Source organism: Cupressus sempervirens, chromosome 9 (genome assembly GCF_028749045.1).
Source record: "Cupressus sempervirens isolate cs-2001-9-10 chromosome 9, ASM2874904v1, whole genome shotgun sequence".
Taxonomy (NCBI): domain Eukaryota; kingdom Viridiplantae; phylum Streptophyta; class Pinopsida; order Cupressales; family Cupressaceae; genus Cupressus; species Cupressus sempervirens.
The window spans coordinates 814,255,140-814,399,318 of record NC_143126.1 but is presented as its reverse complement, the minus strand read 5'-3'; positions in this window follow the sequence as shown (position 1 = coordinate 814,399,318).

The window sequence follows — 144,179 nt, the reverse complement described above, 5'->3', positions numbered from 1 at the left end:
TTGGTATCAGAGGAGATGGTCTCTAAGCTGAAGCTCAAGAGGGAGAAATATCCCCAGCCCTATTGGATTGCTTGGGTGAAAGATAATCATAAGGTCCTAGTAAGTGAACAATGTTTAGTGAAATTCAAGATTGGGAGTTACCATGATCAAGTTCTCTGTGATGTTATTTCAATGGATGTTTGCCATCTATTTTTGGAAAGACCATGGTAGTTTGATAGGCATGTAGTACATGATGGTCATGCAAACACATACTCTCTAACAAAAGATGGAGTTCACCAGAAAATTGAAGCCCATGAAAAAGGAAGGCGAAAAGGTATGTAGCAGTGCAAGGATTTTTCTTGTTGATGGAAGGAAGTTTTTAGGCAGCTTGAAACATCAACATATGTGCTATGCTTTGATTCCTAGGAAAGATAAAGAAGGTAGTAGTGAAATACCACTTGAAGTTTCAGATCTACTAGGTGAGTTCGGAGATATTATCTCTGATAATGTTCTAGAGGGATTTCCACATGTAAGGCAAATCAGTCATTAGATAGATCTAATCCCAGGAGCTAGTTTTCCTAACAAGGCTTCTCATAGGATGACTCCTACTAAAATTGAGGAGCTAAACAGATAGGTGTAACAACTATTGAGAAAGGGTTTGATTCAAGAGAGCCTAAGTCCATGTGTACTACCTATAGTACTAGCACCAAAGAAGGATGGAGAATGGAGAATGTGTATAGATTCTTGAGCTATTGAGCTATAAATAGGATAACCATCAAGTATCAATTTCCTTTGCCAAGAATGGATGATCTTATGGATTTTTTAAGTGGAGGTCAGTACTTCACAAAGATAGATCTCAAAAGTGGCTATCACCAGATACAAATTCAAGAAGGAGATGAGTGGAAAATAGCCTTTAAGATCAAGGAGGGTCTTTATGAGTGGTTAGTCATGCCCTTTGGATTGACGAACGCCCCAAGCACCTTCATGTGGCTTATGAATGAGGTACTTAAGAAGTTTTTGAGAAAATTTTTTATTGTCTATTTGGATGATATTTTAATTTTCAGCAAGACTTTGGAAGAACATATATTGCATATTCATAGTGTCCTTGAAAGGTTAAGGGAAGAGAAACTGTTAATTAATTTGAAAAAGTGTATCTTTTCAAAAAGGGAGTTAGTCTACTTGGGGTTTGTTATATCACTTGAAAGTCTCAAAATAGATCTAGACAAGGTAAAAGCCATCTTGGAATGGCCTACTCCAAGCTCTTCTACTGAGGTAAGATCATTCCATGGTCTGGTTAGTTTTTACAGGAAGTTTATTAAGAATTTCAGTGGCATGTGTGCACCCCTGACTGACACAATAAGAGGGGATAGAAAAGAGTTCAAATGGACTGCGGCAACTGCAAGAAGTTTTGAATTGCTGAAGAAGAAGGTGATAGAACAACCTATGTTGGCACTTCCAAAATTTGGAAAGATGTTCCAGGTGGATTGTGATGCTAGTTGCAGTGCTATTGGGGTTGTATTAAGGCAGGAAGGTAAGCCTATTGGATATTTTAATGAAAAATTGAATGATGCAAAAAAAAAAATTATGTTTATGATCAAGAGTTCTATGGAATAGTTCAGGCCTTAAAGAAATGGAGGCATTATTTATTTCCAAAGGAATTTGTTTTGTATACTGATCATCAGGCATTACAGTACCTAAATAGCCAAGGTAAATTGAATCAGAGGAATATAGAGTGGGTAGAGTTCTTGCAGAGCTATAAATTTGTGTTGAAGCATAGAAGTGGAAAATCTAATAGGGTTGTAGATGCATTAAGTAGGAGGGACTTTTTGCTTACAGTAATGAAGGTTGAAGTAGTTGGGTTTGATGAACTCAAGAATTTGTAGCTTGAGGATCCTAATTTTGCTAAAGCATAGAAAGTGAAATGTCCCTTTCATGATTCTGTATGATATTTCCAACCTCTAACCAGATTTTCAAGATCAAACAACTAATATCACAAAGATCCACCAAATTTCTCAAGAAACCCCAAATCGGGTATGCCAGAAATTGTGCCAAAAGCTTCACAGCTTCACCTATTATTAATAAATCTGAAAGTGGACATTTTTACAAAAATTTCAGCAGCATAACAGACTAAAAAATTGAATTTCTAGATCTATATAGCCTTTACACAAAATTTCTCAAATGTAGGACAAAAACTATGTTCATCGGGCTCCCGAAATTAACACAAAAATGCCCAGAAACACCACAAAAACACTAATAATCCATCTCAAAAGTTTAATCACATCCCAATAAATATATTAAGCTATATTTTAACACCTTAAAGTCTTAAATATAGTAGCAACCCAAACTGATATGAAATACTCAACTGAAAACACCAAACTCATACAAAAAACACACCCGAAAACCCACAAATTTGCACTATTCAGCACAAAGGCAAACTCTGTATGAGAATGCACATGGAATGGATTCAAACTCCCATCCTTAGCCTTCCTAGAAACCTGAAAAATCCTATTCTTGGGTCTCCCTAGAAACCTATAAACTCCCGTTCTTGGGTCTCCTTCTCCACAGGTTTGGCAGCCTCTGAAGAATAACAAAGAAATGAGCAAAATCAAGTTCTGGAATCCGCCCAAAATGCCTCCAAACCCCTTAAAAGAGGGCATAACCATAACTCACATCCAAGAGAGGTTAATGAAACATATTTTAATAATAATTTTCATTTATTAGTCCAACGGTTTCCAAAGATTAACCCCCTTTTTTCGAAACTTCACTTTCTTGGGCCTACTTGCCTTAGCAAAGATTATTATTTTTTAATTATTTGAAAAGGGGACATGACAAGTCCTCCCCTCCCAAAAATTTCTTGTCCTCAAGCAATGGCCGAATAATAAACCAATCAATCCACCTGGATCCCAAATGTAGTCATGAACTATACTACTACCAATTAACATAGGCTCTTGTAATATCCTCTGCAATATGACCAAGAGGAATCCATAATCAAACTAACAATTATAGCTCAACCAAACTCCAAAATCACCACTACCATAGTCAAAAAACCATGAGACACAAACTCTTAGAACATTAGAACCCAAGTAAAGTGGACAAATCAAACTACCAACATAGTAAATACCATCAACGCATCCCACTGGCCTATACAGAATGTACAATCCAACTCTGCAACAATGGTGAACGCTCTCGAATGAAACTATACCAAGTATGGAGAATCCACACACTGTACAACTCCTGCAGTCAACACAACTCTGCAAGTCACCAGCCACTATCTCATAACCATAACTCCCATGCACTGCTGATGGTGAAAAGACATTACAAGATAAAGAGTAAGAAATGTAATCCAAACCAAATTTGCCTGCCATCAACTCCTCAAAACAAGGATAAAATGCTAACTGATGTACATACCCTGCAATATAATGTTGATTAAAAAAACCAACCTCAGTCAATAGCTCACCATGAATAAGTGATACAACCCACTGTGACTGATCACTAGCTAAGTCAGGAGATGTCATAGCCAAAGGAGTAGAATCAATAAAAACACCCATTGAAGCATCACTCCCAAAATCCTTCTCTAAGTCACATATTATCAAGCTTTCAACTGCAGAACCTATCACCATGTCATGCCCATCACAACTCTCATCTTGAGGCATCAAACTGTCCCATAACTGATGATAAGCACTAGGAACCAAAGTACATCTCTGTATCATCATCTCATCAACATGGTCATCAAAGGTAAATTGATGAGCGTACCTCATAGTGTAATACTGATAGAATTTACCAATCTCAGTCAGTGGCTCAGACTGTAATCTAGATGAAACTAACTGCAATTGATCATTAACCATGTTGGAACTAACTACTACCTCCAAAGATATCACCAAGGGAGTAGTATTACTAGCTAGAACCATGCCAACTGCCGACTCACCAACATCACACATGATCTTTGATACATCTCTAGTCTCCGTGCCATCAGTACTAGAGGCCACCACCATGTCAGGCATATAATAATCTGCTACAACACCCAACCCAACTGAACCTGACTCTAGTGGGAATGAACCTGATATGCCAATGTTAGTATCAAGGATGGATGCATCCCTATCTCCATTGTCTCTGACAATCTCAGCCATGGACATCCTCGAATCACCAAACACCATAGCTTGTGACTTTATAGAATTAGGTAAAGACTGTAGTCGCTCTAACTCCATGGTCACCTTATCCAAATGAAACTGTGACTCCTTGAAAGCCAACTATGTACTCTCAAGAATCTCAGAAGTCACCTCAAACTGCTGAGTAAGCTCACTCACCTCATCTTCCTTGGCCAACAATGCATCATATGCTGTACTGCCCCACTCCATAAGATAATCTCTATCAGCTACTAACCACATATAATCCTGTCTCAAAATCTGGATAGCCTCCCATAAAGAGTGGAACTCTGTCAAAGAAAGATAATTGCCTCCCTGCTCATCACTAGTAAGAGAACCCCATCCATAAACTGATAACAACTGATGAGCATCATCGAAATGCTGGCAAGTGATAGCAATGTCTCGGTCACTAACTCTCAACTGATTAGACACATGATGGCACTAGCTTGACTATCTCCTACAAACCTCCTCTGATGCACTGTCTAAAGGAGTATCCTCAAAATTACTAGTCTCTAGAGTATTACCATCCATATCCTGTGAATCAACTCTAAAGCTCATATCAACATACGAAGTATCAAAAACTATAGCACTACTATCCAACTCCTCTATACCCAAGGAAACTAAGTCTTCAAAACTACCCACTGCATCCTCTTGGATGTCATCAATGCCAATATGATCCTAGGATTCATCTCTACACACTGCCAAATATGAAAGATCATCAACAAATTCCAGTAAGTATGGTCGATTGGATATATGAACAAAGACCAACACCAGTGTATAAAAACTAATACCAACATCTGATAAGCTCCTGGCACAAGAAAAGACAATAATGTGCAATCTACTAATCAAATCCATGATAGCACCCAAACAATCACTGCTACCAAAAAGTGTTAAAGATTTACAGTCAACTGAATCCCAAATGCCAATATAACAATCTCGAGTCCATATCTGTAAACTAGAATTAGTTGGTAACTCAAAAAAAATACTCCCTTGAGTAATATGACCAATACCAACTAACTCCACATACCTATCACGATGAGATAATGTAGTCACAATACTGTCTTCACTGACCTTTGGCTGGTGGGATAAATCATGTGGAGTACTACTAGCCTCAACCTCATGTGACGAAGCATCTAACTATGCCTGGTCCTCACTCTCAAAAAAGTCATGAATGCTCAATGTCTGCTCATCTCCACCAGGTATCTCACCATCATGCACAACAACATCCTCATAATCATCATCCTTGAGGTCAAATCTATCTATCACTCTTTGACTAATTTCATAAAATGTAGTTACCTGATCATGACCTTGAGTAGTCATTCCATGATACCACCAATCATAGGCTACATCTTCCAAGTGTAGAATTGAAATTTGAACAACATCACTCTCCTTCATGGGGTTAAGTGTGAAGAAGGTCTATAATTTTTGTAGCCATGCTCTAGCTGAAATTTTATTTGTTCCATCAAAAGTAGGTGCTATAAACTTGCTTATTTTATTTTTGAGCTCTCTTCCACTTATGTCATGCTCCCTTTTGTAATCTTTCTTGTGCATCAAAGTGTTCATCATATCCACATATTCTCTAAAAGGAACTGAACTACAAAAGTCATCATCTAAGCCATTGTAAGTAGCTCTTAATATAATCAAGTTACCTATAACCTCTTCTACAGGATTCATGGCTGGATTTGGTACTGGTGGCTCATCTGTAGGCAAGAAAATAGTTTTGGTTGATTTAGATGGTGTGGATTTCAGATTTATTGGCTTCTCTAAAGTGCTCCCTTTCTCATTAATAGATGCAACTCCTTGTAGTTTTTCTGTCAATATTCGCAAAGCCTCTCTAGTTTCTGCCAAACTATCCACTGTTTGCTTTTGAGTATTTTGGATGTCTTGGAAGAATTTCTTTGCCATCTCATCTGGATCAGCCATACTTTTCCTTTCCTTGGATTTTTTACTTTTACTTTCAACTAGAGGTTTGATCAAAATTTCTTTATTCTTTTCTCAATGCAAATATCTCTTTTCTCTTTCACTTAGTTGCATGCAACCATAAATTTTGACATGCAGCTGATTAGAAGCAACATGCAACCACCAAATTCACCAAGAACTAACATGCAAATGATTAGAAGTATAATGCAATCTTAAATTTTTACATGCAAGATTTGGGTAGTTATCAAAACTGACATGCAAGATTTGGGTAGTTGTCAAAACTGACATGCAAGATCTGGGTAGTTGTCAAAACTGACATAAAAACTTCTACAAACCCTCAGGCTAGCAAGATCATAGCTCTGATACCACTGAAATTTCCCTTTACTGATTTTGTATGATATTTCCAACCTCTAATCATATTTTCAAGATCAAACAACTAATATCACAAAGATCCACCAAATTTCTCAAGAAACCCCAAATCGGGTATGCCAGAAATTGTGCCAAAAGCTTCACAGCTTCACCTATTATTAATAAATCTGAAAGTGGAAATTTTTACAGAAATTTAAGCAACATAATAGCCTAAAAAATGAAATTTACAGATCTATATGGCCTTTACACAACAGTTCTCAAATGTAGGACAAAAACTATGCTCATCAGGCTCCCGAAATTAACACAAAAATGCCTAGAAACACCACAAAAACACTAATAATCCATCTCAAAAGTTTAATCACATCTCAATACATATATTCAGCTATATTTTAACACCTTAAAGTCCAAAATACAGCATCAACCCAAAATGATATGAAATTCTCAACTGAAAACACCAAACTCATACAAAACACACACCTGAAAACCCACAAATCTGCACTGTTCAGCACAAAGGCAAACTCTGTATGAGCATGCACATGGAATGGATTCAAAATCCCATCATTAGCCTTCCTAGAAACCTAAAAACTCCCATTCTTGGGTCTCCTTGGAAACCTATAAACTCTTGTTCTTGGGTCTCCTTCTCCACAGGTTTGGTAGCCTCTGAAGAATAACAAAGAAATGAGCAAAATCAAGTTCTGGAATCTGCCCAAAATGCCTCCAAACCCCTTAAAAGAGGGCATAACCATAACTCACATCCAAGAGAGGTTAATGAAACATATTTTAATAATAATTTTCATTTATTAGTCCAACAATTTCTAAAGATTAACCCCCTTTTTCCGAAACTTCACTTTCTTGGGCTTGCCTGCCTTAGCAAAGATTATTATTTTTAATTATTTAAAAAGGGGAAATGAACATTTGCACCTCTTTTAAGCACATGTTGTCTACAACATAGGAATATTCTACACACATATGATACTTTTTCATTCTTATCCATTCATCTAGAATGTTGGATAAAGTGCCAATTTCTTTAAGACCACTAACCTCTTCCAAAATATTCTAATCCTTCTTTAATTTTGATTAAAGGCTAATCCCATCATTTCCTACCCCTAATCCTAACTCAAAATATTTAATTAAGATTAAATATTAATCTTCATGTTTATTAATTTTTTTTTAATAAATATCTCCTCAATCCAAACCCTTGAAATAAATAAAACTTTATTTATTTCCTAAAAATCTAATTTATCCTCATCCTAAGAAGTTCTAGACTCTTCTAGAAAGTCTTCATCCTCATCTTAGGAAGTTCTAGACTATTCTAGAAAGTCTTTATCCTCATCCAAAGTCTAGACTCTTCTAGAAGATGTCTTTAAACCTAATCCTAATCCCCTCCTAACCTTGTCACATTCCCTAAACACTGGTTAAGACTTACTAACCCAAGCCAAAGTTAACAAATATCTCCTCCTTCACCCACCCTCATTAAATGCCATCCACTTGCCTATCCTTAAGCTAATCCTAAACCATCCTCTAATCATTTACACAATCCTAAGAAAGCTTAAAACCTTCCTAATCAAGCCCAAGTCAAAATTCCTCTCATCTCCCTCAAAATATCCCAACCATAAAATTTTATGAAGCCCACTAGGCCATAAATGACTCTTCCAAGCCCTTTCATTGCTCTTACAAGCCATTATGAGGGTCTTTATGAAGATTTTATCCCTTGAGCCTCCTTTTTTTGACTCATCCTTCCCCTTTCCTCCATCCTCTCATCCTACAACATGTGTCACTCCCTGATTGGCTGTAAGGAAGCACAATCCATGTGCTCTCCTCTCACGCAATCTGAGCCCTCCATGAGCTTTTCCCCATCCTTACATCTTAGCCCTCAATCCCTCAAGCCTCTTGCCTATAAATTGAATCCTCTCCCAATCCATTTTAACACAATCCATAAAGTAAAGTCATAATTCCATTTTAAGAAGCCATTTTACATCAAAACCATACACTCACACCCAAATTTCAACTCCATTTGAAGCCCTTTTTGAAGCATAAGCTTGAGCATACATCCTATCTATTTAGACAAAGCCACTCAACAAGAGAGCTTCTCATTGAGAGAGCCCATTAATGGCTCATATTTTCAATTGAGAGATCATCTTAATCTATCTTGAAGTTTATGAATTTTGTTTAGTTTGTAGAAGCTTTATTTAAATTTGGTTTCTATTAGCATACTAATATTGCTCATATACAGACATAAGTATGGATTTTTTTCTTAGATTTCTGAGGACACAAAGAGGTAATGACTTATTATTTGTGGTGGTTGATAGGTTCTCCAAAATGGCACATTTCATTCCATGCCACAAAACTCATGATGCTATCTGTATTGCAGACTTGTTTTTCAAAGAGGTGGTAAGACTACATGGTCTCCCAAGGAGTATAGACTCTAACAGAGACACTAAATTTGTGGGGTATTTTTGGAGAACATTGTGGAAAAAGTTGAGAACAGACTTGAAATTCAGTTCCACACATCACCTACAGACTGACGGCCAAACACAAGTGGTAAAAAGAAGTCTGGGCAATTTAAACTTACTTTAGCACAAAAAAAACTTAATAATGACATAATTTTTTTTGCACATCTAGTATAACAAAAAATTACTCTAATCCAAGTCACCTTTCCATGTTGTTTTGAGGTTCCACCACATGTTCATTTCTCTATGACTCACCATGTCGTAGATGGAAAGATACTAAAAATTTCTTATAGTGAGGTAGCGAGCTCCGGTGTCTTTAACAAAACTCATGGTTGGAAGAATAGAAACAAGCCACCATCACCCATATTAACTGCTTCTAACAATGATAGTTATTATCACCATGCCACTTGGACAAATTTATTGTCACCGAGAATTTTTGAAACCACTGCATTTTGTACTTATTGACTACTTGCTACTTTGCTAATAGTGAGATACTTAGTTTTTCTAATAGCAAGGTAGCGAGTCATCAAAAAAACCCTTATTTCGATGACATCTTCTAGCTACTTTTTACTAGATTACTTTTACTGCTCTAACAGTGCCAATAAAGTGCACATGACTAAAATTTTGGCTACAACCAAATCTTTGACCATCACACCTTCATTGTATGGTTCCATTTTGTAAATTTTTTGGTACTCACTACCTTGCTATACATATCCTCTGCACACCTTTCCATAGTGAGATAACAAGAACTGTAGATCTTTTCAAAATTGGATGGTGAGGAACATGGGAGGAAAGACTAATTGACAGCATGTAAAAATTAAATGAAAACAAAATATTCACCAAAGTTCTCTTAAAAAAAATAAAAAAATTTGCGCCTGCAAGTTTTCAAAGGAATGAGCCATAGGGGTTTTAACAAATTTTTTCAAAGGCTAACCAATGGATGATTGAACAAGAAACCCTATTTACCATTAATGGATCCAATCTAATTTTTTATACCTGTATAAAGGAAATTTTGTCATGCAAAAAATTAGACCAACAAACTATGTTGAAGTTGCAAAATGAGCAACTGTAGAATGACCTAAAAAGAGAGATGGAATTTGTTAAAAGCTTCAACAAGCCAAATGAAGCCATCAAGTACTTTGACAAACTACTAAAATCTCCTAGATCTAGTAAAGACACATCAGGCTTGGGCTATACAAGTACTAAGGAAGGGGAGTCATCCAAGACTTCTAAAAAAATAAATGACAAAGGTAAGAACACCAAATCTACTTGTCATCATTGTGCTAAGAAAGGACATACAACTAGTGTTTGTAGGAACAAGAATGCTAGTCAAAATGCTAAGCTAAAGAATATGACACATTGTTACAAGTGCAACAAACAAGAACATCAGCCACATGAATGCAGAATAAGGACCATGCATGCACCAAGATTTGAAGGATGTTGTTACAATTATCAGAAGTATGGACATAAAGCCTTTGAATGTAGATTGAAGCCCACATGGTCATCAAACAAGGATAGAAGCCATTAAAATTCTTATAATTGAGATTACAACACAAGACATAGCTATCACTACTATCAAGAGTATGGAAACATCCCTAAGAATTGCATAAGAACACATTTTAGTGGAAGCTACAATAGATGGTTGAGCCAAACTACATGCTTTATTTGTTTGAGGATTGGTCACATCAACAAGCATTACCCAACAAGGACAAAGGCACCTAACTCTAACTCAAACAAAAGAAAAGGAATGGTAGACATTGAGAATATTAGAGAAGAGATGAATAAGACATGGAAGTAGAAAGATGGAAGCAACACATCAAATGAATGGATCACTTTACCTAAAGGGCCAAGTGGTCATACATCATCAAACTAAGCAAGAAAGTATGTGGGACTGATACTTAAATTCTTTATCATACATTAGTTCCTAGAATGAGTTAGCACTGAGAAGGATAAATCAACATGGATAAATATGAAAGGTTAAATCTTCAAAGCTTTCATGCTGTTTTTGAGTAAGGAAAGTTGCCTTCAGATACCAAGTGAAATCCTAGTGTATACCGAGTTGTCAGCTAAAGTTAGTAGTGGTTGCCAAGTAAAAGGAAAAATTCTTATTGAAGCTAAGTAAGGGAAAGTCTAGTGGATGTTGAATGTTGAAAAATCAATGGAGGTTGAGTAAAGAAGAATTGTATAAGGAGTCAAGTAGATAGTTGGATATGTACTAAACATTAAATGCTATGTAATAAAAGGTATAAAGTCAAGTTTTTGATCATTCCTTGTCATTGCAAACATAGAGCAAGAGCAAGATGAGCATATAAATGATTTCCAAGTAGAGATTGATGCTTTTGTAAAGATTCCAGCAAAGATTCAACATTGTTTCATTGATCTAAGGTATTTACTCAAGTGCTGAGCTACACAGTTACAAAATTTCTATACTTTGAAACCCTAGTTTTTAGAAATGGCATCTAGCTCTAGGAATCTCAAGGACAAGGAACCTTTTGAGGTTCAATTGGTTAGAAATTAAGTCAAACAATTGGATTTCAAACCAATTCCTAAAGTCGCTTACAAAAATGACCCTGTTGGTGCTTTATCTATTATTACACCTAAGGTTGTTATGGTGCAAGATGTCAAAAAATGTTACAATTGTAAAGTTGGAGCAATAAGTGATATGGAGAATGGACAAGCCTATGAAATTTTTTATGAGAACAAGGTATTAAAGGAAAAATTCTAGATTGTTGAGAGAAAGGGCTTATTAACCCATGTCCAAATATATAGATTTCCCCATAGTTTTCAAAAATGAATGGATAATAATAAGGTTGAGAAAAATTCATGATGGATGCCTATGGTTGGAGGGTGGACCCATAAAGCTATCAAAGAGAATCATACATAGAGTAATAGGGTATCCAACCCTAGAATGACCAAAGACCCTGAGGAGTGATTCAAAAGAAGCCATTGAAAAGAATATTGGGGCAAAGTGGAATAGAAGGGGCATGACAATAGACACAATCAGAGATCCACTTGTAGAATTTTTTGTCAGGGCTATATCCCATAAATTCTACCAATCAAGCTGACTAAATAGTATACCATGCATTGCAGTTGATGTAGGATACAAACTTGTCAATAAAGATCATACATATGATCTAGCAGAACTACAACTGCAACAAATTATGGAGAATTTGGGAGCAATAAGGAGATCCAAGAGTGCTCAGTGTAAGTTTGGATCAATTTTGATATGGATATTTTCCTATGTTTAGAATGAATTCCCCTCTTTTGGTAAAATAAGTTGGAAAAAAAAAAGGTCTATAGCAGTACAAGTTAATGAGTATATAGAGCAGATGGGAGCCAATTTTGAAACCTTAATGACAAGCTATTTTGAGGACTTTAAGAAGTCTATGAAGCAAAGGCTCAGAGTACGAGTTCCTTTAGTGGATCAACATATCAATGACATTTGTTTCTTAGTTGACATTGATTATACATACATCCAAGTAGTAGTACCAAGGGTAAGATGGCTAAGGCCACTTGGATATGAAATTAACATTGATGAGACATCAACAACAATCACAACATTGCTTGCAAAAGACATTGATAAAAGTGCTGAAATCCAAGGTAGAGATGTAGTTGAAGACTACTTCAACCCTAAAGAAGAAGGATAAATTGGTCAAAAAGCTAAAGGCCAAATTTGATGAAGGGACATTAGAAGAAAAAGAAGAAGATGATAAAGAAGAAGAAGAAGAGTAGGGCTAAGGGCCACTTGCCTTAACACAAGGCATGGGTGAAGATGCTAAAGAGGAAGAAGGTGCTAAGGAGGGAGAACAAGCTGAGGAAGCACCTACCAAGCTAAAGCCAAAGAAAAGAAAAACTCAAAAATAGCCTGTAGCTTAGCCTAAAGGCAAAAAGATAGCAAAGCCAAGTCTAGCGAAGCCTACTACAAGGGCAAGTACAAGAGCTACAAAAAAGGAGGCTAAGGAGCAAGAGAAGAAGAAGGCTACTGAGAATGAAGGTCAAGCTAAGAAGAAGCTGAGAAGAAAGTATGTTGCACCTCTTGAATCAGATGAAGAAAGGACTAAGTCTGATGACAATAGCCAATTTAGAGTGGTAAGTCACACCACCAAGTCTGATTTAAAAAATATATGTGATAACATTATAGATAATGTAGACTTATCTGGCTTGAAAAGAATTGATTTTAATAAGTTGAGTAGAGAATAACAAGACATAGTTGAAGAATCAGCCTACACTATGATGACCAAGTTCAAGAACACTCCACTTGAACTTGACAATTCAATGCCCAAGGAGTTATATTCTATTGTAGAAAATAAATGACATTATTACCTTAATATGGAGAAAGAAATAAGAGAGTTAACATTGGCTTAAGTAATGTTTGAACTCATCAAAGGGAAAATAACCAAGGCAACTAAGAAACATGGGAGCAAATTTGCACCCAAATATAGAGCATTCAGTATTCTCCAAAATATGATGGAAGATGTTGTGAAAAAGTCCACTCAAATGTGGAAGTTAATTTATGGTCTCACAACTATAAAAGAAGGAGAAGATCCCTTTGAAGGGAGAAATAATAGAGAAGAGGATGAAAATGAAAAGGAAGGTGAAGGTGAAAAAGAGAAGGCAGATGATACAATGGAGTAGGAAATACAAAAGGATGATATGACAACTGCTGAAGAGCAGCAAATAGAACAAAGTGTGCAAGACACACAATTTCCACCTCCACGTCCTCCACATGACACTTCTACACCTCTAGAAACTATAAAAGTAAAGGATGTTCCTAAATTTTTTGGTTAGAGCATAAATCCATTGACTACAGAGGATCTCAATAAGATCCTTGACCAATTGACTCTACAAGCTCAATTATGTAGCAATTCAGTGTTGGTCAGTGTAGATGAGTTGCAAAAAGTAGTAGCTAATTTGACTAGGGATAATATGGAAACAAAAGAAACATCTTCAATCATCCCTATAGCTGCAAGTGGACAACCTAAAGAGCAAGCTACATAAGAAACATCAACTAGGATTGACTCCACAGTTAAAGTCACTACAACTACTGAGGAGCCAATAAAGGACCAAACAAGATAGACGTATACTTCTATTCCTATTTCACAAGTACAAGGTGCACCGCCTTAGATAATAGTCATTGATCAAGGAAGATCAAAGGAGGAGAAGGAGACCCTAAAGGAAAATTAGAAAGCAATAATTCAAACTTTGGTTAGTCTACCAACCTCTAAGAGTCCAACAAAAATGCCACAAAAGTCGAGCACTAAAGCAATACCACTTCAAATTTTAGCACCAGGCTCAAGATCTACAAGGGTTGCAAGGGTACTTTACTATGGAAACCCTACACTAGATGAAGAAATAGTCATTCCTAAGTATGACTATGAAACTATGAACATTGATCAAATCAATGAAGTGCAAGAGGCACTAGAGAGGTAGAAGAAGTAGGATATACTCAGGAATGAGTATAAATAGAGGCAAGAATTAATTGAAGTAAAGGAAATTTTTATAGATGTCTTGCAGACACTTGATGAAACAAAGCCCATTATGGAGCAACTTTCAAACATAGTGGACCAAGTGCAAAGTGAAGACCATGATACTAATGCAAAACTAATGGAATGGTTAGAAAGGAAGTTTCAAACAAAGGTGAATGAAAGAATATCTAGTGAAATAACACTATCACAAGTAGAACTAGCTAAGAAAATTGAAAAGGTGAAGATAGTACTTGAGAACATATTCTCATTGTACTCAAAATTGTGTGATCCTTCCATCTTTACAGATGAGGCTAGCTAGAGAATTGTGATCTTGGAGAGGAACTTGAAGATATCAAGTATGCAACTACCCAAAGATCTAGCTCAAAGTAAGAATCACTTTAACACAATGCTTCACACTAAAAAAGAACTAGTTGTATTGATAGCAAAAGAGGCTAACACAAGAGCCAAATTGGTGCAAATACAAGCCTCCCTAACCCTTCACATGGAAATTTTAAAAAAGGAACTAGCCTATGTAGAGAATGTGATAAAGAAATATCCCAATCTTTCTACATTAGATGGCTTAGTTCACCTTGTAGTAGAGACAACCATCTAAATTAAATCCCTAGAAGTTGCAATACAAAACTGGGATACTGCTCTAAGAATTGTAATGGAAGTGAACAAGAACTTCTTGGATAAGTATTTAGTCAGTGTCTGAGACCCTTTGACATAAGTGTCAAAAAGGGGAAGAAATTAAAGAAAAAGTGGAGAAATTAAAGGTACATTAGGAGAAATTAAAAAGCCAGAAGGACACTTAAACTGCATGGAAAACATGTAAAAGGGGGAGTAATAAAATAAATAGTGAAGAAGAAAAATATAGAAAAATAGAGCATAACAAGAACACATTAGATAAAGAGTATCAAAATTGAAGACAAGGAGTATCAGCTGAGGCACATAAATCTAATTAGAGATATTTTGGTTACAAAGATATGGTACATCAAATTAGGGGGAGATACAAAATTTTGAGGTATATAGTTCTTCACAAAATGTTGAACAATTTTGAAGTTTTGTATGTATGCCAAACATAATGTATATTATACTCAAGGAGATTAGTTTCATTATGTATAGTTAACTATTTTTGAAACTCATGTTAAAGGGTAGATTGTTGATCTTAGATTAGTTTTGACAATTGAGTGTCAACACACTTAAGAAATTTTCTAAGTTGATGCTGAGTATAATATAGATGCCTAGTTACAATATGAGCCAAGCTAGAAATTCAACAAGTGATAAGTCATTCAGATGCCAAGAAAATAGATAGTGTTGAGCATGTTTTAGATGTTGAGTGACTAATAGATGCTGAGAAAAGTTCAAGTGCTGAGCAAGACATAATTTAGTATGTGCTGAGCATTAGTAATCAATAAGTGATGAGTAACACATAATCAAAATATGAGTTTGTGCCTTCAAAAACTAAGATGTAAACCATTTTTGAGTTGACATATGGACAAATCTTGAATATTTAAAAGATAACAATGAATCTATTTGGATTCCCCATGCAATCAACATGCAACCAATCAGAAAAATGGAAAGATTTGAGTGGAAAAGATGGATGAATCTCACTCATAGATTCATACCTAACCCTAAGTCACAAAATCTTTTTAAGGAGGTCAAAGCCCCATAATTTAGTATGTATGAGAGAGTGTGCAAAAAGGAGAATGTATGCAAGGAGATAAAACTAGTGAAGTTTGAAGGAAGAGAAAGAGGTGAAATTACTTAGAAGAAGAACAACATTGCGCTACACAATATCAGTTAGTAGAATAGAGAATCACCTTCACAATAGTTTCACACCAGATCAGTGAGGATCAAATTGGATAGAACAAGGATTCAAAATTAGCAATAGCAGATTGCAAGTAATTAGATCAAACATTCTACTATACTTTCTAAGAATTGTATTAGCAGAATGAAATCCTATGGAGATAGGTTGGTTTAAAAGCCATTGTCTAAAGTCTTTAACAAGGTGACATTCAAAGTGAATTTTTATAAATCCTTTAGCCAGATACACTTTTGATAGAGTGTTAAAATCCTTTAACATGGTAGGATTTAACAATCCTTCTAAGCTTTTAATAGGGTAGGCCTTTTACAAGGCAGATCGTGAGAATGGTCAAAATATGTAACCTTAATAGGTGAACTTTATTGCTGTAGTAGTGAAGAGTTCTGTGTCTCATCCCCACCCCAGTTTTATCTTCTCATTGGAGGATTTCTAGGTAATCATATCTAGTCTCACGTATTTATGTGGATGCATTTACTTTACATGTTATTTTCATATGTTTATGCATGCAATGTTTTAAAGATAATAGTTTTATTGATTAAAGTTTACTACTTCTAATTCACCCCCCCACCCTTAGAAATATATTTCCCACTTGTTAATTCCCAACAGGGAGGGAAGAATGATCCTTAAGGGAGGCTTGGTTAAGATCCCTAAATTATACACATAAGTTGATTTCTCCACTACTCTTCCTAATAGGGACAAGGTTAGCTACCCATGATGAGTGTTTGATAGGAAAAATGATATTGGCCTCAATCAATTTGGATAACTATTTTCTCATTAATGGCTCAATCTTGGGATTCACTGATCTCTACTTTTGCCTAACTGGTTTGACATTATCAACTAAATCTATGGTTTGTTGAAATAAACTTGGGTCAAAACCATTTAAATCATCATATGTCCAAGAAAATAAATCATTAAATTCTTGACACAGATGAACAAAATTTTCTTGCTCAGTTTCAAAACATACCTTTCCCATATTTAGAGTCTTTCCACTAGCAACCATGATTGGTATGTGATCATCTTTTTTCCAAGCAAGGTTCATGCCTCTATCTATTGCTTGGTCACTAGGATTAAAGACACTCTCTAAGTTAATGAGACCCTTAGGAAACTTATTGGAATTGAGATTGATGATTTGATCCCCATACTGGTCATGCAACCTCAACTAATTTCTATCTAAGAAGTCTACCTTAGTCTGCAAGAAACTCACAATTTGTGTATCAGATTCAAACACTTGCCAATTAAAATTATTATTAGGGATACAAGGCCTAACCACCACTCTAATCTTCTATTTCTTTTCATCTCCAAGGCTCTTTGGTACATCATATGATGCACCAATTGGTGCAAGTCTATCAACACATCTATTTTCTTTCCTAGGGATGATTTGAATATTAAATGCATTGAAACCTTCAAGAAAATCCCATACTCTATGTTTATAAGACTTTATTTGACCATTTTTGGTGACATTTTGATTCCTCACTCAATGGACAACCAACTCACTATATCCATATACACTCAAGGTCTAAATTCCTCTTTTTTTGACAAGTAGGAGACCTTGAATCAAGGCCTCATACTCAGTCACATTATTAGTACAACTAAATTGAAGCCTAAAGGAGAAGTAGTACCTTTGTAGTGTAGGAGAAATCAACATCACACCAATGCTTGATCTATTTTTATTTCTTGACCCATCAAAATACATAGTCCAAATCCCACTTGTATCCTGCTTATTCTTCATAAGGTTAGGGAAAAGAGTATCCTTTTCTAATATACAATAATTACCAAGGCATGCCTACATGGTTTATGATATAGGATCAAACTAGTATGCATTAGCTCATTCGTCTAAGAAAAAATTGGGTATCTCTACTAGGGAAGTGGCATGCTCATTTACTATGTCATTTTCATCTATCCCTAGGATAGTATAATTCATATTTATGGGGTTAGGAGTGTAGGGCTCAATATGATTAAGGGCTAAGGTATCTACTCTAATTGAAGCTTTGGTTCCATATCTTGTTCTTAAAAAGATGTAAGACCAATTAGAAGATATGTAACCACCTATTTGGCTAGTGAAATCTCTTGAGAAAAAAATGGAAAAGTGTGGCTTGATTTCAACACTTGATATATCTTGAATTATAGTAAAACTAGGGTATGCATGTAGGGATACTTCAACATTCCTAAGGATTCCTACGGTCTTGATAGTACTGCCATCTAACTGTAATACATCCCTAACAATGGGCTCATATTTCATTTTTAAGACATTAGCAACACACATAGGCATCACCAAATTGCCATCCCTTGAATCAATCATGCAATTGTGCACTAGCTTATCCCCTATAATTAGAGAAAGATAAAATGGAGGAGGTCTAACCTTTTTTCTTGTTTCTACCTCTTTTTATGGTTGTGTAATACTTGTGACACTTTCTTCTCTTAAAGGTTGATCATTTGGTTTAATGCTCTCCAATTCTTGCCATAGTAACTTATTTTTCATAGGTATAGTAGCAAAATCATCCCCACATATATTCACATTTATCTTCTTCATCTACTCTACCACACTAAATGAGGCATTAGGTGTCTTGGTAGGAGCCTTGGGAGCTACATGATTAGAAGGTTGAGATGGAATAACTTGGGGGCCATTCACATCTCCTCTATTACTATTCTATCTTTTTGCAGGGGAGAATTTGATTGATCATTTTCTACTTGTACATAAGGTATTGCATTTGATGTCAAAGCCTAGTTAGGAGGAGGAGGGGTAGCATCTTCAATAACTCTTCTTTTTCTCATAGTGTTTTGAGCAATGGAATCCTAGTTTACATTACTATGTTCATCTACTTGGTGATTCATGAAGGACAAATCACCTTATCATTGCAAATGTGAGGCATCTTTAAATTGGCTCTCCTTATATGATTTCCCTATTGTAGGGTCTTGAGTGGTCAAATCCAAATAGGATTCATCCTTTTCACATATACAATAGGCATAGGAGTAATTGTAGGAGGGACAAAAATCTTGATCTTGAGCCATATTATTTTAAGGGACTAAGGCCCTACTTTGATTTGCATTGAAGTAGAAGCATGACTATTTTGTCTATTCTAATCAAAAGAAGTATTCCCATAATTATGATTTGGAGGCCTACCTATAGTGCCTACCCTCGTTCACATCTTCTCTGGACATATTATTGCTATTATTATCAGACTTTGATGGACTAGTTTTATGTAGATGGATTAGTGCTATTGTTTTGACACTATCAGACATTATGTTATGGATTCAGTTATTATATGATGAGATCATTTAGACTTCACATTTCATCTATGTATGATGATCATTATATTGTTTTCAGTTACTGCTGATGATTAGTTAGATGGTTGATTATCTTATGTGTTTTATCATGGATACTTACCCCATACTTGCATGTGTATGGTGTGTGTGTTTTTTTATGGTATGGTATTTTTGATGTGGTTAAGGAAGGGAGTCGTAGTCACCTACTTAGTTGGGATGTACACGATGCACCACTTCCTGCCATTGCCTGTTTAGCTTAGCACTATATATATTGTATACATGCATGGCTTTTTTTTGCAGGTTGCAGGTACCAGGTATCGACTTCCCTAAATTGCCAGGATGAGCGTACCGTATTATACTATCTCAATGATAAGAGAGGGGAGATAAATTCTCAAGTCCAAATCCCAAACCCTAAAACCATTTTTCCTAGTGAGTTAGGACAAGTATTTGAGTTGAGTACCCACTGAATGTGTCGGATGACATATCTTGTGATTTTTAATCTTTTAGACTGATTTTGTATGAATTGTCATATGATGGGTTTTCATATTTTATCATGAAGGTCTATGGTGAATTTTCTATTAATTAAATTTTAACAAATAGATTTAATTAAAAAAATTAATTATTTGAGAAAATTAAATATCATGATTTTGATATTTTGATTATAATTAATTCAAGGAGAATTAATTGAGAGAAAAGAATTAAATAAAAAGAAAATTAGAAAATTAAAATAAATAATAATTACAAAATACTAATAAATTAATAAAAAAATAATAATAATAAAAGTTATAAAAATTAAAATAAAATTTATTAAATTAAAATGGGAGTTATAAATATTTAAATGGAAAATTAATTTAAAAGTTATTGGAGTTATAAATTTGCATGGGAAATAATGCAGTTCTCTATTTCTCATGTGTCAACAGCACGGGGGTTAGTGCATCAATTAAGCATATGGTGTCTACAACCCTAGGGCTTATCAAAAAGGTTGGAAATAGGTCCATGCTTAGTTGGTGATATCTTCCAGCTAGTTCTAGAAGCATTCTAGGGTTATCCTAAGAGCTCTTTATATTCGGGCATTCCTTAGAAGCTTGGATACAGCGGGGAGAGCATGGGTAGCATGGATAGTGTGGTGAACAATTGAAGCATTGGAGGATTCGAGTACTCTAAAGAAGGGAGTTTTAACTACGGGTTTTCTGAGGAAGAGAAAATTAACATCAGAATTTGGGTAGATTATTGTGAATTTTACTTGTGCTATTTTCGTATCACGCATTCCCTGTCTTCTTCGTGTTTTCCTTATGTCTTCTGAGAAATTTCATGTTTCTATTGCATACATTCTCAATTTAGGCAAAAAAGGTAATTTGAAGATTCTATATGCGTAGATCCAAAAATAACACGGGGCTAGGGTTGCAATTCATAGCCAAATGCCTTAAAATTGATTATTGGAAATTTTGGAGATCAAAGGTCTATAGGGGAATTCTGAAAGTTAGAGGTTTATATAAACTGTGTACATGCATGATTATACAAAAAACATTTATAACCTGATTAAAGTTTGCATATGCTTGTATGTATATATATATATATATATATATACTAAATAAGAGCATTTTATTATTTGTAGCAATGAAATTTTATTTCAAAAATTCAAACCCCATCAATGGGGAAACATTTTATTTAAAACGTTAATTGGAATCACTGCATAAAAAAAAAAAAAAAAAATATATATATATATATATATATATATAAATATAGATATGTGCTAGAGGTGGGACGAAATGCACCCACCCCCACGACCCCGTACTCCAACGACTATTATGTGCACGGTACCTGCACATTGCAGAGTACCTGTGAATGGGTGGGCCTTTTCCAATACTACCATGCCCCTCTTATTCCATGTTGAATGACGTCATACTATGAATTTCGCAGAGGGCCTATGTCTTCTTACCGCATGTATTAGAGTCTGCAGTGATTTAGAAGGCAATTGAATTTATTGAGGTGACCCCTTCTTTCTTACTGTCCGCGGCTCATGGTACTGTACGCATGGAGAAACAATCTCCATATACACTGTCACACAGCTAAGATAGGCCGCACGACCATCATATGTGGGCAGGTATATTGGTAAGGTAGCGACGGGTTAACAAGCCGTGCACCAGTATTATAATCGGCGGCACGATAAGTTAAAATTTCTGTTGAATGGTTATTCATTGTGATGTGATATAAATCAAAAATTGGTAATACTCGATTTTATAATATGCGATAATAAATGATTATATATGTATGTATATATATATATATATATATTTAATATAAATATATATATATATATGTATATATATATATTAATATATATATATATTAATATATATATATATGTATATATATATATATATATATATATATATATATATATATATATATATATATATATATGTAATATGTAATTAATAAAATTTGATTTATTATTATTTGATAAAAGATTTAACAATCCATTTTTATAATGATGAATTATTTATTAATATTATAATTTGACTATTAAGATTGAAATTAATAGTTTTAAATTATAAAATATATAAAGTATATGAAAATTTAATTAAAGTTGGGGGGGAAGGATTTTAATAAATATTATAACTGGAAAATTGAAGTTTAGAGGGAATTGTTAATCCATCCAAAAAAAATAAAAAAAAATTAATACATGGAAAAACGTAGGAAAATGTTCTTCCTCTAAACTTGGAATACAAACTGAGATTTTGCATATGAATTCAAATTTGAAAACTTAGCAAAACCAAAACATGTGTTTACATTGTGTAATCATTATGCTAATGTTTTGGGTTGACTAGTGTTGATCGGTATAGGACGTCTACTAGAGGCTTGGGGGTTATGTGAATGTGATGTCTTGATGATGTTTTAATCTCGATCTTTATAAACCCAACCATGAATATGTGATGGAATGCTCTATGTATTGGTTGTGAATACTGATTGTTATAGTTGAGATTCTTATGTCCGAGACCCTTGACTTAACCATTATTTTTTGTCATCGATTAGTTATCCTTGGATATATTCTAGTCGCCATGATGGGACTAATATATGGATTTATTCTTGATGATGTCATGTTGTGACATGTTTGACTCAACCATTTTTGGGTCTTCGATCAGTATGATTTTGAGATATATTTTGGTTATTAAGAACCAATGGATATTTTGATTGTCAGTGATGCTTCAGTTGCCAATAGAGAGCTGTTGTGATCATGATTTTCTATGGATGTTTGCTCATGGTGATTTGATGCCTTTATGCATATTTGATGATTTTATCATGATGATTCTTATTGTGGATATTTGATGATTTTATGGACTCTCTTTATGATTATGATACCATGAGCATTAGGGTAGGATATCTGCATGTAGTGTCAGGAAGTGGCTTGCAATGGGGGCCAGGGCCCTAAGAGGCTACCAGGGTAACTCATTGTAAGTTGGATTAATAAGTGATAACATTCATACATTTAATACTAACTGAATGAACCTAAAAATATAAGGGTTTTTGGTTCTCGCCCATGCCTTGAGTGCTTGTATAGGCTAGGATGGGAGTAGAGAGAATGCATGGTTGCGACCTTGCATTCCATAGTATGCCTTGTTAGTATGAAAGGATACTAGTGGCCGCATGAGATCTGTATGGACCCGTGGAGTTTAGCTAACTGCCAGGGTAACTTGTACAAGATAAATGCGATGACACTTTCCTGCTTGCATAGTAGGTTCCTACATGTCATTGTGTTCCTTTGGGAAGTAGATGTCTATTTTGTGATTTGAACCTTTGAGTTAGTATACTTTTAGGATTCTTGGACTTTAGAGATTGGTGCTATGTAGTTTTGGATAGCCTATTTGGGACTTGAGATTATCTCCTCAGCACGGTGGCAGTGGACCACTTAGGTACCATGTGGTCGGGTGGTAGTGTATTTTCCACTCTTATCATTTGAGATTCATTGAGACATTGTGGTTGATGCGTCCTTCATGATGGTGGATATGTATCCTTTCATTGATGATTAGCATATGTTAGATGATGATATCTTATGCTTTACTTTTCATGTTAGTAGGATGTTTTAGGAGTGACATTCCTACTATGATAATACCGATGATCTCTTCAGTGCTTGGAATGTTATGCACGGAGGGATGGCTAGGATCTACGATGGTCTAATGATGCTATTAACAGTTGGGAGGAACCGTGCACTTAGTTTATTTATTTGATCTTTATGTAAATGACTTTTATGATGATGTATCATGAGTACCATGTGATTATCTTTACTTTTATGTATCATGGATTTGAATAGGATGATGTACCTTATTCTACATATGTATATTCTTTTAAGCCTTCATACCCTATGACATGTACAGTGGATGAATGAGTAGTTGGATATGTAATAATTGAACATTGGACTTATCATTATTATTTCATGTGGATGTTGTAATCATGTATGTAATTCACGTTAAGGGATCTTAAAGAATGTAGTCTGTTATGCATAATATGTTTACTCTTTAGATGGACATTGCTATTGCTTCCGTTACTATGCATAAGTTGTATGTGGTAATTACTTCCAAAAAAAAAAATGTTACCATACTTAGTGAAATACTAGGTTAATTCTTTGGATCCCTTGGCGGGGCATTACATTTGGTATCAGAGCCAGGTTTCTACATTGGGAACTCTGGGTAGTTTGGAACAGCTGGAACTTGAGACTAGGTGAACTAAAATAGTACTTGAACTGTACTTGTATGTTTTTCATACTTCAACACTTAGTTGTCAAACTGAAAATTTACTTAGACCTAAAAACTAAACTTAGTCTATTGTAGCATGTGTCTCTTGATTGTAATAGTACTCTGTACTGTTGCAAGATGGTATCTGGGACTAGGTCTTCTGTTAGAGGCCAAGGTAGGGGCCATGGAAGAGGTCGTGGTCGTGGCAAAACCATTAGTGTCCATGAGTCTGCCCATGAGGGATCAGTTTGTATGGAGAGCAAGGAAGAGCACTCCAATAGGCAGCAAGAAGAGAGCCAAAGAGAAGCTGAGTCTGAAGAGGTTGGTCTGAGATAGTTGATGCAGACTATTCTAGAATGTCTACCTCCTATTCAAGAACAGCCTAAGGTGCATCAGACAGAACAAGAGCATAGACCCAGATCTAGAAGCCCTCGAAAGGGTCATCAGAGGTCCATTGTGTCCACTCAGATGAAGGATCTTTCAAGATCCAAGGTTAAGCCTTTTAATGGGCAAGGGTCTGGATATGTGGCCGAGCAGTGGCTTATTTCTCTCGACAGGATTTTTGCTATGCAGGACTTTGACAGTAATGTTAAGGAAAGATTTGTGATCACCAATTTAGAGAACTTTGGAGCCACTTGGTGGACTATTGAGGAGAAGAAGCTAGGGATCGATATGAGCAGTGTCACTTGGGAACTATTTTTGGAGATTTTTCGTGAACAATTCCTACCAGAGGAATGGAAATAGAAAAGGGTAGATGAATTTCATAATCTCAAGCACTGCACTATGTCAGTAACCGAGTATGAGCATAAGTTTTATGAGCTCATGTCTTTTTCAGGATTCAGTGAGAATTCAGCTCAGTTAACACAACATTTTATTAGGGGTTTGAACAACCATATTATCAGGGGTGTCAAAGTATTTGAGCCAAAAACCCTCAAGGATGTAGTACATCGAGCAATTCTTGTTGAGCAAAGTGTTAACCTTGGTCAAGGTGGATTTGTAGGAGCGCCAGCAGCGTTAGGATCTAAAAGCAACTTTAATTCAGATAGTAACAAGAAGCCTTTCTCTTCTAAGGGAAAATAGTATCACCAGCAGTCTCGATAGATGCAACAACATAAGGGATTTAATTCTCAGGCTCAAGGTGGTGGAAAAGGTTCTAACTTTAAGAACAATCGCAATGCTCAATGCAACAAATAAAATCAACCCAATCAGCCAGCTCAGAGTAGTCAGTCATTTGTTAGCAGGAACAACCGACAGCAATCAAATGTACCACCTATGGGTAGAGGGTCTGGCAGGAATACATAATGTTTTTCATGTGGACAGATTGGTCATTATGTAACTTAGTGTCCACAATGAGCGCCTTAGTTTTCAGGACCTAGGCCTACAGCCTCAGAGCCTACAGTAAGTGATGCAGGTAGAGCTCATAGAGTATTTGCTGCAGTTGATCACCGTCAGGCAGATCATCAGGGTACAGTGGTTGAGACCACAGGTGCTATTCGAGGTATATCTCTTTCAATATTATTTGATTCAGGAGCTACAGATTCATTTATTTCACCATCTATATTTTCTAAGTGTAAGCTGGATGCGGTAAAGCAAGATCATGGTTGGCAAGTGGAACTAGCCTCAGGTATCAAGGTCTCCACGAACTCTGTAGTTCATAAGTGTGGGCTTAGTTTAGGAAGCTTTGTTTCTGTAGTGGATCTTCGAGTCATACCCCTTGGTTCCTATGATGTGGTTTTGGGCATGGATTGTCTTGGAACTCATAAAGCCAGTATAGATTGCAAGAATAAGGTTATTAGGTGCCAAGATGACCAAGGGAATGATGTGAAGATAGTTGGGATACCAAGGCCAATATCTTTGCGGATGATTTCTGCTATGCAAATGAAGTGAAGTTTCCGTAAAGGATGTCAAATATTTGTTGTTATGGTAAATGATCTTGAAGAAGAAGATCATATGAGGAAGACTTTAGATCACTCAATTTTGCAAGAGTACACAGATGTTTTTCCAAGTGAGATTCCAGGCATGCCTTTAAAGAGGGATATCGAATTTAGCATTGATCTAGTTCCTGGAGCAGAACCTATCTCTAAAGCTCCTTACCGAATGACTATGCAGGAACTGGGAGAGTTACATCTTCAGTTAGAGGAACTTCTGGCCAAAGGGAGCATTCGACCTAGTGTATGACAATGGGGAGCTCCAGTGCTCTTTGTGAAGAAGAAAGACGGTTCTTTGCGCCTTTGTATCGATTACAGACAGTTGAACAAGGTGAGTATTAAGAACAGGTATCCTTTGTCTAGGATTGATGACCTATTCGATCATATCAAGGGGGCCACAGTTTTCTCCAAGATTGACCTTAAGTCAGGATACCACCAACTTCGTATTAAGGAAGCTGACATTCACAAGACCGCTTTTCAAACTCGCTATGGGCATTATGAGTTCACAGTGGTACCTTTTGGGTTGACTAACGCTCCATCGGTGTTCATGAGTTTGATGAATGGTGTATTTCGATCATATCTTGATAGATTCGTACTTGTGTTTCTTGATGATATATTGATATATTCCAAGAATCAGAAGGAGCATGAAGAACACTTGCGGTTGGTATTGCAGTGTTTGAGAGACAACCAACTTTATGGTAATGCAACCAAGTGCAAATTCTTCAAATTAGAGATTCCATATTTAGGGCATGTCATCTCAGGTGATGGTATTTCAGTAGATCCTGCAAAGATTTAGGCAATAATAGATTTTCTGACACCTACTAACGTGCCAGAGATTCATAGTTTCATGGGCCTAGCAGGATATTATCGCAGATTTGTCCAAAACTTTTCTAGGATAGCACATCCTATCACTTCTCTTCAGAGGAAAGGAAAGAAGTTTGTGTAGACAAAGAAATGTGAGGAAGCATTTCGGAAGCTCAAAGAACTTCTGACTAGTGCACCCATTTTAGCAGTACCTGATCTAGAGGGAGATTTCATGGTGTATACAGATGCTTCTCTTGAGGGGATTGGGGCAGTGTTGATGCAGAATGGACGGGTGATAGCATATGAATCACGCAAGCTCAAGGATCATGAGTTGAATTATCCTACGCATGATCTTGAGTTGGCAGCGGTAGTTCATGCTTTGACAAGATGGAGACATTTCTTGTTGGGGCATAGATTTGAGTTACACAGTGATCATCACAGTCTTTAGTATATTTTTACTCAACCTAATTTGAATGCTTGCCAGAGACGATGGATGGAGTTTCTATGCGAGTATGATTTTGAGGTTAAGTACATTCAAGGTAAGGAGAATGTGGTGGCGGATGCTTTGAGTCACAGGAGACATGTGATAACATCTATGACTCTTAGTGTCGATTTGAGGAGTCGGATTCTTCAGGCACTTCCTATGGATTCATGGTATCAAGAAGTGTGCAGAGAGATAGATTCAAGGAGACCCTTGGAAGGAAAGTTTGCAGGTTACGTTTGAGAGTCAAATGGCCTTTTGAGACATTTAGGGAGGATTTATGTGCCATTATTGGATGAGCTTCGCACCTTGATTCTAGCAGAAGCCCATTGTACACCATACTTAGCACATCCAGGTGTCAAGAAGATGCATGCTGATTTGAGACGTTTGTTCTTTTGGTCTGCGATGAAGCGAGACATTGCTGATTTTGTGGCTAGGTGTCTCGAGTGTCAAAGAGTCAAGGAAAAACATCAGCACCCGGCTGGACTTTTGCAGCTAAATCTCATTCCTTCTTGGAAGTGGGATATCATTTCCATGGATTTCATTGTAGGATTACCTATGACAGTTCTTCGTCATGATGCTATCATGGTCACTGTTGATTGGTTGACTAAGGTGGCGCATTTTTCACCTATCAGGTCTTCCTAAACAATAGCCTTTGTAGCTAATGGCTTCATGTGTGACATTGCGATATTACATGGTATTCCTAGAAAGATCATTTCTGACAGGGATCTGGTGTTCACATCTGCATTCTGGACATTATTGCAGCATGAGCTTGGAATGCAGTTAAACTTCAGTTCAGCATATCATCCAAAAACTGATGGTCAGATGGAGAGGGTGAATTAGGTTTTGGAGGATATGTTACGAATGTATGTGATGGATAGGCAGACATATTGGGAGGACTATCTCTATCTAGTGGAGTTTGCTTACAACAATGGATATCATAGTTCTATTGGCATGGCACCTTTTCAGGCATTATATGGTCATCCTTGTCATACACCCTTGAGTTGGGACAACCTTGAGGATTGCATTTTGTTGGGTCCTGAGATGCTTCGTGATATGGAGCAACAGGTAGTGTGTATCCGCGAGCATTTAACTACGGCACAGAATAGACAGAAGAAGTATGCTGATGCTCATAGGACTGATAAGCAGTTTGCAGTGGGAGATAAGGTATTCTTGAGAGTGCGACCGCGAAAGAGTTTGATCTGATATGGAAAGGGTTCTAAGCTAGCACCTCATTTTGTGGGACCATTCGAGATTTTATAGAGGATTGGCCCGGTTGCTTACCGCCTTGCTCTACCGCCTAGCCTAGCTCGCATTCATGATGTTTTCCATGTGTCAGTGCTTAGGCAGTATATTCTTGATATTGTGCATGTTCTTGATTGGAATGTGTTACAGGTAGAGGACGGACAGCTGGCTTTGAATCCGGTTCGTATTCTGGACCAGCGGGGGTTGACCCTCATGGGTCGAACCATCGAGCAGGTAAGGGTCCAATGGGACCCTACTAATGATTCTTCAGCTACTTGGGAGGATGCAGCTAGATTGAGGGAGTTATATCCCTATTTGTTTGTATGATTCCAGGAGTAAGCCTAATCCAAGGGGGGGTGGATGTAGTGCCTACCCTCATTCACATCTTCTCTGGACATAATATTGCTATTATTATCAAACTTTCATGGACTAGTTTTTTGTAGATGGATTAGTGGTATTGTTTTGACACTATCAGACATTATGTTATGGATTCAATTATTATATGATGAGATCATTTATACTTCACATTTCATGTATGTATGATGATCATTATATTGTTTTCAGTTACTACTGATGATTAGTTAGATGGTTGATTATCTTATGTGTTTTATCATGGATACTTACCCCATACTTGCATGTGTATGGTGTGCGTGTTTTCTTATGGTATGGCATTTCTGATGTGGTTAAGGAAGGGAGTTGTAGTCACCTGCTTAGTCAGGATCTACACGATGCACTACTTCCTGCCATTGCCTATTTAGCTTAGCACTATATATATTGTATGTACATGCATGGCTTTTTTTTGCAGGTTGCAGGTACCGGGTATCGACTTCCCTGAATTGCCAGGATGAGCGTACCCTATTATACTATCTCAATGATAAGAGAGGGGAGATAAATTCTCAAGTCCAAATCCCAAACCCTAAAACCATTTGTCCTAGTGAGTTAGGACAAGTATTTGAGTTGAGTTCCCACTGAATGTGTCGGATGACATATCTTGTGATTTTTAATCTTTTAGATTGATTTCGTATGAATTGTCCTATGATGGGTTTTCATATTTTATCATGAAGGTCTATGGTGAATTTTCTATTAATTAAATTTTAACAAATAGATTTAATTAAAAAAATTAATTATTTGAGAAAATTAAATATCATGATTTTGATATTTTGATTATAATTAATTCAAGGAGAATTAATTGAGAGAAAAGAATTAAATAAAAAGAAAATTAGAAAATTAAAATAAATAATAATTACAAAATACTAATAAATTAATAAACAAATAATAATAATAAAAGTTATAAAAATTAAAATAAAAGTTATTAAATTAAAATGAGAGTTATAAATATTTAAATGGAAAATTAATTCAAAAGTTATTGGAGTTATAAGTTTGCATGGGAAATAACGTAGTTCTCTATTTCTCATGTGTCAACAACACGGGGGTTAGTGCATCAATTAAGCACATGGTGTCTACAACCCTAGGGCTTATCAAAAAGGTTGGAAATAGGTCCATGCTTAGTTGGCGATATCTTCCAGCTGGTTCTAGAAGCATTCTAGGGTTATCCTGAGAGCTCTTTATATTCAGGCATTCCTTAGAAGCTTGGATATAGCATGGATAGTGTGGTGAACAATTGAAGCATTGGAGGATTAGAGTACTCTGAAGAAGGGAGCTTGAACTGCGGGTTTTCTGAGGAAGAGCTAATTAGCATCAGAATCCGGGTAGATTCTTATGAATTTTACTTGTGCTATTTTCGCATCACGCATTCCCTATCTTCTTCGTGTTTTCCTTATGTCTTCTGAGAAATTTCATGTTTCTATTGCATACATTCTCAATTTAGGCAAAAAAGGTAATTTGAAGATTCTATATGCGTAGATTCAAAAATAACATGGGGCTAGGGTTGCAATTCATAGCCAAATCCCTTAAAATTGATTATTGGACATTTTGGAGATCAAAGGTCTATAGGGGAATTCTGAAAGTTAGAGGTTTATATAAACTGTGAACATGCATGATTATACAGAAAACATTTATAACCTGATTAAAGTCTGCATATGCTTGTATGTATATACATACATACATACATATATATATATATATATATATATATATATATATATATATATATATATATATATATATATATATATATATATATATATATATATATATATATATATATATATATATATATACTGAATAAGAGCATTTTATTATTTGTAGCAATGAAATTTTATTTCAAAAATTTGAACCCCATCAATGGGGAAATGTTTTATTTAAAACGTTAATTGGAATTGCCGCATAAAAAAAAAAAATATAAAAATATAGATATGTGCTAGAGGTGGGACGAAATGCACCCACCCCCACGACCCCGTACTCCGACGACTATTATGTGCACGGTACCTGCACATTGCAGAGTACCTGCGAATGGGTGGGCCTCTCCCAATACTACCATGCCCCTCTTATTCCATGTTGAACAACATCATACTGTGAATATCGCAGAGGGCCTATGTCTGCTTACCACACATATTAGAGTCCGCAGCGATTTAGAAGGCAATTGAATTTATTGAGGTGACCCCTTCTTTCTTACTATCCACGGCTCATGGTACTGTACACATGGAGAAACAATCTCCATATACACTACCGCACAGCTAAGATAGGTTGCACGACCATCATACGTGGGTAGGTATATTGGTAAGGTAGTGACGGGTTAACAAGCCATGCACCAGTATTATAATCGTCGACACGATAAGTTAAAATTTCTGTTGAATGGTTATCCATTGTGATGTGATATAAATCAAAAATTGGTAATACTTGATTTTATAATATGCGATAATAAATGATTATATATGTATGTATATATATATATATATTTAATATAAATATAAATATAAATATATATATGTAATATGTAATTAATAAAATTTGATTTATTATTATTTGATAAAAGATTTAAGAATCCATTTTTATAATGATGAATTATTTATTAATATTATAATTTGACTATAAAGATTGAAATTAATAGTTTTAAATTATAAAATATATAAAGTATATGAAAATTTAATTAAAGTTGGAGGGGAACGATTTTAATAAATATTATAACTGGAAAACTGAAGTTTAGAGGGAATTGTTAATCCATCCAAAAATAAAAAATAAAAAAATTAATACATGGAAAAATGTAGGAAAATGTTCTTCCTCTAAACTTGGAATACAAACTGAGATTTTGCATATGAATTCAAATTTGAAAACTTAGCAAAACCAAAACATGTGTTTACATTGTGTAATCATTATGCTAATGTTTTGGGTTGACTAGTGTTGACCGGTATAGGACGTCTACTAGAGGCTTGGGGGTTATGTGAATGTGGTGTCTTGATGATGTTTTAATCTCGATCTTTATAAACCCAACCATGAATATGTGATGGAATGCTCTATGTATTGGTTGTGAATACTGATTGTTATAGTTGAGATTCTTATGTTTGAGACCCTTGACTTAACCATTATTTTTGGTCATCGATTAGTTATCCTTGGATATATTCTAGTCGCCATGATGGGACTAATATATGGATTTATTCTTGATGATGTCATGTTGTGACATGTTTGACTCAACCATTTTTGGGTCTTTGATCAGTATGATTTTGAGATATATTTTGGTTATTAAGAACCAATGGATATTTTGATTGTCAGTGAGGCTTCAGTTGCCAATAGAGAGCTGTTGTGATCATGATTTTCTATGGATGTTTGCTCATGGTGATTTGATGCCTTTATGCATATTTGATGATTTTATCATGATGATTCTTATTGTGGATATTTGATGATTTTATGGACTCTCTTTATGATTATGATACCATGAGCATTGGGGTAGGATATCTGCATGTAGTGTCAGGAAGTGGCTTGCAATGGGGGTCGGGGCCCTAAGAGGCCGCCAGGGTAACTCATTGTAAGTTGGATTAATAAGTGATAACATTCACACATTTAATACCAACTGAATGAACCTAAAAAGATAAGAGTTTTTGGTTCTCGCCCATGCCTTGAGTGCTTGTATAGGCTAGGATGGGAGTAGAGAGAACGCATGGTTGCGACCTTGCATTCCATAGTATGCCTTGTCAGTATGAAAGGATACTAGTGGCTGCATGAGATCTGTATGGACCCATGGAGTTTAGCTAACTACCAGGGTAACTTGTACGAGATAAATGCGATGACACTTTCCTGCTTGCATAGTAGGTTCCTACATGTCATTGTGTGCCTCTAGGAAGTAGATGTCTATTTTGTGATTGGAACCTTTGAGTTAGTATACTTTTAGGATTCCTAGACTTTAGAGATTGGTGCTATGTAGTTTTGGATAGCCTATTTGGGACTTGAGATTATCTCCTCATCATGGTGGGAGTGGACCACTTAGGTACCACGCGGTTAGGTGGTAGTGTATTTTCTACTCTTATCATTTGAGATTCATTGAGACATTGTGGTTGATGCGTCCTTCGTGATGGTGGATATGTATCCTTTTATTGATGATTTGCATATGTTAGATGATGATATCTTATGCTTTACTTTTCATGTTAGTAGGATGTTTTAGGAGTGACATTCCTACTATGATAATACCAATGATCTCTTCAGTGCTTGGAATGTTACGCACGGAGGGATGGCTAGGATCCACAATGGTCTAATGATGCTATTAACGATTGGGAGGAACCGTGCACTTAGTTTATTTATTTGATCTTTATGTAAATGAATTTTATGATGATGTATCATGAGTACCATGTGACTATCTTTACTTTGATGTATCATGGATTTGAATAGGATGATGTACCTTATTCTACATATGTATATTCTTTTAAGCCTTCATACCTTGTGACATGTACAGTGGATGAATGAGCAGTTGGATATGTAATAATTGAACATTGGACTTATCATTATTATTTCATGTGGATGTTGTAATCATGTATGTAATTCATGTTAAGGGATCTTAAAGAATGTAGTCTGTTATGCATGATATGTTTACTCTTTAGATGGACATTGTTATTGCTTCCGTTACTGTGCATAAGTTGTATGTGGTAATTACTTCCAAAAAAAAAATTTGTTACCATACTTAGTGAAATACTAGGTTAATTCTTTGGATCCCTTGGCAGGGCATTACACTGCCATTGCTTTGGGTTTGACATTGTAGTTGAGGAGCCTTATTACCTTGAGCTTGTTGTCTCTCCAAAGTCACCTCTTTGTTGCTCACTTCTTGCATCACAAATAAAATATCTTCCAACTTCTTCTCTTGACCTTGTAATCTCTTATCTATATTAAACATCATAGACTACATCATCTCCTTAATTTCATCCATTCCATTTGAAGATGTGCAAGCTTGTGGAGCTAGAGCAAGGGATTGTGATGTGGAAGGTGGAGGAATAGGGGCTATTATTGGTTGGTGATTTGGGATATCAGGGAAGAAAGGAATAAGAGGCCTTGGAGCTAACTTACCTTCTTGTATCAATATGTTTTATGCCTTATTGTTATCTCATAAGCATCATGTAATGTATCTCCTCCCATAGTTTGTATTGTAGTGGAAATATCACTATTAAAGGCTGTAAGGTAATGCAAGAAAGTATTGCTAGGGGTAAGCTTCACTGTAGTGGGTATTCTATCCCATGTTTTTTGAAATCTATAATTAAAATCAGTCATGTATTCATGGGAGGATCTTTCTATAATAGTAAACTATTCTAAAAGTGAAAGATAGTCACTTTTTTCCTCAAAATGTTTTCATAGGGCTTCTCCTAACCCATCCCAATCAGTTATAGAGTTGTGAGGCAACCCTCTATACCACTATAGTGCTTTTCCTTTCAAGGATGAGGCTAGAAGCTTGACTACAACATCATCTTTAGATACTCCATGTATATTACAAACATTTGCAATTTCTTGAATGTGTTCTAAGAGGGAAGTTGACATTTCACTAGTAAACTCATGTATACTTTTAAGAGCTAATACTAGCATACCATGTCTTTCATCTAATAGGAGAGGAATTCCACCATTAAAGGTGGCAAAAGAATAAAATCTAGCCATGTAGGCAAGTGATCTATTGATATGAGAAGATGGTATTCTAGGTTGATATCTATTAGCAAGAGGAGTGGAGATGGATCTTGTAGGGGTATGTGTTACTGTTGTGCCTATAACTGGTGATAGAGATAATCTAATCTTTCTTCTTCTAGGATTGAAAAATGAAAGCTCTTGACATTGAAACTTACCTCTAGAAGACACCCTTGTTTCAGTCTTGGGCATGAATCACAACAACTATGGTTTGAAACTAGGTATGTATGATGTAGATTCACCAAGTGCTTTGTGGAAATAACTCTATTAAAGGCCTAGAATATCGAGAGCAACACTATCTTCACACCATCAACTTGAAATTCTTCTTGTTTGACACTAGTAGAATTAAAAGCTTCTAATATGATAGTCCCACTGGGCATGCCAAAAACTATGCTATGACTAGTGGAGGTTGTAGAATTATTTTAATTCTTTTAGTATGAGTCCCATTGGGCTATTGGAATCACAATAAGAAAGACAAACTTTAGGGGGGGATGGGGGGGGGGGGGGGGGGGGTGGTGGTGGTGAATTAGTGCTTTAGACTTTGAACCATAAAAAATTCACCACACATCCATCTCATACATTCAAAAAATAAACTAAAATACCATGGAAATTATATGCACATAAAGCATGTAAACAAGTAAGCATTCATACATATATGACACCAGATATGATTACCCAGAAACCCTCCAATGAGAAGATAAAATAAGGGAGGGGATGTCACCTATAAATATTCACTACTATAGTAATAAAGTGTATCCAATGAAGGTTACAATGTCTAATCATGAACCATGATCTACCTTGTGAAAGGTTTACCGTATTAAAGGCTTAAAAAGACTATTAGGTCTGACCTTGCTAAAGCCTTTCAACACCTTGTTAGAAGTGTGCCTTGTTAAAAGGCTTCAACTCACAATTAAGGAAGCACCTTGTTAGAGGATTTCAATACAACTTGCTAGGATTGTACTCTATTAAGAGATTTAACTGATTCACCTATTAGAATGTCTTAGCAATGAGCCTATAGTTAGCACTTTGTTTCTTGATGACAAATCACCTTTAAACTAATGTATACTTGATCCTTCTTGATTAGATGTCTCTCTACTATTCACTATTTCCTTCCTCTATTCTCCTTTAATTAATTTTGCAATGCAATTCATATCATTATGCCTTGGTCACCATGAATTTCTTGGTTTTTGCATGCAAAACTCTCCTTGATTATTCATTCATTACCTTTCATTCTTAATGAAAGATTAGGGTTTATCTTCCTTAAGAAGACCTAGGTGACTTAGGGTTAGGTATGAATCAACAGTCGTGATTCATCCATATTGCTGCTTAAACCTTCCCTTTACCCGATTGGGTGCATGTAATGCATAGGGATTCCAAGTTAAGATTCATCCTTATCACCAAAATATCATAATTCAATATTTAAGTCTACTAGAATATGGTTTACATAGTAGTTTATGACAAGAAAAACAACTATGACAAAATTGTGTTGCTTAGCAACTGAAGTCCTTGGTGTTTGGCATATACTAACTTCAATACTATCACTCAACATCTGAATGACTTGGTATGTAGAGCTTTCTTGGCTCCTAAATCATTTGACATACATTGTCTACTCAACACTTCAGTGAGTCCACACTCACTATTTACTCAACATGCTTTATCTTGTATGTTGTGCTTGACATATGTTTTTTTTTGGCATGAACTTGGTAAATGACATAAGTGTATAGAAACTCACTTGTCAAAACCAATATGAGATTGTGATAGGGACATGCTAAAAATTGTTGTTACAAAATATTGCACCCTTGTCCAAATTTTTTAGCTAAGGAAAACCTTGTGAAACATGGAAACAACCTCTCCAAGATATAGGACTTGAACTATGAGGTTGAGTATCCAAAAAAGGTTGACTTCCTTTACTATCAAGATGCACCTAACTACTCTTGGAAGGAAAAAGGGAAGAAGGCATGCATAAGACACTAACCTAATCTATCCTAAGGAGGTGATGCACCAAAATAGAGTGTTCAAACCAATCTCTACCCATACATGCACACTTGAATTATTAGGACATCAAAGATATACAGATTTAGATTTATTTAAATACAACAATCACATGTAGATTAAACAACCAAAATGAATAACATAAGGAAGAAAAGAGTTCACTTATATATCATTCATATGTCAAAAGAGATACAATCATACAATTTTAGATAGCCACAAAATATTGAAGAAATTAAAATAGATCTTGTACACTCATCAATGGCTGATGGAGATAAGGCAAAATGTAATTAGGTCCAAAGGAAAAAGGGATTTATAGTGAGCTTGTAGAGCAATATCAAAGAAAATAGAGGAGAGTTGACTAATATAAAGAATTACAACTTTTCTTTTATAGTTCAAGCATAATTGGGATATTTTTTACTAAAGTTACTCCACAAACACTATAATTAAGTACTTAGAGAACAATCAAGGTGATCCATTCAATAGATTTGATCCATTACACTTATAGAGTCATGAAAATCATGAAAATCTTGACTAGATTAAACCCTAGAAATGATGGAAATGATGCCAATCAATGCTAGAGCTAGTGTAGGGAACCAAGGAAGTTTGATAGGTCAAGGTAGTTGGATAGGTCCATAGGGTAGTCAACCTAATGAGGTTTATGTAATAAGACCAATTGTAAGGTCAATTGGGCTTTAGGTGTCATTATAAGCCAGAGTGTCAATTGTACCAAAAGGTTCAAAACTGAGAAATTTAGGTAATTTTGTAATATAATTAGAAATTTTATGATCCTAAATAGATTTTATTAGTCCTTAGGATCATTTGGTTAAGTGATAGGTGTTTTGAATGTCATTTGTCAAAAGTTGCAAAAATTGTCAAGCAAAATTGTAAGCTTGTTGATAACATTGCAAAATGGTTGCAAATTTAGTTGTAGATTGGTATAACAATTTGAATATTGGTTATAACTATTTATAAAAAATCATAGAGGCATGTAATCGTCGTACATGACTAGAAGTGTGATGGTTGTATGGACTAGTGAACATTTGCATGAATAAAATTTTGATTTTCTGCCATTTTCACTGTTTCTCATAGTTGTACAAAACTATGAAGATTGGGGGAAGTGATCAACTAGAATGTTTGGGTAGCTTGATGAACTAGGCTTCATTTTATTTTGGTTTTAATGTTTTATCTTTTCATTTTCTCAAGTTATTGCATTTTATGTACAAGTTGCTTGGTTGGGCTTGAATTCAAGGGTTTGGCAAACATATTCCTCTAACTTGCAATCCCATGGTTGGAATTTGATGCCACTTGGAGGGATTCAAGTTAGGGGAATTTAATTTCATATGGTATAGTTTTAGACTTGGAGGAGTTGGTTCACCATTTTTACTAGCAGGCCCTAGGCTAAACATCCTCATGTGTTCAACCTAAAAGTGAAGGAAATGTGGCATAAAAGCTTCCAAAATGTATGTGTGAACCCAAGTAAAAGGTGAAATGGTGTTTTAGGAAGGAGAGGAAGAGATCCATGGCTTTGAGTTGAATCAATGCAACTATTTTCAAGAACTTTCTTTTTAAACCCAACCTAATTAAGCCTATTAGGTTTGTGGATTAAGGTGGAGTTTGGACATGCTGGAGTAGAGCCAGTTCTTAGTCTTTTGGATCTTGAGAGAAATTTGAAAAGGGTATTTGAATAGGTAATTTTTTTATACCTCATTTGGAAAGTTTGGAAGTTAGCCATAGAAAACTAAAAATGGACCTACTAGGATTTCTAGGTCTGATTTTGAGAAATTGGTCTTTTGGGATTGATAGGACCCTAATAATGCATGAATCTCTATGGTATAATCCTTGTGATGTTGATGCTAGCATAAGTTTGGAGTTTAGAACCGTGATTTCACATTTTTTCCTTATTTGGCAAAGTTGAGGGCTAGTGTCCCTCAAGCCTATAATCGACTCAAGTTTGCTAAGAGCCCTAGAGAGGGGGAAAGACCTTAGAAAAGTGGAGTCCAATTGGAGAGATAGAGGCAAACATTAGGTAAAAGGTGGTAAGTTTGGTTAGCATCTTGCAATGGGTTGGGTGCTACTAGGCACTTAGGAAGCATTTGGTGAAATAAGGTTGTAAGCTCTACATCAAGTGGTATCAGAGCTAATAAGAGCTTGTTGAGACAATAAGATTATTGAAAATGAAGAAGGAGAGAGGGAGATAGCTCTTAGAATCACTAATGTGGAGTTGGCCAAGTTGGTCAAGGAGAAAATGGCAAAGAGTAGGGTAGTAAGGGAGAAGAATAAAAATATGAAAAGAGAATTGGACAAGTTGAAGGGAAAGTTGGCTAGAGGAGTCATAGAGGACTCTAAAGGAGACGAAGAAGGAATTGAAGAGAGAGAACCAAGGTCAGAGAGAGAGAGACAATGCCTGTATATTAGAGTGCCATGTTGGATGCCCTAGAAAGGGTAGGAAGAAAGGATCAAAGATCAGACCTACCCATGTTTAGTGGAAAATTAAATATAGGAATGCATAGATTGGATTGAATCACTTGACAATCACTTCGAATGTGATGATGTACCTAAGAATCAAAGGGTAAAATTTTTTAAGTCCAAGATGAAAGGATCTGCCCTTATTTGGTAGAATTTTCTTCAAAATGAGAGGATAGAGGAAGAAAAGGAGCCCATAGCCACATGGAAAAGGATGAAATCAAAGATCAAGAAGCAATTTATACCAGATGACTATGAGGTCCTACTACATAAAAAGTTGTAAATTCTAAGGCAAAAGGACTTGGATGTGGGTGCATTTATAGAGGAGTTTCATAAACTCACATTAAGGGCTCAAGTTCTTGAGAATGAAAAGAAAAAGTTGGCAAGATACTTGAATGGGCTCAAGTATTCTATCAGGGATGAACTAATTTTGTTCAATCCTAGGACTATAAATCAATGTTATCAAATGGCCCTAAAAATTGAGGAGAAACACAAGAGGAAAAATGATTCCCATGGTAGAGGGAAAGAAGGAAATAATAGAGGTGGAGGTAGATTTGGGGGTAGAGGTTCATCTAATATATCCCAAGGTGAACCAAGCAGCCAATACAAATCAGATGGAGATACAAATCCAAGAGGAGGATTTAGAGGAAGAAGGCCTAATTGAAGAGGTAGATTTCAAGGGAGACTCCAAGGGTCTTCAAAGGTAGATGTTTTACATGCAATTAGATAGGACATAGGTCTTCAAGATGTCCTATAAAAATGGGCAACAATAGACAAGAAGGGGATAGGAGAGTTCATTTGGTTCAAGAGGAGGATGCACAAAGTGAACAAGGGGCAAGAGGAAATGTTTATCTAGAGAGAGGAGAGTCTCTAATGTTCAATAGGACCATGTTGAAGACTGTGATAGAGCAAGAACCTCCACAAATAATGACACTATTTAGAACTCTCTACAAGGTAAAAGGTAAGGTGTACAAAGTTATTTTAGATTCTAGTTCAACTGATAATATAGCATCAATAGAAATGGTAGATAAGCTTGGATTGAAGAAATTACCTCACCCTAACCCTTACAAAGTTTCATGGCTAAATAAGGAGCAATATGTCATAGTTAACGAACAAGTTAATGTTGAATTTCAAATAGCAGAGTACAAAGAAAAAATTTCTATGATGTTACAAAGATGGATGCTTGTCATTTTTTGTTAGGTAGGCCATGGAAATATGATGTCAATTGTAAGCATGATGGAAGGAGCAATGTCTACATCATCTCCAAAAATGGGAAGGAGTACACTATGAGACCATTGCTAGAAGATGGGAAGGAGACCAAACATGCATCTAGTGTGATGATGGTTGGAGAGAAGGAGTTTTTGAAGACCCTCAAGGTGAAGAATACCCCTTGCTTTTCCATAGTAGTGAAGCCAAAAATTGAAGGAAAAGGAAAGGAAGGTAGGTTCGATGAAAATATATTGGAACCCAAGGAAGTAAGGTAGTTATTAGACAAGTACAAAGAAATAATTTTAGACTATACCACATAATACCTTGCCAACTTTTAGAGAGGTAAGTCATTGTATTGATTTTATACTTAGTTGTACATTTCCTAACAAACCTACATATAGGTTAACCTTAGAGTAGAATAAGGAGTTAGCAAGACAAGTATAATTATTTCTTGCAAAGGGGTTCATAAGAAGAAGTATCAACCCTTGTGCAGTCCTTGAATTGTTGGCCCCTAAGAAGGAGGGTACATGGAGGTTATGTGCTAAATCTAGAGCCATAAACAAGATAACCATCATATATAGGTTTCTAATGCCTAGGATGGAAGACTTAATGGACCATCTAGGAGGAGCAAAATTCTATTCTAAGATTGATTTGGAAAGTGGATACCATCAAATCAGAATAAGGGAAGGAGATGAATAGAAAACAACCTTTAAAACCAATGAAGGAATCTATGAATGGGTGGTGATGCCTTTCGCCCTTTCAAATTCCCCAAGTACATTCATGAGACTCATGAATGAGGTCTTAAAGCCTTTCATTAACCATTTTGTTGTTGTTTATATTGATGATATATTGATTTTCAATCATTCTAGGGAGGAGCATCTCACACATTTGGAAATGGTTTTGAAGAAACTCAAGGAGAAGGTGTTAAGGATCAACTTGGACAAATGTGACTTCATGAAGGAAGAGTTGGTGTTCCTAGGCTTTTTCATCTCCAAAGGAAACCTCAAGATGGATCCAAAAAAAGTGGAAGCCATTCTTAACTGGCCTACCCCAAAGAATGCAAGTGAGGTAAAAAAATTTCATGGCTTAGCAAGTTTTAATAGGAAATTCATTAAAGTTTTTAGTAATGCGTGTGCCCCTATGATTGATACAATCAAGGGAGGAAGAAAATGTAAGTTTGCATGGACTAAAGATATAGATCAGTCCTTTGAGTATTTGAATAAAAAGGTTGTATAGGCACCTATCCTTATTTTTCTTGAATTTAACAAGGTGTTCACCATCGAGTATGATGAAAGCAATAGGGCCCTAGGAGGCTTCCTAAGCCAAGAAGGTAAACCAATAGCCTTCTTTAGTGAAAATTTGAATGAGGCAAAGTGAAAATATTCAACATATGATTTAGAGATGTATGCATTGGTTCAATCCTTAAGGAAATTGAGGCATTCTTTGTTGCCTAAAGAATTTGTACTTTATACCGATAACCATGCTTTGAGATTTCTAAATAGACAAGATAAACTAAACCATAGACATGCCAAGTGGGTGGAGTATATCCAAGCATACAATTTCATCATCAAGCATAAGAAAGGAGTTGCTAATAAAGTAGTAGATGCCCTTAGTAGGAGTTTGACCATTCAAGATACTAGATTGGAGCGCATGGGGATTAATGCAATCAAGGATATGTATGAAGGAGATGAAGATCTCTCTAAGGCATTTCATCTGTGCAAGGAAATGATTGATAGATATCATACTAATTTTTTAGACTTTATGTTGCAGGAAGGATTTCTCTTCAAAAGAACCCAGTTATGTATCCCAAAGGGCTCTATAAGAGAGAAAATAATAAAACAAAAGCACTATGGGGGGCTAGGAGGAAATTTTGGTGTAGAAGAGACCTTAGAACTAGTTAAAAGTTTCTATTACTAGCCTAAAATGTAGATAGAGGTCAGGAAGTTTGTTGAAATATGCATGGTATGCCAAAAGGCCAAGGGAACAACATAAAATTTAGGTCTATATACACCATTGACTATACCAAAAAAACCATGGGATTCTATCAACATAGATTTTGTACTTGGACTTCCCAAGACTAGATAGGGTTATGACTGCATATTTGTATTGTCCATAGTTTCTGATAGAGATCCTAAGTTTTTAGGAAATTTTTGGAGAACCTTGTGGAGAAAATTGGGAACAAATTTGGCCTATTCTTCTGCATACCACCCATATTCAAATGGCCAAACAAAGTTCATAAATAGGTCCTTTGGGAACCTATTAAGATGTCTTATAAAAAAATATAGAGTTATATGGGATGCAATTTTGGCATAGGAAAAGTTTTCCTATAATGATTCAGTTAATAGAAGTACTGGTTTTAGCCCCTTCCAAATTGTTTATGGAACTCATCCTAGGGGAGTATTGGAGTTAAGAGATGTTAGTCAAATAGCAAGGAAGAGTGCACAAGTGGAGGACTTTCCAAAAGTCATGAAGGATTTGCACCAAGAGGTCAAGGATAGGTTGGAGAAGACCTCTGAAAAGTATAAGGAGAGGGAAAATGAAACTAGAGGAGACCTTCAATTTAAAGAGGGAGATATGGTGATGGCTCACCTAAAGGCAGAAATATTACCCAAGGGAAAATACACCAAGCTAATGATGAGGAAGATGGTACCCTTCAAAATTTTGCAAAAATATGGCACAAATGCATATAAACTAGAACTCCCTATTGACATTGGTTTATCTAACATGTTTAATGTTTTTGATTTGTATCCCTATAAAGGAACTACTTTGTTAAGAGATTTAACCGATTCACCTATTAGAATGTCTTAGCACTGATCTTGCAGTTAGTACTTTGTTTTTTGATTAAAAATGACCTTTAAATTGATGTATACTTTATCCTTCTTGATCAGATGTCTCTCTACTATTCACTATTTCCTTCCTCTATTCACCTTTAACTAATTCTACAATGCAATTTAGATCATTATACCTTGGTCACCATGAATGTCCTGGTTTGTGCATGCAAAAATCTCCTTGATCATTCATTCATTCCCTTTCACACTCATATAAATTTTAGGGTTTATCTTCCTTAAGAAGACCTAGGTGACTTAGGGTTAGGAATGAATCAACAGTTGTCATTCATCCATATTGTTGCTCAAACCTTCCCTTTACCTGATTGGGTGCATGTAATGCATAGGAATTCCAACTTAAGATTCATCCTTATTACCAAAATATCACAATTCAATCTTTAAATCAACTAGAATATGGTTTACAAAGTAGTTTGTGCCAATACGAAGAACTATGAAAAAATTGTATTACTTGACAACTAAAGTCCCTGGTGCTTGGCACATACTAACTTCAATACTATCACTCAACATTTGAATGACTTGGTATGTAGAGCTTTCTTAGCTCTTGAATCATTCAACATATACTGTCTACTCGGTACTTGAGTGACTTGGAAAATGAGTGATTCAACACTCACTATTTACTTGACATGCTTTATCTTGTATGTTGTCCATAACATATGTTACTTGTTTGGCATGAACTAAGCAAATGACTTAAGTGTATAGAAACTCACTTGTCAAAACCAATATGCTATTCTAACATAGGCATGCCAAAAATTGTTGTTACAAAAGCTTACACCCTTGTCCAATTTTTTTACCTAAGGAAAACCTTGTGAAACATGGAAACAACCTCTCCAAGATGTCTAACTTGAACTATGAAATTGAGTCTCCAAAGAAGGCTGACTTCATTTACTATCAAGATGCACATAACTACTCTTGGAAGGAAAAAGGGGAGAAGGCATGCATAAGACACTAATGTAATCTATCCTAAGGAGGTGATGCACCAAAATAGAGTGTTCTAACCAATATTTTCCCATACATGCACACTTGAACTGTTAGGACATTAAAGATATAAAGATTTAGACATGCTTAAATGCAACAAATCACATGCCGATTAGACAACCAAAATGAATAACACAAGTAATAAGAGAGTTCACTTATATATCATTCATAGGTCAAAAGAAATACAATCATACAATTGTATATAGCCACAAAATATTGAAGAGAGGCAAATGGATCTTGCATAGTCATCAATGGATAAAGGAGATAAGGTAGAATGTCATTTGGTCCAAAGGCAAAGGGGATTTATAGTGAACTTGTAGAGCAATATCAGACAAAATAGTGAAGAGTCGACTAATACAAAGAATTACAACTTTTATTTTATAGTTCAAGCATAATTGGGTTATTTCAAATTAAAGTTACTCCACAACCACTATCATTATGTACTCAAAGAACAATCAAGGTGATTCAAACAATATATCTGATCCATTACACTTATAGAGTCATGAAAATCTTGACTAAAGTAAACCCTAGAAATGATAGAAGAGATGCCAATCAATGCTAGAACTAGTTTAGGGCACCAAGGAAATTTGATAGGTCAAGGTAGTTGGATAGGTCCATATGGTAGTCAACCTAATGAGGTTTATGTAATAAGATCAATGTAAGGTTAGTTGGGCTCTAGGTGTCATTATAAGCCAGAGTGCCAATTGTACCAAAAGGTCCAAAACTAAGAAATTTAGGTGATTTTGAAATATAATTAGGAATTTTGTGATCCTGAATAGGTTTTATTAGTCCTTAGGATCATTTGGTTAAGTGATAGGTGTTTTGAATGTCATTTGTTAAAAGTTGGAAAAATTGTCAAGCAAAATTGCAAACTTGCTGAAAACATTGCAAAATGGTTGCAAATTTAGTTTTACATTGGTATAGCCATTTGAATAGTGGTTATAACCATTGAGAAAAAATCATATAAGCATGTATTGGTCATAAAAGACTAGAGGTGTGATGGTTGTATGAATTGGTCAACATTTGCATGAATGAAACTCTGATTTTCTGCCATTTTTACTATTTCTCATAGTTGTTGAAAACTATACAGATTGGGGGAAGTTATCAACTAACATGGTTGGATAGCTTGATGAAATAGGCTATATTTGATTTTTTTTTGAAGGTTTTATCTTTCCATTTTCTCAAGTTATTGCATTTTTTATACAAGTTTCTTGGTTGAGACTGAATTGAAGGGTTTCGACAAACATATGCCTCTAACTTGCAATCCCAATGTTGGAATTTGATGCCACTTGGAGGGATGAAATTTAGGGGAGTGTGCTTTCATATGGAAATTTTTTAGACTTGGAGGAGTTGGTTCACTATTTTTACTAGCGGGCCCTAGGCTAAACATCCTCATGTGTTCAATCTGAAAGTGAAGGAAAAGTGGCATAAAAACTTTGAAAATATATGTGTGAACCCAAGAAAAGGGTGAAATGGTGTTTTAGTAAGGAGAGGAAGAGATACATGGTGTTGAGTTCAATCTATGCACACATTTTCAAGAACTTGCTTTGGAAACCCAGGCTAATTAGGCCTATTAGATCTGCAGACTAAGGTGGAGTTTAGACATGTTGGAGTAGAGTTAGCACTTGATCCTTTGGAGTCTAAGAGAACTTTCAAAATTCCATTTGAAAGGTTAATTTTTTTGATACCTCATATGGAAATTTTGGAAGTTAGCCATAGAAAACTAAAAATAGACCTACTAGGATTTCTAGGCTTGATTTATAGAAATTGGTCTTTTGGGGGTGATAGGACCCTAATAGTGCATGAATCTCTATGGTATAATCCTAGTGATGTTGATCCTAGCATAAGTTTGGAGTTTCAACCCTGATTTAACATTTTTCCTTATTTTTCATAGTTGAGGGCTTGTGTCCTTGAAGCCTATAATTGACCCAAGTTTGCTAAGAAACCTGGAGATGGGGAAAGACCTTAGAAAAGTGGAGTCCACTTAGAGAGATAGAGGTCAGAATTGGGTAAAGGCTAGTAAGTCTGTTTGGAATCTTGTAGTGGGTTGGGTGCTACTAGGCACTTAGGAAGCATTTGGTGAAATAAGGTTGTAATCTCTGCATCAAGAACCCTCAAAATGGACAATTGGGTGGTGGAAGAAATGCCTTTGCATCATTTCTAGCACAATAATAACTCTAAGGTAGTTGGAATCAATCAAAAGATCAGATTGCATAAGAAAACCCTATCTTCTCCCATGGTTGACTCAAAAAATTAGCAAAATTAGCAAGTCAACCCTGTCAAGCAACCAAAATGAGCCATGTGGACTGGTGAAGAAGCACCTATCAAGACACTAAAGAACACCTTGGTACCGGATGAAGACAATGGATCAAGGACCTCTTTGAAGATCAATTGGAACATTCTAAGACCAATAATGGCATATTGTAATTAACAAAGTGCATTGAAGGTCAAAGTTCCTAATAAAGCCCTACGGGCAACATGATGTAAAAATGGCATATGAGCCATGAAGGGTAGAATAGGAAGTAGTTTCATGTTTTTGTTTGCATTCAATAAGGTCATTGGATCATTCTTAAATCAGTTGCATAGGTTAGAATGCTGAAAAATGCATAGAAAGCAAAGTTTGAAATTTGAATTTAGTTTTGGAGGGAAAATAGTAACTTGCTATTTGTTTGATTAAATAAGCATTTCCAACCAACTTGGTTAGTTGGGAAGGTATTCTAAGGTTTATTTAAGATGTCTCAGCCATATGGAAGAGGGGAGACAGTGTTTGTACGGAAAACACACAGAATTTGTACGGACAACCTTGTGAATAAATGAAAATTTGAAGTTTTCTTGCAATTTAGAGGTTCTTTGAATATAGAAATCTGTTATTTACTTTGGAAAGGTGTTATTAAGAGGTTTTTCATCCATCTTGAGATGTTTCTTATCAAATTACAGTTATTATTGCTGCTGTCACGCTGAAACTGTGAGTTTTGCTTTGATTTTTCAATAGGAAATGAGGGTACCATCCTAGTTTTTGTACATCTAACCCATGGAATGGACCCTAAATGCCCTAACATGTCTAACTAATCATGAAAATGCAAGAAAAGTGAAGATTTTCAGGTTACTGTGAAAGAAATGCAAAGTTGAGCGCTGGAAGGATTAATTTGGGTACCCAAATGAGTGCTAGGTGTTATGCAGCCGTACATATGGCTTAACAAGGTATATTTTTTATTTCATAATGTTTGAAGACAAGGTAAATTCATGGTGAATGCTGAAGGAGAAGTTCTGGAATTGAGTTTTGGGGTTTGAACAAGTAGGCCCTAGTTTTTAAGACATTTTAAGGAGGGTTTTGAGGATTGGGTGTTTAGGAGTGTGACCAAGACCTATAATCTTGAAATTCCTTTGATTTAGATTATTAATAGAGACTATTCAAAATTATTAAGTCGGATTGCAAGTTTGAAGGGTACTTGCTTTGTAAAAGTGGCCTAATTAGGCTTAATTCTGAGACAAACTACCCTGTTCTGTACAATCATTACAAAGGAGTGATCTCTGATTTTTTGATATGTTATAAAAATCCAAAAAGGGTATTTGGAAAGCCTATTTATTTTCTTGGTGTTTTGGAAAGTTTCAGAGAAAAATCAAGAAAATAGGGTTTGCTGATCCAAAGAAGAGAATAGCATAGTAAAGGGCAAAACTGGTCTTTTTTGTATCTACTAAAGATTTCTATGTTTGGAAACCTTAGAAACATGTTGGTTGAAGTTTTTTAAGGTGTGTAGAGGTGGAGGAAACACTTGGTGAAGGTAAATCCAAGTTTGAAGTCTTTGGTGGCATTGTGTGCATTTGGGAACACCATTGAAACATAGGGGTTTGGGTCCATATTGTGCTTGAATTTGCAAGTTGACTTCAAACTTGGATTTACCTTCACCAAGTGTTTCCTCCACCTCTACACACCTTAAACAAATTCAACCAACATGTTTCTAAGGTTTCCAAACCCAAAAATCTTCAGTAGATACAAAAAAGACCAGTTTTGCCCTTTACTATGCTATTCTCTTCTTTGGATCAGCAAACCCTATTTCCTTTATTTTTCTCTGAAACTTTCCAAAACACCAAGAAAATAAATAGGCTTTCCAAATACCCTTTTCGGAGTTGACCTGATGCTCTGATCCTTGGTAATTGACCCAAGTTTGCTAAGAAACCTGGAGATGGGGAAAGACCTTAGAAAAGTGGAGTCCACTTAGAGAGATAGAGGTCAGCATTGGGTAAAGGCTGCTAAGTCTGGTTGGAATCTTGTAGTGGGTTAGGTGCTGCTAGGCACTTAGGAAGCATTTGGTGAAATAAGGTTGTAAGCTCTGCATGAAGAACCCTCAAAATGGACAATTGGGTGGTGGAAGAAATGCCTTTGCATCATTTCTAGCACAATAATAACTCTAAGGTTGTTGGAATTGATCAAAAGATTAGAGTGCATAAGAAAACCCTATCTTCTCCCATGGTTGACTCAACAAATTAGCAAAATTAGTAAGTCAACCCTGTCAAGCAACCAAAATGAGCCATGTGGACCATTTTATTTATTTTTTCCACCTCATAAGGTTTTCATAGGTTTGACCACTTAAACTAACTAAGTGTACCACCCTCTCAAACATAACCATGACTACCTCATGAAACTACCTAGTTAACCACCATTAACTACTTTTTTTACCTTTCAAATAGGCCCACTAGGACACATGGCTATTTTTAACTTTGTTGCATTCCATAAAAGCCTTGTAACTTCATAAATTGACAAAGTATTGGCCATAGATCCTCTTTGATTTGATGGTGAAGGCAAAAACTAGGAACATGTAGTTCACCCAACTGACCATGTCAGAGACTTAACCAATGAAATTATTGCCATACGCCAACTCACCCAAGACTGATCCAAATCACTTGTGCCCCACAAAAGAAAATAGGACCAACATTCCACATGTCAACAAGGTGCTTGCTTGAATTATTTTAAGATTGTTCAAGAAGTTGAACCAACTAATGACTGTGCTAACCAATGAAATGGGCCTATGGAGCTACATGGAAATATATCACTTTGTCTCTATGACAAAAATGATTAAAGTTTCTAACAATGATAAAGCAGTGACCTTTGATCCATTTGCATCAGCCAATAGATGAAACATGGGCACACAAAAATTTTATAACTTAAAATTACTCTAGAAAAAATATAACCTAACATAATAAAATATTATTTTGTGTGCCTTAATCTTTGAATTATTCAAATATATGTGACTGTTTGCCAAGTTTAAATTCAAATGTCTCTATTTTGGTAGGAGGGTGAAATTAGCCAATAGTCTCCACGAGCATCCCATGTTTCCTTAATGACAACTGCTAAGATTTCTCTTAGACCAACATCTTAGTGATAGTTCTAGAATGAGAGTATGCTATGAATGCAAATGTATCAAAATATATGCTAAATCTATATGAAAATGCAGATTATGTGAAGATAATAACATTAGAATGCTAGAATCATGTGCATATGTGTATCTAAATGATGTTAAATGACACTAAATGAATGATAAAATTATATCAACTTGATATGAATTCACTATAATAACAATGCTAAAAGAGATGATAACTCTAAATGTGCCTCTAGTGTAGATGCCTAAAACTTGGGTCCTTTTGCTCTTGAATTTCCCTCCTATTTATAAGATTTCAGAATGGGGTTGGGGTAAGGATCATGATTTTACTTTTGACTGAAGGGTAATCGTAAAACTATAAATACTCATAAGGCGCCAAGTAGGAGATTCCAACAAATGTAGTTTGTGAGGATAAAAGAGGACTTTTCAATTCTTTTAAATGTAAAAAGGAGGATTTTCACTTTTGTGAGGATAAATGGCTTTTATTGATTTATTAAATATTTTGTAATAATTTTCTTTAGGTAAAAATTCACCCAAGATCATAGAACTCAAACACAAGCATAATTGTAGACCAAAAATGGATATGATCAATTAATTAGAGTATGTCCTCATACATTTCTCTGTATTTTATGTCCAAACACACTAGGAGTGCTTGTCTATAAAGGCCTCTCAGGAAGCACCTAGAATGTCTCTAGAAAGAACCAAGACATAAGACAAGAATCATGACAACTAAGCACATGCCTTATCCATTATTCTAGATGAGTGGATAAGAATGACAAGGTTGTAAATACCATGTGCTTAATTAGTGTGCTAACTCCTATTTTATAGATACCATGTGCATAAAAGAGGTGCAAATTTCTGTGTTGTCAACATGACAACTCAAAAAAGTACACATACTCTGAGGTGATGAATAAATAAATAATAAAAATATGCATTAACCTAAGTAAACTTAAGTAAGTGTAAATAGTAAATACTTATTTACATGAACACCCCCCTTCTTAAGTGCAACTTAGGGGAATGCCCTTAAGCTTGCGAAAACTAGGATGAAATGCAAGATGGGTCCCAATTACTAGTCCATGTTAGGTACCCATGTATAGAATGATATGCAATCTCTCATAAACCGAAGAAAGAGGGAATACCTTGAGGGAAAAACCCTCCCCCAAAAATAGAGATGAAAAGGGATGCATGGATGGATGGAGTAATCAAGACCCCCCCATTATGACATACATCCAGTATATACAAATGAGAAAAATGAGAAGGAAAAACCCCCTAAGAGGAAAAAGTCCCCTCCCATAAGAAAGAAGAGGTAGAGAGACAAGGTAGTCCCCCCCTCACCTCCAAAGGAAGAATGTCAATCAGTGAAAGACACTCTAAGGTAGAAGCTAGTCCAAGAGTGTAGAATGATGTTTCTCCCCTTTGGAAGAAACAAAGGCAAAGGTACAACCCTAAACATGTATGGTGGCCTTGAAACCTACTCAAGTGTCTATAGAACCTATTCCAGAACTATCTCCTCCAATGACAAAGAGACCTCCTCCAATTGTTGTACATAAGTATCCACAATCACACCAACCTATGAAGATTGATTATGTAGAGAATGGACATGAGGGTCAGAGTAAGCCCTCACAATAATTGTAGAAGGATAATCTTCAAAAAAGAGAAGATGCAAATCATAAGGAATGTCTCCCAAATCTATAGTATGTGAATCCATGGACAAACCTATAGTGGCTACCAAGAAGTCATCAACTAAAGCTGGAGCTAGAAGACAACATGTACCCATTTGTGCTGGGCCTTTCACTATGGCAATATAAGCATGTGGACTAGACTGATGTCGTGACCTCTCCTACAACTGTCAATAGAATCCCATGTATCTAAATTTGTTGAAGCACTATTGCTGGTGTCACTATCAGTTTCCACAATATATGAGGTGTGAAGAGGAGTAGAGGATAAGCTAGGTGAACTTTCCTCAAAGTGTACATCCTTCTCCACAAAGATCTTGTGTGTCTCTGAATCCATGAGTCTGTGTGCCTTCATTCTATCTTCATACCCAATGAAAGTACAAGGCTAAGGTGTTGGTGCCTTACAACCCCTGGAAGTTAGGTTTGCCCATGCTGGACAACTAAAGACTCTAAAATGACTCACAACTAGTTTTCTACTGCACCATGCCTCAAAAGGAGTCTTACTATCTAAGGCAGTATGAGGAGACCTATTAAGTATGTGAGTAACACTACTAATAGCTTCAACTTCTAATGTAGGATCAAGAGACTTGGCCTTTATCATGCAACTTGCCATGGATTTGAGAGTACTCATCCTCACTGTTGCATCATCTGTCTTATGTGGATTGAATGCTAGTGGATTTTGAAGATCAATTCCCTCAAGCTTGCAAAGATCCTTAGTCTTTTGTCCACATATCTATTCTCATTGTCCATCCATAAAACCTTGATGGATTTCCTAGATTTATGTTTAACATGATTCTTAAAGGCTTGAAGCTTATGAACCACTTCACTCTTGTGATGAAGGAAGTAGACCCATGTGAATTGTGAAAAGTCATCAATAAAAGTAAGGATGTAGTAGCCTTGGCTGACTAAAGTCATTGCAAAGGGTCCTGTTAAAACCATGTGAACCAACTAGAGAAAAAATAGTGCTCTAGAAGAATTCCCCTTATCATACTTCTCCTTGAGATGCATATCCACTGAACATGATGAACATTCACCCTTAGAAAAGTTGATGTTAGGTAGACCTTTCACCATGTGTTTGAAGAAAAGTTTCTAAAGGTAGCGAAAGGCAAGATGACTAAACCAATCATGCCATAATTTAGTTTGTGAAATAGAGTGAGTCAAAAAGGCTTGAGAAGGAGACTTAGGCACAAAGTGGGAGAAGGAATAAAGCCTCTTGTCATGATTGACTTTTCCCACTACAACCAATGAATCATCTCTAAGACTATGCACCATCACTGAATCTAGAAGGAACTCAACTTTGTGACCATCTCCAAGGTGACTGATTTGGTAAACTGAGAGGAGATTGGAGCTCAGATTTGGAATGTAGAGAACATCTTTGAATTCCCCATTTTCCATTTCCACATGTCCTTTTTCTTCAACTTCCATTTTAGTATCATCTCCTACAAAGATGTGCGGTACCTGTGACTCCTTCAATGAAGAAAAATCTCCCTTTGAAGAACCCATATGGTAGGAGGCACCTAAGTCAATTATCCATTTTGTAGAAAAACTTGAGTTGGGCATAAGTGCTTGCCCTTTACCCTTTGAAGTGGGTGGAGTAGAATCCTTGGAAGTACCTAGCACTAGAATCTTATTCTTCCTGAGTATATTTTCTAACTCATCAATTCTCTTAATCTTGCAATGATGCTCATCATGATTTGAATTTTTTCAATATGCACAAAAATGTTTGTCCTTCTTGTCACTATTTCCCTTCTTGTTAGAAGAAGAACTACCTTTTTGTGAGGAGGATTGTTGTATCTCAGACTATGATTTCTACTTTCATTGCTTCTACTTGTTGTTGCTAGAACCTTTCCCCCCTTGAATTGATTGGTGATCATCACTAAACACCAAGGCTTTGGTCTTTGATGTCGTGAGAAGTCCTAAATCCATCAAGTGATCTTGTTAAAAAATCAACATCTCTACAAAGGCATCAAAAGTAGGCTTCTAGTAAGCACTTCCCATGGTCAACCTGTGAGTATTGAAAATTGAAAAAAAGGAATCATACTTTGAAGGTAGCCTCTTTAGGATGTAATGAATCAACTTTTCATCCTTTATGGGATTTGCATAACCTTTAAGTAGTGCCCTATACTCATTATCTTTGGTGATGTAATCCTGAATTGTGTCAAAGTTCTTTGGATCCAAGAGAAGTAGATCATCCTCAATCTGAAATCCCTTTTCCTCATCCACCTTACCATACAATGCTGCAAGTTTATCCCAAGCTAGTTTGGATTTTGCACAATTGGCAATGTGAAAGAAGAAATCTCTATGAACATAACTTCTAATAATTCCTAAAGCCTGTTGGTCTTTTTTTTCCCAATCAATGAGTTCTTTAGCATCAATGGGTTTTGTAATTTTACTATCAACATAAAGACTGTAACCTTTTTCCATTAATCTACTCCAAGCAATATCTTTCCATGTAGAATAATTGCGTGAAGTTAGAGCAGGACATTTAGGTGAATCCATAATGCAAAAAATGAAAAGACCACACAAAAGAGACACTAAAGCACAATAAACTTTCACTCAATCAAAAGAACCCTACCTAAAAAGGATGCTTTAACACTTTATATGTAGTGTATGTACAATAGGCCACTTGTCAAAAAGTACAAAGTGGACTTTCTAATTTTTCTTGTAACAACTAGCTTTTGAGGCTTAAATCTAGAACTAAGCACTATAGCTGAGATATAAAATAATTTTGAAAAGAAATGAAAGCAATACAATGCAAAAAAGTCCCTAGTTCTAAAAGTGAGATTTCTATCCACAAAACCCTAGAATCTGACCGCAGATCTGGAAAGTAGACAAAATAATATGCACTTTCAAACAAAATGAAACCTATTTTTGAGTCTAGATGAGTCTGTATAGAGCATTTCAAGTTGTAAAATGTAGGATTAGATAGGTACAGTTGCCAAAAGATGTAATTTCAGATGAATCCTTACACTAAAACTAGAAAAGAACACCACAACTACACAAAAAAAGAAAAAAATTGCACTTAAATTGGAGTCTGGATGTTTAAGTTATGGGCTCACAAAGTTAGGCTACCAAATCAAAACTATATCTGAAGAAGAGTCTAAAAGAAAAACTGCTAGGTTAAATTTAACGATTAAATGGTCATTGCAACAGTTATAAAATGCCTCATTTTGATGGTCAGATGATTGTCAATTTTAACCTAACAAAATGATGACATTAACAAAAAAATCCTCCTTGGATGATGTGGCTACTTGACAGGGGGAATAAAATGACATGTGTCACTGAATGGATGCTGACATGTTATGGTATGGAGATGACATGGCAAGTTGAGTCATGTGCTAATGTGTACAACCTACTGGCACTAATTGTGTAGTTGAGTTACCCAGTACATAGCTGGGTCAATAGACAACTAGACACCTTGTTGATGTGTGTTGGGATGCTGTAGTGGCATTGACATAGACTGCGACTGTACATGCCATCATCAAGAATCTTATAAACTGCTAGAATTCTTATAAACCATTGCTAGGAATGTCTGAAGATAGAGTTAGGTAGTGTTATAAGTAGGTGGTTGTGAACCCAAAAAACCATTGCCAAAAATTGAGTGCGATGCCAACTAGAGTTTATCAGCATCAGGAACATCTTTTATCACTGTCAGTAATCGTATGTACTAGAATTTATATGCATTGGGAGGTCAATGAAGGGAAATAGCTCCACATTCAACTTGGGAGGACCTTCGCTAGGTAATTAAAGATACAACCCACACAAAGAAAATAAAATGTTTGCTCGGCAGATGAAAAAACACTTCTCGCTGGTTGGATTTGCTTGATAAGAAAGAGGGCCAGTCTGGTGGTGTTAACTACCAAATTTATGTTGGATGCCTAGATGTTGGCTTGTATAATTGAACTTGTGGTATGAAAAAATTTCATGCAAAGAATATTCACCTGTGTAGGGCCAAGATTTGACAGCCCAGTTTTGCAACAAAACAAAATCTCTACTAGCCCGAAGGGAATTTTTTTTTTTGAAAAAATACAGTAAAAAATTTAGAGAAAAAAAACAAATATGAATAAAAAATCAATTAGATCTACAAAATGACCATACCAAAGTTGCAAATCAAGGCCTCCAGTTGCCAATTTGTAAAAACAATTTGACTCATGATCAACTTTGGCCTAGGGTAGGCAACTTTATAGCTGATTTTCACCAAATCAACATTCTGGACACAGTGGTGAGGTAAAATTTGGCTCTAGACACTCCCAATAATAGTGATACTCCAAATTTAGGTCGAGGTGTTGAAGCATGAATGGTCTCAAATAAATATGTGAAGAGAGATTGTCCAAGAGCTTTGATACCACATAAGAATTTGTCTTAGGGAAAAATTCACCCAAGATCATAGAACTCGAACACGAGCACAACTGTAGACCAAAAATGGATATGATCAATTAATCAGAGTATGTCCTCATACATTGCTCTGTATTATATGTCCAAACACACTAGGAGTGCCTGTATATAAAGGACTCTTAGGAAGCACCTAGAATGTCTCTAGAAAGAACCACAAGATAAAATAAGCATCATGACAACTAAGCACATGCCTTATCCATCATTCTAGATGAGTGGATAAGAATGATAAGGTTGTAGACACCATGTGTTTAGTTAGTGTGCTAACTCCCATGTTGTAGACCCTATGTGCGTAAAAGAGGTGTGAACTCTTGTGTTGTCAACATGATAACTCACAAGAGTGTCCATACTCCTAGGTAACTGATAAATAAATAATAAAAATATGCATTAACCTAAGTAAACTTAAGTAATTGTAATTAGTAAATACTTATTTACACCAACATGTTCTATTTATTTTCAACTTTTTTCTTTTACTTTTTCCTTTTTTATTTCATTTTATGATTTTACGAATTGCTTTTCCTCTTTTTAAAGTGATTTAGGTCCTTTTTTATTTGATAAGTAATTTTATTGATTAATGACTTGATGTTACCATTGATTTGAAAATCTGTTGTTTTCCTTTGTTATCTAATTTTGTCCTTAATCTGCATTATTTGATCAAACTTTGCATTGTTTTTGGTCTTTACCAATTTTAGGGTGTCTACACCCATTTTTTTCTAGAACTTATATCCTTTTCCATATCATTTGGGAGAAATAGGAGTAGTAATAGTAACTTCCTCAACATCTTCTTCTTCCCTATAAATCCAATCTCTTATAGCTTGGTTTTCCTTCTCTGCTTCTAAAGGAATAGGTGACTAGACAAAGGTCCCAAAGATATGCATGGCAGAAGCAGAGGGCTTCATTTTCTCAGAATGTTTCCCATAAGATCTTGGAGAAACCAGCAATGCAGTAATAGAATATAAAGTGTATTCTACCATACCAAGGCTTTCCATTTTGAGTTTCTATTCGCATACCTTAAGGGATGTTTTAAGCTCACTAGAAGAGAGATTATGTGGGACTAGCATTTCTGTAGTAGTGAGCATGTTAATGGACATGGAGTTGTCCCCTAGAATAACGATCTCTACACCACTGAATGAGAATTTTATGCATTAATAGTATGTCAATTCCATAACTTGTATATTTTGGATACATGGTCTACCTAGCAATAGATTATACACAAGGAGGATGTCTATGACTTGAAATACCACATCTTTCTCTATAGGAACCACATGGATATATAGCAAAATTAGGCCTTTAGAAAGCCATTCAACTTCATCGTATGCCTTGATAGTGATTTTTTGTCTAGGATCAATAAAAAATTTTAAAATTCCAAGTTATTGAATTACATTAAAATAAATAATGTTTAGCCCAACACCATCTTCTATTAGGAATCGACGAACTTGAGTGCAAAAGATTTGGACTTCAATATGGAGGGATAGATTGTGTGGATGACTAAGGGACTTTTCATCTTCTTAAAAGAAAGTGAGATAATGAGGTGAGAAAATATGGTTGACCATAGCATGGAACCTCTCAACATCAATAACTATGGGAACATTGGATGTTTGTAAAGGCTTTTCAAGAATCTCCTTGTGCAAAGGATACAATTCTAGCAACTCAAAGATATAAATTTGAGTAGGGATTTGTTGCAACTGACTAACAAGATTGTAGCTAGATATACCTGGTGTAGCCACCTATTTTGTTGAAGTTCCATTCTTAGGATCATTTACTACTTTGATGAAAACCTTAGATTTCCCTCTAGTGACAAAGAATCTCACTATGTGAAGAGGAAGATTCTACCACCTTAAGAGTTACCTTAGGCCTAGTGTCTCTATAGTTTTGTTGAGCATTACATGTTTTCAAGAGTACTTTAGGCTTTTCATCATTAGTATCATATTTTGGTTCCTTTTCAAATTAAGGACCCATCATGTAGATGTGTTCAATAGATTCCAAAATGTTAATGACATTATCCATATCAGTGTAAGTGTAGTTGATCTTAGTATTATGATTCCTCTTTTTAACATGAGATGAATCCCCTATTTCATACTTAGGTAATGGTGTGATGAAAATTATTGACTAAGCCACCTACAAAAAATTTTCCTCCATCAATGAGGTATTGGATGAAATCCTTAATCTTGAAAGAATTTTCAATGTTGTATCCCTTACTCATATGGTAGCTCCAAAAGTGGTCATCTCTCCACCATGTAGGCTTGATGGGTGGGTCATAGGGTTAAGAGTTATTAGATAGTATGATCAACTTGTTAGAAAGGAAGGTCCTTAGGACTATCTTGTATGATTATACAATCGGTGTGTAGAAAAGTTTTGGTTTATAATACTTCTTAGTCTTATCAAAGGATTGAGACTTTTAAGTCTCTTGTTTTTTGGTAGCATAAATAGAATTAGACAAATGGAAGGCTGGATCTTTTATCTTAGGAACATCTACAACTCCATTATTGATGACATATTTTTTCTTGTTCTAAGGTTTGTTTTTGTCCTTTCCATTTCCATTTCCATTCTTGTCTTTGTTTAGCACAATGTCACCCTTCTTAACAACAAACATCCTCAATATGGTAAGCATTCTCAATAATTACATTGAAGAATATGAATAATTGTTTTCTAAGGTTGTAGTAAAGTTTAGATATGAGCATGTTGACAAAGATGTCCATTTACTCATTTTTAGGAATCTTCTGATGATATCTTGAGTGTAAGGATCTCCAACATTGGAGGTATGTAGCAAAGGGATCACCTTGTTTTTGTTTGATATTCAATTGCACAAGTCCAATATAGTGATAGAATGTTGAATATTGTAAGAATATTTTTGAATGAATCATTGTGTAAGCTCATAAAATGACTTGAGGGGGGGTGACAATTTTGTGAACCATTCCATAGCTTGGATCCCCAAGCTCTTAGGAAACAACCTCATAAGATAAGTGTCTTCATGCATAAAATCCATGCTAAGAGCATAGAAGTGTCAAACATGATCATGGGGATTTCCATTTCCATCATACTTATCATATTCAAGAACCTCTATATTCTAGGAAATGGGACCATGTAGAGAATCCTATTGAATGAAAGATAACATATAGTATCAAAAAAATAAGTATTAGGTTGTTCTTTGGCTACTTATAACTGAGCAAGTTGGTTTTTGAGCTCTCGCATTTCTTCCTTTAGGATTTCAGCCTTAGTGGGTTGTTCCTTTTGAATGATCCTTTGCACATCAAAGTTGTGATGGATTTTCCATCCCCTAGAAGTCATAGATTGGAAATATTTTTCACCATTTTTCACTAAGGATTTTAGCATAAGCCTTTAGGAAACTTAAACTTGTTGGAATCACATAAGATCCTCACTAGTGATTTCATCATTTACCTTACTTTAATGGTGTGATTGTAAGGACCTATGGTGTAGTGCACCCATGAATGCAACTAATTTCTTCCTTTGTACTTGTAATAACTAGATAGATCTTGGAAAATAATCCTATTTTGGTTTTGGATCCATTATTTTGGTCAAGGATCTCTTAAGCAATCTTATAAGCCTAGAGATGCCTTAGTCCATTAGGATCATCTATTTATCTTTATGTTGCTTTAGGTGTGTTTTGATGCCTTAATGAGTCCTTAGGTTGGAATTCATTTAATCCATGTAATTGTGATCATGTTTTGATAGTTTGATAGGTTAGAATCCATTCAAAAGTCCACGAGTTGCAAAAAGACAAAAAGTGGCAAAATGTTGCAAAAGATATAAAATGTTACTCATGCAACTCCAAAATATTGCTCGAGAGTTGAAAAATGGAAGGCTAAGAGTCTTAAGATGTTTTGATTAAATTAAATTCATATTAGAAGTGTTTGTGAGTTTTTACTTCGATCCCAAGTGGTTAGAAGTTCTAATGTACGATCTTGATGCAATTTTAATGGAAGATAAAGAGTGTTTTTGAGCATTCCTGAGTTGTATAGTTGTGTTTGAGGTGATTCTTAGAAACAAAGGTTATATTTTGAATGTATGTTATGTTATTATGACATTTAAATTGATTTTAGTTATCTTAGTGTTGATTTAAGGTGGTTTTGAGAATTTTTTCTAAAGATACTCCAAGAAGAGGCTTATAAGAGCTCATTCCACAAATGAAGTCCTAACTTGCATATGAACTCATCAAATTATATAAGATTATGCAAAATGAAATTTAGGAGGGTATACTTATGGATTCCTAAATCTTAGGAAGTGACTCGAAGGGAAAACCATGTTTGCATCATGCCCTAGGCTAAATAGCTTAGTGTATTCAGCTAGGATTGAGAGCAAAAATATTAGAAATTGATGAATTGGATTAATTGAAGTAACCTAGTGGTGGATTTGGGTTACTTGGGTTCAATATAGGAGTATGATAGCCTACACCAATTCTAGGCACCCATTATCTAATATTTTCCTTGAAAAAACCAAACCTAGTGTGGCTTATTAGGTCTATGTACTTTGCAAGGGTTAGGTACTACAGGAATGTAGTTGGGAAACTAGGTTTTGGGTCCTTTAATAACTTCCAAAAGGGTGCCTAAATCTACCCTTATATTTTTCATATGTTAGTCTATGAGGAATTTAAGTCCAAAAAACTAGAGGAGACCTACAAGGGATTCTAAGAAAATTAACATTTCGTACTATAAGGGAATTGGAGGGTCAAACCAAGCATTGATTCTTAGTCATTAAAACATAAGGAAGGTGTCAATAGAAAATTTAGATTGGTAAAGGCATTGATGAAGAGTTTCAATTATTGGTTTAGAATAGGCTAGCGTCCCTAAATCAAAATGGTGTAAGATTTTGATTGGAGAATTAACCACCTTGGAGGAGTTGATAAAGGTCCCTAGCACCTTGGATAGGTCACAAAAATATTATGCTAAAGGAGGAAGAAGTCATGATGCATACAAGAGGAGCTTGGTGGATTGGGATGAAGAAAGTGCTTACACTACACTTCTTGTTGACAGCTTTGCATTAGGTGGTATCAGAGCCTAGAAAAGATCTTGGAAATACTAATGAAAGAGAAAGTTGATGAGACTAATTTTGAGATCATCAAAAATATAGAGCTATCCATGATTGTAAGGGAGCATGCAAATAAGATCAAGAAGATGGAAGTAGAGATAGAAAAGTTGAAGTGTTCTTAGAAAAGTAAAACTAATGGTGATGATTCATAGTCAGAACAAGAAGAAGGATAAGAGATTGAAGTTGAGGAGACAAGGGTTCTAGGAGAGAAAATAATCTTAGAAGCTTTAGAGAGAGTGGGCATGAGAGATAACAAACTAAACTATGTATGCTGATGGGCAAGATGGACCCTAAGGAATGTATGGATTGGGTGAAAGCCCTTAAAAATTATTTTGAGTGTGAAGATACACCTATTTCATAGAGAACCAAGATTTCCAAGTAAAAAATGAAAGGACTTGCACTAAATTGGTGGAATTTCCTATAGAGGAAAAGAATGGAGAAAGAAAAAGACCCCATAACTACATGGAAGAAGATGTTGAGAGAAATCAAGAAATAATTTATTCCTAAGAATTATGAAGTGACTCTACATAAGAAGTTGCAAAATTTGAAGCAAAGAGACCTTGATGTGGGATCTTACAAAGATGAATTTCACAAAATCATAATGAAGACAAAGATCCCTGAAGGTGAGAAACAAAAACTTGCTAGGTATATGAATGGACTCAAGTACAATATTCAAGATGAGTTAAGTTTATTTTTTCCATAATCTGTACATTAATGTTATTAGATGGAAATGATGATTGAAGAGAAAAAAAAGAGGAGAGGAAGAGGAAATAGTTTTAGAGGTATATGAAGGTTTCAAGGAAGAGGATCATCTCCAAGACCACAAGGAGAATTCAATCATCAAGAGCACAAAAAAGAGTAGATCATAGAGGAAATTTTAGAGGGGGTACATGTAATAGTAGAGGTAGTTCAAAAGTTATAAACACCTCTATGTTCATTGGGAAGTCTTTGTCCTAAAATTAGATTGGTCACCAATCTTTTAGATGCCCAAACAAGGCCAACATAAGTCTTAGTACAAGAGGAGGAGAGAGAAGAGTCTAACTCACCCAAGATGAGGACTATCAAAGCATGAACTCCTATCACACAACTACATCCAAGCTTGTAGATCTTGAAAAAGGAGAGTGCATAATGTTCAATAGGAAATTATTGAAGATTCCAACTCCCAAGAGAGCCCCACAAAGAAAGAGGCTATTCGGATCTCACTAAAAGTACTTGGTAAGATTTGTAAAGTCATTGTTGATTCTAGTTCTACAAAGATTTTAGTAGTGCAAGAGCACCTACTCATGAAAGACTTAGGGTCCCTAAATTTTTTTGGTTTTAGTGGTCCTAGCCACACCACTAGTGTAATAAGGGACTAGTAGAGCTCTAATGTGAGGTGTGTTAGAGTAGAAAGCATTAATAGGTCCTTAGTGACCTTAGTTGCAAGTATGCCCACATCAAGTTTAAAAAGGTTTTTTTTATGATTTTGGTGGTAAATTGGCCAAGAAAGGGACTTTAGGTCCTTTTTCAATGTTCAAAAACCTTAGGTAGGCATTCAATGAAGTTCGGTGGACTTATGATCAAGTTTGGATAACAAATCCAAAAAGATGTAAAAGTTGTCAAAACATTGTCAATGTTGTCATTAACAACATTGACAACATTTGTTGCATGAGAGAAACTTAGAGAAATGGGTTTTATAGCTATTTGAAATTTTTTTTTTTTGATCCTTGGTCAACTATTTAAGGCTATTCTCAACCTGATCAAGGGCTTGGCTTAATTGTTGAAGAGTGTATACAGACAAGATATAAGCAAGAACAATCCCAATTTTTATTTTTCTAAGCATTTGGTATTTTAATGGATTGAATTAAGTGTTGTAACCAATGAAAGTGTTAGAGTAGTTCATTTCAAGAATTTTCATTGTGTAGGATTTTGATTTTGTAAGCTTTAAGTTAGTTTTGTAAATTCTTTTCTTTTCTACCAGTTTGTTGGTCTTAACCAAGCAATTGGTGAAGATAGAGTCATAAGGCCTCTTCTACCATGGCATTTGTATGGGATTTTTGGATTAGGGGGGTGAATCAATTTACAAATTTTATAGTGAAGGAGGGGACCTAGAAAGAAAGACAAGCATTTTTAAAGTGATTCCCTAGGCAAGCTAGAGTTGCATGGCTAGGGAACATAATGAGTTACTAAGGTGAAAGGAGGATTGAAGGAACTGATAGCTTCAATAAAATCTTGGAGAATGGTAGATACATGAATTTTTAAGTTCCAAATTCAATGCAAAGTGTTGGTAAAAGTTTCTTGGAAGGGGAAATGAATATTTTGTCTGACAGGATTTGGAAGCCTTAAAACCCTGATTTATAGGCATATTTGTAGGAAGCATTGTACAAATAGTTTGGGAGCTAAAGACCCTAAGAATATTTAAATTCTCTAAAAAGGGTGTTTGGATCAAGGTTTAGTTTCCCTCCTTGTTACTAAATTTTTAAAGTTATTAATTTTTTTCACCAAATGTAGGCCTAATTGCTTATAGCCCTATTTGGGAAGCAACTATTGTGTTTCTTGGAACTTGATTAGGGTTCTAATGCTAAAATTATTTATAGGTTTTTTAAAGGATCCTAATGACCTCATAGTAGTCCACATCTCTTGGCAAGGTGACTACTAATCATGTTGAGGAAGATTGTGGAATTGGTGAAGAGGAAGCTAGAAAGGCTAATGTAAGCCCAATAAGTGGTATGTGGAGCTATTTATCTTTCTAATGGGTGTTCAGTAGTTGAAGGAAGTAGGATATAATATATAAGATCCTAAGGAGATTGGAGTCAGTAAGAAACCCTATTAGGTTAGGAGAATGGTCTAAGGAGACCCTAGAGAAAGATAGGGTAGGAGAAAAACTTGTGTTACATCATTTAGTTTCTAATGCAATGATAGATACAATTGGATTAAAGAAGATACCCCATCCAATACCTCATAAAATATCTTGGATTAATAAGAATCAATAAACTTTATTAGATGAGAAATGTTGGGTAGAATTTTGACTAGGAGAATACAAAGATAAAGTCCTCTGAGAAGTTGTGAATATGGATGTATGTCATCTTCTCCTAGGAAGACCTTTAAAATATGATGTTGATTCTAAACATGGGGGTAATAATAATGTGTATAATTTGACTAAAAATGGGATTAGTTACACTATGACACCTCTCCTTGATTCTAAGAAAGACAGAGCCTTAATAGACAATGTTATCTTAGTAGGAAAGAAGGAATTTTTGAAAGTCCTTAAGGAGAGAGACACACATTGTTTTTCCATTAGAGTAAAGCCAAAAAAAAATCTCAAGGAGACACCAAAAGGCCAGGAACCTCAAAGAAATGTTGTCCCTAAGGAAGTACAAGATTTGTTGAAAAAATATAAAGGCATAGTTGCAGATAAGGGTACTAATGTTTTTCCATCATAGAGAGATATTAGTCACTTCATAGACCACATATTTGGTTCTACCTTACCAAATAAGGCTATTTATAAATTGATCCCTAACCAAAATGTAGAAGTTGCAAGATAGATTCAAGAATTGATGGAGAAAGGCTTCATTAAGAAGAGGATAAGGCCTCGTGTAGTTCCTACAGTCTTAGTACCTAAAAAGGATGTTACATGGAGGTTATGTACTGACTCTAGAGTCATCAATAGGATAACCATCAAAAATAGGTTTCCTATTCCAAGGATAGAAGATCTTATGGACTACCTAAGAGAAGCAAAATTCTACTAAAAATTTGATCTAAAGACTAGGTATCATCAAATTAGGATCAGAGAAGGGGATGAGTGGAAGACAAATTTCAAAACTAATGAGGAACTATTTGAATGGGTAGTGATGCCTTTGGTCTCTCAAATGCCCCTAGCATGTTTATGAGGTTAATGAATAAAATTATTAAGTCTTTTATAATTTTTTTTTTTTTTTTTATACTTAGATAACATATTGATCTTTAGTAAAGACATTTAGAAATGGTACTAAAGAGATTACATGAGGAACAACCTGAGAACAAATATGGACAAATGTGTGTTCACATACAAAGAATTGATATTATTTCTTGGTTTTGTCATCTCCAAAGGTAACTTGAAAATGAATCCTTCCAAGGTTGAAGGCATTTTGAACTATACCACTCCAAACTCTTTCAGTGAGGTGAAGAGCTTTCATCGGCTTGCTAGTTTCTATATAATTTTTTTCAAGCATTTTAGTGGGTGAGTGCACCAATGATTGATACTATAAAAGGTGGTAGGAAATGTAAGTTTATATGGAATGATGCTGCAAATTTTTTTTTTGAATATTTTAAGGCAAGAGTCTCTCAACAACCTATTTGAACACTCCTTGACTTCCACAAGGTCTTCACCATTGAATGCGATGCTAGAAAGAGAGCCACTGGGGGTGTTATTAGTCAAGAATGAAGACATGTGGCATTTTTCAATGAAAAATCAATAAAGAAAAGAAGAAGTACTCCACCTATGACTTGGAGATGTATTCTATGGTCCAATCACTAAGAAATTGGAGGCATTACTTACTACCAAAATAATTTATTGTATATACTGACAATCATGCTTTGTGTTTTCTTAATAGGTAGGAGAAATTTAACTATAGGAACCATATGTAGATGGATCACTTACAAGCATTCAATTTCACCATAAGACATACAATGGGGGTAGCTAACAAGGTAGTTGATGCATTGAGAAGGAAGAATTTGGCTATAGAAGAAATCACTTTAGGAAGTGTAGGTATCTTTGTCCTCAAGGATATGTATCCTAATGATGAAGACTTCAAAGAAATTTACATAAAAAATTTGTTACTAGGAGATAGATATCACACTGAGTTTACAAAATATAGATTCAAGAAGGACTGTTGTTTAAAGGGAGTCAACTGTGTATCCCTAATTGCTCCATGAGAGAACATCATAAAAGAGAAGCATTGTGGATGTCTATTGGACCACTTTGTTCTTGACAAGAAACTTGAATTAGTAAGGAGATTTTTTCTGGCCTAAGATGTAGACTGAGATAAGGAGATTTGTAGAGTGTTGTCTAGTTTGTCAAAAAGAAAAAAGTACAAGTTCAAGTGCTAATGGGACTCCATTAGCATGAATTTTGTATTGGGTCTTCCAAAGATAAAGGAAGGATATGAAAATGTTTATGCGGTTGTAAATAGGTTCTCCAAGATGGCACACTTCTTTCATTGTAAGACTACACATGATGCCTCAAGCATTGTAGGGCTATTTTTCAAGGAAAATATAAGACTCCATGACTTACCACTCACAACTGTTTCAGATAAAGACCCAAATTTTTTGGGATATTTTTGGCATACCCTATGGAAAAGACTTGGCATAAAATTATCTATGTCATATTCTTATCATCCTCAATTAGATGGATAGTTTGAATTCATCAATAGGTCTTTGGGAAACTTACTAAGATGCCTAACAAAGGAGCATGGAGTGGCATGAGATTCAATTCTTCCACAAGAAAAGTTCTCCTATAATGGTTATGTCAATAGAAGTTCAGGAGTCAGTCCTTTCCAAATTGTCTATGGATCTCACTATAGGGGTGTCTTGGAGCTAATAAAAATTCATAATTTTGGCTAGAAGAATGCTCAAGATGACTTTTTTTTTGAGGTTATGAAGAACATTCACCAACAAGTCAAAGACAGATTACAACATGTTGGTGTTTGAAAATGTTACCCATTTCCAATTACCTTGATGAGAATATGACACATCTAGGGGCAGCTAACTCCCATTATCAACACATCCATTCAGACACTAGGCCAACTATAAGGCATGACCCTTCTTCTACTTTAGGCTCTACAAAACCTAGGTGGGTAGACCTGTAGATTCTTTATATGGTACCAGTTGTCAAAGCATACACTAAATCTAATATGAAGCAGATAAAACCCTTATTTCTCCTGATAATTTATGAAATAACATATATCTATAGTAGCTAGATGCAAAAAAATGAGATTCATAAGCTGAGTGAGGGCATTCTGTTTATAGTTCTTCAACATGAAAGGGAAATTCATTTGATTAAAGATGTTGATTCAACAAAACCTCAAAAATGCAATAGTATAACTAGTGATCCTATACCTGATCAGTGCCTAATCCATTGGGCAATTCCATGAATTCAAAACATACATCTGTGACATCAGGATGTATCTCATATACCCAGACATAAGATCTATCCAACCACCTTGTGATTCAGACATCAGTGCTCATTCAGGTCTCATTCTCACAAAATATCCTTCTCAAATAACTAGTAACCTTGCTTAAACATATCGAGCATTTACTTGGCCCTTTGGTCCAATAACAAAGTACATCAAACATACAACCTGAAAGGGATGCAAATGGGTCTCAAATCTTTGTTCCAAAACCACATAAGACTTACAGATTGTTGAGACAGGAGACAAGAACCAAAACAAAACTAGTGAAATTGTTACTCATATGTATTCATTTCCTTGAAACTATACATTTAGATGCATAAAATTAAAACATGAAACAACCTAATATCTCAGAACTATCTATATTATCTCTAGAATGCTATTCACATGAGAGTTCTGCTGAAGAAAAATGGTGTCACAGTCATGGAAACATGTCAAAATACTGGAACCAATGGTCTCACAATGTAAAAACTGGAATCCCTAATGGTATCACAACAATGAACTTTTTCTTCTTAGAAATTGGAACCTACTGGTTTCTCAATAACAAAAAATGGAACCCTCTAAATGACAAAAAGAAAGAATAATATAGAAGAGAAAGAATTTCTGGATCTGATCTTTACTTGACAAGTGTCCACTTGAAATTCAATCTTCTGGCAACTGAAAACTTCATCCTTCCTTCTCCATCTTGATCTGATTTGATTTCATCATTGCCTTGTAACTAATTTGCAAAATATCCCCAGCTGAATGATGAAATCCATGATTTGCTAAATATCTGATTTGCATCAAAATGCTGATAAAACTTCATCTAATTGACTTAGAGATGCCCCTAGCTGAATTCTCCTTGTCTTTTATGCATTTTCAAGCTATTAACTTGCCAAAAATCACAACTAAACTTCCTGGTTTGAAAACGGTTGCAATTCAGGTACCTGATAGAAAACCTCCTGTAACTTGAACCCGCTACTACCTGTGCAAAAAATGACTCCAGAATCGGATAGCTCGTCTTCTCTCAATTTCAGCGATATATAACATTGCCTATTTTGCTTATCAAAAACCCACTAAAAATCATTTTAAAAATGACCCCTCTGGTATAAAAAAAAATGGTCTTCACATTTGATTTTTTAAATTTATTTCAAAAATTTAAAAATCTAATATCCAAACTTTATAATATGTATCCTTTTGCAATAAAACTCAATCACGTGCATTTTTTTAAGAAAATATATTAAAAAAGTTATCTTTTCAAACATCATATATTTTCCCTCTCTTTCCAATCTGAGGTCAACCTTTAGTTGACCAATTTTCTGCCATGTGGTAGCTTCTGATTGGCCAACCACTATTCTCAAATGCCACATCAGCATCACAGGGACCAGGTGCCACGTGTCGAGAATGTGCTTCCCTGCATTACTTAAATCCCTACAACTCTATATTGTGGGGATGCACGGACCGTCAGATCTTGCCATGTGGCAAAATCATATTCCTCTATTTGAGCTGCTCATTCTTGCCATGTCATCACTCTAGGGACTCGCCGTGCCATGTGGTGCCCAGGCACAATCTCGCACTTTTTAACATCTACACAACTCCATTTTGCGGGCGTGTGCTAACCCTTGGATCATGACACTTGGCACAATCTGGTGCTTTCATCGCCACATCAGCGTGCATGTACCTTGGCTCAAAATTTTTCTTTCTACACATTGACATCATCGTGCAACTGGCTAGGACCCACTTGCAAACAACATTGCCTTCTAAAAGGCGCTTCTCATAAGACAACTTATGTTTTGTGTGCTCTCTTATTTATAGACTATAAAAGCCTTTTGTGGCCCATATGTGGGACTAAAAATCTTGAAAATATTCATTATGCATGGGAGTCTTTCAAGATGGGATGGCTTCCCCTACTCAAACTCTGAGTTTGTTATTGCACCAAGATTTCACATTGAAACATCAACTTCCTCCATGGTGGATTTGACTGTGATATGTCTCTTTTAATTGGCGTCTTCTTCTTGTATGAGCCTGCTGCTTTATACTTCTGACCAGAAACTTCTAAAGCTTTTAACTATAGAGATATTGGACTAGCTTCACAATATTCCTTCTCCTTCAGATGATATTGCGGGATTCCATAGAGCTACTTTAGTGAACATTGTCACAGTTGACATTGGGCACCTCTGCGATGGTGAGGGAGACCTTGCAGAGGTGAGGGAGGGCCTGAGCCTTTGGGAGGTTGACGCCATGAGAGGTGGCAACCTACTTGAAGCAGTTGTAGGCAGCCTAACGATCAGACATGGTAGTCAGGCTGGAGTTAAGTGAATGGACGACAGGGCAGCATGCGGGTGCCAAGGTTTGAGCATGGGTTCACCTTCATGTTTTCTCAAAACAATATTTCCATCTCATACGTGGGTGAGGAATCCATTTTCAAGGCCATGTCAATGACACAGGGACCAGGTGCCACATCAACGCCACAGGGACTAGGTGCCATGTGTCGAGAATGCACTTCCCTGCATTACTTAAATCCCTACAACTCTATATTGCAGGGATGCACAGACCGTCAGATCTCGCCATGTGGCAAAATCTTGTGCCTCTATTTGAGCTTCTTGTTCTAGCCATGTCATCACTCCAGGGACCCACCATGCCACGTGGTGCCCAAGCACAATCCCACATTTTTTAACATCTGTGCAACTCTATTTTGCGAGCGTGCGCTAACCCTTGGATCATGACACTTGGCATAATCTGGTGCTTCCATCGCCACATCAGCGTGCATGTACCTTGGTTCAAAATTTTTCTTTCTACACACTGACATCATCGTGCAACTGGTTGGGACCCACGTACAAATAGCATTGCCTCCTAAAAGGCGCTTCTCATAAGACACCTTATGTTTTGTGTGCTCTCTTATTTATAGACTATAAAAGCCTTTCGTGGCCCATATGTTGGACTAAAAATCTTGAAAATATTCATTATGCATGGGAGTCTTTCAAGATAGGATGGCTTCCCCTACTCAAACTCTGAGTTTGTTATTGCACCAAGATTTCACATTGAAACATCAACTTCCTCCATGGTGGCTTTGACTGCGATATCTCTCTTTAACTGGTGTCTTCTTCTTGCATGAGCCTGCTACTTTAAACTTCTGACCAGTAGCTTCTAAAGCTTTTAACTATAGAGATATTGGACTAGCTTCACAATATTCCTTCTCCTTTAGATGATATTGCAGGATTCCATAGAGCTACTTTAGTGAACATTGTCACAGTTGACATTGGGCACCGCTGTGATGTTGAGGGAGACCTTGTAGAGGCGAGGGAGGGCCTGAGCCTTTGGGAGGCTAATACCATGAGAGGTGGCAACCTTCTTGAAGTAGTTTTAGGCAATCTAATGATCAGACACGATAGTCAGGCTGGAGTTAAGTGACTAGACGACAGGGCAACATGCGGGTGCCAAGGTTTGAGCATGGGTTCACCTTCATGTTTTCTCAAAACAACATTTCCATCTCATACGTGGGTGAGGAATCCATTTTCAAGGTGTGGCCTGCTATGAAGGCATGTTTGATCTTCTTTATTACTTGCTGACCCCTCTCTCAAGTGTAGGTTTCTTGTTTGCTTGAAATGGGTCTCATGGCATGATCCTGCTCCAAGCTTGCGATTAACTGGCTCCCTTGCTTAGCTTGGCATGGGTTGCATTTGGAATGGAAGCTTCTATGTATTTTGGTTGTGAACATCTTTTCCACTTGCTATGGCTTCAAAAACATGAGTGGGGCTTTAGTTGCATTGTGAAGTCTTTCCTGCCGCAACTTTCTTTGTTTTAAAACTGCCTTTTAACAGTGACTTTCTAACCTCCATGCCACGACTTATCCTGCCAATTTCTATGCTTGCATGGGTAAGCTCTATTTAATTGGCACTCTGTTTGTCCTTTTCTTTTCCAATGAAGTCTCATGTTTTAGATAACACTTTGTGGCTCTATTCTTTAATCATGTTGATTCTCCCTGAGTGCACAGACTTTGTCTTGGTCTTATTATTGCACAAAATTGGAACCTTGGGCAGTTAGTTTCTTTTATTTAGCTCAAGGTGCTTCTTTGATACTGGGCATGGTCCTTTTCTAATGGTGTCCACCTCCCTTTTATAAGCTTTTTACCCTGCAGCTTTTACCATCGATGCCTAGCTCCATAACGGGGACCCTCCATTCCTTTGCGGATTTGATTCTTAATGACCTGTGTGTATGAGCATCTCTTTTTGATTTTTTCATCTGCACTCACATTATTATTTTTCTGTGAGGAGGATCGTATGGGTGAACAAATCTCAGATGCCATATACACTCTCTCTGTCATTTGAGATGATATTGTATTGGATTTACCACCGGCTTCAAGAGCAGAATGTAAACTTGCATTATTGTTGCTGTTGTGTTGATCATTACTCCACTCAAGTGGAGCATAGCTTGCATCTTCTAATAATAAAAGTCTTCTCAAGCATATCCACATACCTATTGTACTCCTTTATAAACTTCAATTTGCACAGAAACTTAATTAGCCTGATGAAGCTAGTCGGACCCCAAAGTGGGTCCAACTAAAAAAATTTTTGTTTGCGAACAACTGATCTAGCAAAGTGATTTATTGACATCCTCAACCTGACTGGAATCAAATTTGATGATTGAATCATCGCTAAAAACTTATTGTAATTATTTCTGCATCACTGTGAAATCACTGTCAGGAGGCCTATTGCCTGCATTTAAAAACTGATTCAGACATCTGACAGAGACCTGAAACTCTAGATATATCATTTCTCTGACATGTTTAGTAGACCTACAAGATCTCATTGCATGAAGAAATCGGGGTCAAAAGATATCGACCTCTGAAGTTTCCTCCTTAAAATTACCTGTAGAGAAACATGTCAGAAAGCTAGAAAGTGCATTTGGAAATGTCCTGGGAAACTAGGCAAATGAGCACATGGGGAAATGAAAACTGGGGCATTAAATCTCTGTCATGAGGACATTATGATCCTGAAATTTGGGCTCATGATGAATAACAAGGCGCAAATGGTGAGTGTTCAAAGTAAGCTACCTGGATTTTGCAGATTGGTAACAATGACAAAAATACTTTTTATGAATGGAATTGGCCCTGAAAAATGTGCAAATGGATTCGTCATGACTTAAAAACTAACACACTTGGAGTATTTTTAGAGGACAATATAGGGGTACAATCCATTTGAATCAACCAATCACAGATCAAGAGATACAACATCACAAATAGGGGTACTGACAAATTTGCAAATGCTGACACCAGCAAAAGATACAAATGTCGTTTGGAATCACGTTTGAAGACTGATCAAATGGATTTTTCAAGACTTAAAAATTGAAACATAGGAGGTCTATAATGTCTACAATGGAACACAAAAGGAATTTCAACATTCTGGTCAACTGGTCAAAAGTTATAACACGTCAAACAGGGCTTCCCAGAAATAGGAACATTTTGCAAATGTGTGAAAATAGTAACTGACCAACTTTTAGGTATCCAAAACCTAGTCAAACAGACTCGAAACGACTCAAAATTTGAAACATAGGTTCTCAGGTATGGACACTAGATAATCTCAAAGTGACAGGTCATGAAACATTCTTGGGTGCAAGATATTCAAATGCAAACTGGGCCTCTGGTCGATATTTGACACTTGGGCGGGATTGCAAATTTTGACACTAGCTCAAAATGGGACTTCACAAAATGGTTCGAAATGTCAGTTTAACTTCATAGAACACATAAACACACTAAATGAAAGGTGTTAGAAACATTAAACACCTCTTAGGACTCAGACTGACAACCAAGTACAATCTCATTTAAAAGCATTTAAGGGCTTTATTTCTCAATGGTACTAAAAATTGACCTTGCAATTTTTAGTCTCAACACAACAAACCTCTGAGAAGTATAAACAAGCAACAAAGGTAAAGAGGAGATATGTCCAATTTAAGGTTGGAGACATGGTTATGGTTCATCTAAAGAAGGAAAATTACCCAAGGAGAAGTACACCAAGATGATGATGAAAAATATTGGCCCCTTTAGAATCTTGAAGAAATGTGGCAACAATGCATAAGAATTGAATTACCTTCAACCATTGGTTTATCTCCCATCTTCAATATAGCTGACCTATATTCATATAAAGGTCCTATTACTAATATCTCCAATGCAGGCACTAAAGTTTTACCATAGGAAAAAGAGCTACAAGACCTCCCTCAACCACTATTACATGAAATTGAATGCATTCTAGATAAGATGATATCCAAATAAACTAGGAGGTCTACTTATTGTGAATATCTAGTAAAATAGAAACACTATTCATTGGAGGATGCTACTTGGTTGACACCTAAAGACATTAAGAAGATTAATTTCAACTTAGAAGAACTCCCAACTCAAGGTACTTGAGTTATTATTTTTACTTTGGAAGTATGGTGTAGTTCATCTATGACTATCACTAATTTACTAATAGATCTTATAAGATCATCCTATTTTGGTTTTGGATCCATTTGTTTGGTCAAGAATCTCTAAATCAATCTTATAAGCCTAGAGAGTTCATTAGGATATTCTCTTTAGCTTTAAGTTTCTTTAGGTGTATTTTCATGTCTTAATGGGTCCTTAGGTTGGAATTGATTTAATCCATGTCATTGTGATCAAGTTTTGATAGTTGGACAGGTTAGAATCCATTGAAAAGTCCAAAAGATGCAAAAAGACAAAAAGTCGCAAAAGATATAAAATGTTGATCATGCAACTCCAAAATATTGCTTGAGAGTTGCAAAATGGAAACCCAAGATTCATAGGACATTTTGAATCAATTTGAGTTCATATTGGAAGTGTTTCTAAGTTGTTACTTTGAGCCCAAGTGGTTAGAAGTTTTGATGTATGGACTTGATGCAATTTTAATGGAAGATGAAGAGTCTTTCTAAACATTCCTAAGTTGTACCATCATTGGTGAGGGTGATTCTTAGAATCCAAGTTTATGTTTTGAAGATCCTTTGTGTTATTATTACATTTCAATTTATTTGAGATAGCTTAGTTGTGGTTTAAGGTGGTTTTGAGAAAATTTTCTAAAGAGAGTCCAAGAAGAGATTTGTAAGATCTCATTCCACAAATGAAGTCCTAACTTGTATTTGAACTAGTGGAATTTTGTAAGATTATGGAAGATGAAAATTAGGAGGGTATACTTATGGATTCCTAAATCTCAAAAAGTGACTTCAAGGGAAAATAATGTTTGTATCAGGTCCTAGGCTGAATAGCTTAGTGTATTCAGCTAGGATTGAGAGCAAAAAGATTAGAAATTGATGAATTAGATTAAGTAAAGTAACTTAGTGGTTTATTTTGGTTATTTTGGGTTAGTAGAGGATGTGTAAGACCTTGCACCAATTTCATACATCCATTATCTAATACTTTCTTTAAAAAAACCAAACCTAGTGTTGCCTATTAGGTCTATGTACTTTTCAAGGGCTAGGTACTATAGGAATGGAGTTTGGAATATAGGTTTTGGGGCATTCAATAACTTCCAAAAGGGTGTCTCAATATACCCTTAGATTTATTAGAAGTTAGTCTAAGAGGAATTTAAGTCCTAAAAACTAGAGGAACCTACAAGGGATTCTAGGAAAATCAACATTTCATATTGTATGTCAATTGGAGGGTCAAACCAAGGATTAATTCTTAGTCATTATAACATAAGGAAGGTGTCCCAATAGAAATTTAAGATTGGTAAAGCCACTGGTGAAGAGTTCCAATTATTGGATTAGAATAGGGTAGTGTCCCTAAAGAATAAAGGCATAAACTTTTGATTGGAGAAGTATCCACCTTGGAGGAGTTGATAGAGGTCCCTATCACCTTGGTGAGGGTACAAGTGGAGTTTGGTGGATTGAGAAGAAGAAAGTGCTTATACTACACTTCTTTCTAATGCCTTTGCATTCATCTAGGTGATGATGGACATGCTTTTGTGTGTATTCTCAAAGATGTATGTGGTATGTTGTTTCCACCATTGCCACTAGTAGGGTGGCTCTTGAAAGGATTCCTATAGGAACCATGGGCGTGTCTATTCTAAAAATTATGTACATGTGCATTAGTTTTGGCTTGATTATAAGACCTCTCTCTAGAAGCCATGTGTATAGCCTCTTGCAGTGTTTCTTTTTCTAAGTGTGCCTATTCTTCTTTTTGTGAAAAGAGTTGTTCTAGATGACAATATCTCTCTTTAGGATGCATGGTGAGTGAAACACTATCTTCAGCCCTAGGAGTATCAAAAGGGGTCTCAAAGATATAGAGTGGATTATTCAAAGTGTTAGCCTCTCCTTGTTGGTTAGGAACACGTTCTTCCTCATAGGTTTTCCTAAGAGGATGCATAGTTGGAGTTATCAATTGTTTGAAATTTAATGAGGTATGACTCCCTTGACTAACTTGGAGCATAGTTGTAACCAGCATATAAGGATATGTCTTCATCTAATGAGATGAAATAAGTATTTTTAGATTTAAAGATTTAGAGTTTATGTGGTCAAAACAATCACTTGTCAAAGATAAAATAAGCGAGTGGCTTGTCAAGAGTGCTCAAGAACTTAAAACACTAATGACTCTAGCCAAGAAGTGGAGCAAGAAGATCAATAAAAAATAGCTAGAATAGCAAGGTGACCAGATTTCAACAAGTGATCATTACTTATGTTTTATCTCACATCTAATAAAATAGATCCATCCTTTCTATTGGCTGTTTGAAAATGTTGGAGGATTTTCAATTATCCCAATGAGAAGATGACATATCTAGGGGTAGCTAACTCCCATTTTCAACACATCATTTCAAACATCAGGCCAACTATAAGGCTTGACCCTTCTACTTCAAGCTTTGCAAAACCTAGGCAGGTGAACCTCAGATCTAATTAATATGGTACCAGTGCAAAACATATTCTTGAATCTATTTAAAGTAGATAAAAGCCCTTATTTCTCCTATTAACTCATGTAATAACATAGATCTATAGTAGCAAATTACAACTCTATGATATTCACAAGCTGAGTGAGGGAATTACATTTAGGTTCTTCAACATAAAATGTAAAGATGATTTGAATTTTGATTTGATTTTATGTGGGTGGGGAAAGTGGATGAAAACCAAGTATGGACAACAAACTAATGATCTTGTAATTGATCAGTGCCTGATCCATTGGGAAATTCATGAATCTCCCACATGCATTTTGGATATTTGATACTTATTCATATTTTCAAATATATGATCTATCCATTCACCTTGTAAATAGACATCAATGTTCAATTTAAATCTCATTCTTACCTGATATCCTCCTCAACAAATTTTCAAACCTATTGATTTCTTTGAAGCATTTACATAATTCCTTGAATTACAAGCAACAATGAAACAACATACAACCTTAAAGGACTACAACTATGATCTAGGATCTTTGTTCTAAGACCATAAAACATCATAGCTCAATTGAGAAAAGAGACAAGATTTAAACTACAACTAAACACTTGTTATTCCTTGTATTGATTTCCTTGAAATAATACACAAAAATGCATGAAATTAACTCACAAATCACCTAATAAACCAGACTATACAATAACAAATGCAGTCATACAAGAGAGAAAATGGAGAGAATGAGAAATTGATGGGATGGGAAGGGGGTATCAAAGCCAAAGAAAAGCTTCATGGTCTGGAAACAACACATCCCAGATCTTCCATTAAGAATTCATCAATTCTAGGGCTAGTTCTACTAAATGACTTCATTCTAGAGAAAACTTTCCAAAATTCCAACCCCTACAAAAGAGAAGAAGAAAGTATAAATATCAAGAGGGCAATTCCAACATTCCACTTGAAATTGACATGTGTCCCCTCTAAATTCCTTCCTAAGAAGGTGAAAAAGCCTCTCTCCAACTTCTGTCTATAACTGCTAGTATCAAATCATTTTATTTTACCTCTCAAGTCCATCATCTCAACAATTTGATGATGAAAGAATGCAACTGATTTCTGATGTTAAAATGTATTCATGGTAAAAGTGAAAAACCAATTGAATATGGTCTTCAAAATGCAATATAATCTTTTCCAACTTATCTTTACCACATTCAAGCTTCAAAACATCTTCAAATCTACTCTTTAACAAACTCTAATGCTCAATGATGAAAAAACCCATTCTGTTACCAATGCCCCAAATTTTACAAAATGACCTATAGCATGAATTGGTGAATACCTGTGCATAATCTGACCTCATATTCAAAAAAAATTTCTCATTCTAATTTTAGTGGTATATTGGAGTGCCTATTTTGGTTAAAAATCACTCTAGTTATGGCCACTTGAAAATTTGGCCTCTGCTCCATGGCTCCATTCTAAAAGAATAAAATTTAAAAATTTAAAACATTCTATAGTTTAAACTATAGAAATTTATCATTTGCAACCAAATTTTATTCAATTACAGACTGAACGTGTACAACAATATTTGAATATTCTTTAATTTTAGAACTCCTTTTCCTCCCCGGGCCCACTGGGTGCCACTCGAGCTACCACGTGGCATCCCCTAATTGGCTACCTTGTTACTCTTTCATCACCCAGTCACTATCCAATCAACAACTACCTCATCATTGCCAACTCATCACCACATGGCACTCCATTATTGGTCAAAACTCACATCTACCTCATCAGTGCTATCGGGGTTCACTGCCATGTGTTGTCACCACATCAACCCTTGCCATGTCGCTATGGTAATTCTCATGCATCTTTCATTTGGCAGCATAGTGATGACCACATGATCAAGGCATGTGGTGAAATCTCCTCCTTCTGAGCTCATTTATCTTTCATCAAATTTTTGAGTTTTTTCGATGACTTGCTAAGTCGCTAGCCAGATTTTTGATTTTTTCTAGCTAGCAAGGTAGCAAGTTGCCAGGTTTTGGACTTTTTTGATTAGTTGGCTATGTCGATGTCATCAACCCTAGTGCAGTTATTCAATAGAAATTTTACTTGTTTTTGGCCAACCACGGGCCCACCTGTGTGCACAACCTGTGACTTCCAAAATAACCTGTGTCTTTAAGACATATGTCATTGTGTAATGAGGAGTATTTAAATGTTATAAAATACCCTCGCATGGGAAATATGGGACTAAAGGTTTCCTTTCTTCTATGCTCTAACACATAGCTATGGCATTTACAGCTTCTACTTCACGTTGGAATCTCCCCTTTATTGTTTTGGAATTACTTTTGCTTTGAATTGACCTACGACTTTATCTTTTTGTCTTAATGCAAGCTTCTTCCTCTTGTTTGAATACATGGGGCTTTTACTGTGGGTTTCTTTCTTCCTTATATTCATGTTACCTTCCTATAAAACTTCTCCAACTCCCTGTCAATGTGTGAGAATGGATTTTTAACATGCCTACCACATGCTTTATTTGTAGGTGTCTTATTTTTTGTTTGCGTTGGTTCTTTGTCTTCTCTTCAAACATGGCACCACTTTCTTAATGCTACTCTGCTCTCCATGAATCATAAAATCCTAATTTTTTTTTCTTTGTTAGCTTTAATAGTTTGTGTAGCGTCCATTTTCTTCAGTGGAAGCTTCTTTTAACACTAATATCATCTACCCTTTGACCTATGCTATCTCTTCTTTAGAATGCGTGTTCTTTTAGCTTGACTGTGGCTTTTGCTTGCTTGAGAAACAAATGTGGTTGCTTAGTAAATCAGCTGCCTCCTCTTTTTATGTCACGGCCTGGATTCCCATTTGCTTCTTTTTATGGATTTTTGGCATGATCTTCTAGAATTGGCATGTTCTATCCTCTTTTCTACCATGTGTTTGCTCCTTTTCTTGCAATTGTGTGGGCTTTTCATGCATTGGAATCGACTTCTTCTAAAGCCAACCCTTGCTACTGTTGAAACAAACCTTGCATACCATTCATTTTCCTTTGTATTATATAACCCCTTTTATGGAATAATGAGTCAAGGTAGGCCATGGATGATGTGTGAGACATTTCTCTTCTCCATTTAAAAAAGAAAAAAAAAAAAACCTTCTATGGAGTGCAGACTCCACTCACCATTAATTATTTAATCATCTCAATTTATACTTTGCTCCCTTTACAAATTTCAATTCTTTTGGGGAAAGTTAATTTTCTTTTCCATTTCCTTTGATTTACGTTCTTGCTTTGAACTCGCACATGAACTCAAATGTTTGATAGAAACTAGACCAAATTTCTTAGGGAGCTTAGGTTCATCCATCCACCTTCTATCCAAGCACCTTCTCATGAATAGAAGAAATGAACCATACCATCTATTGAAAAGATATCCTTAGCAACAAGAACCTTTATCATACCTAAGGAGATGTAGAAAATGCAAAGCATTTCTCTAATGCTGATTGGCCAGGAAAAAGAATACCAATTGATCTTAAAATCATTGGTCATATACAAAATGATATGGTTGGATCCATATAACTTTGTTTTAAGGAATGAAGACACCAATCCTATTTATCAATGGCATACTTTGATCATTGTTATGGATACAATTCCATATCATTAGTTTCCCTCAAAAGATGACAGTTTTCACACTTGATCCCCATGTGATTCTTTTATAGATCATTTTCACTTTAAAACTCAGGGTATATCTAGGATCCCGAGACATCCATCAGTCTGAAGCAGTTGGAGCCCAAAATGGGTCCGGCTAAATTTTTTTTCTTTTTCGAACAATGTATTTGTAAATTAATCCATCAAATACCTCAAATTGAATAGAAACCAATTTGATCATTGGATCATCACTTAAAACTCATTTTATCTTGGTTCCTTAAACTATGATTTACTGATAAGAAGGCCTGATAACTAGCTTTAAAAACTGACATAAACACCGAGCCAGGCTCTAAAAACTAGCACACTAACTCTTTTTTTTGCATACTTTTACCCTGTCAAATCTCGTCATATGAAGAATTCCCAGTCAAAAGATATTTGTCATCAATTTTTCCTTCTCAGAATTACTTGCAAGTAAACAAGTCAGAAAACAACAAATTGGGTTTGGATTTGGCTTTGAAAACTGGGCAAATGAGCACATGGAGAAATGAAAATTGGGGCATTGGTTCTCTATCATGAGGAAATTATGGATCGGCAATTTGGGCTCATGAAAAATATCTAGGCACAAATGGTGAGCATTCAAAATGGGCTACTCAGATTTTGCATATTTAAACAATGATAGGAAATAAATTTTTGCAAATGGAATTGACCTGGGAAATTGTGCAAATGGATTTTTCATGACTTGCAAACTAACACATTTGGAGTACTTTCAATGGAAAACATAGTGGTAGAATCCATTTGATCTAGCTAATCATAGATCTCAAGGTATAACATCACAAACAAGGGTTCAGACAAATATGGAAACGCTGACACCAATAAAAGATAGAAATTCCATTCGAAATCACGTTTGAAAACCAATCAAACTAATTTGTCATAAGCTGAAACTTGAAACATAACAAGTCTCTGACATCTAAAATGTAGTGCAAAAGGAATTTTAGCATTCAGGTCAACTGGGTCAATGTTATAACATGTCAAACAGGGCTTCCTAGAATTATGAACAACTTACACAAATGCACAAAATAGTAAATGACCAACTTTGAGGGATTCAAAATCTTGTCAAATGGACTCAAAATGAATTGAAATCTGAAACATAGGTTCTTAGGTATGGACACTAAACACTTCCAAAGAAAAAAATCACAAAAATTTTTTGGGTTTGAGATATTCAGATGTAAACATGGCCTCCTATCGTTGTCTAACATGGGTGAAAATGCAGATTTGGGATTTGCTCAAAACAAGACTTCACGAAAAGGCTCAGAATCTCAATTTAACTTCATGGAAAAAGTGGACAGCTAAATGGAAGGTGTTAGAAAAATTAAACACCTCGGAGGCCTCAAAAGTATAGCTAGGCACATACACATTTATGGGAACTTATGGGGCTTGATTTGACTCAAAATTTGAAATAGATGCTCAAAATGAGAATGCAATTTTGAGCGCCAACAATTTCAACTTAGAGCAACACCAAACATGAATTTTTTAAATTAGACTCAGATAAGACACAACCAAGAGACCCCTAAATTAGCTATGATGAAAATTTGATTCAATTTTGGAAGCAACAGAGGTTGGGTGATACTTCTCAGTAAGCCAGGTGATATAGGATCGACAATAATTATCCTACGACAAAACTTTCTATAGTCAAGTAATACTTTTGGTTGATGTGATAGTTTTCATGAAGTAATGCAATAGACCTGATAACCACAGTATGATATAGTTTTCAATTATCATGCGATACTTTCTCAGGTGCAAAATATCACACGATATTTCTCAAGAGGCTGTGCAATAAAGGGCTAGTGAACTGTGTAAAATGTAACTTAATACATAAAAGACCTATGTTATAATTTGATTTCTTGAATGTCTTAGACCAAAATGCAATATTGATACCATAGAAGTTTAGTTTATAGCAAAAAACACCATGGTTTAAAAATAGTAAGGGAAATGAACATGTCTCAAACATTTGGACAAGGGATAAAGAAACCTTTCCAACATAAGCAATTGTGATATCAAAAAAAAATCCTACGAATGTTAATGCCATGTTTAATGTTTGAGAATATTTACACAAGTCTTTTCACAATCAAAGACACATTCCAAGTAGAACTACCTAAGGCCATGGTTAATTACTCAACACCTTGGCTCACACTAAGTTCCCCTTTACCTTACCCAAATTGGTTTCCCATAATAGATATTGGATTTATCATGGAGTTTCTATTAGCACAACCAATGGGACACAAATGGTGAGTGTAAAATCTTGGGGTGATCTAGGTAGTCCACTAGGACTAGTCCTTGCACCAAGATGTTGAGAAGATAAATAATGTAGCTTCTATCCCAACGGTACTTAGCAAGGGTCTTGTTCACAACACTCCTATTGCACATATGAATATGCCACCCTACCTTGTGATAGGTAACTAATCTCATGTCCAGAAGACTAACTTAAGCATTCTTGCTTAGTATTTTCCTCATGGGCCCAATCCCACAAGTACTTCTACTAATAGAAGACAAGTGCTACACCCCCAAGGCTTTAGCCTTTGTTAAGAAGTTTGTGATTATAATGAGTCAGGTAAGCTAGGTTTTTCTAATTCCCACTTTGGGCCACTCCTTTTGGTATCTTTAGACCAATAGCACACCCTCTAAAGGTAATATCTCTCTAGAAGATAGCAACAAAATAGATCCACTTGTTGGCGTTTTAAAATGTACAAAAAAATACTAAGCGAAAAAAGGCTTAATACCAAGATAAAAGTACATACACAACCTAAAGGCTAGCCAATTATTACTTACAATTGCACATGCAAAGTACTTGGACCCAACTTTAGCAAAACCATAGATGGTTTTCTGTTCTTTTGGCTCTGCAAAACCAGGGTGGGTATACCCAGGGATGATTCAAAACTAGAAAACTTGTATGAGGTTTATTCTTAGTTTTATTATGATTCTCATCTCACAATCCTCCAAACATATACATAATTCCTACTAACTAGATAAACACATCCCATGAAATAGATATGGCTAAGAATTCTTCTATAGATCTGCAGATGTCCTTAACAATAGTGGCTAACTGTAGTTAAAACATTCCATGCAGACAAGTGCTGGCCTACTTTGAAGATTTACAGGAAATAAAAGTAAAATTTGATTTGATGATGCATTTGAATAACCATTTATAATATATTTCTCCTTCAACTGAAATAACTTGATCAGTGCCTAATCCATTGGGGTTTAGAGTCTATAGAAAATTCTTAGATCTAATTTGTTGCCTTACGACAAATTCTATCAGCAATTCTTATCAGAATTTATCATTCAAAATCCTTTTCAATACTTAAGGAATCTCATCACATTCATTAAAGCCTTTATTTAATCCATTGAATTAACAAAAATGATAAGTGGATATACAACCTAACTAGATTGCATTCAATTGCACAAGCTTTTACTCATACAACATCAAGGTAGCTAAGTATTTAAAAGGAGACAAAATTCAAATAAAAACTGATATGGGGATAGTTCATAATTTGTATTCATTTCCTTTAAAAATGGTATATCCTTTACAATAGACTCAGAATGGCCTTCAGAAAGAAACACAACTCATTCTATATCCACGTATTCTCAAAGAATTGACAGAAAAATACATTACAAACTTGCTTTCAAAATTTAGACCAAAAAAAAACTAAGCATTATACTTAGAAGAAATAAAATTCGGACCATCCTTTAGCCTTGGAATCTCACTTAAATAGTGTGAGATGCAACAAGCTTTGGGCTAAAGAAAGTGATAGGTGTCCTTTTACAAAAATAGGGTAAATTACCCCTTTTCAAAAGAAAACTGAACAAATAAAACAAAAAAAATAAAACAGAAGGCAGATGATAGTTGGAACATAAAATCTTCAATCTTTTCCTTTTCTCTAACTGCTCCCTATTGGTAGTGCTTTGATTTATGCAATTTCTTCCCAGACAAATATTTCTCTTTTAGTGGGCCAATCACATTCCTTAACTGTTGTTAATTCATCCATAGTTTTCTGCCACCTGGCATCAGTAATCACCCTTCCTTCTATGATAAACCTATTCACTTCGGTTTCAATCTTGAAAAGGGTATCAATTAGTTCATTGAAAAGACATTCATCAATACCATCTTGGAGAATGGATACCACTTGTGGCAAGTCTATATTGTGATCAAAAGAATTAGACCACTCATCAAAAAAATTTAACTTATCATCAGAATCAATAACAGAAGGAATCAAAGAATAGAAACCATTTGTTAGCATTTTCAATTTGCTTTGAATTACTGCCAGCTTCCCTGTGAAGATTTGCAATAAGTCTTTCACTTTGTCTATACCCTCTTTCATAGTAATAACTTTATCTGGGAGATCTGGCTTCTTGGCTAACAAGGGTATCATCTTATCAAAAAATTGCATATATGGTCCCCATTGTTGAAAAATAGTCTCAAGCCATCTAACTGCACCCATGCATACCTATTCTACAGATTGTAAACTGATGAATGTATTATAAGTATCCTGAGATATTCTTTTCAGAATGCTAATTCTATGATTTAATACATTCATCAAAGCATTTTTCTTGGTATTCTTGTCAACCTTGGAAACTTCTGTTTCTACACTAATCACAGGCACTGACACTGTTGTTCCCATAAGCATTCCTTCTGTTTGGGCCTCTACTTCTACTATGTGCCTTCTTTCTTCCTCTTGCCTTGGTGCATGTTCTACCTCTACTGCTATCTTGAGCTGTTCTTTGAGGGATTTTATTTCTATTTCCAGAATCTTAATTTTTTCCTCCAACTCCTCTATTCTTTGTTTCTGTACATGGCTCATTTTGAGCTCTTCTTCATATGTTATCCTAATATCAAGGCATTCATTGAACATTGTAGCTAACTTATCCTCAATTTCATCAACCTTTTCCTCATTCATAAGAGAAAAATGTTTTACCAAACTAGAGATTTCCTTCCCAGTAGTGCATTCCAATGTCCACACAACCATATTGCCCTGAGCAGTTTCTTCTATATCCATCATCTTAGGCTTCTTGGTGTTAGCGGCCACACTCCATACTGCTAGGGTTTTAGTGTCCACATTAAAACCTGACCCTCTTTTAAAGCCTTCACTGCTAGTGGCTTCATAACTGATGGCCTTATCTTGTCTTCTCATTTGGTCCAACACAAAGGCTTTTTCAATGTCCCAATGTGGTATTAGAATCATGCCACTCCTATGTACTAATTCCCTAGCTTCTGCAGTAGTCATTGTTTCACTTTTAGGGTCATAAGCTAATAGTTTTTCAACTAACTCTTTATTTTTCTCTGGATCTTCTCCTTTCATGAGACACAATGTGAGTTCATTTTTTTTGATTTTATAGAGAAAACTTTTAAATTTTGATGATTTAATAAAATCATCATCTTCCATGAATTTCTCAGATTGAATGAGCCTATCATCCAATCTTGATGCTGCAATTTGCATGTCAGTAGAAGCTTTTCCTACTTCAGTAGCCCTTTGGTGAAAATAATTTTTCCTAATGTCAGCAAAATACTCACTACTTCTAGACATGACTTGTATAGCTCTGCTTACCACCTTTTCAGGGATGTGCATTGTCTTTTGTCTTTTATTTCCTTGTGGCACCTAGGCTGAAGTTGATGGCTGCTCTTCTTCCACATCAATTTCTAATTGTGTATCTGGTTCAGGGGATTCTCTATTTACAATGGCTTCTTCTCCCTCTAGCTCATGAGGCATTTGTAACATAATATGGTCAAAATTCTCAATCATTTTCCTCAGATTATTATGATATGGAACTTCTATATAAAAACCCTTAAAATTATGGTTGGTCCTCTTCAAAGAATTCTCCACTTTCCTTATTTCTTCATACTTCCTTAATAACTCATCTGCCTCCCCTGTTGCTACTATGTTGGCAATTAGGTCCTCTATAGGGATAGGCTTACTTGGAGGCAGAACAAAACCTCTAATGGCCTTAACCTCATTTGCAATATAACTGTCAGGATCATACATCCTATAGGGCCCAATAGAAAATTTATACTGACCTAAATAGTCACTTAATTCCTCAAAAGCATTCTTGCCTATTTCAAAGTCTCCTACCTTAAAGGTTCTACATACAAAAGTAGGCTTATGCAGAGAGGGAGGGATCATTTCTCTATTCATCAATAGAAATTGCCAAAAGAATTCAATAATGGCCAATCTAGGGGGTAGATATTTAGGCAATAGATGAGGAGGCTATGGGCATGCAAAAACTCTGATTAAAGTACATTCTTTAAACAAAAATATGCTTCCCCAGTTATGATCTAATTTTGTTTTTTCATTTGAGAAAGAGGACCTAAGCAGAGTCTTCAAAACATTGGGTGCCCTAAAGAAAGTATGATCTAGCTGCCTCATAATAATAGAACTGAACAAATTGAAAAAAACTAGGACATTTGAATAGAAGAAATTGTTATGCCAAATACAAGTCCAGAGTTGCACAAGTAACTCACCAAATTCATCAGAAGTTTGATCAATGAAGTCTCCACTGATGTACCCAATGTTTCTATATAGGATAAGGTGCATCAATAATGAATAATGGTGGAACTTGAAATCTTTCAGCTCTCCTTTCTTATCGTCAGAAATTTGCATGTGCATACTGTCAATGATAAAGGCCACATAATCATACTCCTTATGGTGAAAAGGATCATGTATGTTGCATGCCATCAGAAAAAGAGAACCATATACACAATCCTCTGCACCATCACTTCCCAATACTTTGTGCAACCCATACACTATGTTTTTTAAATAATTTTTGAACCTACTCAAAGGTAAAAACTCTCCCACCTTTTTTGGAATTAACCTTGCCTTCTTAACTCTGTAAGGAATGTGCGGCAGCATGACATTGTTTACAAAATAGGTTTTATTCCTAGAAAATTTTCCTTGTAAGTCCACAATGTCAATAGGTACATCCATTTATCCCATCAATCCAAAAGCCTTAATAAAAGAAGTTATGTCTAATGTACATAATACACTCCCATTATGCCTATGGAAAGTCCTGGTTACTAGATTGTATGAATTTATTAGGGCCTTCAATAGATCAACATCAACGAACACTTCTGGGAAAATTAATTTTTCCATATTTCTATTCCATGGGTTATATACTGGCACATTCTCTATTCTATTCTGATAAAATTACATGAAAAGATCATAACCAATAATTCTAGGGCATTCAGCATCTCAAACAAAAGCATAAGGGTCTCTGAATATATGATCATTTGTAGAAATTGCATTTGACAACCTTGGAAGGAGTTTTAGCCAATCTTCTGCATGCTTGTTTGGTTTTCTAACCCTTGTCTTCTTTTCTGTTTTGACAGCAAATTTCTTCCTTTTTCCTTCTGGTGTGACTTCTACCACATCATCACCCTCGTCCTCGACTTCAAATTTTTCTGTGTGCACCTCTTTAACTTCTTGGTCGGCCATTTTTTTTTTTACTATACTTTGAATTCTTTTTCAATTTTCATAGGATACACAGAGCTCTGTAGCTTTCAAAACTTCAGAACAGCTCAGAAAAAAGCTTCTTGAGGCTGGCAATTCAATTAAATCCTTGAGGTTTTAATTATATATTTGCCAACCTTTTTAATAAATTTAGCATGCATGAGCTTTAAAACTTATGATCGCAAGTCACCATCAGGGTATATCAGCCACAAAATTGGATTTTGATTGTACTTTTCAAAGCCTTATTTTTCTTGGCTATAGTAATTTTGTCCTTTTTTGCTTATCTGTCGTGACACATCAAAGTTTCTTTCTTATATGACTATCTTCCATTCTTATGCTGAGTCAAACCTTCAATCTTCATGATGCCGGAAATGCTCTCGATGGATCTCTATGGTCACTCAGAGAAGCTTCAAAATTCCCTAATCATAGGAACATAATGATGCTTTTACACTATTTTGCAAATCCCTTTTACGTTCCTACAACACCTTTTACCATATATTTTCTCTTTTACGATTTAAGCTTCTTTCGTATAAGCGTAAAGATCCTTAATTGTGTGTTATTACCTTTTACGCTTATACGTAACCCTTTACACCAGAACATCAAAAACCTTTCTACTAACATCTTTGTTCTTACAATTCAACATTCCTCGTGTGAGCGTAAAACCCTCACTCAAGCTGTCCTTCTATCCTTTACGCTCCTATGTGCACATATTTGTGGAGACCTTGGAAATTCCCTCTATGTTGTTTCGCTTTCTTCATTTATCAGGACATCGTAAGGCTTCAAAACTTATCTTCTGCTCTTACGACTTAGCTTTATTCGTATCATTAGAGAGCCCTCTCAATTGCTATTACGGTCTCACATTTTCCTTTTATTGTATAAGCTTAAAGCCCTTTTTCTTGATCTTCCTTTTCACCTCTTTATGCTTACACGCTGAGACTAGACCCGTAACCACGAGAAAAGGAAAAACAAATCTTCATCCATACGCTTAAACTTACAAGCGTGAGGGCATAATATCAAAAACTTAAGTCATGTATCACAAGGGATGGGCCCATCTGACATAAATGTCATGCCTCCATCTGATTTGCTGCAACTGGGCCCTTCTGACACTACAACAGGTCCCATATGATTCCTTTACCACTAAAACAAAGCTTTATAGTTGATCGCAAATCCAAGAATCGTAGACACATAAACACCATGGAACCTTTCCTTCATCCTTATGAAAAATCCTTTACTCGTAACACCATAATATGCTCGCGCGCCCTTCAGATCACGCTTTATGCCTTTACACTACCCATTGAAACGTATATGCGTAGATCACACTGTAGGCTTCCCCACTCCTTCGCTCAAGGTATTTACTCGTAAGCCCATAACAAGAGCTTTTCAAAGTGTGATAAATCCTTTACGCCTCTTTGCTATATCAGAAAGCGTGGCCACATAAACCAAAAGCAAAAGGCATTCTGTTGTTTCATGAAATCTCACACCTTAAGAACATAACAGACTAACTTAAAACATTTTACAACTCCTTCTGAGAAATTCAAAAGGGATGCCATCAATTTCAAACCTGGGATAATTTCATGGCTGTTTTAGGAGATCAACCTAGAGAAATAAATAGACTCTGATAACACATGAAACAGGGTAAGACTAGGGAAACCTAAAAACTCAAATGATTTCTCACCATAATTTTCAAAAAAAAATTGCAAGTGTGAAAAATCAGACCAATAGTGGCTCTGTCTGGGGATGATAGACTACTTGAGTCTATGCAAGAAATCATAATCTATGGGAGATCAGACCACACAATCGGTGCAAAAAAATGACAACTTCTTCAGAGAGCACAAAGCAACACACAAAATTAAGGAACCAAACTGCACAAGGATACTTACAAGGATTTATAGAAAATACAAAATGACAGGAAACCCTAAAACTATTGTTCATGGAAGAAAATAAGTATCAAGAACTGTCCATGAACTGGCAATTCAAGAATATTGTCAAATATATCTTTTAGTATATAAGAATCTTCACCCTAAGTATTTTCAATGAGATATGGGCCTAACCAAATAGGATCAAATTTTCCATGTTTTCCTTTATCTTCAATTCTAGCATTCCACATTAAGACTAAATCTCCATTTTCAAATTTCTTGCTTACAATTATTTTATCATAGAGTGTCTTGACTTGCAATTGCAACTTTTGGTTATTTAAAGATGCTTCTCTTCTGGTTTTAGTCAGTCCTACCAATTCATCCATTCTTTCTTGCATTTCATCTGTAGTATCTTCATCATACACCTAGATGTAATTGTAGAGTCCCATCAAGTTGTTCTGAGGCATTTTGGCTTGAATCCCATACACTAAATCAAATGGAGCTACACCATTTTCTTTCTTTACAGTTACTCTGTCAGCCCATATTTCCAACTGTAACTTGGAATCCCATGCCTTTTTATTATCATCCAAGGTTCTCTTAATGACCTTCAACAGGCTCTTATTTGTGGACTCAACTTGTCCATTCCCTTGTGGATGATATGGAGCAGATGATGACCTTGTCATTCCATATTTATCACAAAACTTGATGAACTCCTCAGATCTGAAGCACATAGCATTGTCTATTACAATTCTCTGTGGACATCCAAATCTAGAAATAATATTATTCAATAGGAAATTATTGACCACTTTACTTGTTGCATTTCTTGTGGAGATAGCCTCTACCCATTTTGTAAAGTAGTCAGTAGCAACCAAAATCTAAGAATAGCCAGTGCTAGACTTGGGAAAAATCCCTCCTATGAAGTCCAAACCCCATTGTTGAAAAGGTGCTTGAATCTCCGCTGGCTTTAATGGGGTATTTCCTGAGAACTTTAGCTTTCCAGCAAGCCTTTGCCAAGGATTGCACTTCCTAACCATAACTTGAGCATCCTTGAAAGGGGAAGGCCACTAGAATCCAACCCTCATTATCTTATGTGCAGTAGTTTTGGCCATATACTACCCCCCACACACTCTAGCATGCATTTCTTTCAAAACCTCTTTTGCCTTTTCCTTATCAACACATTTCAATAATACTCCCTCAAAATTTCTCCACCATAGGTTGCTTTGGACAATTACATACCTGATGGCTTGCAATTTAGTATTCCTCTTTCCATTGTCAGGCAAATGGGGAGGAGCTTCCATATGTTGCAAGTAATATATGACATTGGTGTACCAATCACATTGGTCCATGTGACATAAGTCAGCTCTGAGATCATCATTTACCAGATTTATCTGATTAGCCTCTAGATTAGTTTCAGCCATGATTTTGGCCAAACCTTGACCTCTTACTAACTTTTTTATTTGTATATCAATGTTAAATTCCTAGATTCTATTGATCCATCTACACCTCTTGCCTGATAGTTCCTGTTGAGAGAATATATCCTTGACCTCAGAACTAGGTACAAAAGCGATAACAGTAGCACCTACCAGGTAACATCTAAAAGCTTTTACAGCTTTACCAAAGCATATGCTTTCTTTTTCATTTATTTCATACTTCAGTTCAGCAGGCTGTAGTGACTTACTGAAAAAGGCAATCGGCTGCTCATATCCTTCTTGATTCTTCTGCAATAAGACTGTAGCTACAGTATGGAATGATGCAAAAGAGAAAATATGCATGGGTTTTGCATAATCTGGGGTCCTCAGCACTGGAGCATTTTTTCTTCCAATTTTTATATCCTAGAATGCTTGTGAAGGTTCACCATTCCAATCTATAATGGCTCCCTTCTTAAGCATCTTTGAGATGGGTCTACTAATTTCAGCAAAATTGGTAACAAATCTCCTCAAAAAATTGACTTGGCCAAAAAAGGACTGAATTCCTTTCACATTTTTTGGTTTGGGGACTTTATCAATAGTTGCTACCCTTTCAGGATCTATTTTTACCCCATCCTTAGACACTATGTGTCCTAATTCCTTTTGTGACCCTGAATGTGCATTTCTTTGGGTTTAAAGATAATCCATATTCCAAGGCTTTTATAAAGATTTTTCCAAATGTTTGCAGTGATCTTCAGCCTTATTAGAATATGCTGTAAGATCATCTTGGTACACAACCATAAATTTGTCAATATACTCATGAAATGCTACATCCATGGCTTTTGGAAAGTAGCTCCTGCATTAATCAAGCCAAAAGGAATCCTTACATACACATACATTCCCCATGGGGTTGTGAAGGCTATCTTGAACTGTTCACTTTCTTTTACTAGAACTTGATTATATCCAGAGAAACCATCCATCATTAACATTAATTCAGAGCCAGTCACTTGTTGCAACATGGCTTCCATATTAGGTAAGCCATAATTGTCTTTCAGAGATGTAATGTTTAGATTTATAAAATCAACACAAAGCCTAATATCTCCATTCTTCTTCCTGACAGGAACCAAGTTTGAAACCTAGGTGGAATGCCTGATTGGTTTGATTATCCCACCATCTCTTAATTTTGTCAGTTCTTCTTGCATTTTTGGGGCAAGGGTAGGATTGATTGGTCTCTATTTTTGCCTGAAAGGTCTTACATTTTCCTTCAATGGTATGACATCCTCGAACAGATCCTCCCTATAAGCCTTAAGGTCATCATATGACCAAGCAAAAAAATGTCTGTATTTTCTAAGTAGGTCAATCAATGTTTTCCTGATTTCAATAGGCAAATTTTGGCCAATATAAACCCTTTTAGGAACTTCATCAGTACCCAAGTTTATTTCTTCTAACTCCTAAGATTTGGGGTCATTTGCTCCTGATTTTACTCTATCTTGGTTATCAAAAATATTTTCCAAGACTACTAACCCCTTCGACATCTTATTTCTTTTCAATTGCATTATCTCTTGACCAAAAATTGTTTCCTTCCCATTTATGTTTTCAATCAGTCCACTGCAATCCATCTCTTGACTGTGGTACTTGTCTTCATTTAACAAAAAATTTGTAATATCTTTGTCATCTTCAAAAACCTGCCAATTTTCAATGTTGTCAGGTATGGAAGGTCTTTTTTGCACCTCAATGTGGGAGATTCCTGCAAATGATATCTCTTTTAGCTTGATTGCTACATTTGCCAATAGATTAGCCATCTTATTTTGGGTCCTATCTCTCCATGAGATCCCAAATGCATCAAAGAATTCTATTTGATCCTAGAATGCATTTCTATATTGTCTCAATCTCCTATTCATGGATGAGTAGGTTCCTTTGATCTGAGAGATAATTAGTTCAGAATCCCCTATGACACATAATTTCTTAATTTTATGATGTATGGCAACTTTGAGTCCTAGTAGAAATGCTTCATATTCTGCAATATTATTAGTGCAGGTAAACTTCAAGGTGAATGAATACCTAAAAGTGTTATTTTCAGGGGACACAAAAACTACACCTGCCCCTACACCCTCTTTAGAACTAACCCCATCAAAGAACATTGTCCATAATTTTGGTGAATTCATGCAATATTCAACTTCATTTTCAATGATAGCAGGTAAGTTTTCAACTTCCTGAATAATTAATTCAGCCCTGAAAGTATTAATCCCATTATCTAGGAAACCAGTGGTATCTTTGTCAATTTCTTCACCTAAAATGTGGTTAACCCTTGGTTCCCTATTTACCCTAACAACTTTGTCCCCTATATGAAAAGTGGCATAAGTAAGATCACATTGTAGGCTTCCCCCCATGGTAGCACTCCATTTTCTAGAGAGTAACATTCTGTAGTGTGGAGGTATATCTACCACAAGGAAAGACATGGTTAATTCTACTTCAGGATATGCAGCTAGTTTGAATGGTAACGCATTTATGGTACCTATGACTAGGACTTCCCTAGCATCCATCTCTCTACATTTGCCCCGCTTGGTATCCACCTTCAATCCTAAGGCTTCCATTACTTTGAAAGGCATTATAGTGTTGGAAGCTCCTGAGTCTATCATGCAATTTTTTAAGGTCTTCCCTTTTATAATTAGACTGAGGAAAAAAGGATCAATATCTTCTATGAATGCCACTGAAGAATCATCTAGAAACATTTGAGGAATCTGGGATATGATACCACTGCCCTCTATTACTAATGGGGTATGTTGGGATATAGTTTGATCTACAATAATATTATTGTTTGCTATTCCAACCAACCATGACAAAGCCTTATTCTTATGCTCTTCAATTCTAAAAAGTTCAGACAAGGGAACTTTTACAGTAATTTGAGATAACATGGATATCATATCAATAGGTTCAACCACAGTAGGTTTTACAATAGTACCTAGAGTCAAAATCTTTTGAGTAGTAGGTACCATATTTTGCTTGATAACATCAGGTTCTGATTTCTTTGGTTGCACAACTAGTTTTGTTGCTTCACTTATCTGAAATTGAACCTTCTTCTTTGGTTCCCATTTCTTACCCTTGTTTTCCTTGATCTTAGGCACATCTACATTGACTTTCTTGTTTTGATCATTCATCTTATGAGTGATGTCTTTGATGAATACACTAGATGGCCTTCCTACATCATTATTTATTGCTCTATTTCTCAAATTATAATTACTATGGACTTGTGAAATCATTTCTACTATAATTCTGTCAATTTCCTCCTTGGAGGGCATTCTTAAACTTGTGAGACCTACATTAGAAAATGTACTGCATACCTTATCTGTATCATACCCTTCATCATCTGAAAGTACTTGCTAATGATGTAGCTGGTAAGAAATTCTTTGGCTAGTGATATCATTTTTAGGCTCTTCTGAATCAGAATCTATCAAATCATCACACATACTCACCATATTGCAGCTTATATCATCATGGCTTTTCTCTTTAGTTTCTTCTTCAGCTTGCACTCCTTGGGCTTGGGAAAATGACTGAGCAATAGCACAATAATTACCAAAATAAGGTGATTGACATATAATGCACCATGGTACATCATCATTCATATTTATAGTGTTCCTTTGTAGGGGGTCTGGAGTACCCTTATCCTTCACATTGTGGGTCTGGTTCAGAACTGGTTTAACATCTTTCCACTGAGTGGTGTAAGGGTAATTTTGCATTCTAGGCTGCCTATTGAAATTGTTGTTATTCATAGGGGGTCTTTCAACAAGATTTGGCTTATTGAAATTAGTGGGATTCATCTTCTTGAGCATTTCTAAAACTTGGCCTATAGTAGGTTCTTTGGGCTTCTTTCCTATAGGAGTTTTGTCACCCTCCCTTTTATTATTGTTCTTAGGATTAAAAAGCTTAGTATCATCCCTCCTACCTAGTTTGCCAGATGCCTTCCTATTATTCTCTATATTTACTACAACTTTATAGGCATCTCTTAAAGTTTTAGGATCCTTATCCCTCAATTGATAAGCCATTTTGCTATCAAAAGCATTGAAATAGGTTGTCAGACAGACATCTTCATTTAACCTCATAACTTGAAAAAGTTTGTACATACCTTTCTGAAATCTCACATTGAAATCAACTGTGGACTCATTTGGATTCTTCTTGATATTTTTGAACTTGTTCAACATGAATCCTGCATTAGTGTTGTCCCCATATTGCTCCTTGAACAATTTCTCCAAATCACTCTATGAGGTAATACTATCATCAGGCAACCTCCTAAACCAATCCCTTGCATCCTCTATTAGTGAATGCACAAATAATTTCATTACCATGTCTTCATGTTCAACTTCATAGTCATTCAACATATCAATGAAAATCCTCAAATGTTCTTCACTAGTAATAGCATTATTCCCAAAAAAACTTAACCACTTTATCTCTTAAACCAAATGATATGGGATGTGGGGCACCAGGAATACCAACAAATGATATTTGTCTATACTTTTCCAGGTATATAGGTTTCTTCTGGAAACTAGAAAATTTGAAGTACTAGCTATATTAGCTTGACTCAAGGGAGCAGCTTAGGACAGTTGTGGTGGGACAAATGGGACTTGGGTGCCAATAGTGGAAGATGAGGTAGGAGAAGATCGGGGTATTCCCTGAGTTGAAATTATGGGACCACTAACTGGTGCAGGATTTGTAGGTTGGATAGACAAATTGGGCCATGAAGCTAATGCAGAATTAGACTTTATGAATTGGATTTTCCTTCTAGTTTCTACAGCTTGAGCTTCATTCTCAACCTTCTTAAGTTCTTTTGCAAGATCTTCCCTCTCTTTTCGAGCCTTCTCAAGATCTAGATCTAATTTTGACATGGAGGGTTGTATAGGTTTTCTTGGTATAGCTCGAGGCTCATTTATTTGGATTCCTATAGCCTTGCCTTTCCCTTTATCTGGAGCTTTTACAGTGGGCTCTACAGGATCAACTTGAACAGGTTTATAGGCTTGGACTTGAGAAATAACTGGTTCTTGCCTTTGATTTAGGCATTTCTCCTATTCTTAAACTTTAGCTCTCAGATTATCAACATCTCCAAAAACATCCTTATGAAGAGTTGTGGTATTCTCTTCTAACTTTTTATTTTTCTCTTTCAAAGCGGCCATCCTTCTTAGCAGAGCATCTCTTTCTATTATGGCATCCAAGGTGGCTTGCTCCTTCTCTTTTTCAAGACGAATGCATTTAGCTTCTTCCTTAGCAATCCATTTCTTCAAAAATTCTATTTCAGAGTGCACTTCTTTAGGATCTGTAGAAGTTGCCTCAGAATCAGTAGGGTCATCCAGATCTATAAGGTTTGGTTCTACATATGGGGCTACTCTGGGATTAAAAGGATTATCATATGAACTCCTAAATCCTAGCCTATAATTCATATCTGCTACAAGATCTGATCTTAATGAAGGAATTCCCATAGTAGACACGTCTTTGTCTTGAAAAACTCTCTCATCTGGTAATGGGGTACTAAAAATGCCTCCTAAGAGTCTTGTAGTTTTTGATTCAGAGCTAAGTGAAGAAGACTCTCTTCCTATTACTGGTTGATAATGGGAATTGACAGATGCATTACCTCTAGGTTTCCAAGTGGGATTTGGATCTGTCTTTTTCTTATTTTGGTTCTTCCTACCACCTTGGGGTAGATCAGTATACATTGATACATTGGGATTTTCTCTCATGTAAGCTCTTGTGTTTTTTCTCTTGTCAGCCATATTCACCTTTTGTTACAATAAGCACTAGCTTCAAAACCTTGACTGAGTCGCCACCCTATTTAGGGAAAATATATAATGACACTTTTGCTGACTGAATACACAAGTAGAGACAAAAATATATGGCATAGACATACCAATCACTGATGTCATAAGACTGCAACTCTTTCTTGTTAGATAAGACACTTGAATAGGCTGGGTACGTCAGTGTTTAACAATGGTACTTGGGCTCTATCTTCTTTAAAATTCTCAAGGTTTGACACTAAAAGATTCCCTTATAACCACAAGCAAAACATAGATCACATGACACACACGTACACAACAGGACCAAAGAAACTGTAGTACTTTTCATAGATGTGTTGGACAACTCCCCAGTAGAGTCACCATTTTGTTGGCATTTTAAAATGCAAAAAAAACTACTAAGTGACAAAAGGCTTAATAACAAGATAACAGTACATACACAACCTAAAGACTAGCCAATTCTTACTTACAATTGCACATGCAATGTACTTGGACCAAACTTTAACAAAACCACAGATGGTTTTCTGCTCTTTTGGCTCTGTAAAACCAGGGTGGGTATACCCAAGGATGATTCAAAATTGGAAAAATTGTTTGACGTTTATTCTTAGTTTTATTATGATTCTCATCTCACAATCCTCCAAACATATACATAATTCCTACTAACTGGATAAACACATCACATGAAATAGATATGGCCAAGAATTCTTCTATATATTTGCAGATGTCCTTAACAATAGTGGCTAACTATAGTTAAAACATTCCATGTAGAAAAGTGCTAGCTAACTTTGAACATCTAAAGGAAATAAAAGTAAAATTTGATTTGATGATGCATTTGAATAACCATTTATAATATATTTCTCCTTTAGGTGAAATAACTTGATCAGTGCCTAATCCATTGGGGTTCAGAGTCTATAGCAAATTTTTAGATCTAATTTGTTGCCTTACAACAAATTCTATCAGCAATTCTTATCAGAATTTATCATTCAAAATCCTTTTCAAAACTTAAGGAATCTCATCACATTCATCAAATCCTTTATTTAATCCATTGAATTAACAAAAATGATAAATGGATATACAACCTAACTAGATTGCATTCAATTGCACAAGCTTTTACTCATACAACATCAAGGTAGCTAAGTATTTAAAAGGAGACAAAATTCAAAAAGAACTAATATGGGGATAGTTCATAATTTGTATTCATTTCCTTTGAAAATGGTATATCCTTTACAATAGACTCAGAATGGCCCTTAGAAAGAAACATAGCTCATTCTATATTCATGTATTCTCAGAGAATTGATAGAACAATACATTACAAACTTGCTTTCAAAATCTGGACCAAAAACAAACTAAGCATAATACTTAGAAGAAATAGAATTTAGACCATCCTTTAGCCTTGGAATCTCACTTAAATAGTGTGAGATGCAACAAGCTTTGGGCTAAAGAAAGTGATAGGTGTCCTTTTACAAAAATTGGGTAAATTACCCCTTTTCAAAAGAAAACCGAACAAATAAAACAAAACAAATAAAACAGAAGGTAGATGACATCTGGAACATAAAATCTTCAATCTTGTCCTTTTCTCTAATTGCTCCCTATTGGTAGTGCTTTGATTTCTGTGATTGCTTCCCAGAAAAATATTTCTCTTTTAGTGGGCCAATCACATTCCTTAACTGTTGTTAATTCATCCATAGTTTTCTACCACCTGGCATCAATAATCACCCTTCCTTCTATGATAAACCTATTCACTTCGGCTTCAATCTTGAAAAGGGTATCAATTAGTTCATTGAAAAGACATTCATCAATACCATCTTGGAGAATGGATACCACTTGTGGCAAGTTTATAATGTGATCAAAAGAATTAGACCACTCATCAAAATTTTTAAACTTGTCATCGAAATCAATAACAGAAGGAATCAAAGAATAGAAACCATTTGTTAGCATTTTCAATTTGCTTTGAATTACTGCCAGCTTACCTATGAAGATTTGCAATAATTCTTTCACTTTGTCCATACCCTCCTTCACAGTAATAACTTTATCTCGGAGATCTGGCTTCTTGGCTAAAAAGGGTATCAACCTGTCAAAAAATTGCATATATGGTCCCCATTGTTGAAAAATAGGCCCAAGGCATCTAACTGCACCCATGCATACCTGTTCTGCAGATTGTAGACTGATGAATGTATTATAAGTATCCTGAGATATTCTTTTCAGAATGCTGATTTTATGATTTAATACATCCATCAAAGCATTTTTCTTGGTATTCTTGTCGACCTGGGAAACTTCTATTTCTACACTAATCACAGGTGCTGACACTGTTGTTCCCATAAGTATTCCTTCTTTTTGGGCCTCTACTTCTACTACGTGCCTTCTTTCTTCCTCTTGCCTTGGTGCATGTTCTGCCTCTGCTGCTATCTTGAGCTGTTCTTTGAGGGATTTTATTTCTATTTCCAAAATCTTAATTTTTTCCTCCAACTCCTCTATTCTTTGTTTCTATACATGGCTCATTTTGAGCTCTTCTTCATATGTTCTCCTAATATCAAGGCATTCATTGAACATTGCAGCTAACTTATCCTCAATTTCATCAACCTTTTCCTCATTCATAAGAGAAAAATGTTTTACCAAACTAGAGATTTCCTTCCCAATAGTGCTCTCCAATGTCCACACAGTCATATTGCCCTGAGCAGTTTCTTCTATATCCATCAACTTAGGCTTCTTGGTGTCAGGGGCCACACTCCATACTGCTAGGGTTTTAGTGTCCACATTAAAACCTGACCCTCTTTTAAAGCCTTCACTGCTAGTGGCTTCATAACTAATGGCCTTATCTTGTCTTCTCATTTGGTCCAACACAAAGGCTTTTTCAATGTCCCAATGTGGTATTAGAATCATGCCACTCTTATGTACTAATTCCCTAGCTTCTACAGTAGTCATTGTTTCACTTTTAGGGTCATAAGCCAATAGTTTTTCAACTAACTCTTTATTTTTCTCTGGATCTTCTCCTGGCATGAGACTCTTGTTTGATTTTATAGAGAAAACTTTTAAATTCTGATGATTTAATAAAATCATCATCTTCCATGAATTTCTCAGATTGAATGAGCCTGTTATCCAATCTTGATGCTGCAATTTGCATGTCAGTAGAAGCTTTTCCTACTTCAGTAGCCCTTTGGCGAAAATAATTTTTCCTAATGTCAGCAAAATACTCACTACTTCCAGACATGACTTGTATAGCTCTACTTACTATCTTTTCACGGATGTGCATTGTCTTCTGTCTTTTATTTCCTTGTGGCACCCAGGCTGAAGTTGATGGCTACTCTTCTTCTAAATCAATTTCTAATTGTGTATCTGGTTCAGGGGATTCTCTATTTACAATGGCTTCTTCTCCCTCTGGCTCATGAGGCATTTGTAACATAATATGGTCAAAATTCTCAATCATTTTCCTTAGATTATTAGGATATGGAACTTCTATATAAAAACCCTTAAAATCAGGGTTGGTCCTCTTCAAAGCATTCTCCACTTTCCTTATTTCTTCATACTTCCTCAATAACTCATTTGCCTCCCCTGTTGCTACTATGTTGGCAATTAGGTCCTCTACAAGGATAGGCTTACTTGGAGGCAGAACAAAACCCCTAATGGCCTTAACCTCGTTTGCAATATAACTGTCAGGATCATACATCCTATAGGGCCCAATAGCAAATTTATACTGACCTAAATAGTCACTTAATTCCTCAAAAGCATTCTTGCCTATTTCAAAGTCTCCTACCTTAAAGGTTCTACATACAAAAGTAGGCTTATGCAGAGAGGGAGGGATCATTTCTTTATTCAGAAATAAGAATTGCCAAAAGAATTCAATAATGGCCAATCTAGGGGGTAGATATTTAGGCAATAGATGAGGAGGCTGTGGGCATGCAAAAACTCTAATTAAAGTACATTCTTTAAAAAAAATATGCTTCCCCAGTTATGATCTAATTTTGTTTTTTCATTTGAGAAAGAGGGCCTAAGCAGAGTCTTCAAAACATTGGGTGCCCTAAAGAAAGTATGATCTCACTGCCTCATAATAACAGAACTGAACAAATTGAAAAAAACTAGGGTATTTGAATAGAAGAAATATTTATGCCAAATATGAGTCTAGAGTTGCACAGGTAACTCACCAAATTCATCAGAAGTTTGATCAATGAAGTCTCCACTGATGTACCCAATGTTGCTATATAGGATAAGGTGCATCAATAATGAATAATGGTGGAACTTGAAATCTTTTAGCTCTCCTTTCTTAGCATCACAAATCTGCATGTGCATACTGTCAATGATAAAGGCCACATAATCATACTCCTTATGATGAAAAGGATCCTGTATGTCGCATGCCATCAGAAAAAGAGAACCATATACACAATCCTCTACACCATCACTTCCTAATACTTTGTGCAACCCATACACTATGTTTTTGAAATAATTTTTGAACCTACTCAAAGGTAAAAAGTCTCCCACCTTTTTTGGAATTAACCTTGCCTTCTTAACTCTGTAAGGAATGTGCGGCAACATGACATTGTTTACAAAATAGGTTTTATTCCTACCAAATTTCCCTTTTAAGTCTGCAATGTCAATAGGTACATTCATTTGTCCCATCAATCCAAAAGCCTCAATAAAAGAAGTTCTATCTAATGTACATAATACACTCCCATTATGCCTGTGAAAAGTCCTAGTTACTGGATTGTATGAATTTATTAGGGCCTTCAACAGATCAACATCAATGAACACTTTTGGGAAAATTAATTTTGCCATATTTCTATTCCATGGGTTACATATTGGCACATTCTCTATTCTATTCTGATAAAAGTACATGAAAAGATCATAACTAGTAATTCTAGGGTATTCAGCATCTCAAACAAAAGCATAAGGGTCTTTGAATATATGATCATTTGTAGAAATTGCATTTGACGACCCTGGAAGGAGTTTTAGCCAGTCTTCTACATGCTTGTTTGGTTTTCTAACCCTTGTCTTCTTTTCTATTTTGACAGTAGATTTCTTCCTTTTTCCTTCTAGTGTGACTTCTACCACATCATCACCCTCATCCTCGACTTCAAATTCTTCTGTGTGCACCTCTTCAACTTCTTGGTCAGCCATTTTTTTTTAACTATACTTTGAATTCTTTTACAATTTCACAGGATACACAAAGCTCTATAGCTTTCAAAACTTCATAACAGCTCAGAAACAAGCTTCTTGAGGCTGGAAATTCAATTAAATCCTTGAGGTTTTAATTATATAATTTCCAACCTTTTTAATAAATTTAGCATGCATGAGGTTGAAAACTTATGATCGTAGGTCACCATCAGGGTATATCAGCTACAAAATTGGATTCTAATTGTACTTTTCAAAGCCTTATTTTTCTTGGCTATAGTAATTTTGTCCTTTTTGGCTTATCTTTCGTGACACATCAAAAGTTCTTTCTTATATGACTATCTTCCATTCTTATGCTGAGTCAAACCTTCAATCTTCATGATGCTGGAAATGCTCTCGATGGATCTCTATGGTCACTCAGAGAAGCTTCAAAATGCCCTAATCGTAGGAATGTAATGATGCTTTTACACTATTTTCAAATCCCTTTTACGTTCCTACGACACCTTTTACCATATATTTCCGCTTTTACGATTTAAGCTTCTTTCGTATAAGCGTAAAGATCCTTAACTGTTTCTTATTACCTATTATGCTTATACGTAACCCTTTACACCGAAACATCAAAAACCTTTCTACAAACATATTTGTTCTTACGATTAAACATTCCTCGTGTGAGCATAAAACCCTCACTCAAGCCGTCCTTCTATCCTTTACGCTCCTACGTGCACATATCTGCGGAGACCTTAGAAATTCCCTCTATGTTGTTCCACTTTCTTCATTTCCCAGGACACCATAAGGCTTCAAAACTTATCTTCCACTCTTACGACTTAGCTTCATTCGTATAAGCATAAAGCCCTTTTTCTTGATCTTCCTTTTCACCTCTTTATGCTTGCACACTAAGATTGGACCCGTAACCACGGGAAAAGGGAAAAATAACTCTTCATCCATACGCTTAAACTTACAAGCGTAAGGGCATAATATCAAAAACTTAAGTCATGTGCCATGAGGGATGGGCCCATCTGACATAAATGTCGTGCCTCCATATGATTTGCTGCCATAGGGCCCTTCTGACACTACAACAAGTCCCATATGATTCCTTTACCGCTAAAACAAAGCTTTACAATCGTCCACAAACTCAAGAATCATAGACACATAAACACCATGGAACCTCGCCTCTGTCCTTATGAAAAATCCTTTACTCGTAACACCGTAATACCCTCGCACACCCTTTAGATCATGCTTTATGCCTTTACGCTACTCATTGAAACATATATGTGTAGATCACATTGTAGGCTTCCTCATTCCTTTGCTCAAGGTGTTTACTCATAAGCCTGTAACAAGAGCTTTTCAAAGCACGATAAATCCTTTACACCTCTTCGTTGTATCAAAAAGTGTAGCCACGGAAACCAAAAGAAAAAGGCATTCCATTTTTACGTGAAACCTCACACCATAAGAACATAAAGGACTAACTTAAAAAAATTTACAACTCCTTCTAAGAAATTCAAAAGGGATGCCATCAATTTCAGACCTGGGACAATTTTATGGCTATTTTAGGAGATCAACTTGGAGAAATCAATAGAATCTAATAACACATGAAATAGGGCAAGACTAGGGCAACCTAAAAACTCAGATGATTTCTCACCATAATTTTCAAAAAAAAATTGCAAGTGTGAAAAATCAGAACAACACCACTCTTGGAGGTCAAGATTTTTGATTCACCTCAAGGGCGAAGAGGATACTCTCCTATTCCAATTGCGTCACCAAAAGACACAAAGAAAGTTAATTAAAATAACTAGAAAGAGGAGTAGACCACTCATTTTTGAGATCTAAGGGTGAGTCAAATTTTTTATTCACCTCAAGGGTAAAGAGCATACTTTCCTACCACAAAAGATTTGTACTTGCAAGTTTTACGTGCCTATGGAAAATGAACAAATAGTATATTTATGCACATGAAATGAAAGAAATATAAGAACGCTTGGTTGTTTTTTTTTCCTTTTTATGTATCCCTACAAACAAGAATTAGTAGCCTTTTAGCATAAGGTCTTCAACATGCCTTATTTTATAAGAATTTGCAAGCAATTCTAGAGAAACCTACAAAATAAATGTGTTAGTCCATCAAAGGGTTAGTCTAAAAATGAGATAAAACATATTGAAGACCTCTCTTAGATAGTGAGTAAACATAAGAAATCCAAAAATAGAATATGAAAGACTCAAAATTGATCAAATGACCTGAACAATAATCAATTTTAGATAGGGTGATGTTTTTTTGATGATAGATTATTGTACAATACTTTTCAGCATATAGAGGCAAAAATTTTCCCCTATGCAATACTTCACATTACACCCATGCAAAAACTTTACAATAATAGTGTGATAGTTCCTAAATGATTGTGTGATACTTTAACTAGTAAAGTATTGCACTATAGTACTAGAAAATATTGTACAATACTGATAAATTATCATAGGATAATTTTTCTATAGAAAAAAAGGTACAAAAACAACAAGTGAGAATGTAGATAGAGAGGTGAAACCAAGATGTCCTACCCCATGGTGGGTGCCAAAAATGCATAGTAAGAAAGTGCACTTCTCTAAACCATTCTATCCAAGGTATTCCATGGGTTGGAAAGATTGAATTGTATCTTAGAGCTCTCTAGTCTTAGAGTGAAAAAGACATAACACAAGTAATAAGATAGCTCTTAGTTGAGCCTTAGAAATGTAGCCCTTGCTAGTAAACCATGAAATGGGTGATTATGTAGACAAGAGAAAGAGTGCTAGTGTCAAAGAATTTCCAAGTATGCCATGCATAGATGAATCTATGATAGAATTAGATAGACTATGCAACTATGTTAATAACATGAAAGTATTACCAAGCCATCCTAATTAAACTAGGTGAACTATGATATTGCAATGGGAAACTAAGCTAATGCAAATGCGGCTTATATAGAACAAGGATGAAAGAATAATATAAGAAGATAGAATTTCTCCACAAAATGCTCGAAAGGAACTTGAAAGTAAACTTGCATCATAAAAATAGCTCAAAAATGGGATCCTTAGAGAAGGAGAGATCTCTCCCTTTTAAATGCGTATGAATGATTGAGATCAAGATCAAGAAATTAGTGATAAAGGTGGGAGTTGAATTTTGGCATGATCTATGTGCAAGATAATTTCCACCAATATAAATGAGTTGAATTTTCATGTGAGACAAAGTCTTTTCTTATAATTTTTAAATAGGAAAATGACTTTATGTGTGTAAATTAGAGTGGGTTGGAAGAATGGGGTCTTTTATTTAATTAAAAGGGGAAATGTTCTTTTAATCAAATATGGACTTAGGATATTATAGTCAAACTATAGGTTAAAATAAAATAAATCAATTTTTATCAATTTGGTCTAGGAAAATATTTGACTAATTTAATCAAAATGCTAAAAAGGGGGCTAATAGTCTCAATGACCATTTTTATGTGATTACACTATGCTTCTCCTTGATGATATGCTCTCTCATTGAACTTTTTGGGATGCACAACTTACTTCCTTTGAATATCATACCATATTGGATTATGAAATCCAACCACTTCACCCTGTCAAGTGTAATAGGTTATGTACAATGTTTCCAAGTTTCACCAAAATTAGGATTCTCTATATACAAATTCTCAAGTTCCTTGAACCCAACTACTTCAATCTGTATCTCTATAATAAAAATTCATCTTCTACTAATAGAATTTGCAACTTTCTTAGACTTCCCACTCCCATGTTTCAAAGAAAATGTATAAAACTACAAAATGCAACCCACTTCAAGTGCGTTTGGTTCAATTTTCCTTGACTATTCAAATATTACAAAGCTTGATGATTAGTATAAAAAATAAAATTCTTAGGAAGAAGGTAATGTCTCCACTTTTTTATTTCCTGGACTATAACATAAAATTCATGGTCATAAACATAATAAGTTCTTTTGGCATCATTCAAATTCTCACTGAAATAAGCAATAGGTATACCTTCTTGGCTAAAACAAACTCTTATTGTAGTGCCACTAGCATTAGAGTCCACTTGAAACATATTATCAAAATTTGAAAGTGCTAAAACAATTTATTATGTAACTTTATGTTTCAACAAATTGAAACTCTTGTCTGCCTCTATAGTCCACTTAAATTCTTTGCTATCCATTCTCATTGTTTTAGTCAAAGGTTCAAAAATACTATTAAAACCCTAGATAAGCTTTCTCTAAAAACTAGCTAGTCCATGAAAATATCTTAACTCCATAAAAATTCCTAGAGTAGGCCATTTGAGGATAGCCTTCACTTTCTCAAGGTTCATTTTTTGATATTATGCTAAAACTACAAATCCTAGGTACACCAACTCCTTTTTCACAAAACTACACTTCTTCAGTTTTATTAATAACTTTTCTTCCCTAAAATTCTTAAAAATTCGCAAATATGCATCAAATGTTCCTCCAACATCTTACTAGAGATCAAATTATCATGTAGGTAAATAATGACAAATTTACCTAGAAATTTCTTTAGTACCTCATTTATGAGCTACATGAAAGTGATCAGTGTATTGGTTAGCCTAAAAGGTATGAATAACCACTCACACAATCCTTCCCTTATATTGAAATAAATATTCTATTTGTCTCCTTTTTCAGTGTGTATATTTCACATGACCATCATGTACAATGTCCTTGTCAAACTGCCATGACCTTCCTAACAACATGTTGAGTAGTTGTTTGGAATGATTGTAATGACATAAGTTCTCATGAACCTCTTGCTAGAAATAGGAAATATTGAGAGCTGGGGGGGTGGGGGGTGAATCAATATTTCACAAACTTTCACGCAAAATTGGATATCTTTAACAACTTTATAACTTGCATAAGAAACTAAACTAATAATGTTGAATAGTAAACATAACCACACAATAAAGTAACTCACAACACCATATTTTGTTAACTTGGGAAACCCTAGCCAAGAGAAAATCCTAGTGGAAAAAGCCTCAACCATGTTAGGAACTATTATGTATAATTACAAAATGTGTGCAAGATGAGTCCATTGCTCAAACATGAAATGTACAATAAATTTCTTCAATACAAAAGATAGATACAAAAAATGTTGCATTGCTACTAATCTCTTCAATATTTGATATTGCCTTTTCCACTCTTTCACAAAAAATTATCACAATTTTTATTCCTCTAATCATACATTAGAACTCACATCATATGTAATTTCATTCAATCACACAATTCTTCACACAAGTTCACATTCATAATCTTTCCTTAATACCTTTCTATTTAACGAATATCTCTTAACATCTAGGATGTCATCCCTCATTAGTTAAGTAATTATTTTGTAAAGATAATAATTCTGTAACCCAAAATACTTATTTCCTTATCATGCTCTATTTTGCATGTATAATATTGCAACTAGTAAAATTAATAAAACTCTTTCTGTACTGATTATACTATGTTTTGAACTTGTACACATCATCATAGTCTTTGGTAGCCATATGTAACTCTGTACATGTCAATAATATGTTTATGAAGCTCACCAGTCAAAACTCTAACTGTTATGTTAGATAAACTGCATAACACTTAAACAATTTTCTAAATCTAACTATCATAACTTCATCTTCATGCTCTACTCACTTCATATGACTGATATGTTTTCATAAATGAAAAAATAATAGAATTTTACCTAGCCAAATTTTCAACAATTGCCCCCTTTGACATTGATGGCAATGTTGAAGTTGATGAAAGATCAATCCCACAACTCCCAAGAATTACCTGCATGCAAACACTTGTCACAAAAAGAGAGAAGCAAAAGCTATGGAGGCTAGAATTCCTAGATCCATAGATGAGACATTCTTGATTAGAAGAAAAGAGATTTCTATTATTAAAATTGAATGAATTAAAAAGAGATCAATCCTTATAAAAGGAGATCAAAACCTTAATAAGTGATTAACCTAGGTTGCATGATAATAATTAATAAAAGAATTTATTATTATATGCCCAAAGCTTAGCTTAAGTAAAATAGAGATAATAAGTGAATTAATAATAAAATCAATACGATTTAATTAATAAGAAAATAATTGATCAACCTAACACCCCCTTAAGATAAACTTAAGGAGTAGCTAAAAACCTAGAAACTACATTGAAATTAAATTTAGGTCCCAGCAACAAGGCTCGATGAGGTACCCAAGCACAACCAAATCTTTGAAAAGAGGAGAAATAGAGAAAACCACATGGGAGAAAGCTTACTCCAAAAAGAGATGGAAATAATGTTGAAAAGAACTAGTTAAGGATTGAAGAGGCCTCCAAACTAGGGAATCTACTAGAAGATAGGAACAAAAGATGATCATGAAGAACAAAATTGAAGCATGAAGTTGCAAACACTGCCAAAGTGTTGATTCAAAGAACCTCCATTGTATAGAACATGACTAGATGGAGAAGATTAAGTCCAAATAGATGATCAATTGAAAATTGAAGGTATCTTAATGGCCTCCAAAAATAGGAATGAAAGAATTTCTATATGGTAAATGATCCATCTCACCGAATTACATAGGTATCCAACCACTACAATTGCCTAGTACATAGGATCAAATACTGAATACATAGCTCATTCCATTGAGCCAAGAAAGCAATAGAACCAAAATAACCCCCCAATACTACTGAGAGGTAAGACATGAACATTAAATCAGAATGTAATTCTCTCCTACAAAAAGAAGAACTAGGAACATCGAGAGTGCAAAACAAGTACAAACACCTATAATGGCATGCATTATTGATACATAATGAGGCTAATGTCATGGAAGGAACACTCGCTTGACAAAGGAAGATGATGAATTATGGCCAACATGAAACCCCCCAAGGCACTTTATAATGTAGTATGAGTACAACAAAACACAAATATTGGAAAGATCTTGAAATGCAATAGAGTGGTACTTTATCTCAGTGCATTTGCAAAAATACTATAAAAGGATGTCAACAAAGATCAAAAGAAACATAAGGCTAACAGAAGAGATAATACAACTGATAAAAAATCATCTAAAGCAAAAAAATTGATCTCTAAACCTAAAACAACTAAGATATCCACTAGAATGCAAAAAAATAAAAAATTGAATGGGATGTGCTTGGAGCAGAATCTAGAAAATAGAAGGTCTCAAGATATGTTTCCTAGAGTGCAAACTAGAATCTCTGACTTTGATTGCATAAATTTGTATAAAAACAACAGCAAAAGTAAAAGATTACTCCACCATCTTGATACCTTTTTTATGATATCTTTTTATGACAAAAAAAACAAATGTAGGTAAAAAAAGAGTCAGAAGGGAAAACAAAGGTGAATCACCTCAGTTTTGGTGCCAACATACATCAATTTCCATACCAAAATACCTCAATTTGTAAGCCAAAATAATGATTTTCATAGAAAAATATCAATTTATGTGTCAAAAAATCTCAATTTACATATAAAAATCTTGATTTTGGTCGCAAAAAATCCTTGATTTTTGAGGAAAAAATCTTGATTTCTATTTGAAAATCCTCAATTTTTGAGCCAAAAATTCTTAAAAATCACAAAATCGCCACTTCAAGAAATGTCCACAATCTGGGAGCAATATTTGCTTTGCCTTAGATTTCAACTATGTCCTAATTGGACAAATTCAATATGAAAATAGGGACTTTTGGGTGCTCTAAGCTCAACGGTGAGGTCCATTTGGGCTCAAAGTGTACCGAAAAAAGTGATCTCCTAGATCCAATATAAAAAATATGAAAGCCATAGTTCTTAAAACCAATGCCCAATCTCTCAAAAAAAGAATAGGGGCACAAAGATATAGATCTCTAATACCATGAAGTTGATGAAAGATCAACTCCCAAGAAACAACTACATCCAAACATCTATCACAAAAAGAGAGAAGCAATAGCTATGGAGGTTGGAATTCCCAAATCCATAGATGAAACATTCTTGATGAGAATAAAGGAGATTGCTATTATCAAAAGTGAATAACTTAGAAAGAGATCAATCCTTATAAAAGGAGATCAAAACCCTAACAAGTAATTAACCTAGGTTGAATGATAATAATTAGTAAAAGAATTAATTATAATATGCCCAAAATTTAGCTTAAGTAAATTAGAGATAATAAGTGTCTTAATAATTAAATCAATATTATTTAATTAATAATAAAATACTTTATTACTCTAACAAGAAACATATGGGAAAATTGGCTAAGTCCACAAACAAAACTTCAAAAACTTCAAAATTTACAAGAATGTAGCCTTTACAAAATGTCAAGACTTCAAAATTATGGATCATCACATATCCAATGTTTTTCTTATACCTCCTAGTTACAATATAACTCCCCCTTTGACTATATTACTCCCCCTTATATGTACATACAATTTTCCTTATCTCTCCTCCTTTAACATCGATGACAAAGGTGTCAAAAAGAACTATATACATGTAAGAAATTATACTAATGCATTTACATTCATGGTTTCTAAATGGATATCGATGAGATGAAATCAACAAAGTTTGTCTTCAAAATAGAAAACTCCATATCCCATTTATCCTTTACAACATCTGAAATGCTGAGTACTACACATAATGCATATGAAGCAATCTCCACTGCTTCCAAATCCATGTAATAAAATTTCTCATAGGATGCTTTAACTAGTATGAATTCTTCTAGCTATCTCTATACAAGATCAATTTTTAGTGTAAGGTGCTCCCTTAATAGTGAAAATCTCTTAAATAGCATTTCTTTCTATAGCTCTAAAAGCTTGATTTCATCATTTATTTTGCTGATTCTTCTTTCCAAATCTACAATCCAAACTAAGGGATTCTACACTTCATTCACAAGTGTCTCTAACTCCTTTAGTTTAATATTTAGCTCATTTGAAACATCTTTGATAAATGTTTTTTCTAGGACACACTTTCCATACAAAGTCTTTCCTTCTTCTTCTCTTCTTCCTTCATTTTCTTCTTCTTTTCTTCCTTCTTTTTCTCCTCTTCTTCTTTCTTCTTCTTTTCTTCTTTCAACTTCTTTCTCTTTTCTTCCATCTTCTTTATAGCTTCTTCTCTTTTCTTCATTTTTTCTTCTTGTTTCTATTTTTCTAATCTTATTCTTTCTTCTTCCTCTTTCTTTTCTTTTTCTTATTTCTCCTTTTTTCCTTCTCTCTCATCTTTTGAGCTTACATTGGTTACCATATTATCAATGTTTTCTCCATAATCCTTAAAAGGATCCTCTATAATATTAATTATGACATTTTCTCTCTTAATTTGCATGGTAACCACATCTATTATTACCTGTGGAACTATTGGAATTTACAGGTGGGAAGATTTACTTCTGAGAGGGGGGTGAATCAAAAATAACTAACTTCAACCATTTCAAAACCTTTTAAATGATATCATTCACATGCATCTAATTCATATAATAAACATGAAAGTAAAGACATGCATGAAAATAGATAACACAAGAACTTGGTAACCCAAAAACCCTCAAAATGATAAGGTAAAACTGGGGTGGGGCTGACACCCACCAAGTATCACTACAACAATATGTAACTATTCAAGGTTAAAAAGTTTGACCATTTTCCAATGGTCTACCTTGTGAAAGGCCTATGCTGTTAAAGACTCTACAACCTACTAAAAGTGACCTAGTAAAAGGATTTACAAATATTCACTTGGAATGCTACCCTATTAAAGGATTTACAATCCTATTAAGGATCTACAATGTGGCTACTAAAACTATATAGTTGTTAGGCCAACCTATCAACATAGGATTTCCATTCTCACAATACAATGGTCAGAAAGTATGGAAGAATTTATTGACCTAATGACTTGCAATCCACCATTGCTGATTCTAGACCTTGTTTAGCTTTATCTACTCTTATCCTTGCTTGATCTGATATTTCACTCTTTGAAACGTTGATACTCTATTTTTGATCAACTGAATACTACAATGTTGTAATGTTCTTTCTAGGTCTTTAATCTCACTTCTACAATTTACTATAATTCACCCATACACTTCTCACTCGCACACACATAACGAGGTATTATCCTCCTTTTAAAGATTTCAAAGACTTAGGGTTAGATATGAATCTACAATCAATATTTACTCTTCATTTACCACTCATTTCTTGCACTTTCCTATTGGTTGCATGCCTTCTCCATTTTTCTTATTGGTTGCATGCTAATTACATAGGTAATGCAAAAGATTCAATCTTATCTTCAAGATCCTTCAAGATTCATTCCATGTCAGCTCCAAAAATATTTTACATCTGAGCTTGTGAAGATACAAACTCATATGTTGATTTTGTGTTACTCGACACTTACTAGTTGCTGATGTTTGACACATATAGAAATTCCATTTGACTTGGCTCATATAGTAATTCAATCTCACTTAGAATCTATACTCTACTTGGCATCTATAGTGACTTGACATCTATAGTGACTTGACATTTGAACTTCGCTTGACACCTGAAGATCACTTGGCAACTATTGAAATCTCTAGCTTGGCACACACTGTAGCTTGAATTTTGTATTATACATGGAATCATCTTGAGAATTGGTTAAGTGTGTTGACACTCAATTGTCAAAACCAATCTGAGACTAAAAATCTCTCCCTTTGACATGAGTGGCAAAAACACTCAACTAAGCATTTTGAATCTAATCTCTATAAGCATAATACATATTCTTGTTCGACATATGTAGAAAACTTCAAAAACTTGTTCAAAATTCTGTATACCTCAAAAAATTTTGCTCCCCCTAAGTTGATGTGCCAATTTTGTAACCAAAAACTCTTATGCTAAATTTGTCTCATGCTGATTCCATAATTTTCCTTATCATTCCTTTGTCTTTTTTTCTATGTACCCTATTTCTATTTTTGTTTGTACTCTCCTCTATGTCTACTGATACTCTTTCACACATCTTCAAATATTCTTGCAATTTTAAATTCCTTTTGGCTATATCCTTATTACTTCCACAAAATTTGAATATCTCCCCCTTTGGGTATGTGTCCCTTTATTGATTTACACATCCATTCTTATTATATGCATAATGTTTATATCTCCCCTTAATGCATATCTCCCCCTTTATTATCTCTCCCCCTTTTTGATACTTATGTCAAAGGGTCCTAAGGGTGAATAGAATACTTAGCCAAAAAAGTTTTATTTACCTCCATGATCATCTTCAAAGAAGCATCCCAATTGTTCAATGTTATTTCCAGTAATTTGTGTTGGATGGTTGTCACTGCTACAAGATGTATAAGGCCTTCTAGTGTAGAATGATTAGGGTCTTTCTTCAAAACATTTTTTGCATAGGCATGTTCCTTATGGAGGACTTCTAGATGTTGAGTAATGAAGGATTGAATCTACATTAATTTGGCATTGATATTGGCCTCTTCTGCTATCCATACAACTAACTCCTTTTGTGTGTAAAGAGTAGTTGCAAAATGCTTCTCATTGTAAGCTAGATCTTTGGGTAGTTGTGTGCTAGAAATCTTGAGATTTCATTCCAAGCTAAATATCCTTTTGCTAGATTCTTGTGTGAAATATGATTAGTCACACAATTTGGAGTACAATGAGAATACATTCTCAAGTACTATCTTCACTTTCTCAATCTTCTTAGCCAATTCAACTTGTGAAAGTGCTATTTCACTAAATATTTTCTCATTGACTTTCATTTGAAACTTCTTTTTGTTAGAATTATTTTAGAATAACTGAGAGGGGGAGGGGGGGGGGGGGGGGTGTGAATCAGTTATCAAAAGTTCAAATGCCCTAATAACACTTTTTCACTACTTTTGATGAATCCATACACTTTTCATTCATCCAAACTTAAATCAACCATATTAGCAACTTACAATAAATCAACATGTAGAGATAAAACATGCAAGATCAACACATGACACAATGATTTATGTGGAAACCCAATTTGGTAAAAACCACCAGTAACATGCTACTTGATTTTCACTCTTCTAAAGTGATGCCCTGTTAAAAGCCTGCCCTGTTAAAGGCTTACAACACACTGTTAAATGTGACCTTGTTAGAGGATTTCACCAAACTATTAGGAATGGGCCTGGTTAAAGGACTTCTGAACATTCACTTGGAATATCACCCTGTTAAAGGATTTACCTCATGGATATTAAACCAACCTAAGTCCATAGGATTTAAACTGTCTATTACAATTGCTAGAGAGTAACAATAATGGCTTTTTGATCTGATACAACTTACAACATACTTTGTAGATTTCAGATCACTTCTTCAGTTCACTCCTATTACTTGGCTTTAATCATTTCAGCTTTGACAGCTTTTCTTCCTCTCAAGCTTCGTCTCCTTGAGTCTTCTTACTTATCATGCCAATGTAATCATCCTTGTGGTCATCTATCCAAATAGTATTTATGTGCTTTCTTCTCCTTAGCACATTCTTCAGAAATTATGCTTTCATGCTTGACCACCTCTCTCTCTTGGCTTCATGACCTTATGACTCCTTAAATAGAAATCTAATTTTCCTTTTCTGCTCAATTCTCCCTCTCCAATTTGTAGGGTTTCAAATGGATTAGGTAGGATACAATGTATCTACCTCATATCTTGTTCTTATCTAGAGACTTCATCTAAGTTCCAGTTGTAACCTCAAAAATGTTCTACATGGTGTTCTTTGCCACTAGCTCATCATTCTTATCTTCCATTTAATTCATAGACTTCAAGATAAGAACCTTGTCAGCTTAGATCTGACAGATCTTCGATTATCAAAATAATGTAGCAACTCGGCATTATTGGTTTACTGATGCTCGACATCTCTTTGTTACTTGACACTATTGGTTTTTTGATGCTCAACATCCATTTCTTGGATAGCTCGGGACCTAAATAAAACTATATCACTTGGCACCTAATTACTTTGGATCACTCAGCACTTGATATCACTCGGCACTTGATAAACTCTATATCACTTGGCACTTGAAGTTGAACTTGCTCGGCTTCAACTAGGAATCTGTTCAGCACCTACTAGCTTGCTCGGCTCCTTCTCTCTAATAAACTTTAGTTAGGCTTTACAGATTTCTTAGCTAAAACCTTATATCTTTGATATGTTTTAGTGTGCCCATTCTCTGTGTCTTAGAGTATGTCATCAGTACATTATTTCATCAATGGCTTGACTAATCCTTCTACTTCATTCCAACATCATAACTTCAACCTTTCTCTAGGTGTTCTAGTTACATCTTATTGATTTCCTCCTCCTTGTTAATTAACTAATTGATAGTATTTCGATAACTAAAGCAATTTCCATTCCTACAAGTAGCAAGTTTGACATGAATGACAAAACAATGATTGAGAACATTCTTTACTAGTTCCATATGATCATTCCAACAATCTTCCTTATGATCTTTTCAATCATTTCCAACAATCTCCCTCTTTGGCATTGATGGCAAAGTAAACTGATCAATTGATCAACTTAGTTACCACCAAGATTGTATACATTGTGTGCTATGTTCTTGGCTTCTGCATCCTTACTACTGATCTGATATATCTCCCTCTTGACATCTTATTGATCAAGCTTCTGCATATTTCTCCCTCTTTGTCATAAATGCCAAAGATGTAGCATCTTTATCATGCAAAATATAAGCTTTGGCTTCTTGATATCTTCTCCCTTTTTCACCATGCTTGTGATTGATTTGGAGTTTCTACTCCTGTTGCCATCCTCTGCATCATTCTTCTGATATTTAAATGATTTGTTCCTGTTGATGCAGAGCAACATCTTTGTTGCTTTAAACTACTTGAGTTAGGGGTATTACCCCCAAATTGCCTTTAAGATATTCATAAGCATCCTTGGGCAATGGTTTGGTGAAGATATCTATAGTTTTTTCCTTTGTGTGAATGTATTCCAACTTCACTTGTTTTTGTTCTACCAATTCTCTGACATAATGATACTTGATTGCGATGTGCTTGGTTTTTGCATGCATTACTGGATTTTTGGATATGTTTATAGCACTTGCGTTATCACAATAAAATATCATAGGTTTTGTTACCTCTTCTTTCATTCCTTTCAATAGATGTGTGAGCCACACAATGTTTGTGCAATTGACTGCTACTACCACATATTCTAATTCTGTAGTGGACTGGGATGTGCATGTTTGTTTCTTGCTAGTCCAAGCAACTAGCCTTTTTCCTAGAAATAATGTACCTCAACTTGTGCTTTTTTTGTCATCAATGTTGCCTCCCCAATCTGCATCTGTATATGCATTGAGCTCAAACTTTCCATTCTTTTTATAGTATAGACCAATGTTATTAGTTCCTTTAAGATATCTCATTATTCTTTTTACTACTATGAGATGATTTTCTTTGGGATTAGTAGAGAATCTAGCCGCTATTCCAACTGCTAATGCTATGTCTGGTCTACTATGTACAACATATTGTAGTTTTCCAATCATAGATCTATACATTGTTTGATTGACTTCAGCTGATTCATCATTTTTGGATAGCTTATTTCTTGTTTCCATTGGTGTGCTGACTGGTTTGGACTCCTCCAATCCAAACATTTTAAGAATCTCTTTGATGTACTTTGATTGTGTCACAAATATACCATGTTTGAGTTGATGTACTTGCAATCCAACAAAAAATTTGATTTCTCCAAACATAGACATCTCAAATTCATGTTTCATTTTGTCAGAAAAGCCTTTGCAAACCACTTCCTTTCCACCAAACACTATGTCATCCACAAAGATTTTAGATACAATAATATCCTTACCTTCTTCTACTTTGATGTACATGTTTCTGTTATCATCAATTCTTTCAAATCCTATTTGCACTAGATACTTGTGAAGTCTCTCATACCATGCTTTAGGTGCTTGTTTCAAACCATAGAGTGCTTTATGTAGCTTACAAACCATATCCCTGTTATTCTCATCAAAAAATCCCTCTACTTGTTCAATGTAGACTTCTTCCTCTAGTATTCCATTTAAAAAATTAGACTTTACATCCATCTGATAGACTTTAAAATCTTTATATGTAGCATATGCAAGTAAAGTTCTTATTCCTTCCATTCTAGCAACAGGGGCGAATGTTTCCCCATAGTCTAGTACTTCTTCTTGAGCATAACCCTTGCATACTAGTCTAGCATTTTTTTTGGTAATCTCACCATTCTCATCTAGATTATTTTTGAATACCCACTTGGTGCCAGTCACATTCTTGTCAACTAGTCTAGGAAACAAACTCCAAGTTTTGTTCTTCTTTATTTGATCAATCTCTTCTTCCATAGCTTTATACCAGTCATCATCTTGTAATGCACCATATATTGTCTTAGGTTCAGATTTGCTAATCAGACATGATTCATGTCTCAGTCTGTTCCTTGTCATTAGTCTTGCATCTTTATCACCAATTATCTATTTAGCAGGGTGATGTCTTTTTACATATTTGGATAATCTTGGTTCTATCCTTGTTTACATGTTTGATCTTTATGATTCAAGGTCACTATGTACTAAGTTGTCAGGTTGTTCTTCATCTCTTTCATGTGTACTAACTTTAGAATCAGATTGTGTAATTCCTTCATTCTGCAACTCAGCTTCTGAATGCAACTCGACATTCACTGGTTGTGAGTTGGCTGAGACTGAAACTTGTTGTTGAATTTCAATTTGATTGACATCATCCTCACCAACAATCATTCCTTCATAAGAATACACAAAGGTTCTATATTCATCCATTCTCTTTGGTTCTTCAGCTTGAACTTCTGTATGTTCATCATAGTTTACATTTGCACTTTCCACAATTTTGTTAGTGTTAGTATTCAAACACTTGTATGCCTTACTTCTAGTGGAATAACCAAGGAATATTCCTTCATCACTTTTTGCATCAAATTTTCCATTTCTAGCATCTTTAAGGATAATGCATTTGCAACCAAATACTTTGAAATGTTTTACATTGGGTGAGTGACCATACCATAATTTGAAAGATGTTTTATTTGTAACATTCTTGACTTGTACTCAGTTCAGTGTATGAACAGCTACACTTACAACTTCTCTCTAGTATTTTAGAGCAATAGTCTTTTCCATCATTAATTTTTTGGCATAGTCAATCACAGATCTATTTATTCTTTCATCAATTCCATTTTGTGGGGGAGTTCTAGGAGTTGATGTTTTTCTTTTGATTCCTTTATCATTAATAAATATCTTGAATTCATTTGATGTGAATTCACCACCTTTGTCTGATCTTAGGCATTTCAAGCTCTTTCCTATTTCCTTTTCAACTCTAGCCACATACCACTTAAATATTTGAAAATCATTAGATTTTTTCTTTAACAACATAACAGTCACCATCCTAGAATAGTCATCAACAAACAACATTATGTACTTATCTCCTTTATAGCTTTGTACTTCCATTGGACCACATAAGTTAGTATGAACTAACTCAAGTAGTTCTCTAGATGTATAGTTTTTGCTTTTGAAACTTGACTTTGTCATCTTTCCTAGCTGACACTGTTTGCACATGATATTGTCAGGCTTCTTCAATTTTGGTAAACCTCTGACTTTCTTCATTTTATTGATATTGACCGGATTTTCAAAGTTGGCATGACATAGCCTTCTATGCCATAACCATTCATCATCAAATTTTGCAATGAGACAAGAAACATCATCCATATCAAGGTAAAACAAATTACTTCTTGTTTGATCTCCTTTTCCTATCAGTTTACCATCAGTATCATAGGTTTTTGTAGTTTTGTTTCCAAATTCTACTTTGCATCCTATATTGCCTAATTGTGAGACACTTAGCAAATTGTAGTTTAATCTTTCAACATAGTATGCATTATCACATGAAATTTTCTCTATGAGCTTAATGGAACCTTTTCCTTCGATTTGACATGGAGAATCATTACCAAATCTAACACTATTTCCATCATATTGAGTAAAGTTAACAAAATTGCTTTTCTCTCTTGTCATGTGATGTGAGCATCCACTGTCTATGATCCACCTGTCATTCTTATTCATACATGTTACCAATGTTGTGGGCTCTTCTTCATCATATTGGTCCTTCATGGCTGCATAAACAACTTCATCATCATTATCATCAAAATTTTCTTCAACAATATAACACTTCTTACCTTTGTCTTTGTAATCTCTCTTGTTGTCTTCTCTTTTGAATTTGTTGCCTTCCTTGTAATCCTTTTTCTGTGTACACCTGGTAGCAATATGACCTACTTCATTACAATTGAAACAAATGATAGGCATCTTACCTTTGAATTTTCCTTTACCTCTATGAAATCTTCTAGCAAGTAGTGCTTCCAATTTTTCCAAATCTTTCTCATCAATGCTACTGTCACTGGATACATATTTCATCTTTCTTCCTTTCTTTGATTTCATCTATTCAACATCTTTTAGTGATAGCTTGGCCTTGAATGTAGATTCAACATTCTCAGGTCTATAGTTGTCAAAATTGGATAACTCAAATGCAGTGAGTCTACCCACTATACCTTCAAAACTTAGATTATTTCCTGGTACACATCTTAACTCTTTTATTGCTGATACTCTAATAGCATAGATAGGGAGAAAGGTTCTTAAGAACTTACTATTAACAATATCTTCATCCAATTGACCATTCAAGCATCTTATTGCACTTACCACTTCCTTTATTCTTGCACCATACTGAGAAACATTCTTGTTTTCCTCCATTTTCATATCATCAAACTTTCCTCTGAGACCTTCTCTTTTTTCTCTTTGTACATTTTGATCTCCTCTATAGATGTTTGATAGGGCTTTCCACATTTTGAATGTAGTGTCACATCCTTTGATATCATCAAATTCAGCATAGTTGAGTGCAGACGCAATCTCCAGCATTGTCTGATTGTGTTCATGTTTGTTTTTCATATCTTTTGCAATAAGAGTACTTGTTGGATCAACATGTTCAGTAACAATTGAATTTTGGGCATAATCTCCTATGGATCCAACATGTAGCTTCATCAAAATTTTCCATGCAACAAAGTTGTCTTTTTTGAGCTTGGGAACTTCTCTCTTAAGCATTTTGATCTTTCTTGCTTATAGTCCCTTTAAACTGAATTAGCAGTTTAGCTCTAATACCAATTGTTAGAACTCTTTTAGAATAACTAAGAGGGGGGGGGCGGGGAGGGGTGAATCAGTTATCCAAGGTCCAAATGCCCTAATAATACTTTTTCACTACTTTTGATGAATCCATACACTTTTCATTCATCCAAACTTAAATCAACCATATTAGCAAGTTATAGTAAATCAACATGCAGAGATAAAACATGCAAGATCAATACATGACACAATGATTTACGTGGAAACCCAATTTGGGAAAAACCACCAGTAACATGCTACTTGATTTTCACTCTTCTAAAGTGATGCTCTGTTAAAAGCCTCCCCTATTAAAGGCTTACAACACACTATTAAATTTGACCTTGTTAGAGGATTTCACCAAACTATTAGGAAAGGGCCTAGTTAAAAGGACTTCTGTACATTCACTTGGAATATCACCCTGTTAAAGGATTTACCTCATGGCTATTAAACCAACCTAATTCCATAGGATTTAAACTATCTTTTATAATTGCTAGAGAGTAACAATAATGGCGTTTTGATCTGATACAACTTACAACATACTTTGCAGATTTTAGATCACTTCTTTAGTTCAGTCCTATTTCTTAGCTTTAGTCATTTCAGCTCTGACAGCTTGTCTTCCTCTCAAGCTTTGTCTCCTTGAGTCTTCTTACTCATCATGCCAATGTAATCATCCTTTTGGTTATCTATCCAAATAGTATTTCTGTGCTTTCTTCTCCTTAGCACCTTCTTCAACAATTATGCTTTCATGCTTGACCACCTCTCTCTCTTTTCTTCATGACCTTATGAATCCTTAAATAGAAATCTAATTTTCCTTTTCCACTCAATTATCCCTCTCCAATTTGTAGGGTTTCAAATGGATTAGGTAGGATACAATGTATCTACCTCATATCTTGTTCTTATTTAGAGACTTCATCTAGGTTCCAATTGTAACCTCAAAAACATTCTACATGGTGTTCTGTGCCACCCACTCATCATTCTTATCTTCCATTTAATTCACAGACTTCTAGATAACAACCTTGTCATCTTAGATTTTGCAAATCTTCGATTATCAAAATAATGCAGCAACTCGGCATTCTTGCTTTACTGATGCTCGACATCTCTGTGTTACTCGGCACTATTGGTTTTTTGATGCTCGACATATGTTTCCTGGATAGCTTGACACCTAAATAAAACTGTATCACTCAGCACTTGATTACTTTGGATCACTCGGCACTTGATAAACTCTATATCACTCGACATCTAAAGTTCATTCGGCACTTGAAGTTGAACTCGCTTAGCTTCAACTAGGAATCTGTTCGGCACCTACTAGCTTGCTCGGCTCCTTCTCTCTAATGAACTTTAGTTAGGCTTTACAGATGTCTTAGCTAAAACCTTATATCTTTGATATGTTTCAGTGTGCCCATTCTCTATGTCTTAGAGTATGTGATCAGTACATTATTTCATCAATGGCTTGACTGATTCTTCTACTTCATTCCAACATCATAAGTACAACCTTTCTCTAAGTGTTCTAGTTACATCTTATTGATTTCCTCCTCCTTGTTAATCAACTAATTGATAGTATTTGGATCAGTAAGGCAATTGTCATTCTTGCAAGTAGCAAGTTTGACATCAATGACAAAACAATGATTGAGAACATTCTTTACCAGTTCCATATGATCATTCCAACAATCTTCCTTATGATATTTTCAATCATTTCCAACACTTTTTTGACCATTCTAATAAGTTAACATTAGTGTCAAGGTCTTTGTTCTATACCTAGTCCACTATGTTCGACAATTTCTTCATGATGGGTTGGGTTTCATCAGGTAATTGCAAGCTAAATGCATCAACAAATATATCTTTGATTTCCACCAATGCTTGCTATTGTGTATACTCATTTTTTAGTATCTCTTGTTTCTTCCTTCTCTCAATTTCCTCTTGCCCTTCATTTATCTGTGCTAGGTTCATAGTTCTATAGTCATAGCTACGTATGACTATCTCCTCATCAAGTGTAGGGTCTGCATAGTGAAGTACCCTTGCAACCTTAGTGGAGCTTGAGCTTGGTGTTGAAATCTAGAATGGTACTACATTAGTATGTGACTTCTTAGTAGGAGTTGTTGAGGTAGCCAAGTTCACCAATGTCTGTATTGCCTCTTTTTCCTTAGGGGTTTTCTCCTCTTCCTTGTCCTCTTCTCTACTACCTTGATCAATAATGATGATTTAAGGAGGTGCACCTTGGGTTTGTGTTGTAGGAACATCCTGTCTTGTTTATTCCTTGGCTGGCTCCTTCGAAGTTGTTGACACTTTGTAGGTGCACTTTCAGTACACCATTTTAAAAACTTTTAAAGTTGCCTCCCATAAAGAATTTCTCAAAAAAATTGTTCCCAGTGTGCTTAACAAAGTTTCTATGAAGGATTGAATTATTTTTGGGTCCAGATATACAAATGTGGAAGCAAATAGAAGTCAAAGTTCATTTTTCCACCATGGAGAAGCACTTTTCTAATTTTTCGCAATGGAGTAGTCAACTTCGGATTTTCCACCAAAGGAAAAATAAAGTGTATTGGAAAACTCATTTTCCACTGCAACTTTCACAGTCATTTTCTAATTTTTTGCAATGGAGTAGTCAACTTGGGATTTTCCACCAAAGGGAAAAAGTAGAGTGCAAAACTCATTTTCTGTTGCACCTTTTGCAGTCATTTTCAGATTTTCCATTGGAGAAGCACTTTTTGAATTTTCCAAAATGGAGTAGTCAACTTGGGATTTTCCACCAAAGGGAATAAGCAAAGTGGAAAACTAATTTTTTGCTACACCTTTCGCAATCATTTTCAGATTTTCCATTGGAGAAGCACCTTTTAAATTTTCTGAAATGGAGTAGTCAACTTGGGATTTTCCACCAAAGGGAAAAAGCAGAGTGGAAAACTCATTTTCCGCTGCACCTTTCGTAGTCATTTTCAGATTTTTCATTAGACAAGAAAATGTTTCATTTCCCACCAAAGGGATAAGCATAGTGGAAAACTCATTTTCCACTATGCCTTTTGCAGTCAAAGTTTAGTTTTCCACATGAGGAGAGAAAAGGAAAATTTCAATCCAAAATGAAGATATATGGGGTCCAGTATCAAGATCACTCTGAAGAAATAATTTTGGAATCAATCCACATCAAAATGGTGCCCACTACATGAGAATGGAAAATTGAAGATTGGGTGTGCTTTTCGCACTCAAAAATGGAATTTCCACCAAGCATCAAATCCACAATAGAGAGATCGAAAAGAGCTCTTAATTGATTAAAAAAAGAATAATAATCTCATAATAATTTATTTCTTGAAGATTTGGACATCAACACGACATTAAATATGAAGTGGAAAATTCATTTTCTGCTACGCCTTTCACAGTCAGTTTGGAGTTTTCCACAAAGGGAGAAGACAAAAGTAAAATTTTCACAAAGGATGAATTAGAGTGTTCCATGGTTAGTGACCTCATAGAAAAGAGGAAATATTGCTTGTTAATTATTTTCAAAGTGCAGCTGTTACTAGAATGTGTGAATTTCACCTACAACAAAGAAGTGAAAAACTGAGAACTTGGTAAGCTTTTCAACCTTCATTTGAAATTTTTTGCCAAAAGCATTCTAGAGAATCAATTTCAAAATTCAAAAAGAAATAAGCATGGTAAGCATGGAAGATAACATAGTGGCAAATTGAAAACATCTGGGTTACATAGCATGTGAAAGAAGAGTGGCTAGAAACTTTATTTTATCAATTCTGATTTTGCAACAGTCATATAGCCTAGCGTTTAGTAGCCCATATCTTTTTACTTGGTGATTATTTTTTCGATCGCTCTAGTCAGAATGAAGATAATTAGGTTTTGAAAAATATATCCAAAGATGAGCTCGATCCAATAGTGGAATCAAAAGATATACCCCCCGAAACATGAATCAATCAGAGCATGGTCATATTTAGTTTTGAACACTTTCTTACATCTTGACTCAAATGGTGAATGGGTTGTAAATTAGAGTATTTTCAACTGTTCCTATTGCAAAGATTCAAACATTTAATCTTCTTTTCATTCCAATTTCATTGCATTTACATTTACAACATTCATATTGCATTATCGGTATCAAGAAGTCATAGGAATTGTGGGTTCTTGGCATTGGCTAGATTTAGGAGTTAAAATTTTCTTGAGTTAGTTCCATCTAGGACTAGCTTGGTTTCCCTCTTCCATTCTCAGGTTAAGAACGTACCCAATTAGTTTAGGAACAAAAAAATTCATTGAATATCATTGATAAGGGAGTTGTACCTTTCAATTCAAAGAAAATCTATCAACCTCATGATAGATTATCCAACTGTTGGTATCAAATTGTTTCTCACAGGTTCAAGCATTTAAGAGTTACATTGGAAAGAACAATCTGTTTACTAATAGATTTATGGCATCTCCATTGGGGAAGCAAAAAAGGAGACTAGTGCTGAAGTTTTACTTCCTCAATTTTTATTATTATCTCTACTTGTAGGAGATTGGTGACTCTATTTTTAAAAGACCATGCCCATTAAAGTTGTTAAAGGAAGAAGGACAGATCCTTCTTTGATTGAACTTCATCAAACACATGATCCAGTATTGCGTGATTTGTTTGATGCTTTTAGAGAAAGCATTACTCGTGGGAGAAAAATGAATTTGAGCATTGAAGAAGATCATGCACCAGTCCTTTTATGGAGAAGTGTTTGTGCCAAGTATCACAAATTAAAGGAGCTAGAAATAAAATCAAAGTTATTGCACCATTGTAGAGAGAGGGTGTTGTAGCTAAGAAAAGAATTGAAGATAGATAATGATGAGATTGCAGAAGTTCTGCACCATCACATCTCCTATAATTTTTCGGTCTTAAAAAAAAAGAGGTTCAACCAAGAAAGAAAACTAGAAGAAAACTCACATTCAAAGAGATAGAAGCTAAAAGTGATTTCAATTTACAATTTCTTTGGACTACGTTTAAACAAAGCATTACTGAAGCTAAAAAGAGATTAAGTCTCTCCGAAGATCATCAATCCACTATGTTGTTAAGGTGTGTATACTAGCGGTACTTTAATATCCAAGACCAAAGAAAGAGCAGTTATGTTTCAGCAAATGTGCCTGAAGAACAACTAGTAAATCAAGAACCAATGCCAATTAATTGTTCAGTTCTTGGAGAGCAAGAGATACCCCAGCTTCCAAAGGCACAAATTTTAATGGGAAAAGACACTCTTGATAGTAGCTAGGAAATGGTAAGTGAAATAGAAAATGAGGATTTGCCTATGGTTTCTTTGTTCCTGAGGTTACAAGTTTCAGATTTGATGAAAATGATGATCATCTTTTACATAAAGTTTCTTTTGAAAATCATCCTTTGGTTTGTACATCAGCAGAATATGAAACTTTTAAGTTTGAAGAAGATGATATTAAAAATGATTTTTGATCTTCACAAGTTTATGATGATCCTATATTAGAATCATTTTCTTTTAATGAAAGTACAAAGTTAAATGTTCCCAACAAATTATGTATCAATGGAAAGGTTGGATCATGTTTCAATGATTATCAAATTAAGTCTGAAATTTTAGTTGAAGAAATGGGTGTAAGAATAGATTTTGTACAAAGATCTTCAGTACTTTGCAATGTGTTGCAGCATCATGAAGATGATGAAGAGCTAGATTATATTTTTCTTTGTCATGAAATGGAAGTTAATCAATCTTTGGTGCCGGCTGAATGTAAGTCTTCTTCTACAACCAATTCAAGTATTGAAGTTTTAAATTTGGATAAAGAATTTTCAGATTTGATTGCTACAAAAAATGAAGAAGTTAATTTAGTTTGGGATGATCCTATGTGTGGTAAAGATCCATACTTTTTCAGTTTTGGTGTGGGTTCTAAGTTTTCCCATGAAAGTAAGTATGGTGAATGTCAACATGATGCAATAATTTTTCCAGAATTAATTGAAAATTCTGATTTTGTCAAATCTGATTTATCTTCTAAAGTTTCTATTAGAAATTATCAAGTTGAAGAATGTGAGAGTGAATATTTTTTAATCCTATTTTCAGAAGTTTGTGATTCTTTTGCTCTTCAGCAAGGAGTAGAAGAATGTATGATCAATGATGTGTAGGAGGGAACAGAAAAATTAGAGATTTATGATGAGGTTTATGATGAAGCACAGTTTTTTAGGAAATGTTTTTGGCTCACTAGTTTCCAACACTATATTAGTGTGGCATTCAGACATGAAGAGTTTTCCTGGAGGTCTTGGTTTTGGTTCAGCCTTGCAAAACATAACCCACTTTACCGGAGAGGCTCATACTTCTCTTTGCCAATTAATGGTAATGCTCCTATCAAGATTTTATTTATTGATAGAATCTATATCTTTGTTTTAAATGAAATATTTTCAAATTTGATGAAAGAAAAGGGTGATGAAGTTATCTTAGTCAAGATTTATCCTCACCCTAAAGAAGCAAATTCGTATATTGAGAGAACCAAGGATGCTAGAAAATCTTTTGATTATGGTAGTCTCAAGCACTTGGATAATAAAGATTATAATATATTTTTTGTGGAGATGTCTAAGTTTCAGTTTGATATTGGCAATGATTCTAAGTCTTGCATTCAAAAGGATAAAGAAGAATAATTTTTTTATGAAAAAGCATGGTTACTTGGAAAATATTTTTGCGTCACATATTTTCAGCATGTTTTCGGATTCACTTTCAGCAATGATGAAGTCATGGAAAGGAAATGGTTTTGTTCCAACTTGTTGGAGTGGAATTTTCTTTTTCGAAAAGGTTCATACTTCTCCCTTCCGATTAATGGCCATGTGTGAGTTTCTTCCTGCTTGCTCTTCTTTTGGTGAGGTCTCCTCACCTATATTTGTAAATAATCTTTTGTTTCCACAATTTTGGTGTGTGTAGCTTAGTGTTTCCTGCTTTCTTAGTTTTGGTTTTTCCTTACTCCCCTCCACCCTCCTGGCAAGCAATTCTTTGATGGTCTTCTTTGTGCTTAGACTCTGTAGCCCAATTGGATAGGCACTTGTCTTTTGCTAGAGATTCAAGATTCTTTATGCACTTTGCAGCACATAATCCCCATTCAGAGCCAACTATAGGTGCACTTTCAATACACCATTTTAAAAACTTTTAAAGTTGCCTCCCATAAAGAATTTCCCAAAAAAATTATTCCTAGTGTGCTCAACAAAGTTTCTATGAAGGATTGAATTATTTTTGGGTCCAGATATACAAATGTGGAAGCAAATAGAAGTCAAAGTTCATTTTTCCACCATGGAGAAGAACTTTTCTAATTTTTTGCAATGGAGTAGTCAACTTGGGAGTTTCCACCAAAGAAAAAATAAAGTGTAGTGGAAAACTCATTTTCCACTACAACTTTCGCAGTCATTTTCTAATTTTCTACAATGGAGTAGTCAACTTGTGATTTTCCACCAAAGGGAAAAAGAAGAGTGGAAAACTCATTTTTTGCTACACCTTTCACAGTCATTTTTAGATTTTCCATTAGAGAAGCACTTTTTGAATTTTCCAGAATGGAGTAGTCAATTTGGGATTTTCCACCAAAGGGAAAAAGCAGAGTGGAAAACTTATTTTCTGCTACATTTTTCGCAATCATTTTCAAATTTTCCATTGGAGAAGCACTTTTTGAATTTTCCAAAATGGAGTAGTCAACTTGGAATTTTTCACCAAAGGGAAAAAGCAGAGTGTAAAACTCATTTTCTGCTAGAGAAGAAAATGTTTCATTTTCCACCAAAGGGAGAACCATAGTGGAAAACTCATTTTTGACTACACCTTTCATAGTCAAAGTTTAGTTTTCCACGTAAGGAGAGAAAAGGAAAATCTCAATCAAAAATGAAGATATATGGGGTCCAGTATCAAGATCACTCCAGAGAAATAATTTTGGAATCAATCCACATCAAAATGGTGCCCATTACATGAGAATGGAAAATTGAAGATTGGGTGTGCTTTTCGAACTCAAAAATGGAATTTCCACCAAGCATCAAATCCACAATAGAGAGATGGAAAAGAGCTCTTAATTGATTAAAAAAAGAATAATAATCTCATAATCATTTATTTCTTGAAGATTTGGACATCAACAGGACATTAAATATGAAGTGGAAAATTTATTTTCTGCTACGCCTTTTGCAGTCAGTTTGGAGTTTTCCACAAAGGGAGAAGACAAAAGTAAAATTTTCACAAAGGATGAATTAGAGTGTTCCATGGTTAGTGACCTCATAGAAAAGAGGAAATATTACTTGTTAATTATTTTCAAAGTGCAGTTGTTACTAGAATGTATGAATTTCACGTACAACAAAGAAGTGAAAAACTGAGAACTTGGTAAGCTTTTCAACCTTCATTTGAATTTTTTTGCCACAAGAATTCTAGCGAATCAATTTCAAAATTGTCATGTCCCCTTTTCAAATAATTAAAAAATAATAATCTTTGCTAAGGCAGGCAGGCAGGCCCAAGAAAGTGAAGTTTCAAAAAAAGGGGGTTAATCTTTGGAAATCGTTGGACTAATAAATGAAAATTATTATTAAAATATGTTTCATTAACCTCTCTTGGATGTGAGTTATAGTTATGCCCTCTTTTAAGGGGTTTGGAAGCATTTTGGGTAGATTCCAGAACTTGATTTTGCTGATTTCTTTGTTATTCTTTAGAGGCTGCCAAACCTATGGAGAAGGAGACCCAAGAACGGGAGTTTACAGGTTTCCAGGGAGACCCAAGAATGGGATTTTGCAAGTTTCTAGGAAGGATAAGGATGGGAGTTTGAAGCCATTCCATGTGCATGCTCATAAAGAGTTTGCCTTTGTGTTGAACAGTGCAGATTTGTGGGTTTTTTGGTGTGTTTTTTGTATGAGTTTGGTGTTTTCAGTTGAGTATTTCATATCAATTTGGGTTGCTTCTATATTTCAGACTTTAAGGTGTTAAAATATATTTGAATATATGTGGGACATGATTAAACTTATGAGATAGATTATTAGTGTTTTTGTGGTGTTTTCGGGCATTTTTGTGTTAATTTCGGGAGCCCGATGAGCATAGTTTTTGCCCTACATTTAAGAACTGTTGTGTAAAGGCTATACGGATCTGGAAATGTCATTTTGTAGGCTGTTATGTTGCTGAAATTTCTGTAAAAATTTCCACTTTCAGATTTATTAATAATAGGTGAAGCTGTGAAGCTTTGGCACAATTTTTGGCATATCCGATTTGGGGTTTCTTGAGAAATTTGGTGGATCTTTGTGATATTAGTTGTTTGATCTTGAAAATCTGATTAGAGGTTGGGAATATCATAAAAAATCAGAAAAGGGACATTTCAGTGGTATCAGAGCCATGATCTTGCCAGCCTGAGGGTTTGTAGAAGCTTGCATGTCAGTTTTGACAACTACCCAGATCTTGCATTTCAGTTTTGAGAACTACCCAAATCTTGCATGTCATAATTTATGGTTGCATGTTGCTTCTAATCAGCTGCATGTCAAAATTTATGGTTGCATGCTACTTCTAATCATTTTCATGTTAGTTTTTGGTGAATTTGGTGGTTGTAGAAGTTTGCATGTCAGTTTTGACAACTACCCAGATCTTGCATGTCAGTTTTGACAACTACCCAGATCTTGCATGTCATAATTTATGATTGCATGTTGCTTCTAATCAGTTGCATATCAAAATTTATGGTTGCATGCTACTTCTAATCATTTGTATGTTAGTTCTTGGTGAATTTGGTGGTTGCATGTTGCTTCTAATCAGTTGCATGTCAAAATCTATGGTTGCATGCTACTTCTAATCATTTGCATGTTAGTTCTTGGTGTTTGAAGAAGTTATATCCTATTGGGGTTACACTCTACTTATCTAGAATGGACAGGTATAGTACAGAGTCTCAGAGGACACGATCTTGGACAATTGATATCCAGAGTCAAAACAGTAGAAAGGATGGTTATTTAGACATTCGAGATAAACTTATGAAAATAAGCCATGACATGTCTGAATAGTTGGTTGAACACCACTGTATAATGAATGACATGTTGTCCAACCTAGCTAAGGTGGATAAGTTGACTGGATTTCTATTTGGCAGATTTTCTCACAGGTCAAATGACACAATTCCCAAGAACTTGCATGAGGTGTTTGAGAAACTAGCTGATAGCTAGGTAGAGGTCTCAGATTCTACTCTACCACAAGAGGTGGTGGGAAAGGATATTACACAGATCGATAGTAATAGTCAACTTGATACTCAAATTGAGACAATTGTTTACAGGTCATCAAAGGGTGATGCCACAGGTATTCAAGATGGTATAGTTACAACAGGCAGTGACTACAGTGTAGTGGGTTCAGATGATGATTATGAGGATGTTGTTGTGCAAGATGGTGAGATACTTGGTAGAGATTAGAAGACATTGAGCATTCATGACTTTGCTGAGAAAGAGTACCAAGAACAATTAGATGCTTCATCACATGAGGTTGAGGTTGGTAGTACTTCACATGATTTGTCTAGCCAGCTAAAGGTGAACAAAGATAGTATTGTGACTTCATTATCTCATCATGACAGGTATGTGGAGTTAGTTGGTATTGTTCATATTAATCAAGTGAGGAGTTTTATTGAGTTACCAGTTGATTCTAGTTTATAGATATGGACTCGAGATTGTTATATTGGCGTTTGGGATTCAGTTGACTGGAGATCTTTAACACTTTTTGGTAGCAATGTTTGTTTGGGTGCTATCATGGATTTGATTAGTAGATTAAATGGTGTTGTATTTTCTTGTGCCAGTATCTTGTCTGATGTTGGTATTAGTTTTTATACACTGATGTTGGGCTTTGTTCATATATCCAGTCGACCATACTTGCTGGAATGCGTTGATGATATTTCATATTTGGCAGTGCGTATAGGTGAGTCCCAGGATCATATTGGCGTTGATGACATCCAGGAGGATGCAGTGGGTAGTTTTGAAGACTTAGTTTCCTTGGGTATAGAGGAGTTGGACAGAAATGCTAATGTTTTTGATACTCTGTATGTTGATATGAGCTTTAGATTTGATTCACAGGATATGGATGGTAATACTCTAGAGACTAGTAACTTTGAGGATACTCCTTTAGACAGTGCATCAGAGGAGGTTTGTAGGAGACAGTCAAGCCAGTGCCATCATGTGTCTAATCAGTTGAGAGTTAGTGATCGAGACATTTCTATCACTTGCCAGCATTTTGATGTTGCTCGTCAGTTGTTAGCAGTTTATGGATGGGGTTCTCCTACTAGGGATGAGCAGGGAGGCAGTTATCTTTCCTTGATAGAGTTCCACTCTTTATGGGAGGCTATTCGGATTTTGAGATAGAATTATATGCAGTTGGTAGCTGATAGAGATTATCTTATGGAGTGGGGTAGTATAGCATATGATGCCTTGTTGGCCAAGGAAGATGAGGTGAGTGAGCTTACTAAGCAGCTTGAGGTGACTTCTAAGATTCTTGAGAGTACATAGTTGGCTTTCAAGGAGTCACAGTTTCATTTGGCTAAGATGACCATGGAGTTAGAGCGACTACAATCTTTACCTAATTCTATACAATCACAAGCTGTGGTGTTTGGTGATTCGAGGATGTCCATGGCCGAGATTGTCAAAGATAGTGGAGATGGGGATGCATCCATCCTTGATACTAACATTGGCATATTAGATTCATTCCAACTAGAGTTAGGTTCAGTTGAGTTGGGTGCTGTAGCAGATTTTTGTGGTATGCTTGACATGGTGGTGACCTCTAGCACTAATAGCACAAAGACTAGAGATGTTGTATCAAAGACCATGTGTGATGTTGGTGAGTTGGCAGTTGGCATGGTTCCTGCTAGTAATACTATTCCCTTGGTGATATCTTTAGAGGTAGTAGTCAGTTCCAACATGGTTAATGATCAATTGCAATTAGTTTCATCTGGATTACAGTTTGAGCCACTGACTGAGATTGGCGCATTCTATCGGCATTACACTATGAGGTATGCTCATCAATTTACCTTTGATGACCATGTTGATGAGATGATGATACAGAGATGTACTTTGGTTCCTGGTGCTTATCGTCAGTTATGGGATAGTTTGATGCCTCGGGATGAGAGTTATGATGGGCACAACATGGTGATAGGTTTTTCAGTTGATAGCTTGATAATACATGACTTAGAGCAGGAGTTTTGGAGTGATGCTTCAGTGGGTGTTGTTATTGATTCTCCTCCTTTGGCTATGACATCTCCTGACTTAGCTAGTGATCAATCAAAGTGGGTTGTATCACTTGTTCATGGTGAGTTGTTGACTAAGGTTGGTTTTTATTATCAACATTATATTGCAGGGTATGTACATCAGTTAGCATTTGATCCTTGTGTTGAGGAGTTGACGGCAGACAAATTTGGTTTGGGTTCAATTTCTTGCTGTTTATCTTGTGATGGTTTTTTACCATTAGGGGTGCATGGGAGTTATGGTTATGAGACAGTGGCTGGTTCTTTGCAGAGTTGTGTTGACTATAGGAGTTGTATAGTGTGTGGATTCTCCATACTTGGTACAGTTTCATTCGAGAGCATTCACCATTGTTGTAGAGTTGGATTGTACATTCTGTATAGGCCAGTGGGATGCATTGATGGTATTTACTGTGTTGGTGGTTTGATTAGTCCACTTTATTTGGGTTTTGATGTTCTAAGAGTTTGTGTCTCATGGTTTTCTGACTGTGGAAGTTGTGATTTTGGAGTTTGGTTGAGCTATAATTGTCAGTTTGATTATGGATTCCTCTTGGTCATATTGCAAAGGATATTGTAGGAGCCTGTGTTAATTGGTAGTAGTATAGTTCATGACTACATTTGGGATCCAGGTGGATTCATTGGTTTATTGTTCAGCCATTGCTTGAGGACAAGCAATGTTTGGGAGGGGAGGACTTGTCATGTCCCCTTTTCAAATAATTAAAAAATAATAATCTTTGCTAAGGCAGGCAGGCCCAAGAAAGTGAAGTTTCGGAAAAAGGGGGTTAATCTTTGGAAATCGTTGGACTAATAAATGAAAATTATTATTAAAATATGTTTCATTAACCTCTCTTGGATGTGATTTACAGTTATTCCCTCTTTTAAGGGGTTTGGAGGCATTTTGGGCAGATTCTAGAACTTGATTTTGCTGATTTCTTTGTTATTCTTCAGAGGCTGCCAAACCTGTGGAGAAGGAGACCAAAGAATGGGAGTTTACAGGTTTCCAAGTGTAGACACCTAAATTTGATTACACTACTTTGGTAATCTAATTTAGCCATCTCTAAAGGCATCATTAATTAAATTCTTATTTAATTAATCCTTTGTCATCCCCTAGTTGATTAATTTAATTAATCATCTATAGTCCTAACTGATAAATCAAATAATCTATTATTTATCAATTAAATCCCTTTCTCCTATCTAATTCCAAAAATCCCCATTTATTAAATAAATCTATTTGATAAATGAAATCCTCAAATTCAAAAAAACCCTAACCTATCTCTAATCCTCCATTTAGCCTAATCCACCCCATCCACCCATACTAACCAAGCTTAGCCACTAACTCACCCACCCTCATTAATGCCATCCACTTGCACATCTCTAACATCCCTAATCTAATCCTAAACCCAAGCCTAATCCACCCCCTAATGTTGTCACATTCCTTAAACAAGTTTAAGACTTTCCTAATCCAAACCAAAGTCTCCCCTCAAAAAAACCCAACCACTAAGTCATGAGTGCTCTTACAAAACATAAAGACTCTTACAAGCCCACTCATGACTCTTACACCCATCTTCCACACTCTTCCGTCTTCCACACTCATTCCTCTTACATCCCTTTTACATACTCAACCCCACTCATCATGCCCTTAACCAACCCTTAACCCTACCCTCTCACACTCATCCTCCTTGTGACAAGTGTCACCTTCCCATTGGTGCTAAACAAGCACAATCCATGTGCTCCCCTTTGAGTGCATCTTAGCCCTCCTTAAGCCTTCATCCATCCTTGCATCTAAGCCCTCCATCCCTCTACCCCTTAGCCTATAAATTGAATCCCATCCCAAGCCATTTCATCAACAATATTTGAGCTAAAGTTACCATGCTATTTTGAGAACCAAAGCCATCAACCATACCCTTATAATGCCAAATTGAGAGCTCACAAAGCTACCAATTTGCCATTACCCATCTCCATTGAAGCAACTTTTGAGCATCTTGAGCATACATCCACAGCAAAAGGACACATCTATAGAATCAAGAAAGCATGGAGTGTTTTCTCTCGTGAGGTTTGCACTTCTTATTTTCTTTCTTAGTCTAAGCATATATGTGAATTTAGTTTTTGGTTTGTGAATGTTTACTTTATTTGTTAATGTTCTTTGCATATTGATTCTGGTTCTACATTTTGGCACGCCCGGTGGGACAATGTAGGAACAATGTAGACAAAAACAAAGAGACAATCATGGCTAATTTTCGAAGGGACAATGTAGGAAACTTTGACTTTGGAAGACCCCCTCCATTATCAGATCCATCTCACCCATTTTTTGGGCAGCTACCACCACCCATAGGCTCTTATGATCCAAATTATCCTCAATATATTCCAAAAGAAGAGCCTCCAGCCAATCCATATGACCCAACAGACCCAAACATACCATCATCCACCCAAGTTGAAATCTCCATGCCGCAAGCCAACCTAGCCACCACCACTCCATCCTTGGTTCATACCTCTCCACTCCAAACCCCCTTTACCCAAAACATCTCACCGTTCACCCCCTTCACTATTGTTACTGCTCCCACACCTAGCCTTCCAAATCCACCCATCTCCCAAATCAGTGCTAGCATCTTTGGCCAACCTCAACAATATACAACAAGGATGCCACCCATGGGGCCAAGTAATCAACCTTTTATCGCCCCTAGCTTGTTCACCACAACCCAAAGCACAATCCCATCATTTCCATTAGGTCTCGGGAGATCAATACCACCAGCGACAAATCCACAAGCTACTACCTTCACTCCACAAAGCTATCAAATCCCACAAGCTACTGCCAATCTTCTACCAAGCTCCCAAGTGACCCTAGCTCCCACCACCACTCTACCAAGCTTCCAAATCCAGCCACAAAGCTATCAAACCCCATCAGTTCCATTCCCAAGCTTTCAATTCCCACCACCTCCACCACCAACTAATCCATTACCTCCACTTACCAACTACTTTTCAATGCCACTTCTAGGAGGTAATCCACCACCTCAGCCAACCACCAATTATTTGCAGATGCCGTCCCAAATGGGGGCACAACCCACATATATTGGTCAAACCCCACAAGCCCTCTGATCCTTTCCCCAAGCCTCACAACCATCTTATACCTTACCTCCACAAAGCAATCCATTTAACCCACAGCCAGCTTATGTTCCTCAATCCCAACCTCAAATCCCATATCAACAACAAGCCTCGCAGCACATGCAGCAATATGCGCCACCTCCCCCTCAACAACCCGTCATCCACCATGCAGCTGCCCAAACAATGTACAATCCCTATCAGAAAATCCCTCATAACCATCCATATTCAATGGCCCCATCCAACACATACCTACCTCAAGGCACTCCTACATTGGGGGCACCCCAACCATCACCTATCAATTCAGAGTGGGAGCAAATGAAGACAGCCCTGAAAGCCATCCAAGAAGGGAATGATCCAAAGACATTCAAGTTTGAGAATGTGTGTCCTTACCCATTTGACAGAGCCATTACCACAACACCATTTCCCAAACACTTTGAGGTACCTAAATTTGACAAATTCAGAGGAAAAGGAGACCCTGTCACACATATCAAAGAATTTTACATGCATTGCCAGGACGTGGCATACAATGATGTCTTCCTCTTGCGCCTTTTTCCCAAAAGCTTGGCTGGACCAGCTCTTGAATGGTTTTATAGAATCCCCTATGGCACAATTAAGAACTTTGCTGAATTATCTGAGGCATTTGTAGCCCAATATGCCCATCTTGTTGAAACAGAGCTATCAATAGTTGATCTTGTCCACACCAAGCAAAAAGGTGGAGAAAGCCTTGCTGAATACCTGCAAAGATGGCAAACCCTTACCACCCGCATATCCTGCACCTTGCCAGAACGCCATGTGGTGAAAATGTTTATTGATAATGCACATCCCAGCTTGGCTCACCACATGACCATGAACTGTTTGCAGACCTATAAGGATATCAAAGAGAAAGGAATGATCCTTGAGCAAGGACTCATCAAAGATGGTGTGGTAAAGATTTACAAAGAGGCCAACCAAAATCAATCACATTCCAATGACAAGTCTAGGTATTGGAACAAAAACAAGCATGTTGCAACAGATGGGATTACTGACACCAGACATGTGAATATCATTGGTCCTTCTCGAAACCAGTCTAACCCACCATATCAAACAAACAACCAACAAGCTACCAATTACCAACAACGAAATAACCAAAGCTATCAAAACCACAATACAAGACCCAACTTTCAAGGGTCTAACAATCAAGCTAATGCCATCAATGTAGCTGCAGGGCAAAAGCCCAGATTCCAACCTGCACCTAGAAACTATACACCCCTTGGTGAGCCATTGGATGTTATTTTTGAGAAATTGGCTAAGGAAAACCTTATCAAATTTCCTCCTACCCAGCAAATTGATCCAAGCCAATCCAAAGCTGCATGGTACAAGGACAATGAGTATTGCAAGTTCCATAGGGTAAATGGTCACACAACCCTCAGATGCATGAAACTGAAAGACTATGTGCAAGACCTCATTGATCAGAAGGAAATCACTGTTGGTGCCCAAAACTCTCCCAATGCAGGCTTACAAATTTATCAAAATGCTTTTCCTCCACAAAACAACCAAAATCTTGGAAAAGCACCTATCCAAAACAACACCAACAACCGCCAGCCAAACCAACAGCATGGGAAGAACAATGACCACACTTCATCCTATATAGACTATGGTAGCCTTATAGGTTGTATATCTGAGAAAGAGCCTTCAGTCAATGTTATCAATATCCGAGGACCAGACAATGAGTGTGCGGTCACCACTCGAAGAGCGCAATTTAACATTGCAGGCCCACCAGTTTCATCAACACCATCAGCTCCATCAAAAAGCCGGTACAATATCTTGGAACACCTTGGGAACATGCCAACCCAAATATCCATTTTAGACCATCTCCGCACTAGTCCTGTGTACAAAGACATCCTTGACAGTGCTCTCATAGAATCTCGTGTCCCTTCTGATATCAATGCTACTGATTTTTGTAATCTTGTTGGACACCTTTCATCCTCATGTGCCCTATCTTTCAAACCCACCGACATACCTGCAGTTGAGCCAGATCACACCCTTCCACTTCACATAGCCATCATGGTATCCAATTTTGCCGTGAAAAGAGTAATGATAGATAATGGATCAGCCTTGAACATTTGCACCCTAAAATTCATAAAACAAGCTGGGTATACTGAGGCAGATATGATCAGTGAGGTTATCACCATCAAAGCTTATGACAACTTGGAAAGGACCACAGAAGGGACTATTTTGCTACCAATCAAGGTTGGGCCAGTCATTCAAGAGACAGTTTGCCATGTTGTTGATCTAAACCTACCATTTAACATCCTCCTCGGTCGCCCATGGATTCATGCTATGAAGGCCGTTCCATCCACCTACCATCAGTGCATCAAATTTCCACATCAAGGCACTGAGGTAACCATCCATGCCGATCCAGAACCCTTTGCTTATTGCAATGCAGTTGAAGCTTCATATACAAACCATTGCCCTGGAATAGACATCGGCACAGCCATCGCCAGCTCATCCCACACTTGTAATGACGCAGAAACCATCCTTGCCTCTACCCTATCTACTGTAAAGATCAACAACAAAGGATGTGGAGAATATAGTCTATCAGATGCATTTGCTGTCGGAGCAATCCCACTTGATCCACATACCCATGGATGGCCAACATATAACAAAGCTAAGGAGATTCCACCTCCTCGATACAAATAGTTTGGCCCAACCACCTTTGTGTCCTCAAAAACCCCTCTTCATGAGGAGCTCACTCCAGATATCAACAATTGGCTACATAAGGATGCACCTCCAAGAAATCAAGCACGCCTTGATCAATTCAGCCACAAGTATCCCCAACAACATAAGCTCATCACTGAAAAATGGAACTATCAAGGAGGTGGACTAGGACCAGAAGAAAGGGGCATGCAATGTCCCATCGAAGCACATGATTGGGAAATAAAGTCAGGTCTTGGCTTTGGCATACCCACAACTGGGGGCACCAACGAGAATGGTCACGCTTTTTCGAACATCCACTGTGACCTTGTTGAAATTGAAGACATTCCTGAGGAAGTTGAAAAGAGAGCCTACGACGATATCCCAAACCAAATCTTCCTAGGAGACTCTATTCTCCGAGAACTATCCATCCATCTCATTGACCTACCACTTGCTCATCCACAACTCATAGATTGGGACCAACCAAGTGTCATACATATTGATGAGTTCGCATCAGAGGAAGCGCTTCTAAGATTCATGGGAGCTGAAACTCCTCATAAGAAGACAAAGCCAGATTCTGCCTACATCTACAAGCTAGATCCCAAGGGGTATTTTGGAGAAAATCCCCAACCTAGTTTTGATACACCCAAAACTGGAACTAAGGTAAATCTGGGACTAGCTAAGGCAGTGAAGAGAACCCCTCAGCAAGAAAATCCAGAGCCACAAGCAGAACATGAGGATTTAGTATTGCCTCCTCAAGATAATCGACCAGAGGTGTGTTCTATTCTAATAGAGGATATTAGAGAAGTCAACATTGGTTCTTCAGAGATCCCTAGAATTGTTCACATTGCTGCATCCCTATCACAAGACCAAGCTGACCTCCTCTTTGAGGTTTTACGAGAGAACATTGGCCGATTTGCATGGTCATATCAGGACATGCCAGGACTCGATCCAAAGCTTGTAGTTCATCATCTTGCAGTCGATCCAAAGATCAAGCCCGTCAGACAAAAGCTTAGGAAAATGCACCCCAAGGTGGCATTACTAGTCAAAGCTGAACTAGAAAGAATGTTAGCTGCTAAAGTTATCCGACCTATCGACTACTCAGAATGGATCTCCAACATGGTCCCTGTCACTAAGCCTTCCGGTGACATCAGAATCTGTACTGATTTTAGAGATCTTAACAAAGCTTGTCCAAAGGATGATTTTCCCTTGCCCAACATAGATATGATTGTAGATCTTACAGCTGGACATTAAATCCTGTCCCTTATGGATGGATTTTCTGGGTATAATCAGATCAAGATTGCAGAAGAGGACCAGCATAAGACAGCATTCACTACCCCTTGGGGAACCTTTTGCTACACCATGATGCCTTTTGGCCTAAAGAATGCTGGGGCTACCTATCAAAGAGCTATGACAGCCATTTTCCATGATCTTATCCATAGCATTTTGGAGGATTATGTGGACGATATCCTAGTCAAATCTCACACCTTCATGGATCATCTTGCTGACCTGGAGAAAGTCTTTGATAGGTTGGCCCAATATCGTCTCATGCTAAATCCCAAGAAGTGTGTCTTTGGGGTCACATCTGGCAAGCTTCTAGGCTTCATAGTTTCTAAACGAGGTATAGAGATCGACCCCAAAAAGGTCAAGGCTATCTTAAACATGCCTCCTCCCCAGACACTGCGACAACTTTGCTCTCTTCAGGGAAAACTTCAATCTGTCTGGCGCTTCATCTCCCAACTTGTAGATAAGTGTACACCGTTTTCACACTTGCTAAAGAAGAATGAGAACTTCAAGTGGGATCTTTTATGTCAGTGCAGCTTTGATCAGCTCAAGCAGTATCTCACCAATCCCCCTATCTTGGTTCCACCAGTTCCTGGTCGTCCCTTGATCTTGTATATATCAACAACACCTACTACTCTAGGGGCACTTCTAGCACAACATGATGATTATAGCAGAGAGAGAGCCATCTACTATATCAGTAGAACCCTATTTGGTTATGAAATCAATTACACTCCTATGGAAAAAGCTTGTTTGGCAGTTGTTTTCTCAACTCAAAAGCTTCGCCACTACATGCTAAGTCATACCATCCAACTAGTCTCCAAGATTGACCCTCTCAAGTATATGCTCTCCAGAACAACACTTACAGGCCGTTTGGCCAAATGGGTTATGCTACTAAGTGAGTTTGACATCCAGTATGTGGACAGAAAGGCAATCAAAGGGCAAGCTATAGGAGATCACCTAGCTGATGCACCTCTAGTAGATGCATATCCTTTGCTCACAGAATTTCCAAATGAGCATATTTGTCTAATTGAAGAACAACCCCCATGGAAGCTTTATTTTGATGGCTCATACACCTCTCATGGATCAGGGGCAGGAATATTATTAGTTACACCTCAAGGAGATTACATTCCAAAAGCCTTCAAGCTACAATTCCCTAGCACCAACAATATAGCAGAATATGAAGCTCTTGTAGCAGGATTAAAGATAGCTGCAGAATGGAATATCACCAAGTTACAAGTCTTTGGTGATTCCCAACTCATCATCAAACAAGTCTTAAATGAATATCAAACCAAAGATGAAAAGCTATTACCCTACAAAGAGCTAGTTGATCAGCTAACCCAGCATTTTACAAAGCTTCAGTTTACACAAGTGCCTCGAATGCAGAACAAGGCAGCAGATGCCATGGCCACTATCGGCTCGCTCTTGGAAATTCCCCAAGAAGCTACACAGTATGAGTTTTTAGTTGAGCAGCTCCTCACACCTGCCTATGCGAATGAGGATTCAAACCGTGTTTGTATCTTGGTTGGTCCCCAATCCCCTTGGTACCATGAAATTCACGCTTACCTTAACGATGGTATCATATCCCCTCACCTCACACTTACCCAACGCCAGAACCTCATCCGAAAATCATACCACTATGTTATCATAGCCAATACCCTATATCGTCGGGGTTATCACGATACTCTCTCTCGATGTTTAGATGAAAATGAGGCCGCGATGGCATTAAAAGAAGTACATTCCAGACTTTGCGGTGCCCACACGAGTGGTATTGTCCTAGCACGAAAAATCCTTAGAGCAGGCTACTATTGGCCTACCATTGAAGAAGACTCTTGTGACTTTGTCAGAAAGTGTCTCCCATGTCAGCAGCATGCAAATCTTGTGCACGCTCCAGCACATGATCTACAGCCTATTGCACCACCTTGGCCTTTCGCTTGTTGGGGCCTTGATCTAGTTGGAACTATCACCCCTCTCTCATCTGATGGACATAAATGGATAATAACAGCTACAGACTATTTCACTAAGTGGGTGGAAGCAGTCCCCCTAGTCTCAGCTACAGGAGTTCAAGTCTCCAAGTTCATCTTGTACCACATTGTTTGCCGCTTCGGCATCCCATCCACCATTTTCACTGACCATGGAGGTAATTTTGAGAATCTCAACATGGAAGAATTATGTACTTCCCTCCACATCCATCACCACTTTTCTAGCCCATATTTCCCACAAGGTAACGGCCAGGCAGAGGCAACTAATAAAACCCTCCTCAAAATCCTAAAGAATGTTGTCAATGATTCCGACCGTGATTGGCACCTTCAAATAAATCCGGCTCTATGGGCCTATCGAACTTCCTTTCGTACATCCACAGGCACAACTCCATACTCCCTAGTCTATGGTGCCGAAGCGGTATTACCTATAGAAGTTGAACTTCCCTCACTACGCATATCTTTGCGAGGGCAAATCTCAGATGAAGAATACAGAGTAGCTCGACTCACCCAGCTAGATATCTTAGACGAGAAGAGACAACAAGCCTATGACCATCTCACAGTCTATCAAACTCATCTCAAAAGGAATTTCAACAAGAAGGTGCTCCCATGAAACTTTCAGCCAGGTGACATGGTCCTCAAAGAAAATATGAAAGTCCAAGCAGATCGAGAAAAGAAAGGCAAGTTTGAACCTACATGGCTTGGTCCCTATGTGGTTACTGCCTCCTTTGGCTCTAGAGCCTATCAATTATCTACACTAGAAGGAGAACTCTTGAATGATCCCACTAACATCATTCACCTCAAGAAGTTCTATGCTTGAAGATCCTTGGTATACCCAACTTTTGAAAAAATACAAAAAAAAATAGTAAAGAGAAATAAGCGTCCAATGGTGAAAACTTGGCAATTCAAGCGCCTTGGATAGGTACCTTGGTAAAAACCTGGTAATTCAGGCGCCTTGTGTGCTAAAGACTAATCCATTATCTATCACTATCCTATCCCTCATCCATCCACCCACCATCCCATAAAACACCTACTTGTTCCCTTGGTGTTCCAATCAAATATCCAAAATCTGATGGAGCTTGTCAATACCTCCTGTACAGCTTGTAAATCTTGTACCAAAGCTTGTATTATACCTTGTAAATCTTGTACCATACCTTGTATATATCCAAATCTTGTACAAAGCTTGTACCATATTCTAGCTTGTAAATAATCTTGTACCCTAGCTCGTATCCTATCACATGCACACACAGAATCCCATTTTCCTTAAGCTTTTCACAAACCATCTACCTGTCCACCTATCAACTATTATAGACATCCCATCCTTCACAAAAATTTCCATCTCACAAAAAACCAAAACATGAACAAACTTGTACATTTGTAACATATCTTGGTCCATCAGCTTGTACATCCTCTTTAGCTTAGTATCATTGTATCTATCCGGCTTTCATGTTAGTTCATCCTTGGTCAACATCTTGCACACATTGCACACCTTGGTTAGATATTCCAATGCATCCTTTAGCTAGATCTCCTATCACCAAAGTGTTATCCTTCTTAGTTCAGCTTGCCAGACACATCACTCATCCAGATCCATCAGCTTAGGTGCTCTCTAATAGATTTTTGCAGGATATAGCTTTCCTCATGTCTGATCTTGGTCCGTTAGTACCTCGTCTTACCCATATCGTTGGCAAATAGTTCTCTTTTGGATTTTCACTTTCTTTTGATTTGGGATCTTCCCTTTTGGGTCTTGAAATATCTTTTCCAAGCAATCTCCTTGTTCCCTCCTCAAGGTTGCCATGATCTTCCATATCATGGTATGCTGCGAATGGGGCAATTAGAGCGTAAGGTCTTGATCAGGTCTTTTGCTTGTTTTCTTTTTCTGCTTGTGGGTTACCTAGTGTCATTTCCATGCTGCCTCCTCTGGGATTCATGTGTGATACTAGGGCAATCCTTGTGTGTTTGTTTTGAGTCAGTTCGTCAGTCCTCTGGATGGTTGGTGAAAAGGCCTTGATGTTCTTGGTAACCTTGGCAATTAACCAATAGTCCTATAGCAAATCTAGTGCTCAACTACATGGTGGTACTTCTCTTTGAAGTATCCCCCCGCTCAAAAAGCTTCAATGGATTCCTTTTATAGCACTCCGCTCCTCCATCTCCCCCCCCCAATCTTGGAAAGTCTTAAGCTTTCTTTACTATTGTGCCTCTGATTTCCCTTTATCATTCTCCCGTAGTGAGAGTTTGAGCTAATTCAGCCCCTTCTCTTCGCCAACCAGCGTCTTAGCTCATCTCAATTTCTTGTACTTTTCAAGAAGTCGTCAAGCCTCATTTCTCTCCCTGCCGCCTTCTTGAGGGGGCATCATCTAAGTCTAGTCTCTCCTCTTCTTATCCAAGATTGGGGCAACATTGTTGCTAAAACATCTTCCTCATGTTGTCTTCATTCAAACTTCTTTGAAATAGTGTTGTCTCGACACTATGTCAAAGAGGGGCAAAATGTAGACACCTAAATTTGATTACACTACTTTGGTAATCTAATTTAGCCATCTCTAAAGGCATCATTAATTAAATTCTTATTTAATTAATCCTTTGTCATCCCCTAGTTGATTAATTTAATTAATCATCTATAGTCCTAATTGATAAATCAAATAATCTATTATTTATCAATTAAATCCTTTTCTCCTATCTAATTCCAAAAATCCCCATTTATTAAATAAATCTATTTGATAAATGAAATCCTCAAATTCAAAAAAACCCTAACCTATCTCTAATCCTCCATTTAGCCTAATCCACCCCATCCACCCATACTAACCAAGCTTAGCCACTAACTCACCCACCCTCATTAATGCCATCCACTTGCACATCTCTAACATCCCTAATCTAATCCTAAACCCAAGCCTAATCCACCCCCTAATGTTGTCACATTCCTTAAACAAGTTTAAGACTTTCCTAATCCAAACCAAAGTCTCCCCTCAAAAAAACCCAACCACTAAGTCATGAGTGCTCTTACAAAACATAAAGACTCTTACAAGCCCACTCATGACTCTTACACCCATCTTCCACACTCTTCCCTCTTCCACACTCATTCCTCTTACATCCCTCTTACATACTCAACCCCACTCATCATGCCCTTAACCAACCCTTAACCCTACCCTCTCACACTCATCCTCCTTGTGACAAGTGTCACCTTCCCATTGGTGCTAAACAAGCACAATCCATGTGCTCCCCTTTGAGTGCATCTTAGCCCTCCTTAAGCCTTCATCCATCCTTGCATCTAAGCCCTCCATCCCTCTACCCCTTAGCCTATAAATTGAATCCCATCCCAAGCCATTTCATCAACAATCTTTGAGCTAAAGTTACCATGCTATTTTGAGAACCAAAGCCATCAACCATACCCTTATAATGCCAAATTGAGAGCTCACAAAGCTACCAATTTGCCATTACCCATCTCCATTGAAGCAACTTTTGAGCATCTTGAGCATACATCCATAGAAAAAGGACACATCTACAGAATCAAGAAAGCATGGAGTGTTTTCTCTCGTGAGGTTTGCACTTCTTATTTTCTTTCTTAGTCTAAGCATATATGTGAATTTAGTTTTTGGTTTGTGAATGTTTACTTTATTTGTTAATGTTCTTTGCATACTGATTCTGGTTCTACACCAGGGAGACCCAAGAATGGGAGTTTTCAGGTTTACAAGAAGGCTAAGGATGGGATTTTGAAGCCATTCCATGTGCATGCTCATAAAGAGTTTTCCTTTGTGCTGAACAGTGCAGATTTGTGGATTTTTTGGTGTGTTTTTTGTATGAGTTTGGTGTTTTCAGTTGAGTATTTCATATCAATTTGGGTTGCTGCTGTATTTAAAACTTTAAGGTGTTAAAATAGAGTTTAATATATGTATTTGGACGTGATTAAACTTTTGAGATAGATTATTAGTGTTTTTGTGATGTTTTCGGGCATTTTTGTGTTAATTTCGGGAGCCCGATGAGCATAGTTTTTGTCCTACATTTGAGAACTGTTGTGTAAAGGCTATACGGATCTGGAAATGTTATTTTTTAGGCTGTTATGCTGCTAAAATTTTTGTAAAAATTTCCACTTTCAGATTTA